General features: G+C 32.5%; 11 protein-coding genes and 1 pseudogene across 16 annotated transcripts in view; 4 read left to right on the forward strand and 8 right to left on the reverse strand.

The window, feature by feature from the left end:
* The first annotated feature begins 9,215 nt into the window (after positions 1–9,215).
* LOC144544653 (uncharacterized) lies at positions 9,216–10,547 on the forward strand. The gene is made up of 2 exons (XM_078293200.1): positions 9,216–9,585; positions 9,663–10,547. Exons 1-2 carry the CDS (start codon positions 9,254–9,256, stop codon positions 10,201–10,203), a joined length of 873 nt encoding a protein of 290 aa, XP_078149326.1. The 5' UTR covers positions 9,216–9,253; the 3' UTR covers positions 10,204–10,547.
* Positions 10,548–23,990: 13,443 nt separating this feature from the next.
* LOC144544078 (uncharacterized) lies at positions 23,991–25,830 on the forward strand. The gene is made up of 4 exons (XM_078292496.1): positions 23,991–24,064; positions 24,724–24,919; positions 25,079–25,204; positions 25,507–25,830. Exons 2-4 carry the CDS (start codon positions 24,731–24,733, stop codon positions 25,759–25,761), a joined length of 570 nt encoding a protein of 189 aa, XP_078148622.1. The 5' UTR covers positions 23,991–24,064; positions 24,724–24,730; the 3' UTR covers positions 25,762–25,830.
* Positions 25,831–26,295: 465 nt separating this feature from the next.
* LOC144544092 (uncharacterized) lies at positions 26,296–27,905 on the forward strand. The gene is made up of 5 exons (XM_078292510.1): positions 26,296–26,361; positions 26,501–26,752; positions 27,191–27,307; positions 27,505–27,600; positions 27,783–27,905. Exons 1-5 carry the CDS (start codon positions 26,296–26,298, stop codon positions 27,903–27,905), a joined length of 654 nt encoding a protein of 217 aa, XP_078148636.1.
* An 18,221-nt stretch (positions 27,906–46,126) lies between these two features.
* On the reverse strand, positions 46,127–47,172 carry LOC144544434 (molybdate transporter 2-like). Its single transcript, XM_078292944.1, has 2 exons — positions 47,150–47,172; positions 46,127–46,777 (listed from the first exon to the last, which is right to left on the reverse strand). The coding sequence occupies exons 1-2, from the start codon at positions 47,163–47,165 to the stop codon at positions 46,215–46,217; spliced, it is 579 nt and encodes a 192-aa protein (XP_078149070.1). The 5' UTR covers positions 47,166–47,172; the 3' UTR covers positions 46,127–46,214.
* A 2,076-nt stretch (positions 47,173–49,248) lies between these two features.
* Positions 49,249–51,611, forward strand: LOC144544094 (uncharacterized). The gene is made up of 7 exons (XM_078292511.1): positions 49,249–49,445; positions 49,593–49,716; positions 49,999–50,217; positions 50,340–50,759; positions 50,932–51,030; positions 51,276–51,359; positions 51,549–51,611. The coding sequence occupies exons 2-7, from the start codon at positions 49,705–49,707 to the stop codon at positions 51,609–51,611; spliced, it is 897 nt and encodes a 298-aa protein (XP_078148637.1). The 5' UTR covers positions 49,249–49,445; positions 49,593–49,704.
* A 9,802-nt stretch (positions 51,612–61,413) lies between these two features.
* On the reverse strand, positions 61,414–70,237 carry LOC144544474 (disease resistance protein RPP13-like). Of its 2 annotated transcripts, none has more exons than XM_078292986.1 (6): positions 70,067–70,237; positions 68,624–68,714; positions 67,891–68,534; positions 66,296–67,135; positions 65,709–66,050; positions 61,414–62,448 (listed from the first exon to the last, which is right to left on the reverse strand). In XM_078292986.1, exons 3-6 carry the CDS (start codon positions 68,520–68,522, stop codon positions 61,551–61,553), a joined length of 2,712 nt encoding a protein of 903 aa, XP_078149112.1. In that variant the 5' UTR covers positions 68,523–68,534; positions 68,624–68,714; positions 70,067–70,237; the 3' UTR covers positions 61,414–61,550. The 2 variants fall into 2 exon arrangements, with proteins under 2 accessions (XP_078149112.1, XP_078149111.1); XM_078292985.1 differs by having other exon boundaries at positions 67,891–68,541.
* Positions 70,238–73,489: 3,252 nt separating this feature from the next.
* Positions 73,490–80,766, reverse strand: LOC144544498 (disease resistance protein RPP13-like). Of its 3 annotated transcripts, none has more exons than XM_078293018.1 (6): positions 80,559–80,766; positions 80,346–80,436; positions 79,610–80,256; positions 78,325–79,164; positions 77,731–78,075; positions 73,490–74,445 (listed from the first exon to the last, which is right to left on the reverse strand). In XM_078293018.1, exons 3-6 carry the CDS (start codon positions 80,242–80,244, stop codon positions 73,557–73,559), a joined length of 2,709 nt encoding a protein of 902 aa, XP_078149144.1. In that variant the 5' UTR covers positions 80,245–80,256; positions 80,346–80,436; positions 80,559–80,766; the 3' UTR covers positions 73,490–73,556. The 3 variants fall into 3 exon arrangements, with proteins under 3 accessions (XP_078149144.1, XP_078149142.1, XP_078149143.1); XM_078293016.1 differs by having other exon boundaries at positions 79,610–80,263; XM_078293017.1 differs by lacking the exon at positions 80,559–80,766 and having other exon boundaries at positions 79,610–80,263; positions 80,346–80,530.
* Positions 80,767–86,714: 5,948 nt separating this feature from the next.
* LOC144544095 (uncharacterized) lies at positions 86,715–89,674 on the reverse strand (annotated as a pseudogene). Its single transcript, XR_013508148.1, has 3 exons — positions 89,213–89,674; positions 87,298–87,522; positions 86,715–87,076 (listed from the first exon to the last, which is right to left on the reverse strand). The product of XR_013508148.1 is annotated as an uncharacterized LOC144544095 (transcript).
* A 396-nt stretch (positions 89,675–90,070) lies between these two features.
* On the reverse strand, positions 90,071–95,294 carry LOC144544573 (uncharacterized). The gene is made up of 10 exons (XM_078293104.1): positions 94,987–95,294; positions 94,528–94,644; positions 93,872–94,087; positions 92,830–93,012; positions 92,270–92,491; positions 91,987–92,103; positions 91,663–91,806; positions 91,198–91,299; positions 91,018–91,086; positions 90,071–90,721 (listed from the first exon to the last, which is right to left on the reverse strand). Exons 1-10 carry the CDS (start codon positions 95,182–95,184, stop codon positions 90,491–90,493), a joined length of 1,599 nt encoding a protein of 532 aa, XP_078149230.1. The 5' UTR covers positions 95,185–95,294; the 3' UTR covers positions 90,071–90,490.
* An 8,184-nt stretch (positions 95,295–103,478) lies between these two features.
* LOC144544380 (putative glycerol-3-phosphate acyltransferase 3) lies at positions 103,479–105,419 on the reverse strand. The gene is made up of 2 exons (XM_078292884.1): positions 104,680–105,419; positions 103,479–104,535 (listed from the first exon to the last, which is right to left on the reverse strand). Exons 1-2 carry the CDS (start codon positions 105,373–105,375, stop codon positions 103,684–103,686), a joined length of 1,548 nt encoding a protein of 515 aa, XP_078149010.1. The 5' UTR covers positions 105,376–105,419; the 3' UTR covers positions 103,479–103,683.
* An 11,142-nt stretch (positions 105,420–116,561) lies between these two features.
* LOC144544602 (putative glycerol-3-phosphate acyltransferase 3) lies at positions 116,562–118,505 on the reverse strand. Its single transcript, XM_078293142.1, has 2 exons — positions 117,765–118,505; positions 116,562–117,620 (listed from the first exon to the last, which is right to left on the reverse strand). The coding sequence occupies exons 1-2, from the start codon at positions 118,458–118,460 to the stop codon at positions 116,769–116,771; spliced, it is 1,548 nt and encodes a 515-aa protein (XP_078149268.1). The 5' UTR covers positions 118,461–118,505; the 3' UTR covers positions 116,562–116,768.
* Positions 118,506–142,458: 23,953 nt separating this feature from the next.
* The window catches only part of LOC144544304 (Zinc knuckle (CCHC-type) family protein), a 4,580-nt gene continuing 2,859 nt past the window's right edge, over positions 142,459–144,179 (reverse strand). The window contains exons 4-6 of one of the 2 annotated variants that reach the window (XM_078292766.1): positions 143,821–144,107; positions 142,966–143,313; positions 142,459–142,752 (exon numbers count right to left, since the gene is read on the reverse strand). In XM_078292766.1, the coding sequence (XP_078148892.1) occupies positions 142,981–143,313; positions 143,821–144,107 (620 nt within the window). In that variant the 3' untranslated portion in view covers positions 142,459–142,752; positions 142,966–142,980. Of the gene's footprint in view, positions 142,753–142,965; positions 143,314–143,790; positions 144,108–144,179 lie in introns of both variants that reach the window. The other variant, XM_078292765.1, reaches the window with a different exon arrangement.

The raw sequence follows: 144,179 nt of genomic DNA on the forward strand, positions 1-144,179 counted from the left end.
CATTGCTTATCGATCAGATAGGAAAAGTATACACATATGCCATCAACTCAAAATAGATAACATCAATCAATATATCATCAGTAGCGCATGTTTAGCTCAAAACAGATAACATTTATCAATATACTATCTGACAATTTGGCAAAAGGAGGAAGGATAAATGGATGGGACTAATTTTATGATAACAACTTAATTTCACATTAAAATTACATCAGTAAGTAAGAAAATAAATGTAATATATATAATAAAAGATTTAATCAATTTCAAAATAAGTAAAATGAAAAAACATATATAAAAAAATATTGGATGTATATTCAAGTATAAATAAAACTGCAATATAGAATTTATAAAACTTATTGTTACACACAGTCACAAAAAAAAGCGATATAAAAATAAATATTCACTAAAATAAACGGGATTAAATGGAAATAAATGGAATAATCGGCCGATTGATCAGAAAAATCTGCAAACAGACCTCCGATTAGCGTATTCGTAATGATTTGATCACTGTTAATGATTAAACAGACATTTAATTAGCCATTAAGACTGTTTTTTACAATACTGCCTACAACCTATAGTGATTCAGCTATAGGCACGGCTGTGAGCCATCGTGAGTGCTTGATACAAGACATTCAAGCGCTTATAATGTAACTACAAAATCAATAGGACACAAACTAGCACAATTCATAGAGAATAAAATTTAAGAAGTACATAATACATTGAAATTCAAAAGTTCAAAACAGCATAACACAAAGTCATAGAAAACCGAACACCAGTACTCATAAAAAAAAATCCAAACTATATAATACATTTAAGGGGGAATTTCACGTATACCCCTCAAAAACTTCAAAATTACGTATTCCACCTCTAAAGATTGAAATTACATATTTCCCCTCTGAACTTCAAATATTCACAAATTTACCAATTTTATTGTCTTTTATATTAGAAGTTAATATCCATTTTACCCTTTATTAAAAACATATAAAACCCATCAAATTCAAATTTGAATATGAACAGTTCCTCTACCATCCAAATTGCTTTTAGATATGTGTGCGCAATAACAGCAGGAATCTTGATGTGAACACGCACGCATATTGAAGTGACATGCACCGATCTTATTGTGATGCGTATAGATCACGATTGCTTTAAGATTCATGCACACTAGATCAACACGAATATTGAAGCGTTACATAGATCTTAATGTGATGCACGCGGATCGAATGGTAGATGAACCCTTAATTTAGATTTAAATTTGAGTTCGATGGGCTTTATATGCATTTAATAAATGATAAAATTGGTATTTAAAATTTTTAGAATGAGTTCAAATATAAAATACAATAAAATGGATAAATTTGTGAGTTTTTAAAATTTAGAGGGGAAATGCGTGATTTCAAAGTGAAGAGAGAGAAATACGTAATTTTGAAGTTTTTGAGGGGTATACGTGAAATTCCCCCTACATTTAAATATTTCGTTGATACAAGACATTACTGGAGCTTTTTAAGCACCTCGAACACGGCTTCGTACCCCACAAGGGAGTAACCAAGTACTCCTACGGGGTCCTGTGGCAGGTCTTTGACTATTCCTGTCAGGTCCCTCTACATTTAATAACAATAAGATTATTGTTTTAGAATTAGCTGTATAAAATTCTCAGCAAAGAAAATGTTATGAAACAAGCTGAATAGTTATTTATTCTAATATTGTAAGTCCGTAATCTATTGTAATTTGCAAAAAAGGATAAGAAAAACAAAATGAGAAATATATACCTTGGAATGAGGCCTTTTGATATCAAGAGACTTGATCATTTTATCTAGTGATAATAAATTGATTTTATTTCTTTCAAACTTAATAGGGTCTCCTTCCTTCACAAAGAAATCAAATAATCCAAAATTACAATCAAATATATCAAAAATATTTTCTTCAGTATGTGGCTTCTTTTAATTACCATCATGAAATTTAAATTAAAACGGAATTCTGAATTCATAAAACTATTAAAATAAGATTATAATGCTGGCCTTACCAGCCTGAAGTATTAACCATTGGAAATATAGCGCTCTAGTTCCTTGTAAAAGTCAACCAGGATTTTATTGAAATTTACCACCTCCAAAATAAGCTTGTTGATGTGATTTTTCGAGTCAACCTAAAAAATGAGCACAAAGGTTGATCATACAAGAAAAACTAAGTGAACATCTACCATGAAATAATAATATAATAGTTTTTTTATGAGAGGTGCCAATGAAGGAGAATGAGTAAAAAATAATGTGATTTGATTAACTAAAGAAGGTTGAAGTGATTTTTGGATATTTACTAATAGGTAATAGCTTTGTATATTATTTTGTATATTATTAACCTTACAACAGAAAAATATATACTACAAGGTATAAATTGATATACTACCAGAATCTGTTTTAAAGATGAGGGTAAAAGAATGACTAATGTTGGGTAAGACCACAAAAATAATTATCCCTGAGACAATAATTAATTATATCCATGCACGTTATTAAAAATATTCTAGTACTAAAGCATTTTTATCAAGCTAGTTCATAAGTCTTCAGGGAATTTTTTTTCTACATATATCCTCAATTTACTTTGACTACAACTTTCTGTCAACCACAACTAGAAAATACTGCATACATAATAAAGAACACTGTTTTAAAATTGAAAATGTTTTATTAGAAAATAAAAGGACAAAGGAGGGTAAAAGAAACTGTCTTACATTGGAGTCGAATTCTAAACCCAAAGAAGCTGTAACGAATTCCTTTTCAATACGATGCCAATCTATCTCAGCATATCTATCGCCATTGTAATTGTCACCTCCATGGTTCCAGAACTCGGAATCGGAATCGGAATCGGAATCGGACTTTTGACCGCTGAGTCAGAATCGGATGAATCGGCCGGAATCGGAAGAATCGGATCGGTAACTCGGGTATTTTTGGCAGAAGTCTTGTTTTGTAGCCAAAAAATAGCAAAAAATTGATAAAAATAATTTAAAAAAAAACTATATTAATTAAGAAAATATTACACTCACATAATTCACTAATTATATAATGTATTACAAACATTACAAATAGAACACACTTTTATTGCCAGAAGCTATGCCGAGCTGGCTGGATCATCTCATCGTCCTCTGTATTAAAATAAGAATGGGGATATGGTTGTACAGGGCCAAAAAATGAAGACATTAATGTAGTGTCAAATGAAGAATTATTAGCATCCTCATATCCAACATATGGATTGTATGTGCTAGAAAATTCTGGATTACTACTTGAATTGTAGTCTGGTTGTACTCCATATGTAGATGAGCTTGAATTATATCCCCCACTAAACTCTGAGGTCCCATACATGCCATCATAAGAATTAATATTTCGATGCCTTGCTGTTAGTTCATTGACATCTCTATATCGTCTTCCTGTATGTTCACTCTCTGAGGTTGGGCCCTGTGGTTGTTCCCTTCGCTGGTGGATTGGTTCAGAATCTGTATTTTGAGTTTCCAGATTTGTAATAGGGACACCATCACTACCACCACTGTCACTCTTTGAATTGTTATTATTGCCCTCATCATCAGAGACATCATCTAGCCACTCGTTGTCTCTATCATCAAGAACAGCGTCTTCTTCTTCTCTAATATTAAAATAATGATTAGAATTAATTAACTTTTTGTTTCACAAGTTTTAATGTATAAAAAGAAATTCCATTACCTGATCCAAGTTTGAAGCGGATCATCTTCATGAAATATTTGATCAAGATCAATTATCTGATTCGAATCATGATCATATGTTCGTCTCAGTTGTCTTTCTCTTAGGCGCATGTTGTAGTGGCAAAAAACAAGATGCATAAGTCGGTTCATTTTCAAACGATTTCTTGTTTTTGTATGGATTAAAGCGAATGTGGACCAATTTCTCTCACAATGTGAGGAAGAGACTGTTTGACTTAAAATTCGAATGGCAATATGTGCTAAATTTGGACATTCTTCTCGTCCATAGATATTCCACCATTCAGCCGGAGGGCACTGTTTTGCTGCTGTTAACATCTTCTCGGTAGAAAATATTCCTAATCTTCTACGATACCGTTCAGCCTACAAATAAATTTATTCTCATAATATATAAATATCAAAGAATAATAATAGTGAATATTTCATATCAATAAAGTTTGCACAATAATAATTTACCTCTTTTTCTGCGCTAATTTGTTTAGCCAAATCAGGTTGTAATCTTGCAATGACATTTCTAAGGCCTCTCAATACTTCACTGTCATTTTGAACTGCTTGTGAGAATTGGAATCGTGGATTGAGAAAATATCCTGAAAAGTTAATGATATTACATAAGTATTAATAAATAAAATATAAAATAGCTTGCTATTTTAAATAAATATTTTACCTGCTGCATGTATATCTCGGTGAAGTGTTTTTTCCCATCTTTTATCAATTATTTTCCACCATTGTTTGCTGCGTCTTGCACCAAGACTCTTTTTTATTTGCTCTTTCGCACAATCCATTGCTTCATATAAAAAACCCATTTCGGCTTTGTCATCGCAATCTACCATTCGTAACACTTTAACTAGTGGCTCAAATAGTTGAATTGTCTCGGCAACAAAAATCCAATATCTTTCATTGAGCAAAAGATCTCTCACATTTTCAGCACTTTCTTTGTCCTTCTTTGTTTTCAACTTTCGAACTTGTTCAATCCAATTTGACTTTAGACCCATCTGTACAAGTGCATCCTTAAATGTGTATATGCTCTGTAAAGTAATGAAATTTGTTGCAAAGCGTGTGATACCGGGTCTGAGCAAATGACGACGGTACAGAATTCGGAACAGAATTCAATGAATTATGTAATTAAGTTGGATGCTTCGTTTATTGATTTGGTGCAACTCAATAAAAGTCGCAGTGATGTGCAACTCACGGATAATTAAAAGTCGCAGTGATGTTTGCGGGATGCAAAGAGCCTTGTCTCGGAAAAGAAAACCATCACAAAGGATGTAATCATCTCGCTTCTGTTGTTCGACTTCATTAATGATGGTCCCGAAATCTGAATCTTGTCGAAGAGTTTGGGGTAGCTCCTCGAAACCAAGAGTTAATGCTTTCATTGAGGCGAGTAGAGAGTGACGGCGACTCAAGGCATCGGCTACTTTGTTGTTTGTGCCTGACTTGTGTACAATGGAGAAAGTGTACTCCTGTAAAGTCGAGACCCACTTGGCATGCCGGTCACTGAGTTTGCTTTGTTCATGCAAGAATTTAAGAGCTTGATGGTCGGTGTATAGTACAAACTCACGGTGAAGTAGGTAATGTCTCCAATGCTCGAGTGCTTTGACTACTGCATATAGCTCAAGGTCATACACCGGGTATTTGACTCGCGAACCTCCAAGTTTTTCGCTGAAGTAGGCCACAGGCTTCTTCTCTTGGGAAAGGACAGCTCCGATGCCCACTCGGGATGCATCGCAATCAAGCTCAAACATCTTGTCAAAGTTGGGAAGAGCGAGCACGGGCGCTTGAGTAAGCAACACTTTTAACTTCTCAAAAGCTTGGTTGGCCTCTAGGTTCCATTCAAAAGAATTTTTCTTCAAGAGTTCAGTGATGGGAGCGGTGATGTTACTAAAATTCTTGATGAAACGTCGGTAAAAACCTGCGAGACCAAGGAAGGATCGGACTTCGGTCACGATTGTCGGTGTTGGCCATTCTTGGATTGCTTTTATTTTGTCGGTGTCGGGGCGGATACCGTCAGCAGCTATAACGAAACCCAAAAAAACTAGCTTGTCCGTCATCCAAATGCACTTCTTGGGGTTGACGTAGAGGCTATTCTGGCGAAGTGTTTGAAGGACCTGTCGCACGTGATCCACATGTTCCTCTTTATTGCGACTATAGATGAGTATGTCGTCGAAATAGACAACCACAAACTTGTTAAGAAACGGCCGCAATACTTGGTTCATGATGCGCATGAAAGTGCTTGGCGCATTAGATAGTCCGAACGGCATGACAAGCCATTCAAACAGTCCTTCTTTTGTTTTGAACGCCGTCTTCCATTCATCACCCGGCTTGACTCGGATTTGATGATAACCGCTCTTCAAATCAACTTTTGAGAAAACAGTGGCACCGCTCAAGCTGTCAAGCATGTCTTCTAAGCGAGGGATCGGGAACCGATATTTGACGGTAATTCGGTTGACGGCCCGACTATCAACACACATCCGGAAAGACCCATCTTTCTTCGGGACGAGAAGGGCAGGTACGGCGCAAGGGCTTATACTTTCTCGCACAAAGCCTTTGTTCAGGAGTTCCTCGACTTGTCGCCTCAATTCTTCGTGATGCTGCGGTGTCATGCGATAATGAGCCTTGTTGGGGAGGCTAGCACCTGGCACCAAGTCGATTTGATGCTGGATATCTCGGAGAGGTGGCAGTCCTTCGGGAAGATCATCAGATATTACGTCTTGGAACTCCGTGAGAACTGTTGTGATCGAACTGATTGGTTTTTCGGCTGTCTCAGTATGTGCAAAAGTCGTGGAGATCAAGGCATAGCACATGCCGAATTCCTTCATGTCAAACTCGAACTCATCTTGTGGCACACAAAGTTTCGTTGTGGCCTCTTTTGTCGCATTCTTTTGTATAGGTGTTAAAAGAACCTTCTTGTGGCCTTGTCGGATTGTGTAGGTGTGCTCTCTTCCGTCATATACGGCATGGTTGTCGAATTGCCAAGGTCGACCTAGAATGATATGTGATGCATCCATAGGCACGACGTCCGCTCGAATAGTTGTTGAGTAGTTAGGCCCGATAGAGAAAGCAAGTTGACACCTCTTGTCGACTCGGATTTCGACTTCTCGGCTGACCCATCCGAGTTTGTAGGGGTGCGGGTGGGGCGTCGTGGTCAAGTTGAGTTTTTCGATCGTTTCTTCGGACACCATATTTTCCCAGCTTCCCGAGTCTATTATGATGTTGCACTTTTTATTGCCAACAGTGCAATTCGTCCTGAAAATAGCGTGTCGCTTCCAGTTTTCTTGTGTTGGTGGAGAGTAGCACAGACGCCTTGTTACAAAACTCTCGCCTTCAACATCTTCAGGGTCGGCTTGACAAAATGTCTCGTCGAAAGCCACAACAAACTCATCATTTACTTCCTCATTCCCATCTTCTTCTTCTTTGCTAATCAAACTGGGTTTAGGTTTTGGACATTCACGAGCATAGTGACCCATGGCCCGACAATTATGGCATCGGATGTTTGCTTTGTTGAAATTGGAAATGGTGTTTGGTGGTGTCGGTAGAAGAGCAGGTTGTCGGGTAGGTTGCGAAGAAGAGGAGGAGGCGTGGTTGTTGGGTTTCGGGACTGTTTTTGGAATTTGCGAAGTAGTTTGGGATTGTAAGTTACCTCGGGGTGGTTGATAACTTCGAAAGCGTGATTGTTGTTGTTCCACAGCTTTGGCTTTGGCTTTGGCTTGTGCTTCTGACACATTATAGAATGTGTGAGCCACGAGAGCGTCTTGGATGGACAACTTGAGACCTGAAATATAGCGAGCAATTCTTTGATCCTCGGTCTCGTTGAGGTGGTTGCCTGCCTCGAGCTTGTAAAAATCGTAGGTGTATTCATCCACACTACGGTTTCCTTGATTAAGTGCTTGTAACTGCCGATACATAGTTTGCCTATAGTTTAGCGGCAGAAACTCACGCGTCATCTCGTGCTTCAAATCATCCCACCGATTGATAGGCGGAATGTAGTCGTAGCAGCGTCGCATTTTAAAATTTTGCCACCATGTGGCAGCTCTCTCCTTGAAACGAATAGTTACCAAAGGTACTTGTTTGTCGGGAGGAACTTCCTTCAACTCGAAAATTTCTTCAACGGTGTTGCACCAATCCAAAAATTCATCGGGATTAAGGCTACCCGAAAATTCTGGGATGTCGACTCGCAAGCCTCCTTCCCATCGGTTTTCGCGAACGGAATTTGGGTTGGGTGGTGGAGGTTGATTGTTATGAGGTGGAGTGAATGGAGGGGGTGGCGGCGGCGGCTGAGGGTTTGGAGTGAGACGGTTGATGAGTTGGGTGAGTAGCTCCATGGTTTGCGTATGTTGCTGCTGTTGTTGCTCGAACATTTCGCGAAGGGTCGGTTCATCAGCCATTTGATTCGGAGTAGGGAGCTTCCGCAGAACCTGGCTCTGATACCAATTGACGTCGGGATAGTTTAAGAAGATAATAAGAGGAAGAAGAGAAACACTAGGAAGGAGAAAAGAAACACTCAAACACAATTTTAATTTTCAAAGTCTGCGTTTCTTACAACAAGAGGGAAGTATAAATAGTAAAACCTGGTTACATTTTCTAGGCTGCTATTAAAGCAAAACTAATTAAAGCATTTAAAATAAAGAGAAAACCAAAGCATCACAGTCAAAGATGGTTGAATTCACACCCTTTGACCATCTGATTTCACAAGAAACGAAACACCCATTTTAATTACCAAATCAATAAACGAAGCATCCAACTTAATTACATAATTCATTGAATTCTGTTCCGAATTCTGTACCGTCGTCAGTTGCTCAGACCCGGTATCACACGCTTTGCAACAAATTTCATTACTTTACAGAGCATATACACATTTAAGGATGCACTTGTACAGATGGGTCTAAAGTCAAATTGGATTGAACAAGTTCGAAAGTTGAAAACAAAGAAGGACAAAGAAAGTGCTGAAAATGTGAGAGATCTTTTGCTCAATGAAAGATATTGGATTTTTGTTGCCGAGACAATTCAACTATTTGAGCCACTAGTTAAAGTGTTACGAATGGTAGATTGCGATGACAAAGCCGAAATGGGTTTTTTATATGAAGCAATGGATTGTGCGAAAGAGCAAATAAAAAAGAGTCTTGGTGCAAGACGCAGCAAACAATGGTGGAAAATAATTGATAAAAGATGGGAAAAAACACTTCACCGAGATATACATGCAGCAGGTAAAATATTTATTTAAAATAGCAAGCTATTTTATATTTTATTTATTAATACTTATGTAATATCATTAACTTTTCAGGATATTTTCTCAATCCACGATTCCAATTCTCACAAGCAGTTCAAAATGACAGTGAAGTATTGAGAGGCCTTAGAAATGTCATTGCAAGATTACAACCTGATTTGGCTAAACAAATTAGCGCAGAAAAAGAGGTAAATTATTATTGTGCAAACTTTATTGATATGAAATATTCACTATTATTATTCTTTGATATTTATATATTATGAGAATAAATTTATTTGTAGGCTGAACGGTATCGTAGAAGATTAGGAATATTTTCTACCGAGAAGATGTTAACAGCAGCAAAACAGTGCCCTCCGGCTGAATGGTGGAATATCTATGGACGAGAAGAATGTCCAAATTTAGCACATATTGCCATTCGAATTTTAAGTCAAACAGTCTCTTCCTCACATTGTGAGAGAAATTGGTCCACATTCGCTTTAATCCATACAAAAACAAGAAATCGTTTGAAAATGAACCGACTTATGCATCTTGTTCTTTGCCACTACAACATGCGCCTAAGAGAAAGACAACTGAGACGAACATATGATCATGATTCGAATCAGATAATTGATCTTGATCAAATATTTCATGAAGATGATCCGCTTCAAACTTGGATCAGGTAATGGAATTTCTTTTTATACATTAAAACTTGTGAAACAAAAAGTTAATTAATTCTAATCATTATTTTAATATTAGAGAAGAAGAAGACGCTGTTCTTGATGATAGAGACAACGAGTGGCTAGATGATGTCTCTGATGATGAGGGCAATAATAACAATTCAAAGAGTGACAGTGGTGGTAGTGATGGTGTCCCTATTACAAATCTGGAAACTCAAAATACAGATTCTGAACCAATCCACCAGCGAAGGGAACAACCACAGGGCCCAACCTCAGAGAGTGAACATACAGGAAGACGATATATTGATGTCAATGAACTAACAGCAAGGCATCGAAATATTAATTCTTATGATGGCATGTATGGGACCTCAGAGTTTAGTGGGAGATATAATTCAAGCTCATCTACATATGGAGTACAACCAGACTACAATTCAAGTAGTAATCCAGAATTTTCTAGCACATACAATCCATATGTTGGATATGAGGATGCTAATAATTCTTCATTTGACACTACATTAATGTCTTCATTTTTTAGCCCTGTACAACCATATCCCCATTCTTATTTTAATACAGAGGACGATGAGATGATCCAGCCAGCTCGGCATAGCTTATGGCAATAAAAGTGTGTTCTATTTGTAATGTTTGTAATACATTATATAATTAGTGAATTATGTGAGTGTAATATTGTCTTAATTAATATACTTTTTTTTTAAATTATTTTTATCAATTTTTTCCTATTTTTTGGCTACAAAACAAGACTTCTGCCAAAAATACCCGAGTTACGGATCCGATTCTTCCGATTCCGGCCGATTCATCCGATTCTGACTCAGCGATCAAAAGTCCGATTCCGATTCCGATTCCGAGTTCTGGAACCATGGTCTTGCATATGTCAGTCATGCGTGGAAACATTACACTATTTATCGTTTCTTTGAGCATCATGCCAAATGCTAAGTCAATCACCTCCGAGTTGGACGTATTTTGATAATTTTGAAGCACCTATCAGAAATTTTAAGTGAATACAAGAACATATAGAATTGAGATAATTTAATAATTTTGATACCCACATTTAGTGTACCAGTGAGTTCACGGCAGTTATAGTATTGGACGCTGAATCTAAGGTTACTTCTACTCTTTTGGGAGCTGGTTTATGGACTTGAGATTTGAGAACTAAGATCAAATCCAATTTGAATGGGTCATTTTTTTGGGCACTTCAGATCGGTTTAAATGTTATCTGAAATAACTTGTGGGACAAACAACTATATTTTGGGTTTAGATCGGATATGTTAGGTTCTAAGGCATAAAACAATATTGAACTAACCTGTGAGATCTCACCAGATTGACACTTGCTTTTCTCCTTGAGGAAATTTATGACCGCGCTTTCATTGACGTGATCTCTATTCTCCACTACTTCATGCATATTGCATTCAGTGAATTCATAAATTATGTTTTGGAGAAAAGAGCAGGCATCTTGACTGAACTTGGGGACCTCATTTAATTCTGGAATGTCAGACTGCTTCAATAACCATTTAACCTTCAATATACAATATCATATTGTTATAATTCTTTAATAACCTCTAAGAAATTTGGTATTCTTAAGCTGGAAATGTGAATACATGGTTTTTTTTTTTTATTCACTATTCTTAAGCTTCTTTTTTTTCGGTTGTTTTACATTAGTCCATTAACAGATTTGAAACTCAGTACATATTAATATATTATGCGTGACTGGTATATGATATGTAATCAATTTAAGATCTGGTAGTATAAAAATAGTTTGGTGCAGTAATACCATATTTTGTACTCATAGATTACTATGATAAACATTTAGAACTAATACCTGAATAATCATTCGGTAACGGAATAAGCTGTACTTGCTGAAGATAGGAAGTAGGTTTTTAAGCTTTTCCGGATACTCTTCATCCAAGGGGGACAAGGTCACCCATTTAAGGACCTTCTCCATGTACTAAGAACATGAAATAAGCTGATTTAAAAGTCTTAAATAAAATATTAACTAAGATTTAAGTATTTGTAGGAAAATAAAACAAAAAAATCTATCAAAATGTACCCCACACGTGCCCTATTTGGTCAAAAAGCCCAATACAAACTAGAAAGTGAAAAACATAGCGCATGTATTGAATTAAAGGACATGTAGCATAAGATAGCGTACATCATTCCTTGGTATCTCTGGGAACCCTGGATTGGATGTGAAACAACTTGCGGGAACTGTAGAAGATGATCTGAGAGCAACGTAATTATGGCGTTTCAACAATGAGTAGCTTGTGACAGAATGGTGAAGGCTTGAGGAGCGGTGGTGCACATAACCACCTCTTAGGGTAAGAAAATTGGTAGCTTGCATGACAATTCTATTTAGATGATTACTGAAATGGTCTCAGTACAAGATAGATAAAGAAAGTAATATTGTCAAGAAGTACAAAGCATGTAACAGAAGCAAAGCAAGAAACAAGCAAAACAATTGCAAAGAGATGCATGATAAAAAAACATTTCGAAAAAGGAAATAAGTGATATAAAGGCCCTGCACATGCAACGGTATTTGTTGGATCCAGTGCACCTGGAGCTATATTTGATGGATTCGAGTTTGTCCAATTACAAATCATTTTGGATTTTGTATCATTTAGATTTGGATTGGATCAATTCTGAGCAACTTCTATATATTGTAAATTTCATTTTTTTCCCCTTTCCTTGCATAATTATATATGAAATTTTTTTTCTTAAATAAAAAAAAATCAGCAACAATCAGATTTAATGTTCTATTTGTTGTGGCAATGTCTCAACCATGCATGGACCTCATATAATTGTCCCATTATGCGAAAAAACAGATAAATTCAGACCTGTATATTGTAAACTAATTCGAGTTGTTACTACGTAAACGCTACCTAAATTCTCAATCTAATTCAATATACATTACCTATACATTTTGCACACCCATATATATATGATCACTATTCACTATACGTAAGCATTAAGTGGATTGATTGATTAAAACAAAAGGTGAGAGAACAATATTTTACCGAACTACCAGAGTATGCTCGCAGACGCCTTGTTTTGTAGCAAGCACAAGTGTATCCTCTGTTGTTTTTCCCTTTTGATATGGCCGTTGTATTTAACAGAAAATAAATGCCATATTTATAAAGGATGCCTGAAGAGAAAACTGACAGCTTGTATTGGTTTAACATGGCGGTTGTACAAAAGTACGTAATCTACATTTATTTATTTTATTTTGGCAAATTGCTGCGAGTCAAGTCTTCTACATTTTATTTTTCCCATACTTGTGCTATTTTTTATTTATTTTTACCTAACTGATCCATCACCCATGCAAAGTCGTCCATCTTTTGTTTTTGGACTATTTTGCCCCAAGAGCCCCCATCAAATAGGGGTGTCATTGACACCAGTTTACCCGTTTACCCTACCCATATCGTATTCGATAAGATGGGTATGGGTAAGATTATTTTTTTGTTAGCTTATTGGGTATGGATATGAGTAAGGATTTGTTTTTCATTAGATAAACGGGTATGGGTACGGGTAAAGGTTATTTCATACCCGTTGGATAAAGGGTAATTATATAAAATAAATTATATCATGAGAAAATGTATGCATTTTATTGTAAGAAGAATAGTATGCTAAATATTTTATTTGAATATTTTGTTATTTAGTTAATGAATTGAATTTGTTAGAAGAGATATTTGTGATTTTGATTTTTATTGTTTAATAAAAAATACTTAGAATTAATTACATATTTATATATTATTTTTGTATTAGTAATTGTAATTGCATATGTATGACATGATAATTTTTGATGATTTATTTGTAAAAATTATAAAACTTTTATATTTGTATTATTCGTTGTTTGTTCACTACCGTTTCGTTGCGTGCTAACCTAAACGGGTATGAATAGAATAGGGTAAGACAAATTAATTCTTAATGAGTATGGATAGAATATGAGTAAGGTCAATTCTTAATAGGTACAGATATGAAAATGATTCCTCTACCCGTATCGTACCCGTTGACACCCCTACCATCAAATGCCTTCAGATCTTTAGTTTATAATTACTTTCTACATTCTCTTTGGATATATAGAGTTGCCAAAGAATAAAAGGCTCGATCTCAATGAAACTGGATAGCACCGTTGACATGTTCATCTCTCTTATATTTATTTTTTTCTCTTTTGGAGTTCTTTTACTATATCTTGCTGTTTTGACTAATTATTTTGAGACATCTTCATTAGAAATAGATTAGAACTTACTAAACTTAGAAGCAACATCTTCCATACAACTTCCAATGATTTATTCAGCATTGACTTCTGCAATTTTTTAAAGGGAAAAAAAAGGAAGGGTCTAGTTCTGTTGAGAGATCATGATCACTAGAAATAAACTAGAAATTAGTAAGATAAGCAACAACATCTAATCAATGAACATTACTCCTGGCAGCTTCTGTCACGGATCTTTTGTAGCAAAAAAAAGGAAGCGACAACTCCAACTGCCAATGACTTGTGCAGCTTCTTCTTTTTTTCTTAAGAAAAAAAAAGGGTCCAAGCCCTTTTCTTTTCAATATAAAAAAGTGAAAACTGCCCCAGCACAATTTTTTTATTTTTTGAAATAAAAAAAAATTGTCAGAAAACATATTGATAAATTTTTTTCTTCAAAAATATCAAGGACATAATAATTGATTAATTAATTTGTTTCATAGTTGGAGTGACCAAACACTACTATAATTTTTGCAAGGGGAGCAAATGTTATTTCCAAGAGGAGAAAGGGTTCATGGAAATGAAATCGTTTTTTTTGACACCATTAACAATTTCCAACGATAGCCTCATGAAACTAGTAGCACATGAAAATCCCCGTCATTTGCACATGAAAATGTTGTTTATCCACTCTTGGAAATAATTTTGCATGACCCATGACCCGGCAAATAGATCAAATATTATATTTTATTGAAAGTTCATGGAAATACCTCGCCCCATGCCCTTGGAAATAAGTGAGAAGTAGGGAGACGTAATATTTCCATGAGCTATCCTTGGAAATATTTTGTTTAATCTGTTTATATTATTTTATAATGAATGTTCATGAAAATACTGAACACTATGCACATGGAAATATTTTAGTAATTCAGTTTATATTATTTTATAGTTAGACTTATTATTTTGATGAGGCTACCGTTGAAAAAGTTTAATTCCTGAAGACAGTAACATTTCTATTTATTTGAGATCTTCTTTCGAATATTGAACAAAACTAAATCACAACATTTCTACTTATTTAATTGAAATAAATTAGAATGAAAACTAAAACTTTGGTCTCTAAAAATTAAGTACCAAACATTTATAAGTAAACTTCTTCCTGATTTTGTTATGTCACGCATAACAAAAGAAAATCTGAGTGATATGTGCAATTTGTTTATAAACAAAATTTATACCCCCCTTTATCCTCCACTTCATAACTTCATCCAAAATTTATAAGAATCAATGGTTCGTTCTAACCCTTTATCACACATGCACACCACTAACAACATATATCGTACAAAAATTGGCGGACTGAATCAATGGCAAACCGAACTATTAATTCGGTCTGCCATAACTTTTTAGTTTTAGTGTATACAAAATAATCATAAAATGTCTTTACAAAAAATCATAAAATGTAATTATATATTTTTCAGTTGTTAAGGTTTATTTGTATTCAATTATGTTTTTTATTGTTACTTTATTTTTGTATTGTATTACTTTTTTATTTTGTAGTTAATTATGTTGAAAGCTTGGTAGATTGAATCAATAGTTCGATCACATTTTTTTCAAAAAAATTGTGTTACCAGTGGTGCGCAGGTGTGACTAAGGAGGGCCAAACTATTAATTCGATCCACCATCCTCTTTATTATTTTTAGAGAAAAAAAACATTTAATATGTTTTCTAACAAATCGTTTTTTAATTTCTAAAATTAATTTGGCCCAGCAGGTATGGGACATTAATTGAAGTAAATACCCAAAAAGTTGAAAATAATTGAACGCTATAGAACTACATTTCTGGTAATATCTCTCGTCAAGAAGAATATGAATCGCTTACCAAAAAAAAAAAAGAAAAAAGAAAAAAAATAATCGGCTTAGTTGGATATGCCATTATCACATAATGTATGTCAAAATTTTGGATGAGTTTCTAATTTCATATTGAGCCTTAAAGCATAGTAATAAATTGGAAATTGTATTGCGCGGTCATGTTCCACGCGAAGAAGAGCGTTCCTCGTAATTTTGTTGTACAATAAGAGCATCTACATCCCGGCTAGCAACTCAAATGAGTTTCTAAATAACTGCTAACTGTTTTTTAGAAATTCAAGTATCTAAAGTTTATAATCTCACATCTCTGAAATTTATTTTAGAGTTTCTATTAAGTCATATCAGTAACAAATTAAAAAGAAAAAATAATTTCAGCCAATCATTTAGTCAACATAGTTTTTAAATAAAAAAAACTCACCTACATCCCTGAAACTGGATTAGAAACTGCCACATTAGATTAGAAACTTTAATATAATTATTATATTATATTAATGTTTAAAATACGTATTCAATGAGACAGACATTAACAAAAAACTACAATACTCATAATTGGATTTGGGTTTTAAGAAAAAAGATTCATTAGTGTCATAAATCCTGAAATCTGACTCGAACTTGTTTAGAACCTCAATATATTCATTTGCTAAAAAGAAAATCTTTCATTGCCATCATTACTCGATAAGAACAAAAACATATATTAATCAAGCTCTAGCATAAAACAATTACTTTTCCTCTATAAATTAATTCACTAAATTTTCTTTTCAAAAAATATGGGGAACATCAATCAGAGAGCCTTAGATCTAGCCTTTTTCATATATATATATATGTGAGGTTGGCTACTATGCTTATATAAGCATATCTCCACATATGCTTATAACTCATTTTTGGGTTTTCAATATCCAAACGACCGATCCGAACCGTTAGATGTTTAATCCATATTGAAATGTGCTTGGAGACCAAATTTTACATTTTTTGAAATTTTTTTACTATTTATTAAGCATTTTTGAAAATTGCTGTTTTGCTGTGAACAGTAAAAAACAGTAAAAATTTCTGGACCATCGGATCAGTGATTTTCAAAGTAGCTTAATAAATAGTAAAAAAATTCATAAAAATGTAACATTTGGTCTCCAAGCACATATTAATATGGAGAACAAGATGAACGGTTCGGATCGACTATTTGGACATTGGAAACGCAAAAATGAGTTATAAGCATATGTGGGGATATGCTTATATAAGCATAGTAGCCAAGCTATATATATATATATATATATATGCCAAATAAACCAAAAGAGGATGAGACTGCTCTTTTTAGTTTTAAGGATATTGTTTTTTTATTAATAAAATTTTCTATGATATATTGCAAAGAATAAAAAAGGAAAACTATAACTAAACATCAATAATAACACACAATAAGCTCTAAATTCATTTTAGAGAGTTATAGACGATCGATATATCTCTTTGATTATTCAACAAATACATGAATGAGTTCTCTCAAAAGTCAAAACAAATACATTAATGGTCATTTTGATAATATTTGAATCATAAATAATGTCATAATTTATTAAAAATAACAATACACACAAAATAAGCTCTAAATGCGTTTTAGAAAAAAATACAGGCATAATATAGCTTACGTCTTTTTTTTTTTTTTGAACAAATAAATTTACAGGCCTGCAGATGACATATAGTGGATGTTATTTGACCATTTGGGGATATTTTAATCATAAATGAGGCTATAATTCATTGCAAACGTTAATAAGGACACTGTTAATTTTTATAAGAGAAAATAGATATATGTAAGAGAACAACTTATTAATTATTGCAATCTTATTTTTAGCTTTATATATGTCTCTATTTATAAAGAAAGTAAAAATCTAACCATTGTACTATTCCCTATTCTATTTAATTAATTACAAACACTATTTCCTAGTCTATTAATTACAAGACACTATTTCTCAAATTAGCCCTTACAATTTATTTCTACTCAGATATGGTCACCTAAATATCAATGGGCCAAAATTGTTAAGAAGACGGTTTATCGACTGCTAGAAATAGATTATATATATATATATATATGAAAAGCAAGCCAAAATACCCTTTTCCAAAGGCCAAGCAAGAAGAGCAAAACAAGTTCTTGAGATAATGCATACTGATTTGTGTGGACCCCTAGAAACAACATCTTTGGGCAGTAGCGGTATTTTCTTCTCTTTATAGATGACTATAGGAGGATGAGTTGAGTTTATTTCTTGAAAAACAAAAGTGAAACTTTTGAGAACTTCAAAAAGTTAGTTCAAGGCATTTGCACAAAATAAAACCGGTAAAAGAATAAAGGCATTAAGATCAGATAGAGGGGGAGAATATCAATCAACGGAATTTAGATTTTGTTGCAAAAAAGAAGGAATACACCACTAATTTACCACACTTTATACACCTGAACAAAATGGAGTAGCTGAGAGGAAAAAAATTAACATATGCCTCTGGGGGGCACGGGAAATACAACTGAGCCAATAAATGTGCTGCTATCATACTCAACGGGACTTCAGAGGCTTATTTTATGATATACAACAAACCAAATAGATCATGTTATTATGTTATCTAATTAAAAATTAAAATCTGTTAAGGGTTCGGGTTGTTTTGTTTTTATGCTATTTTACAATGCAAGATTAGGTAAAATGTGTAGGTTAATATGATTTTATTTATCAGTTATTTAGGATACTTCCTGGTTCTGTATTAATAATTGGTTGATTTGGTAGCAAAAGATAGTCATGACTTATGAGTTGAGCAATTGTACTGTAGATTCTTTTTCTTGTTCTTTTAAATTCATGTCCTTATCGTTTTTATGAAAATGAAAAAACAAATGGTAATGCCATTATTTCCAATTTACAGAACAATAAATTTCAGACGTATGGTATTAACTATGAGTATAGTTCTAACACATCCTATGGTATTAATTATTAACTATTATTTACATAGCTTTCACTGGATAATAGAGAATGCACCTGTATGGTAATTTTAATCGGAAACCGCCTACTGAGCTAAAGATTGAAAGCACAAGAAAAGATAGCTTCGGACAACTAACCTCAAAGCCTTGGGCCTTGATCCTTGGGCCCATGGGCCATGGCTTGATCAAAAGATAGTAGCAAGAACAATGCAAACACCAGTACGACAATGAAGTTGATGGCGAGAGAACAGATAAAGTTGCTGATTTGTTTATGAAGTTCACATCTTACGAATTACGATGTATCGTAAGAAGTTCACATCTTTCTACCGGTTTCCCCGGTAACAAAGGATATCGTATCAAATTTGATTGGGCGTACAGTTCAGGGTTTCATATCCTAGCAGGTATCTGACTTGAGACAATTGAAACGGATGGCTCAGATTTACTCTCAGCGGGTGCCCATTTGGAATAGCGCAGAGGGTCAGTATTATTGTGCTTTTGAGATTTGTACAGCCAAGTTAAAAGAAGGATCATGGACCGTTCAATGTCCATTTCAATTGCACTTTACCCTCTGATCGGAAAGAGACCTCAAACCCTAAAATGCGAAATGAAAATAGAAATCGTGTCGCGTTCGTGATCGAAACCAGCAATAGCAAGGGAAACGATTTCATTCGACACGATTTCAAGAGGCACAAATCACATGAAGAAATCGTGCCAAAAGAGTAGAGATTTGGCGAGAAACGATTTCGCCTCGGTGAAAATACGCACCTACCCTCGTCTTTCTCTCCTTTCGCATCCCGCGCGCGCCGTCGATCTTCTCGACTTCTCCTTCTTTTTGGCCTCACTGCCAAGCTTCTCCATGCTTGAGCAAAGAAAGTGTGCTAAACTCTCTTCCTTTCCTTCGGTCTCTCCATCAAATCTCTGTACTGGAGCCTATCTCTCCTCCTGCCATGGTGAAATTAGCACTCTAGCTATCTTCTTGTTTTTCTCAATCGAGATGGATGGCATTATTTGTAAATTAAGTTTATTGGTTGGTTTTTTCTGAACTGGTCAATATTGAATTCTTTCATTATACTTATTGGTTCCGATCAATAAAATTCAATTCCAAATTAATCTGTTTCATTTGTTTTCTATTAAATTGAATTCTATTCTTGTTAGTTTTTATTCCAATCAGAGGGTTAGTCTCAGGTAATCTGAGGGGATGGGAATTATTCTATAGTTCAGACTATTGTACTAATTACGTCAAAATTTATACATTCATTTAAAATTACGGGACAAATTTTAAAATAAATCGTCCATACGAATTTCAAACGTTAATGGAACGGTTCTGACCAAATATCAAACTGAAATTAAATTATAGTATTGCCTATCTTTTGATAACTGGAAAATAAAATGTGCCAATCTCTTCATCTAACAAACCTATAAAACCCACAAAGGGGGAGGGGTTCCAAACGTTAATTTGATTCAGACAATTGGATTCGTAAGAATCCATATTTAGAATTAAATATGCACAATAAGATATCAATATAAATTCTATAATAATGAATGCAATGCTAATTATTGACAGTCAAAGGGTAATCAACATGAAATCAATGAAAAATCAAATAACTATAATTAGAATATTTGGGTTCTAAACTTATGCAAATACTAGGTCAGGTAACACAAACAGATACCATCCTTCTTGCTTGTATAGATGCCCACCATCAACTCACATCTGTCTTTACACATACCCATATTTGTAATGCTTGGCTTAAACTGTCCTATTTAGTCTGGTTTAGTCAGACACTTAAATTCAACAATTCAATTCAATGATACATAATTCAATAATTTAAGCAATATTGTCACCCCTCATAGATAGTGACTGACAATAGACATTTACCACAGTTTTACTATCCTTATAATCAAAATTTATAATATCCTCTACCCAACCGGCGGTACTGGGTTCAGTTGAGGCCATTCACCATATGCGCATGAGGGTCTTGGATCAAAGTCTTGTCATGACCTAGACGTTGCAGTAATCAATAATTTCAATAAAATTCAATAACTGTGGAATCACTCAATTATTTAAAACAAGGAACAATAAATCGATAAACCGTACCAAAATGACAAGTCATCAGCTTATCAGTTATTCATTTTTCATTTGTATTGTGTTATGCATATGATGCAATCAATCAATTATTCAACATGCAAAACTAATAACAATTTAATTCTTAGAAATGAATATCAAAACAAAACCAGTGAACCCCCGCACCTGATAACGTAGACAGGTAAAGCAATCTGTCACTGAACATCAGCTGCTCTCGAAAGTACAGTCAAGTTTAGCTTCGCAATATTTATGTCTATGCCATAACAAAATAATCGAACTAATATTAAGGTATGATATTCTTACTTGTTTATATCTGTATTCGGTAATCTTGTTTAGATTCATTTCACATTTTTCCAAAATTTACATAAAAGTCCGTACTTATAATGATAAGCAAGAAACTAAAATTGGCACCATACATCAAAACTGTCTGTATAATCGTCAAAGGTTTAGTAGCATGATTATGAATTAATTAAGGAACTAATAACAATTCAAAAAGAAGGATCAGAAAACAAGTAGCTTTTGTCCCTATTACATTTTTCATTATGTTTTATTTAATTAAACAAGATAACATCAATAGTTATGTATAAGAATTAGCTCTTAATGGTAATTGGCTTCAATTTCGTTTAAGGAAACATAGGAAAATAGGAATATTTAGGATTTTACTCATGGCTCTGTTTAATAAAAAGAAATCAAGTCATGTGCACTTGTAGACTATGAGGTAGATGTTTAATTAATGGCTCTTACAAACATGTATATATCACAACATGAAATTGGACTAGGCTTATATATAAGACTGGAAGGCTTTCAGTTAAAAAGAAACCTCGCTAATTTAATTCAACAGTCAAAAGGATGTGTTTAGACTTATTTAAAGCCTATTTTTTCTTTTTCTTTTTTTGAATAGAAGAACAAGACAGAGAGAGGTATACCAAGCAGAAACACTTTGTGCGCATTGAGCTAAAGGGAGAGAGAGCAATGACTCATACAATAGGAAATCTCAAAATTGAGTGGAGCAAATTCTTCTCAGGTGGAATAAAGCAGAAAGAGAAAAGAAGATTCAAGAAAATAGCTGAGCAGTAAGAAAGACATATTAGAAACATAACAAATAGCAAGCAGCTCTTTTAGTCAATGGGTGTCCACGCTGGAACAAGAGTGTTTTGCCACGCAAGGAGAGAGAGAGAGATGTGGATGAGGATGTATGATAAGGGTCCCACCTGTCATAGCTAATGCACTCTTCTAAAATTGAATCCTGATTGTTCTATTATAAATTTATAATGAATCTATCATGTACAAATATTCCGATTAATATGTTATTGCACATGAGTGTATTTACAATATATATACATTTCTTAAATTAATAAGGATTTTATAATTTTAGATGTTTTAAAATTTTCATACTGTTATGTTCAGTTTATCATGATTACCCATATATTGGTTTAACTATATCTTATCAATCTATGCAAAAATAATCTTTTCTTTTGACTATTCTCTATGTTTCATGAAATAAAATTATTCAAGACGTTCTACAATCACTTCTAATTATTAATTTCATATTCAGATTTTAAGAAATGTTACAGTTAATGGTGTCAGAAAAGGCGATTTCATTTCCATGAATCCTTCCTCCTCTTGAAAATAACATTTGTTCCCCTTGCAAAAAGCAAAAATTCTAGTAGTGTTTGGTCACTCCAACTATGAAATAAATTAATTAATCAACTATTCTGTCCTTGTTATTTTTGAAGAAAAAATTATCAATATGTTTTCTGAGAAATTACTTTTTTTTTTAATTTCAAAAAATAAAAAAATTTGTGCTGGGGCAGTTTTTACTTTTTATATTGAAAAGAAAAGGGTTTAGAGTACCCTTTTTTTTCCTTAAGATAAAAAGGCTGCGCAAGTCAATTTGGAACAAGTCATTGGCAGTTAAGTTGTTGCTTCCTTTTTTCTTTTAGAAAAAAGATCCATGGAAGAAGCTGCCACTTGCCAGGAGTAAAATATTCATTGATTAGATGTTGTTGCTTATCTGCCTTAGTAATTTCTAGTTTATTTCTAGTGATCATAATTTCTCAACAGAACTAGACCCTTCCTTTTTTTTCCCTTTTTAATTGCGCAAGTCAATGCTGAATAAACCATTGGAAGTTGTATGGAAGATGTTGCTTCTAAGTTTAGTAAATTCTAATTTATTTCTAATGAAGATGTCTCAAAAGAATTAGTCAAAACAGCAAGATATAGTAAAAGAACTCCAAAAAAGAAAAAAAAAAATATAAGAGAGATGAACATGTCGACGGTGCTATCCAGTTTCATTGAGAGCCTTTTATTCTTTGGCAACTCTATATATCCAAAGAGAATGTAGAAAGTAAACTAAAGATCTGAAGGCATTTGACGGTAGGGGTGTCAACGGGTAAGATACGGGTAGGGTGGAACCATTTTCATACCCGTACTCGTTAAGAATTGATCTTATCCATATCCTATACATACCTATTAAGAATTTGTCTTATCCTACCCTATCCTACCCATCCTACCCATTCCCGTTTAGGTTAGCAGGTAAAGAAACGGTAGTGGACGAACAACGAATAATACAAATATAAAAGTTTTATATTTTTTTCAAATAAATCATCAAAAATTATCATGTCATACATATGCAATTACAATTACTAATACAAAATTAATATATAAATATGTAATTAATTCTAAGTATTTTTTATTAAACAAAAAAATCAAAATCACAAATATCTCTTATAACAAATTCAATTCGTTAACTAAATAACAAAATATTCAAATAAAAAATAAAATATTTAGCATAATATTATTTTTACAATAAAATACATACATTTTCTCATGATATAATTTATTTTATATAATTACCCATTACCCAACGGGTTTGAAATAACTTTTCTCCGTACCCATACTTGTTTATCTAACGAAAAAAAATTCTTACCCATACCCAATAAGCTAATGAAAAAATAATCTTACCCATACCCATCTTGTCGAATACGATATGGGTAGGGTAAACGGGTAAACGGGTGTCATTGACACCCCTATTTGATGGGGGCTCTTGGGACAAAATAGTCCAAAAACAAAAGATGGACGACTTTGCATGGGTGATGGATCAGTTAGGTAATAAAAAATAAAAAAATGGCACAAGTACGGGAAAAATAAAATGTAGATCGAAGACTTGACTCGCAGCAATTTGCCAAAATAAAATAAATAAATGGACGTAGAATACGTACTGTTTGTACAACCGCCATGTTAAACCAATACAAGTTGTCAGTTTTCTCTTCAGGCATCCTTTAATTATATATATGGCCTTTCATTCCTGTTAAATACAACCGCCATATATATCAAAAGAGAAAAAAACCAGAGGATACACTGGTGCTTGCTACAAAACAAGGCGTCTGCGAGCATACTCTGTAATTCGGTACAATATTGCTCTCTCACCTTTTGTTTTAATCAATCGTCCACTTAATGCTTACATATAGTGAATAGTGATCATATATATGGGTGTGCAAAATGTATAGGTAATGTATATTGAATTATGACTGCGAATTTAGGTAGTGTTTACGTAGTAACAACTCGAATTAGTTTACAATATACAGGTCTGAATTTATCTGATTTGCATAATGGGACAATTATATGAGGTCCCTGGTTAAGACATTGCCACAACAAATAGAACATCAAATCTGATTGTAGCTGATTTTTTTTATTTAAGAAAATAAAATTTTCATATATAATTATGCAAGAAAAGGGGAAAAAAATGAAATTTACAATATATAGAAGTTGCTCAGAATGATCCAATCCAAATCTAAATGATACAAAATCCGAAATGATTTGTAATTGGACAAACTCAAATCCATCAAATATAGCTCCAGGTGCACTGGATCCAACAAATACCGTTGCATGTGCAGGGCCTTTATATCACTTATTTCCTTTTTTGAAATGTTTTTTTTATCATGCATCTCTTTGCAATTGTTTTGCTTGTTTCTTACTTCTGCTTCTGTTACATGCTTTGTACTTCTTGACAATATTACTTTCTTTATCTATCTTGTACTGAGACCATTTCAATAATCATCTAAATAGAATTGTCATGCAAGCTACCAATTTTCTTACCCTAAGAGGTGGTTATGTGCACCACCGCTCCTCAAGCCTTCATCCTTCTGTCACAAGCTACTCATTGTTGAGACGCCATAATTATGTTGCTCTCAGATCGTCTTCTACAGCTCCCACAAGTTGTTTCACATCCAATCCAGGGTCCCCAGGGATACCAAGGAATGATGTACGCTATCTTATGTTACATGTCCTTCAATACATGCGTTATGTTTTTCACTTTCTAGTTTGTATTGGGCTTTTTGACCAAAATTTTTTCCTACAAATACTTAAATCTTTGTTAAGCTTTTATTTAATACTTTTAAATCAGCTTATTTCATGTTCTTAGTACATGGAGAAGGTCCTTAAATGGGTGACCTTGTCCCCTTTGGATGAAGAGTATCCAGAAGAGCTTAAAAACCTACTTCCTATCTTCAGCCAGTACGGCTTATTCCGTTACCGAGTGATTATTCAGGTATTAGTTCTAAATTTTTATCATAGTAATCTATGAGTACAAAATGTGGTATTACTGCGCCAAACTATTTTTATACTACCAGGTCTTAAATTGATTACATACCATATACCAGTCACGCATAATATATTAATATGTACTGAGATTCAAATCTGTTAATGGACTAATGTAAAACAACCGAAAAAAAAAAGCTTAAGAATAGTGAATAAGAAAAAAACATGTATTCACATTTCCAGCTTAAGAATACCAAATTTCTTAGAGGTTATTAAAGAATTATAACAATATGATATTAATGTATATTGAAGGTTGAATGGTTATTGAAGCAGTCCAACATTCCAGAATTAAATGTGGTCCCTAGGTTCAGTCGAGATGCCTGCTCTTTTCTCGAAAACATAATTCATGAATTAACTGAAAGCGATATGCATGAAGTGGAGAAGGATCACGTCAATGAAAGCGCGGTCATAAATTTTCTCAAGGAGAGAAGCAAGAATAAATCTGTTGAGATCTCAAAGGCTAGTTCAATATCATTTGAAAAGAAGTTAACTTTAAATATGCCTTAGAACCTAACATATCCTATGGCGGCGCCAAACTTTCAAACTATGGGGATCAATCATATAAACTTTGCATGTTACGAATAGAGGTCAATCTTACAGTATTCATAACATTTTACTCTGAACTAAACAGAGAAAATCGTATATAAGTATAAACTTTTTTTAAATTAAATGGGGGCCAGTTGACCCCCATTAATATAGTGTAACTCTGCATAGGACCTATCTAAACCCAAAATATAGTTTCCCACAAGTTATTTCTGACAATGTCCAAACCGACCTGAAATACCAAAAAAATGACCCATTCAAATTGCATTTGATCTTAGTTCTCAAATCTCAAGTCCATAAACGAGCTCCCAAAATAGTAGAAGTAACCTCAGATAAGTAATCAAACAGCGTCCAAAATTAGTAAATTATGTTGATGTATTCACTTAAAATTTCTGATAGGTGCTTCAAAATTATAAATATACGTGCAATCCGGCAGTGATTGAATTAGCATTTGGCATGATGCTCAAAGAAGCGAAAAATAGTGTAATATATCCACGCATGACTGACATATGCGACTATATACGCAAGGCCTTGTTCTCCATGGCGGATGATAATCATGTATCGGTGAGTTTATATGGCCAAGTACTATTTGTCTTTTTGTTCCCCTGAATTGTTATGTTCAATTATACTTGCAAGTTAATTGACCTCCAAACTTCAAAATAAAAGATTAAAAGTTAATATTCACTTGTAATTACTATATCAGGCACAACCTCCTACACTTACATTGGGACGACAGTTGGCGGAAAAACTAAGCGAGCAGGCCAAGTGCGTGAGCGAAATTGATATTTTGGGACAGTTTAGGAGTGGAGGTGACAATTACAATGGCGATGGATATTCAATTTATCATCATGGTGGTTGGTTTGACGGCAAAAATCGATATTCATCTGCTGAAATAGATTGGCGTCGTATTGATAAGGAATTCGTTACTTCTTTGGGTTTAGAATTCGACTCCAATGTAAAACAGTTTCTTTTACTCTCCTTTGTCTTTTTATTTTCTAATAAAACATTTTCAATTTAACACAGTGTTAGAATATTCCCTGAAGACTTGTAAACTAGCTTGATAAAAATGCTTGAGCACTAGAATATTTTTAACAACGTGCATGGATATAATAATGCTCCTGTAGGAATAACTATTGTCTCAGGGATAATTATTTTTGTGGTCTTACCCAACATTAGTCATTCCTTCACCCTCATCTTTAAAACAGATTCTTGTAGTATATCAATTTATACCTTGTAGTATGTTTCTGCGGTAAGGTTATTGACTATGAGAGCATTGGGATTTTTAGCAGTACAATAATATACAAACTCTCATAAAAAACTATTATATTATTATTTCATGGTAGATGTTCGCTTAGTTTTTCTTGTATGATCAACTTTTGTGCTCATTTTTTAGGTTGACTCGGAAAATCATATCAACAAGCATATTTTGGAGATCGTAAATTTCAATAAAATCCTGGTAGACTTTAGCAATGAACTACAGAGCTATATTTCCAGTGATTACCTCAAGCTGGTAAGGCCAGCATTATAATCTTATTCTAATATATAGTTTTATGAATTCAGAATTCCGTTTTACTTAAATTTCATGATGGTAACTAAAAGAAACCACATACTGAAGAAAATATTTTCGTTAAGACCTTGAATATATACTTTTATTTTATTTTTGATATATTTAATTGTAATTTTGGATTATTTCATTTCTTTCTGAAGGAAGGAGACCCTATTAAGTTGGAAATAAATAAAATCAATTTATTATCACCACCTAATATGATCAAGACTCTTGATATCAATAGGCCTCTTTCCAAGGTATGTATTCTCATTTTTTTTTTCTTTATCCTTTTTCTAAATTACAGCCAATAGATTAGAGACTTACAATATTAGAATAAATAACTATTCAATTTATAAACCTTGTTTCATAAGATTTTTTTTGGTGAGAAATTTATACAGCTATAATTCTAAAACAATAATATGATTGTTATAAATTGTAGAGGGATCTGGCAGGAATACAGGAAGACATGCCACAGGACCTGGTAGGAGTACTTGGTTACTCCCTTGTGGGGTATGAAGCCATGCTCGGGGTGCTTAAAAAGCTCCCGTACTTTAATCGTTAACGGTGGTCAAATCGTTGCGAATACTTTAATCCGAGGTCTATTTGCTGATTTTTCCGATTAATCGGCCGATTATTCTCAATTATTCCGTTTATTCATGTTTAATCCCTTTTATTCTAGTGAATATTTATTTTAATATTGCTTTTTTTATTTGACTATGTGTGACAATAAGTTCCATAAATTATATATTGTAGTCTTATTTGTACTTGAATATACATCCAATATTATTTATATATGCTTTTTTTCATTTTACTTATTTTGAAATTGATTAAATCTTCTATTATTTATATAGAGGAGGGTTCAAATGCCTCCATTTTTTGTGCTTCCATCATGCCTTCATTTTTAAAAATTTTAATACTTCAAAATATAAAACATAAAAGTTAAAACAAAACCATTGGATGTGATCTATGTTATTTTTTCTATATGCTCATAAAAATTATCACATTTCAAATTTTTTTTTATGTGAATCAATAAGTTGAAAAATCAACGTCTCTAAATTACCTACTTTTGTACATTTTTTACAAGCTCTTAATGACAACCAAAATAAAGTTGGAATATTATAATTTTGTACACCTGCATAGATAAAATAATGTAGATCATATAAAACAATTTTATTTTGACTCTTACGTTTTAGATTTTGAGTTATTAAAGCTTTTAAAAATGACGACATTTTCTTACTTATTAATGTCATTTTTTCAATTAGTACACCATGTTCATATCTAAAATTAGGTTGTTATCATAAATTAAATTTAGCAATTTTATATTGGAATGTTTCATTTCTTTCAAATAATATTTTATTAGTATTTAAAAAACTTAATTTTCAAATTTATTTTTGCATGAAATAAATGTGTACTTACACATGTAAAGTGTATATGTGTTATTAAAAAGAAATAACGGTAGTGTCATGTTCTAATAATAGAATTAAGTTAAATTAAGTTTATTTGGTAAGTTTGATGAGTTCAATAAATTATTTTTAATAAATTATGAATATACACACATAATTTTAATGAAAATAATTAATTGTTTGCATAATTCTGATTAATCAGTTGCATATTGATTAATCGCTTGACAGTACTCCATCCTTTCAACGATCAAATACCGTTATTTACAACACTGGTTGTAGGCCATGCGTTAGTCCCCCCTGTCGAACTGTGTGGATTTCGTGTAGAAGAATGTAATTAGTTTCTTTCTTTCTTTTTCATGTAAACAATTAAGGAGCCTGATAATTGCACCCCAAATAATCCCCCAGTGAGTCCCCCCAGTATTTAATGTATAACTTTCATTTTCAATGTTCATATTCGATCTTTTAAAGTTTTGTTTCTAACATTTTAAAACGCTACTCGCAAGCATTTAAACCTCTATCTGAAAGCAACTAAATTCTAAATCTGTATAGTTATAACTTCTAACTACTTTTGTATTCAAGCCAAAAAAAAAATATTCTTTTCATTCACAGTTTTTTTTCTTTGATCATTCTCGTTCATTTTTTCGATAATCTATGATAAATTTTGTGAATCTAAAAATACAAATATTTTTTACTCGATTTTCTCTTTCAAATGAGATCCATGAAGAAATACTTTTGAGTTTTTTTCAAGTCGTTATTTTTTTTTGTAAAGTAAAGCCAATGAGCACTATTTAAATATTTAACACAACTACTTTTAACGATTGTATACAAAGGTTTAAATGCGTCATACTACATGATCAACATCATAGGTTTAAACAATTGAACATAGTTGTTTAAATGATGATATTAGAGGTTTAAATAGTTGTATACTAAGGTTTAAAAGTTGAAAAATTTTAAGTACTCGTGGAATTTACTTTAAAAAATAATTTCAAAATAACTCAAAAGTATTTCTTCATAGATCTCATTTGAAAAAGAAAATCGAGTAGAAAACACTCGTATTTTTAGATTCGTAAAGTTTATTATGGATTGTCAGAAAAATGTATGAGAATGATCAGATAAAAATTAAAAAAAGAGTGAGTAAAAATAATATTTCTTTTTTGGCTTGAAAACAAAAGTAGTTAGAAGTTAAAACTACATAGATTTGAAATTTTATTGCTTGCATACAGAGGTTTAAATGCTTGTGAATAATATTTTACAATGTTATAAATAAAACTTTAAAAGCTTGAATATAGACACTAGACATGGAAGTTAAACAAAATTGGAAGACTTTTTCTGTTAAACTAATTGAGGGACACGTGATCTTTGCGATGGCCCAACAGATCTCTGCGACGGACGGCTGGATCTGTTGGTCCATCTCAGTAATAAAAGCATTTACGACGGCCGTCAGTCGCAAAAAGTACCGTTGCAAAAAGAAAAAGCTGAACAATGAGAGTAGTCCGTCGCAAAAAGTCATTTTTTTATCCTCACGAAAAGTGTCTCATTCTTGTTGTGGTAGAAGCAAGTTGGTGAGCCGAGATGCATTTGAGAAATCCAAAGCCGACCGATCCGATTAATTCCAGTTCTATAGATTTCGCATATATATATAGAATTAGTCTATGGTTTCTGATTATGAAATCATTTGCCAACTGTTTGGAATTTTATTATGTTTCTTTCTTTTTTAATCGGCTTAGGCAACCCACTGTATTCATTTACCAGAATTAATAGAAATTCACCATTCATTCAATTAACCCACTGTATTCATTTACCAAATAATTCGCGTTAGAAGAGAAAAAGAAAATTTGAAGATCAAGGCTATATCCGTCAGTTCACTTATACTGTAAATTGTTTATTTAAAATTATACATTAATATTGTATTTGTGACAATTTTCTTAATAAACGTGATTTGGAGTGGCATTTAGCAAAATAAAAATTTTGGAGTGGCATTTTTCTAAATTTACCATTTTGGAGTGGCATGGAACCAATTTCCCCTATTTTCTTTCCATAATCTTTCTCTAATCGCTAGGAGTAAAATTAAATGAGACCAACATTGACTATGTTTTGTGAGCTCCTTCATATACATATATATTTTTACTTATTTTGCTTTAATCCGTGTGAATATGATTAGTTTTTGTATTCATCGTCTAGAAAATGTATAGACATAAATTTCTTTAATTTGGACTCTTAAATTAGAATTTAATACATTATTTTTGAGTGGAATTTTAGTTTTTATTTTACCAATACAAAATTTGCTTGTTTTATCAAAGAAAAACTACTACAAAAAATATTTTTGTCATTGCCCCTTTACCATCAGACGTGCTTCCGCACAGATGGTGTACATCACGAGTGGCAGCGCTATAATTACGTTGAACTCTTTTACCGTCTGTTTTGTATAACAAACCGATGGCGTTGATGGACCACCTCTTGACCCCCTCCTTTGCCATCGGTTGAATTTCACGAACCGTTAGAACTAGGCGACTCTTCTACATCAGTTTGGCTAAACGAACGATGACACTTAGGAGATTACTTTTACCATCTGGTTGTTTCATGATCTGTTGGCTTTTGGGTTGATCAACACTAACTGATATCATTGCTGGACCGATGGAGATACTTTTTAGTGGCAGTGGTGGTAAATAATTAGAACCTAGGTCATGTATGTACATCAGTTTAATTGATGGTGTTCAGGGCGAGTCCTTGGTAATTTTCTCTCCCAGCCGTCTAGCTCTAGCTCCCTGTGAGAGAATTTAAGGCGATATATATATATATATATATATATATATATATATATATATATATATTGACTAATATGTTTTTGGTAGCACTTCAGCCGAAGTCCTACCGGTCCAAATTTCAAATTTCAAAATTCAAAAAGTCGATCTGAACTGTTCATCTTGTTCTCCATATTAATATGTGCTTGGAGACCAAATTTTTTATTTTTCGGAATTTGTTTACTATATATTAAGTCACTTTGAAAATCGCTGATCCAACGGTGGCTTAACAAAACAGTGCTATCGTTGAATCAGCAATTTTCAAAGTGGCTTAATAAATAGTAAACAAATTTCGAAAAATGAAAAATTTGGTCTCCAAGCACATATTAATATGGAGAACAAGATGAACGGTTCAGATCGACTTTTTGAATTTTGAAATTTGAAATTTGGACTAGTAGCATTTCGGCCCATATACTACCGAAAGCATATTAGTCAATCTCTCTCTCTCTATATATAAAGAGAGAGAGTGACTAATGTGCATTCGTATGCATATGGCCCGATATGCATACGGTCAAAATTTGAAATTTTAAAATCCAAAATGTCGATTCGAACCGTTCATCTTGTTCTCCAAATAAAATTACAATATAGAATTTATGGAACTTATTATCACACACAATCACACAAAAAAAGCAATATGAAAATAAATATTCATTAGAATAAACAAGATTAAACAATAATAAATGGAATAATCGGGAATAATCGGCCGAATGATTGGAGAAATCTACAAATAGATCTTCGATTAGTGTATTTGTAACGATTTGGGCACCGTTAACAACAAATCGGACGCTTAATTGGCTGTTAAAACAGTTTCTAGGGCTGTTAATGAACCGAGTCGACTCATGAATTAATAAGTTGAACAGTTCAATAAATAATATTGAACCATACCCTAAAATGAATAAAGCCTGAACTCGGCTCGGCTCTGTATTTTATCACTCAAACAGGACCGAGCCCAAGCCGAGCCGAGCCGCCCGTCAAATCCCATTTCTTCTCAAGCTGTCTCGATGCTTTAACGGAGCTTCGCCTTATAGTTATAGGTCATTATTTTCCCGCCTTCGGAAAGTATGTATTTTGCTGAAATTTAATTGAATGAACCTGTCACGTATAATCACTCGCAATCCAAATTAATTCTTAGGCTGTGGGGCTCAGAGTCATTGTCGTTGTTGTAAAGTATTACTTTAAAACCAGGATCATTCAAAACTTGCTAAGTTTGTCGGCCTTATCGCATGAAATCAGACGACTGAGATTACGAATAGACAGTGATCGACGGTTCATAGAGGGACACGTCATCGGTACGTCAACTGGTGACCTCTGTAAAAAAACAAACGAAAAAAATAATAATAATAAACAAACTGTTCCCGCTTTTCTATTGACCTCCCTTGTTCTGCAAACAAACAAAAAGCATCGATCTAATATTCGCCGCTAAGAAATTAGTTTTTTCGAGCCGGGCCGAATCATGGGCTGAGCCGAGCCGAGCCGGACTTTTCCTTTCAAAACCGAACCGAGTCTGAATCTGAGCTGTTATGACTTTCTCAATGAGCTGAGCTGAGCTGGCTCAAACCCATTAGCAGGCCTAACCCTTTTTTACAACACTGCCTACAACCTACAGTGATTCAGCTATAGACACGGCTGTGAGCCATCGTGAGTGTTTGATACAAGATATTCAAGCGCTTATAATGTAATTACAAAATCAATAGGACACAAACTAGCACAATTCATAGAGAATAAAATTAAACAACATACATAACACATTGAAATTCAAAAGTTCAAAACCGCATAACACACACCGAACACCAGTCATAAAAAAATAAAAAAAAATCCAAACTATATAATACGTTTAAATATTTCGTTGATACAAGACATTACTTGAGCTTTTTAAGCACCTCAAGTATACCTTCGTACCCCACAAGGGAGTAACAAAGTACTCCTACCAAATCCTGTGGCATGTCTTCGATTATTCCTGCCAGATCCCTCTACATTAATTTAATAACAATCAGATTACTTATTTAGATTTAGCTGTGTAAATTTCTCACCCAAAAAAAATGTTATGAAACAAGCTGAATAGTTATTTATTATAATATTGGAACTCTGTAATCTATTGTAATTTACAAAAAAAGATGAGAAAAACAAAATGAGAAATATATACCTTGGAATGAGGCCTTTTGATATCAAGAGTCTTGATCATATTATCTAGTGATAATAAATTAATTTTATTTCTTTCAAACTTAATAGGGTCTCCTTCCTTCACAAAGAAATCAAGTTAGTACTCGAGCATTTTTATCAAGTTAGTTCACAAGTCTTCAGGGATTTTTTTTTTCTATATATATATCCTCAATTTACTTTGACTACAATTTTCTGTCACCCACAACTAGAAAATAAGAATATAAAACAAAAAAATTGAGTTATGACTTATAAAATAATAACTTTCTCAGTTATAACAATTAAGAGTTATGATTTATTGCAATATATTGTTATTCTTATTCTTTTATATCCTCAATTAATTATAGCAATAAGTCTTGAGGAAACTATTCTAGCATACCTCATCAAACACTTTCTCCTTTTTAACGAGAAAAAGAATAATAATATAAAAGCTTTTGTTTTATCAAAATAAATAAAGCAGCAGCAAATCAGACGGACGATGCCATAAATAATGTTGCATGGTAATTAAATGTGAATACTTTTCTCGCTTTGTAGAGTTTCAGATTACCTCTGTTTTTTTTTTTTTTAATTGTTGACACTTGAAAAGCACCAGTGGCTCCTGCAAAGATGACAGGCTCCAACTTAAGCACGAAGATTCAAATTTCAGATGCGTAAGCCACATTCCAGCCCAAAAGATCCTTGCGAAATATTTATAACCAACAAAACAGAAAGGCAAAGCTCAAAAAATATATTCTTATTCGTATTCTTTTATATTCTCAAACATAACAATTACGAGTTCTGATTTATTGCTGTCATCAGCGAACATAAGTCATCAGCGAAAATCAACATTTTACGATACTTTGAATTTCAAACTAGAATAGTTCGCGAACCTATTTCGAACAAATCATGTTCAGTTTGAATTTGATTTGAATTAATTTCGAAATATTTCGAATCAAATTTTTTACGAACATTTTCGAATCAAATCACAAACTACGATTTTTTTGTGCAGCCCTAGTTCTAACACATCCTATGGTATTAATTATTAACTATTATTTACATAGCTTTCACTGGACAATAGAGAACCCGCCTGTATGGTAATTTTAATCAGGAACCGCCTACTGAGCGAAAGATTGAAAGCACAAGAAAAGATAGTTTAATTCGGCCCATGGCTTGATCCTTGGGCCCATTAGCCATGGCTTGATCAAAAGATAGTGGCAACTAGCAAGAACAGTGCAAACACTAGTACGACAGGATCCGTATCCTCCCAGGTACCTGACTCAACACAATTGAAACGGACGGTTCAGATTCACTCTCAGCCGGTCGGGATTCGGGATGACAGAGGGGGCACTGGGGCAGGGTTATTTGTGCTTTGAGATGCGTGTCAATCCATTTTCGGACCGTTCGATTCAATTCTACTCAGTCATGTAAAGGGGATACAAATTCAGTACGACACATAGTGACAAGATACCCGAATTATACCCGTTTAATACTTTTTTGGCGTGATACCGAACCGAACGCCGAATTATTCGGTTGACCGAACTTTGACCGAATAAAACCCGAATAATTCCCGAATTTAACAAACTTTTCCCGAATTTTATGAATTATTCACGAATTTTTCTTGAATTTTTCCAACAATTATTTTTTTATTTTTTTGTTTTTTTGCTCCCTTGCAGGACTGAGATTTCTGATCCGGATAATTCCGAATCATTCCCGAATTATATCCGAATTATACCCCAATCACGAATTTTTGATCTCGCCGAACCGAACCTGAATAATTCATTTGTCACTATGGTACGACATGGAGATGGCCATTTGGAATAGCGCAGAGGGTCAGTATTATTGTGTTTTTGAGATTCGTGCCAAGTTAAAAGAAGGATCATGGACCGTTCAATGTCCATTTCAATTGCACCAAGTCAGGTAATACGAGGGAATGTGAATTCTATAGTTTAGACTGTTGTACTTGCGTCAAAATTTATACATTCATTTAAAATTACGGGACACATTTTAAAATAAATCGTCCATACGAATTCCAACGTTAATGGAACGGTTCTGATGACCAAATGTCAAACTGAAATTAAATTATAGTATTGCCTATCTTTTGATAGCTGGAAAATAAAATGTGCCAATCTTTTATATTGCCTATCAAATTAAATTATAGTATAAATCTCAAGCATGCATGAAAAATTATTATATTTATTTCTTGCAAACTCTTACCTGACGGAATTAGAAAAAAAAAGAAAAAGTATCATGTGATGCATCTTTCTTCTTTTTAGGACAATTTGGTTTTTTAATTTTTTTTTTATTATTATTTAAGTTAGGACAACTGTTTATTCCCTAGATACTTTTTATACTGTTTATTTTCCCTTCTATCTAATATAGATATAGATATGTTTTGTTTTATTGATTGATTAATGCTCCATAAAACTTAAAGTTGAGTACTAAAGCTCAAACTTTCAATTTTTAGACTTCAATAAACGTAATCATTCCACTATATATGTTTCATTTCGCATACAAGTATATAATATATTTGAAGATTTTAAGTGAGATTTACAGTTTAAGAAAGTAAGAAGGGGAAAAAGAAAACGTTAAAAATCTGTACAAACTAAATTTTAGAAAAATTGAAAATAATGAATTTCAAAATTTTATGAAAAAGCCATCCTAAGTTTGAAATCACATAGATGGAAAATTTTACAAACTATTTTTTTTTTCTTTTCAAAACCATCAAATAAAATACTCTTTCAAACTTTTTGACAAAATGCGTGCTCTTGTGGATTTCACTTTTTCCTCTCACTTTTATGTAAAAAGTCTATAATTATTTTTTATTTGTATAAAAAACACTCAAAGTATAATAATAAAATATCACTACTAGAGAAAAACACTTTACTATCGGTTGCAACCACGTTCCGTCATTGGGTTCCTAACCGTTACTTATTGATCAGATAGGAAAAGTATACACATATGCCATCACGATCGGCTCAAAACAAATAACGTTAATCAATATACCATCGGCAGCGCACGTTCAGTTCAAAACAGATGACGCTAATTAATATACCATCTGATAATTTGGCAAAAGGAGGAAGGGTAAATGAATGGGATTATGTCGGTCATACTTCCCCTATTTTAATTTCTAGATTTAATCACTACCTGTTCAGTTCTAAATTTGTTTCCTAGGTAGTTCTGAGTGGAATCTGTTGTAATACAAGGTGCAAAAAAAAAAAAAAAAAAAAAAAATTGACACAAGACGCAATAATAGATGTGATTAATTTTGGTAATCGATTTATATTCTTCTTGAAAGAGGGATGTAGTTTTATAGCGTTCTATTATTGTTAAATTTTTGTGTGTTTACTTCAAATTATATACCAGACCTGCTGGGGCAGTTTTTTTTTTTTTTTAAAGAAGATAAAATAGCTCAGACCTTTCTTTTTTATTTAAAAAAAAAGGCAGCGTGAGTCAATTTTGAAGGAATCAATTGGCATTTGGAGATGTTGCTTCTAATTCTTAGTAATTTATAGTTTATTTCAAGTGATTGATGATCTCTCAACAGAATTAGATCATTTCTTTTTCCACACAAATTTTTTTTGCGAAAGTCAATGCGCTGAATAAATCATCGGAATAGTTGGAAGATGTTGCTTCCAAGTTTATAGTTCTAATTTATTTCTAATGATAATCTCTCAAAAGAATTTGTCAATACAGTAAAATATGGTAAAAGAACTCCAAAAAAGGTAAAAAAAAAAAATAGAGTTGTTAGCATATATAGTCAGGTCAGAGTCACAAGGGAAATGGTAACAATTAATTTCTTAGCTTCGTTTTACTATATTAAATAAATGTCTTGTAAAAAAAAAAAAAAGGTTGCTAATTTCATTGAGAGCATTTTATTCTTGAGCAACTCTATATATCCAAAGAGAATGTAGAAAGTAAACTAATTAAAGATCTGAAGGTATTTGTTGGTGGATCTGTATCCTCCCAGGTACCTGACTCAAGCAAATTGAAATTGACGGGCCTGATTAATCCCAGCTGGATCAGACTCAATTCGGTTACTGTAGAGACTGTAGGGGTCCGTTTTGAGATTCGTGCCAGGTTAAAAGAACTGATTGTAATTGTGCTCAGTCAGGTAACCTGAGGGGATGTGAATTCTTTGTTGAATTCATATCCCCTCAGGTTACCTGACTGAGTAGGATTGAATCAGACAGTCCGAAAATGACTTGGCACGCATCTCGAAGCACAAATAATACTGCCATCCGATCACCCACGGCTGAAATTAAATCTGGGTCGTCCATTTCAATTGTGTTGAGTCAGGGAGGGATACGGATTCTTGGGACAAAATAGTCTAAAAACAAGAGATTGACTTTGTATGGATGATGGATCAGTTTGGTAAAAATAAATAAAAAATAGCACCAGTATGGGGATAATTAAATGAAATGTAGAAGACTTGACTCGCAGCAATTTGGCAAAAGAAAATAAATAAATGTAGAATACGTACTTTTGTACAACCGCCATGTTAAACCAATACAAGTTGTCAGTTTTCTCTTCAGGCATCCTTTATATATATGGCCTTTCTTTCCTGCTAAATACAACGGCCATATCAAAAGAGAAAAACAACAGAGGATACACTGGTGCTTGCTACAAAACAAGGCGTCTGCGAGCATACTCTGTATTTCCCAAGTTGTAGTTCGGTACAATATTGCTCTCTCACCTTTTGTTTTAATCAATCAATCCTTACGTATAGTGAATAGTGATCATATATATGGGTGTGCAAAATGTATAGGTAATGTATATTGAATTATGATTTCGAATTTAGGTAGCGTTTACGTAGTAACAACACAAATTAGTTTACAATACACAGGTCTTTTATAACTCCATCCAGCAAATACCGTGGCATGTCGAAGGCTTCTATAGCTCTTTTTTCTTTCTTTGAAATGTACTTTATGATCATGCATCTCTTCGCACTGCTTGTTTCTTGCTCATTGTTGTGTTACATGTTTTGTACTTTTTGACAATATTACTTTTTGTCTCTGTCTCTTGTACTGAGATTATTTCAGTTATCATCTGAATAGAATTGCAATGCAAGCTACCAATTTTCTTACCCTAAGAGGCGGTTATGTGCACCACCACTCCTCAAACCTTCGCCCTTCTGTCTTGAGCTACTCGCTGTTAAGACGTACACCATAATTATGTTGCTCTCAGATCGTCTTCTACAGTTCGTAAAAGTTGTTTCACTTCCAATCATGAATCCCACGGGAAACCAAGGAATGAGGTATGCTAGCTTACGTACCCTGTCCTTCATTACATGCGCTCGGTTTTCCACTTTCTAGTTTGTATTGGGCAGTTTCATCAAATTGGCCACGTGCAGTATACATTTTGGACATATTTTGTTTTATTTTGTTGCATATACTTAAAAGTTAAAAGCTTAGTTTATCGTTAGTTTATGACTTTTAAATCATCTTATTTCATTTTCTTAGTACATGGAGGACGTCCTTAAATGGGTGACCTTGTCCCCCTTGAATGAAGAGTATCCGGAAGAGCTTAAAAAGCTTCTTCCTATCTTCAGTGCGGACGGCTTATTTCGTTACCGAACGATTGTTCAGGTATTAGTTCTAAATTTTGATCATAGTAATCTATGAGTATATAATGGGATGTTACTGCACCAAACTATTTGTATAATGCCAGATCTTAAATTGATTGCATACCAAACCAGTCGCGCATAATATGTACTGAGTTTCAAATATGTTAATGGACTAATGTAAAACAAACGAAAAAAAAGCTTAACAATAGTGAATAAAAAAACATGTATTGACATTTCCAGCTTAAGAAAATAATTTTTATTCTCTCTATTTCACAAGTCATTAAAGGATGATAACAATATGATATTGTATATTGAAGGTTGAATGGTTATTGAAGCAGTCCGACAATCCAGAATTAATTGAGGTCCCTAAGTTCAGTCAAGGTGCCCGCTCTTTTCTCAAAGGCATAATTCATGACTTCCATGAAGGTAATATGCATGGAGTGGAGAAAGTAGATCTCGTCAATGAAAGCGGCGTCATAAATTATCTCAAGAAGAGAAGCAAGTATGATGAGATCTCAAAGGTTTGTTCAATATTATTTAATGCCTTAGAACCTAACATATCCGATCTAAACACAAAATATAGTTGTTTGTCCCACAAGTTATTTCAGACAACGTCCAAACCGATCTGAAATGCAAAAAAATGACCCATTCAAATTGGATTTGATTTTAGTTCTCAAATCTCAAGTCCATAAACCAGCTCCCAAAAGAGTACAAGGAACCTTAGAATTCTGTTGTGAACTCACTTAAAATTCTGTAAGTTCTTGTATTCACTTAAAATTTCTGATAGGTGCTTCAAAATTATCAATATACATGCAATTCAGAGGTGATTGAATTAGCATTTGGCATGATGCTAAGAAAAGCGATAAATAGTGTAATTGTTCCACGCATGACTGACATATGCAAGGCCTTGTTCTCCATGGCGGGTGATAATCATGGATCGGTGAGTAATTTATATGGCCAAGTACTATTTCTTTTTTTGTTCCCTGAATTTTTATGTTCTAATAAAAATTTGGCATCAGTTTCAATTTTTATTTTAGTTCAATTATACTTGCAAGTTAATTGACTTCAAAACTTCAAAATAAAAGTTAATATTCACTTGTTTACTATAGCCGGCACCTCCTTATACACTTACACTGGGACAAGAGTTGGCAATAGTTGCGGACGAACTAAGCGAGCAGGCTAAGCGCGTGAGCGAAATTGTTATTCTGGGACAGTTTAGGAGTGGAGGTGGCAATTACAATGGCGATAGATATGCTGAGATAGATTGGCGAAGTATTGATAAGGAATTCGTTACTTCTTTGGGTTTAGAATTCGACTCCAATGTAAGACAGTTTCTTTTACTCTCCTTTGTCTTTTCATTTTCTAATGAAACATTTTCAATTTAACACAAAGTTGTAGTCAAAAGTAAATTGAGGATATATATAGAAAAAAAATATAAATTCCCTGAAGACGTGTGAACTAGCTAGCTTGATAAAAATGCTTGCGTACTAAAATATTTTTAAACAACGTGCATGGATATAATACTCCTGTAGGAATAACTTTTGTCTCAGGGATAATTATTTTAGCAATATGCATTAGTCATTCTTTTACCCTCATCTTTAAAACAGATTCTTGTAGTATATCAATTTATACCTTGTAGTAGTATGTATCTACAGTAAGGTATTTGACTATGAGAGCATTGGGATTTTTAACAGTACAATAATATATAAAAACTATTAATTATTATGAAAAAATCATTTCAAATTTTTTATTTAATCAAATCACATTATTTTTTACTCATAATGATTTTACTTCCATAGCACCTCTCATAAAAAAACTATTATATTATTAATTATTTCATGGCAGATGTTTACTTAGTTTTTCTTGTGTGATCAACTTTTGTGCTTATTATTAATTAGGTTGACTCGGAAAATCACATCAACAAGCAGCTTATTTTGGAGGTGGTAAATTTCAATAAAATCCTGGTAGTGGTAGACTTTAACAATGAACTACAGAGCTATATTTCCAGTGGTTACTTCAAGCTGGTAAGGCCAGCATTATAATTTTATTCTAATATATAGTTTTACGAATTCAGAATTCCGTTTTATTTAAATTTCATGATGGTAATTAAAAGAAGCCACATACTGAAGAAAATATTTTTTTGTTAAGACCTTGAATATATACTTTTATTTTATTTTTGACTTCTTTAACTGTAATTTTGGATTATTTGATTTCTTTGTGAAGGAAGGAGACCCTATTAAGTTTGAAACAAATAAAATCAAGACACTTGATATCAAAAGGCCTCATTCCAAGGTATATATTCTCATTTTTTTTTCTTATCCTTTTTGCAAATTACAGCAAATAGATTACAGACTTACAATATTAGAATAAATAACTATTCAGCTTGTTTCATCACATTTTTTTGGTGAGAAATTTATATATGCAGTATTTTCATACCTATTCAGCTTGTTTCATATATAAAATTTAACAAGCACAGTGTTCTTAATTATGTATGCAGTATTTTCTAGTTGTGGTTGACAGAAAGTTGCAGTCAAAGTAAATTGAGGATATATATAGAAAAAATAAAAATTCCCTGAAGACTTGTGAACTAGCTTGATAAAAATGCTTAAGTACTAGAATATTTTTAACAACATTCATGGATATAATTCTCCTGTCGGAATAACTATTTTCTCAGGGATAATTATTTTTGTGGTCTTACCAAACATTAGTCATTCTTTTACCCTCATCTTTAAAACAAATTCTTGTAGTATATCAATTTATACCTTGTAGTATTTTTCCGTGGTAAGGTTAATAATATACAAAATAATATATAAAACTATTAGTTAATATCCAAAAATCATTTCAACTTTCTTTAGTAATCAAACCACATTATTTTTCACTCACATTCTGCTTCCTTGGCACCTCCCATAAAAAGCTATTATATTATTATTTCATGGTAGATGTTCACTTAGTTTTTCTTGTATGATAAACTTTTGTGCTTATTATTAATTAGGTTGAGTTGGAAAATCACATCAACAAAATCCTGGTAAACTTTGACAATGAACTAGAGAGCTATATTTATAGTGGTTACTACAAGCTGGTAAAGCCAGCATTATAATCTTATTCTAATATATAGTTTTATGAATTCAGAATTCCGTTTTATTTAAATTTCATGATGGTAATTAAAAGAAGCCACATACGGAAGAAAATATTTTCGTTAAGACCTTGAATATATACTCTTATTTTATTTTTGATATATATATTTAATTATAATTTTGGATTATTTCATTTCTTTGTGAAGGAAGGAGACCCTATTAAGTTGGAAATAAATAAAATCAATTTATTATCACTAGATAATATGATCAAGACTCTTCATATCAAAAGGCCTCTTTCCAAGGTATATATTCTCTTTTTTTTTTCTTTATCCTTTTTTCAAATTACAGCCAATAGATTACAGACTTACAATATTAGAATAAATAACTATTCAATTTATAAACCTTGTTTCATAACATTTTTTTTGGTGAGAAATTTATACAGCTATAATTCTAAGACAATAATCTGATTGTTATTAAATGTAGAGGGATCTAGCAGGAATACTGGCAGACATGCCACAGGACCTGACAGGAATAGTCGAAGACCTGCCACAGGACCTGGTAGGAGTACTTGGTTACTCCCTTGTGGGGTACGAAGCCATGCTCGAGGTGCTTAAAAAGCTCCAGTAATGTCTTATATCAACGAAATATTTAAATGTATTATATAGTTTGGATTTTTCTTTTTTATGACTGGTGTTCGGTTTTCTATGACTTGTGCTATGCGGTTTTGAACTTTTGAATTTCAATGTTATGTACGTTCTTTAATTTTATTCTCTATGAATTGTGCTAGTTTGTGTCCTATTGATTTTGTAATTACATTATGAGCGCTTGAATGTCTTGTATCAAGCACTCACGATGCCTCACAGCTGTGCCTATAGCTGAATCACTGTAAGTTGCAAGCAGTGTTGTAAAATATGATCTTAATGGTCAATTAACGTCCATTTAATCTAACGGTAGTCAAATCGTTACGAATACACTAAATTAGAGGCCTGTTTGAGGATTTTTTCGATTAATTGGACGATTATTCTCGATTATTCCGTTTATTCCCGTTTAATCGTCAGTTTATTCCCGATTAATACCGTTTATTCTAGTGAATATTTATTTTCATATTATTTTTTCTTGTTACTTTGTGACAATAAATCCGTTTATGTAGTTTTATTTGTGTTTGGATATACATCAAATATTTTTTATATATGTTTTTTCATTTTACTTATTTTGAAATTGATTAAATCTTCTATATTTATATAACATCTATTTTCTTACCTACCGATGTAATTTTATCAATTAGTACGTCATATATGTTCATATGTGAAATTAAGTTGTTATCTTAAATTAAATTTAGTAATTTTATATTGGGATGCTTTAAATAATAGTATTTAAAAAACTTAATTTTTAAATTTATTTTTGCATTAAATAAATTTATTTGAAAAACTTAATTTTTATATGTAAAGTGCATATGTGTTGTTAAAAAGAAATAAAATTAGTGTTATGTTATAATAATAAAATTAAGTTAAATTAAGTTTGTTTGGTAAGTTAGTTGAGTTAAATAAATTATTTTTAGTAAACTATGATTATATACACATAATTTTAATGAAAATAATTAATAGTACACATAATTTGGATTAATTAGCCACATATTGATTAATCACTTAGCAGTACTCCATCCGTCCGACGACCACATACCGTTATTTATAATAGTTGTACACCATATGCATTAGTCCCCGCCCCAGTGTGCGTGGATTTCGCGCGTGTAGAAGAATGAAATTAGTTTTTTCTTTCTTTTTCATGTAAACAATTAAACATCGGTTATCAATTTAGCGCTGTGTACTCCTTTTATTTTAACTAACAATTGGAATAAGTTACTTTTATTGTGTTTTTTCGAGTCAACCTAATTAGGTTATGCTTACGTGTAGGAAGAATCACATGTTAACTTTATCCACAGAATGAAATTAAATTAGTAGCAAATAAATGTTTCATTAATTATAAATAATTAATAGATATATATGTGCTAATTAATGTGAAGTTATGAATTATTTTCAGAATGCTTATATATATATGATAGATAATATACTAGTAATCGTGCCCGTGCACAGCAACGGGAGCAAATTATGTAGTAGAAATCATTAAGCTCCTTAATAAGGAGGAGAGATAATTTACCGAAGGTACGGATGGTGGGAGAGACAATGTACAAGTATACCACTGTCAAGGAACTAAAGATAAACCACTCATGAATAGTAAAGGAAATAAAGATAAACCACTCTCATGTTGATAAACTTAAGACAGATTAAAATTATCCGTGGTAGAAATTAAAAGTTCAAGTACCTCTATTATGGTTACTGGTAAAAAAAAGTAAGAAGTGAGAATGAGAATATGAAACCTACCTGACAAAATAAAGGTCAATTTGCAACAGGAGAGCCTGCCTGATTTCTCAAATCCAACTGGGTCAAATTGTATTTTCTAGTAAAGACAGATCCACCGATGCCATAGTCAACATTCTTGTCAACCACCACAAAATGATCGTTGCAACTATAATATGTTGTTGAATCCCTTGCTCTAACCTTCATTTCAAATTGAAACAAGCCATTAATAAATCCTATAACATGGTTCTGATACTGCCTACTGCTAAATTTTTAAAATAAAACAAGCCATAAATAAGAAAATGTACGACTTGATGTAGGATTTCTTGCTCTTTACCTTAACTATAAGATAAAACAATTTATAAATAATTAATCAATTTACATGGAAGCCCTTTTGGAAGGAATATTTACATGTAAGCCCTTTGCAGTTGTATCAGGGACCCTTTGTACCAGAAAACCTGATACACTCACTCCCAAATTTACAATTTACATAGAAGCCCTTAGGAAGGAATAATTAATCTGGACTGATTTCTGATTTTAACGTGGTGTATAAATCATAGAAAATTATAAAAATGGGAATTTTTGTTCTGAGATGCTCATGGGAGTGTTGTCTATATATCTGTGAAATGAATGGCTTGGCTTAATTCACTATAAACCAGTATTTCTATCTGCTTTGGTCTTGAAGGCTGTTGTAGGCATATGTTGTACCAGTATATGTTTCTTTTTGTTTTGTTTGTGTGGAACATTGGTATAGGTATTCTGATATGTTGGTATGGTGGCCTATGAGTTAATCTCCAATATCATGTGCATACCAGATTCTTACAGGACAGGTCCAATTCTTTCAGAACATTAGTTTAATTTTTAGTTTGGAACTAAGATTAATGTTAAATTGCTTTAGCAAGGCTTGATATCATTATACATGTTCCAACCAGCAAGGAATTACATGTATTAGGTAATAAGTGTTCCTTTGTCATATAACATACATACTGGTAGCACTCTTGGATCATAGTCATCACATAGATAGTGAAAGAAAACATACCTTTCTACCAGCAGCCACCGCATCCTGAGGTTCTGGTGCTATGGCAACAAGTGCACCTACAAGAGAAAGCCCTTATTCCAGTAACCAAAAACTAAACAGAAATGAATTCTAATTGGAAAATAAGCTAAATCAGGAACGGAGACCTGTACTCCATATTTTATAGTTCCCTTAGCTAACAACTAAACATTAAAATTAAGCATTAACCTCCATTGATCATTAACCTCCAAACCGATACTGCCCAGCAAGGCCACCTGCCCCATGACATACTGGCATTGCACCGAACCAGTCAATTAGGTTCATTAACCCAACACTAACCGATACTGACGTGGTGGAGAGTTCAGTGCTTTCCGGAAATAAATCTGATGAGAGTTTACAAACTGCTAAAACTGAATTCAGTACTGAAAGAGGGATTTGCAGTATAGCACCTTGTAAGAAACCGATCTTCCAATCGTCCCAGGAAATAGACGTTATTGTAACTTTTGACGGTCCAAATTTGAGATTTTATAGAATTGAAAGGTCCCGAATGAAACAAATCCCCATACCAAGTAAAAAAACTATCAATACAGAAGGGATCTGAGAAACGGGTTTACACGAACGGGTCCTGGTGCGATCCAAATCCCCATTTTCATTCCTCTCTTGATCATCACCCGACCCGGTACTGATTACGAGAAATAACAAAGCAACAAGCGCAAGAATTATGCCATCCAAACCGATCCACGATCGAGGAGATGAGGTTGAGGAAGAAGTAGAAGAAGTGAAATCTTGGTTGTACATTACGTATTTAATGGCCGATAAAGCAAAAGCGAGGCCTTGGGAGAGTTGATTGTCACGCACAACTGGTAAGGGGAGGAGGCGATAGAGAGTTGACATGAGACCGGTGATTTCGAGGATAAAGAGAACAGCAGCAGTGGAGAGACCAGCAGCCATGATTTGTGGAATAGTGAAGTGAGGGGAAGCAGAGAGAGCAACTGCTGCTATGGATTTCATGGGTTGTACTGGCATGGGGATGCCAAAGAGGATGCCGGTTATGGCATTGTAGACTGCAGTGAAGATCAGAGTTGTGCCTGTAAAATTGGTGCTAGTTTAATTGTTAGCAAAAAATCAACATAAAAATAATTCAGCTGGATTCATATAATTGGATTACAATACTCGACCCCAGAAAATTGTATATCAGGATTTCAATTGTTAGGATGTAGGAAATTGAAACCTCTTTTTCCAAAGTGTGCTAAAAATGTAATTCAGTACATTGAAAAAATTTAAATTACAAGTGGCCTAGATTCAATATAAATTACTTTTGTTGACTACTCAAATTCTACTTTCATCATTCTTTTTCTTTCTTTTCATGTAGCATGCAACAAATCTGTTATCAAATTCATCTATATGACTATGAGGTGGTCAAAATCATCAATTCAACTAAAACCTCAACTTGAACCAACTGAGAAATTCTATCATGTTCTTTTCTCACTTAATTTGTACAGTTCAACATAGCAAATAATATTGCGTTTTGAAGTAAATAATAGTTCGGATCAATACCTCAGGGACACGCATGGGCTGGTTGAGTTCGCCGGGGTGGATCTCCTCGGCCAGCGCGTCCTGATCCTTGACCTAGGGTTTGCTTGAGGAACAGAGGCGGGACGACCTCTAAGACTGGCCCATCGCTACCAGATTTGAACTCGCTCGACCGAGTGCGGCAGGGAGAGGAAGGTGCAGGATGTTGGCGCAGGGACTTATTCCGACCACGATTTAGGGTAGAGGCGAGACATGGGTTGATCGCAGGTTTTTTTTTTCTCATTGGGAAGAAGGGTCGGGGAAGGGATGGGCAGCAATTTCGCTGGGAGAAAAAAATTACGGATCAGCGAAATTTTTTGCAGATCTATGTGACAATACGTGTGGCGGGTCAAGTTTTAACTAAATTTGAACTTCTACACAGAAAAATGATGTATTTAATCAAAATAAGGCAGATTAATTATTTAGATGATTCAGATTCACTCCACACAAAAAAACAGTAAATCAGAACCCTTGCAGGATCTAGACATTAAGCTCCTTAATAAGGTAGGAAAGATATACAAACAAAATAACGTTCAAATATTAACATCAACATAGTGCTATAAAATTTTTCATTTCGAGCCTTAATTTAAATAAAAAGATACATTAATTTGCATCGAACAGACGAACACGGCAAACTATTATTTTATTTTTGACATTTATATTGTAATTTATATTCTTTGATTTTGTGTATTCATGATATATCAAATGACAAAAAAAAATTATATTGTATCCCATCTATTTTTAAAAAATATACATAATATATAAAATATTTCTAATATTTCAATATAAATAATAAATAAATCATAATATTTTCTAATTAGTACAAAACTATAAATAAAAGAAACGGTTTCTCACAAAAACCGAGCTAATAAAAAAAATTATGTTTCTCGACTGCCGAGAATTTCGGCTGCCAAATTAAGAATTCAGCCGTATTTAGCAACCGACTTTAAAATAAAAAAAGAGGAGAAAATGAAGTAAAAGATGATGAATATTTAGTCGCCTGATCAATATCATCTGTAAATGTAAGTAAATATCCATCGATTTATTTCTTTAAAACAGAACAATTGTTTGGTAAGTGACGAGGAATTCACTTGTGTACGTACTTTTATTGTGTTGAAGGTTTCTTTTTTGTTGATTTTGATTTTGCCTTTGTTTTGTAATTAAGTTTCGAAAATTTGGGTCAAATTGAAATTTACGCATTTTTGGAAGAATGTAAGACATATAAATGATTTTGATATAAACCTATGTAAAATATGTGAGGAACTCATACCAGTAAAAAGCTTAAATTAATGGGACGCTAGAAAGTGGCATCTTTATTTAAAAGGTATGAGTATATTTGTTTAAAAATCCAATGAATAAATGATGATAAAAAAAATATTAAATTTCTATGGAGATATTGGATTTTGATATGTTTCCATGAGAAAATTGACTATTTTAGAAGTTTTTATGAATACACTAGAAATTTGTTTAAAAAAAATAATTTGTAAAAAAGTTATGTTAAAATAACTAAATAAATTGCACTCAAACTAATTTACTAATATTATATAATATATTATGAACATTTTAAACTACAACAGTTTCAAAACTTAATTCATCTCTTCGGCAAGGTATGCTTGAGTTCCTCTGTATTTTTTTTTTTTTTCTTAAAAAGCAATGAGTTGAAGAAATCAAGAAACAAATATTCTAAACCGCCACACGCAAGTTATAGAAAGGTAATATATATACATGAACATTGAGCCATTGACTCTATAATATAATTAAGGCGGTCATTGTAACTTGGAAAAACCCATCAACTCTGATATTTTTTCTTCTTCTCTCTTCCTCCTGTTTCTCTCTTTAGCTGCGATTTGAACACAAGCTCTAATCGAGGTATCCATCTATTCGCACCACGGTACTACTTGTTTCTAGCTTATCGTTGTGTTGTTACATGCATGTTCTTGCTGATAATATATATATATATTTTTTCTATCTTTCTTCTTAGATCATTTCAGCTATTGCATGGAAACTATCTATTTTCTTACTCGAGGCGGTTACGTGCACAACAGCTTCTCAAGCCTTCGCCCTTCTGTCACGAGCTACTCACTGTTGAAGCGCCAAAGTTATGTTGCTCTTAGATCGTCTACTAGAGAGAGTACAGTTCGCACAAGTGTTTTCAAAGACGATCGGGAGATAAGATGGGAGCAGGTATCCTTGCTTATTTCCCTATCATTTTATAATACATTTTTACGTATTTTTTTGTTTTAGTTCGCTGCAAATATGTCAAACTTGGTTTATCTAGCTTTGGTTTGCAACAATTTTTTATGATTAAATCAAGTTATTTCATGTTTTTAGCATATGAGGTCTTGCCTTGAATTGATAACTGTCCCCCTTGGACGTCGAGTATCCAGAAGAGGTCAAAGAGCTTTTTCCGAACTTTAGCAAGTGCGGCTTCTTCCTTTACAGGATGATTATTCAGGTAAATTATAAATTTGATAATAGTAATCTTAGAGTACATACTAGGGTCATCCGACGACAATTCAGATTCGGATCAACCAAGTCTGACGGAAATCGGCCAATAATTAGTCTGATATGAGGATTTGTATAATGCCAGATCTTAAATTAATCATTTTCTAGAGTTCTAGTGGTTTATTGGAGGATTTGCGTACTATAATCAGACATGTTTATGTACTGAGATTTACAAAATCTGTTAATAAAAATTCTGAACTTTTTTTCGTCTCTATTTCTCTCTCTATTGAAGGTTAGATGGTTGTTGAAGCTGTCTGACATGCCAGAAGTGACAGAGGTCCCAAAGTTCAGTCTAGATGCCCGCACTTTTCTCGAAACAATAATTCTTGAATTCCGGGAAAACAACATGCATGCAGTAATGGAGAATATGGAGCATATAGCAAACCCTGATGTAAGGGGAGTCTTAAATTTCCTCAGGGAGAAGTGCAAGGATCAAAGTGAGATCTCCAAGGTTAGTTCATTATACCTTAACTTTTTACAGTATGTGTATGAAAATTAGTAAATTCATGTACTTGAAATTATATCTCAGTTCTCTGAAAGTTCATGTATATATTTTGTTCAATTTTCTGGTAGGTTCTTCAAAATTATCAAGGTACATGCACTCCAGAGACGTTTTTGACGGCATACAAGTTGATGATCAAAGATGCAGTACATGGTGTAATGTATCCACTCATGACCGACCTATGTAAAACCTTCTCTACCCTCACAGAAGAGGATAATGCAGATAATCAAGTTACATACACTCCACAGATGTTGTTAAGGGCATTTGAGATAATTGTCAAAGATGCAACACTGTCTCCACTCATGCCCGACCTATGCAATACCTTGTCTACCCTCTATAATACATACACTCCAGAGATGTTGTTGACGGCATACGAGATGATTGTCAAAGATGCAACAGATTCTCCAATCAGTTCCAAACTATGCAAAATCTTGCCTACCCTCGCTAAAGATAATAAAGAAGTATCGATGCTTTCAAAGACTCACGACCAGGTATATTATCTGTCATTTTGCTTCCCCTAAATTTTAGCTTTGAACTAACTGATGACAATGATAACATTATGACAAAAAAAAAAATTAGAACAAATGGTTCGAGTTAATTTACATCCAAACTTCAATGTAGAAATTCATCTTCTTTTTTATTGCTTATTTGCCGTTGTAGCAGGGACAGTTTTCTAAACCTTCAATTGGGAAAGAGCTAGCACTCTTTTTTGACAAACTGAGAAAGCAGGACCTGGCATCCCTTGCAGAACAACTAAGCAAGGTGGCTAATATATTTCATGATGGAAATTCCTGTTTTGGTGGAATTTACACCTCGAAAAGGAAACTACGTACATCGCCAATAAATATCCTGAGATAGATTGGTCTCATGTGGCTGAAGTAATTGATATTTTGTTGGGCTTGAATAAGTTCGACCCCGACCTACAGGCAAAGTTACTTTTACTCAATTTTTTACTGAGCACAAATTAGTTCACTTAGTATTGTTTAACTTTTGTGCTCATTGTGTAGATTTACAAGCAGTACGGCCAGTACCACACTGAACTTTTGATGTCCATGGTGGATTTGAAAAAAATCCTGGATGACTTCAACCAAGTAAGGCCAGCTTAAAAATTTTATTTTTGTAGTTTCTAGCATTCAATAAAACTTCTGTTTTATTTAAATTTTAAGATGGTAAAGAATCCAGATACTAATAAGAAATAATTGTGGAAAGATTATGAATATATATACTTTTATTTTATTTTGACATCTATAATGTATTTTTGGATTATTTGATTTGTGTAGATAGTAATAAAAGGAAGAACTATTGAGTCAGAATTATCACTACCAAGGATGTTAAAGGCATAAACAAAAGGATTAGTGTAAATTATGTGGATGTACTACTTCCACAACCAGATAATTATCGAGATATTTTGATGTTGCATAACTTTAAAAGTCCATTGACCCTTGTTATCGGTTACTCCCTTGTAAGGTGCAAAGTCCTACTTCAGGAGCTCAAGAAGCTCCTGTAATTCATTGTCATATCTATTTAGTTTTTTATTGCTTATTTCCTTCAGGAGCAAATTATGATTATGATTAGTGTAATGGATAGTCTTATTCTTATATTTTGCTATTATGTTGCTTTATTTTAAAAATAGTATTCTACTGTAATAGACAACCTTATTCCTATTTAGCAAATAGTAGTCTGATCAGTTTGTTTTTTGAATCTTGTCTCTTTGATTTGGTCCGTAAAACACATTTTACGTACAATGTTGAATGTCTTTAATTTGGATGTACAATTTTGAATCTCTTTTGCAAATGCATCCGCTGGTCATGGAGGGTTTGATTTGGATCTACAAATGGGTTTGAAATGCATTTGCTAGTATGGTAGAGTTTGTTCTGGATGACATGAATGCAAACTGGGATTAATCAGTATTGTAAAAAATGTATGTTTAGGCTGATTAGTCGTTGGTGGTGATCAAACTATTATGGATTTTTTTGACTAATCGGCCAATTATTTTCGATTATAGCCGATTATTCTCAATTATTCCCGATTAATCATTTGACAGTACCCTATCCGTCCAACGACCGCATACTGTTATTTACAACACTGAGATTAATATATTACATGAGAACAGCTTTACATGGCAATCGCTATGAACGACTATGGAATAGGCTATGCACGATAGGCAACAATAGGTCTTCTGTTTTCTGATATTATGTATACTTTGGTTTTAGATAAAACATGCTCTGATCAATGTAATTTCATTTTAGATAATACATGTTGAAACTTGTGTTTGAAAAGCTCAAAATTCTCATTTTAATATAATTGTTTAAAATTTCCGTTTGTAATATTTTAAACTTGAGGACTAAAATGAAAATCTTCTGAAGAAAATTAATTGGAGCGGCCTCATTTGTCAGCTTCTCTCTGTTTGTAATTACAGCAAAGAAAATGAAAACTTTTTTCTTAATTTGCTCCCCCTATTTTGATCCTAATCATAATCAAAATTAAAAATTGATTTCTTACTGACATTCTAGATTTTTTTTAACTAAAATATGAAGATGATTTCATTAAACCGAAATCTGATTTTATTAATTTTCTATTAAGCAATTAGATTCATAATTTATTTTTCTGAAAAGGAAGAATACAATTAGTGGTGCATATTTAGTAATTGAATTCTCTGTAGCAAAAATAACTTTAGAATTATCGAGAAATAAACTTTAAAGGTCTTCAGTAAAATATTGTATTATATTAATGCGCATGATTACTATGCAAGAAAAAAAATCGCATTAGCTCCCCATATTACTTTCTCAGTTATTACCGAGAAAATAAAATATAATATAAGAACCGAAATCCTATCATAATTGTTTAATTAATTTCTCGAGTATATTATTAAAGTAAGGGTAACAAAATATTATAATTTATTTCCAACAAATTTTGTTTATACAACGCTAATCTTAAGTTATATAATAATTGCCTCTTTAATTCAATTGTTAATCATCATGATTATATCTTTAACGTTCTTAATTATCCTTAATGAGCCCATAAAAATATTAAATAGAGAGAATAAACATTTAATCAAAAATATTATTGCTAGGAAAGATATTAAAAAATGAAAGATTAATAATATGGATATTATCACTTTAATCAGTTAATTATTTAGTAATTATATATCTATATAAATTTTATGATATTTTCATCATTGTAATTACTTTTAATTTGAACTGTGAGTAGAAATTTTACAAGTGAGCTAAAATATTCTAACACAAGAATGACTATAGTACTTCTCTTTGCTATTCTTTGCTTTTTTTATTTTTTATTATTTGTTACAATTTGAATACGTGTACATATAGATTTAAAAGAGATTTTACACAACATCATTCTGTATGCGGCCATTTTTATTAATAACCCAAAAAAAAAAATTTTTACAAAAATAACCTCAAAATCTAATTTTTTTCAAATCTAACCAAACCGCCAGGGTTGCTGGCGGTCCACTTCTATAGCAGACCGCCACTATTCATGGCGGTCCACTTTTTTTTTTTTTTTTTTTTCTTAATATTTTCATTTGTGAAGTTTTAGTTTTTTTTTGTTTAGGGTATTTGTCAAAAAATTAAGGACTTGGCATTTATTAAAATTTTAAATTTCAAGTTCTGACAGCTTGGGCGGTCCACTAGGGACCAGACCGCCAGTATCCCTGGCGGTCCGCTAGCTGTCTTATAAGCACGCTTTCTCTCTCTCTCCAGCACACAGTCTCATTTGTTAAACCACAGAGAAGAAAGAGAGAGCGATTTTGGCGATTTTGAAGCGATTTTTGGCGATTTAGAGGCGATTGCTACAGGTATTTTATTTTTTATTTAATTATTTTCTGTTTAATTTTTAATTAATAATTATTATACCCGCAGTATGTAAATACTATAAATTAGTCTTTAATTAATATTATAATTAACTTTTAAATTGCAAAAAATAATGAATCTATTATACTGTAATTCTTATGAATTTTTTTTTTAAATGTAGTTTGTTAAGGAAAAAATGCTGGTTGCACTGTACGTGGGTGGTAAGCTAACTAAGGGTGTAGAGGGCGTGTATTACTCGAAAGATGCCTCATTCGGCTTGCAGGTTAATGAAAGAACCACATTTATTGAACTTAAGCAACTAGTATACGAAAAGACTGGTGTAAACCCCAACCGGTATGACTTAGAATTGGCTACCCGAATTGACACACAACGGGCTGGGGCGGGTAAACCTTACTTTGTGAGTTTTCCTATAACAGATGAGGAGTTGTGGAAGGCTGTGTACCAACAATTTGAGTCTAGGGGGGTCGCGATGATAGACTTATATTCTAGGAGGGTTCCCCAGGCCGGGGCTAGACCTTTTAGTGCGGCTGGGGCTGGACCTTCTAGGGCTCCCCCTGTTGGACCTTCAGGTTATGACAATTCGGCTTATGACAGCCAGGGGTACCACCACTCCCCTCATGACAGCCAGGGGTACCACCACTCCCCTCATGACAACCAGGGGTACCACAGTCCCTGTTATGACAACCCGGGGTACCAAAAACTCCTGTGAGTTTACTGAAGTTGTACCACCACCACCACCACCCAGACAGGCACCCATAATCCCTACATTTCCAGCTATACCAGAGTCAGTACCGATACAGTTATCCGTTAATCGAAATGATACTAATATTGATGTTGATGCTATTGATGCCATACCGGAAAGAGAAATGGAAACTGGAGATGAATACCAAGGAATTTGGGAATCTGATGACTTATCAGATGGTGATGCAAATGTACCAGGTTTGTCCAGGGAAGAAAAATTCCCAATCAGGGGTCGGGGGAATAGGCATCATGTCGCCACATTCAACGATACCACAGCTTTTGAAGAGGCTGACATTAGTTTCTTTGGTCCTCGTGTTGTATACAATCGTGAACTTGCCCCAGGGCAAGTCTATACCAACATAGATGAACTTGTAAAGAAAATCCACGAGACTCACGTTCACGGCAACTGGGAATGTATATTAGAAAAAAGGGAATCAAAAAGATTGGTTGTGATATGCAAAAATGCCCCTTGTTGCGAGTTTCGCCTTTATGCAACCCCTGCGGGTTCGGGGGAAGCATGGATAATTAAAAAGTGTGAACCACCTCATACATGCAAGTCTGCGTCCACAAGGACAGACCATTCAAACCTGACAATATCACTAATTGCCGATGCAATTGAGGCAGACATTAAGTTGGATCCATCGATGAGCATCAAGGCGGTGGCTATGGCCGTCAGACACAAATACATACATGTAATCCCAAAATATAACAGGTTGTGGAGAGGTCGTGAACTTGCGATTTGCAGAATATTCGGTAGTTGGAAGGATTCATACAACTATCTGACACCATTGCTCCAGGCTATGGCAAGTACAAATCCCGGCACTGTATTTCAGCGGTGGCATGGCCCCATTTATGACAAGAAGGGAGTACTAATAGAGGGAGTTCAACAATTCAAAGGCATAGCATGGGCTTTTGGTCCTTGTATCCAAGCTGTGTCATTCATCAGACCCGTTATCAGCATTGATGCATGCTTCATGTCTGGCCGTTACGAGGGGCGGCTACTGATAGCATGTGCATATGATGCTGAGAACCAGCTGTTGCCTTTGGCGTTTGCAATTGTTCGGAAAGAGGATGGTGAGAACTGGGGATTCTTTATGCAATTTTTAAGAAGACGGGTGGTTGGGCCAACAAAGTTTTTCTCTGTAATATCAGACCAGCACAAAGGAATAAAATATGTTTTTGATCGTGAAGAATACGGTTGGTCAACACATACTGGCGAGTGTGTGCACAGGTTGTGTATGCAACACGTTGCGGAGAACCTTAGCAAGGCAACCGGAAACGATAGCTGGGTCCTAGAAACATTCAGACGTAATTGCAAAAAGAAGAAGCCGAGAAGGGTGGAAGAGATGAGTAGAGAATTTGCAAAGGTATGTGTTTGTAGATGATTGTTTACATGTCTTATTGTACCTTGTTAACATATTTTTATTTTAATTGTTTTCTTATATTATTTTATTTCCTTATTTATATGTAGTATATGCCGAAAGCAAATCTCTACTTAATGAAGGTGGGCAAAAATAACCCCAGAGATGTCCAAGAGACACCAGCATACGAGAAAATATTTCAAGCACGTGATGGAGGTTACCGTTGGGGAATTATGACCACCAACGGCTCTGAATCGCTGAATGCAGTCTTCAAGGAGAGCCGGACGTTGCCTGTGGCTGCAGTTGTAGAAGACACTTTCTACAAGTTAAATACCTGGTTTCAGGAACGGCGTGCTAAGGCCGCAGAATTAATAAGGATGAACCAGTCATTTTCAACAAGGGTGGAGGAGAAACTAAGAAAACACAGGAATAAAGGTGCAACTATGACCGTGATCCCGATGGGTAATGACGGTACAGAATTCGAAGTGCACAATCCAAATGAGTACGTTCCTTCCAGCCGTAGACCAGATGGCACTATGGAGTTTGTGAAGAGGGCTTTCAAGTACGTAGTGCAATTCCGAGAGGCAAGAGAGGTGACCTGTACATGCCAAGGACCCCAACTTTCTGGAATACCTTGTAGTCACGTGATGGCGGTATGCCGAGTGAGAAACTTCTGCGAGGATCACTATGTCGCTGACATGTATCGTACCGATTACCTTGCTTCTACTTGGGGTGGATCTTTCCATTCTTATCCCAACCAGCATGAGTGGCCTGCGTATGTCGGTGATAGAATACTCCCTTCAGAAGGATGGATAAGGAAGGGGAGGAGGAGACACAAACGTGCTGTAATGACCATGGACGAGATGGGCGGTAGGAGGCCATCGGGAAATCAAGCTCGCCGTTCCGTTTCTGACATGCGCAGGGCAGGTATGTTGCATTTTTCGGAATTAATTTATGATCTTATTATATTAATAACTGGATTCTGTTGTTATGTTCAGATGCCATAAACGAACACAATGAAAGAGAAAATGCGAGAGTTGTTGCTGAAGCAACTGGTAGAACACAACCACCTCTTGCGACCCAATCATCTAGTAGCCAAGGGTCTACAAGTACTGCTGCTCCTGCAGCTGACACCAGAAAATCTTCTCGTCTATTGGGTCTATTCCGACGTCGTGAAAGATGAACTTATTATTTTGCTTAGGTGAACTAAGTTATGAATATTTGTGAACTTCAGTTGTATCGTTGAACTTTAATTGTATTTGTCAACTTATTATTCCGACGTCGTGAAAGATACGTTGTAATTTCAGAAGACCATTTCGATGTAAAGCAGAGAAAACATAAAAACCAACATGAAATATAAAATAAAACTGCAATCATAATAAAGAGCTACAGTCCAAAATACATCATAAAAAAACTGTATATGTATATATGTATGTGTATGTGTATGTGTATATGTATGTATGTATATATGTATGTATGTATGTATCTATGTTTGTATATATGTATATATTATACATATATTATAAAAACCGAAAAAAAAAGACGCCCAAGCTGTCAGAACTTGAAATTTAAAATTTTAATAAATGCCAAGTCCTTAATGTTTTGACAAATACCCTAAACAAAAAAAAACTAAAACTTCACAAATGAAAATATTAAGAAAAAAAAAAAAGTGGACCGCCATGAATAGTGGCGGTCTGCTATAGAAGTGGACCGCCAGCAACCCTGGCGGTTTGGTTAGATTTGAAAAAAATTAGATTTTGAGGTTATTTTTGTAAAAAACTTTTTTTTTTGGGTTATTAATAAAAATGGCCGTTCTGTATGCATTGAGCATCTTCCATACATGCAACACTTTTTTCATAAAAAAAAAAAAAGTATAAAGACAACAAAAATAAACTAACAAGTAGAAAAAAAAAACCATTGTGCACGTGTCACACCTTAAATTTCAACTTTTCTCCAATTGACTCTCAAAAGTTTAATCTGCATGATTATGATAACTAATTTAATTTATTTGGCACGTGTCACAGTTTCATGTAAAAAGTACTATTTAAAATTCAATTAAAAAATTCTGATAAATATTTATAATTGAGAGGTTTTTAACTATGCTTGCATGACCTTCTGTTTTGAAGACACGTGGCATATATCACTCCGTTTCAGCAAGTGGTATCATATATAATATTAATACATCTGATTATAATCTTTCAATTAAATTTTCTTTCTTCCATCTAAGCAAAGCCTGACTCTGTCTCTAATCGATTGCATATATCAAAAGAATTGATTTTCAAATTTAATAGTTACAAATCAAACAAGTCGGATATATTCGTATCTCATATATCCGATCCGAGTCAATTCAAGTTGGATTCAGGTCTGATTGTTCCGCTTGGGTCGATCAGCTGAGTTTTTGACATCCTGAGACATGCAAATTTTGCTAATTTCACCACTCAAATTTGATATATCTATCTACAATTCATACCACGACAATATACCATGCAATTAAAGCATGAAACAAAAAGAATCTCAAGAGTATATTTTTATTAATGAAAAGAGGCAATAAATCCTCTTTGAAATTAGAATCTGAAAAGTATATTTTCATTATTGAAAAAAAATACTTGTCAATAAATTAATGAGAAAAAAGGTTAATAAATCCTCTAACCGCCTCAAAATAAGCAAAACAATAATATGCTTAAGAATCGATCCGGAATAATAATAATAAAAAAAAAAGATAACGCGCGACGAATAAATGCGCCTGTATTTAGCAAATTTTAGTTACTCTATGGCCGCTAGCATATATGAAATCAATTATGTACCATATAACACGCCTGTATACTTTTATCAAGAGAAGTAAAACACACCAGTATAAAAAAAATTTAGGTCAGAATCTGATCGTTTCTAGTCAAAATGAGTATGCTTGATCGATTCCACCGGACATGAGCAAATTTTTGTTAATCCCACCAGCAATGACCGAAATACTAGTGTTCCATAATTTGGATTGAGTTGTAACTGAAGAAAATTATGGAAAAATAAATAAATATGAAATTTGAATCAATATTGCTAGACACAATTTTTTTTAGTCAAGTTCTGACGAAATGAGCAGATTTTAATTAATTGCAACTGAAATGACCGAATATTAATTTTTAGTTTTATTTTAAGATCCAATTGAAAGTGGATAGAGTCTGCTTGATCATATGGACCACACAACGAAGAAACCTAGAGGTTTAATTGGTATCAAACCAATTTCAGTTTGATATTTGGTCAGAACTGTTTTATCAAAATTAGAATTTGTACGGATGATTTATTTTAAAATGTGTCCCGTAATTTTTAATGGATGTAAAAAAATTCCAAATTTAATCTGATATATGTTGTTACCGGTAGAAAGTCTGTAATATATAAGAACATTTTTATCCTTGCAATTGTTAGTGACAATAATATTATTTACGAGCTTCGAGCTTAATATTATCTCTTTATGAATTGATCATCAATATGATTGTATTCTTTAATTATTTTCCCGATTTTTTTATTAATATCCAAAAAATAAATAAAATTTAAAAAAAAATTCAAATCCTGAACAAATTTTAAAAACTACCCAAACCGGTTATCCAATAACCGGATTTGGGACAAATTTCCGGTTAATGGATTCCCGGACTCAACACAGTATATCTGGTTAACCATTAACAGGAAAGTTATATATATATATATATATATATATATATATATATATATATGAATTTGGCTGGGGTGCTATGGATAGCATAGAGGCCTCTATGCTACGGCTCAATATTCAACTTTTCAAAATCCAAACGGTCGATCCGAACCATTCATCTTATTCTCCATATTAATATCTGCTTGGAGACCAAATTTTATAATTTTCTGAATTTTTTTACTATTTATTAAGCCACTTTGAAAATCGCTAATCCAACGGTTTTACTGTTTTGTGCAGCCACCGTTGGATCAACAATTTTGTAAAATACTTAATAAATAGTAAACAAATTCAGAAAAATGTAAAATTTGGTCTCCAAGTAGATATTAATATGGAGAATAAGATGAATGGTTCGGATCGACCGTTTGAATTTTGAAAACTTGAATATTGTGCCGTAGCATAGAGGCCTCTATGCTATCCATAGCACCCCAGCCTTACTCTATATATATATATATATATATATATATATATATATATTTTAAAAATAACATATCTGGTTAATGGTTAACCGGACTTGTTTTTTTTTTTAAACAAAAAATTTTAAATTTTTTTTATTTTTTGTATTGAAATATTAGAAATGTTGAATATATTTTCTTAAAAATAGATGAAATACAATATAATTTGATTTATTAGAAAAACTGCAAAAAATAACCCGGATCAATATTTTTCAGGCCGGATTTTTCGCGGCTGTAAGAAAAATTTATATATTTCTTTGTGTTATTGGAAAAAAAATAAAAATGTTTAGATTATGGGTTATTGATCCCGGTTCAAAAGTCACTTCTATGTAATTCATGAAATATTGTGATCCTTCTAGGACATTTAATTTATAAAAAGTTCTATCTATTTTTGAAAAAAAATAAAAACTTGAAGTTATTTAATTATTGTTATTAAAAAAAAAATTTGCGGTTTTTGTTTTTGTTGTTGTTTTTTTTTTAAAAAAAAATGTTGTTTTGGAATTGTAAAACCACAATTTTTTTTTGCGGTTTTAGATTGAATTATCGCAAAACAAATTTGCGGTTTGGGTAGATTTCAAAATCATGAGCAACTTTAGTTAGTTTTTGAAATTTAGTTAGTTTTTGAAATTTAATTATGTTTTGGATATTTATAAAAAAATTCAGCTGTAAAGGTATCCAACATCAAAATCCAATATTTTTATATATGTGTAAATAAAAGCTTAATGTGAGTTAGAATTATCCTTTTAATTAATTTAATGATATAAATTTTATATTAAAACTTTTAAAAAAATATTGAAACAAATTTTGAGAATTAGAATAACCAAAATTTGAAATTCTGGTCCTGAAAAATGGACTTCCTTATAGCGGCCCTAATTAGTTTTTTTTTTACATTTTTTTTCTCCAACTGATAACATGTATATGCGGCAGAAATTAAAAATTTTGTACTTAACAAAATACAAATATTTCAGCAGTTAGAAGCAAATAAACACACGTACTACCACGATAGTCTTTTATCTTCAAAATACATATCTAGAGTGACCTGAGTAAAATATGTTCACCACATGTGCCAAAAATAATCATTGATGGAGGAATAAAACCAAACAACAAATACAAATAAATTAAAAGGAAAAAGAAAAAGAAAATGATGGAAACAGTAACACAAATAAATTAAAGGAAAACACTCTACAGATTCTTGCTGGTCCTATAATATTTCTATCTCGGGAACATGTTTGCAGATGTTGCGGATCTCATCTTTATGCTCATTTAATTCGGTGCAACTAATTATGTTAAGTTGTTTGAGGTTGGACAGGTACTGAAGCCCGAGAGGCACCCTTAATTTGTCACAATCGAATAGGTACACATTATTAAGTATGGGCATGGCACCCGCTTTTATCTCCCATTCTTCTAGATTGGTTAGGCTCCGAAAGCACAAATCATGTAGCTGTTGGAAGCCTCCATCAGAACAACTCATCTTTCGATTCACTTCTCCTTCCAACAAGAGCAACCTGAGGCTGCGTAGCTTCTCTAGCACTGGCAGCGGATCTTCCTTGAACTGGAGATCATAGAGTTGAAGCACTGTGACGTGGATGGGAAACATGCGAACCTCAAGTGACAACTTGTTGTTGAGGGATGAGGACTCCTCTCGTAACATCAGAGATTGTAAATGCTGATAAAATGGAAACCTTTGCATCTCCACAATTGTTTGCGGCACTTCACTGCCATGTAAATAAAGACGGGTTAGATGATTCAGTGTATCAAGCAACTTGGCCATTACATCCCATGAAAAGGAGTTCTCCACTTTGATATCTAAATCACGCAAATTTGGTAGTTTAGGCAACTGTGCATTCCATGACTCTCTGCACTTCACACCCCTGAGTGTTTGCAAATTTTTTAGGTCGGCAGATGATGAGGGTCCTGCAGTATAATCCATGTAATTTAGCATCACATGCCTAAGTGTTTTCACATTCCATATATCATCATGCAAGTCACCATGATCTTGTAGTTGATAGAAATTAAGGGTCTCCACAAATTTCAAGCCTCTTATGAACGACTCAAAAGATATTCTGTTACTACTCAATGTGCCAATAAGTTCGCAATACCTGTTGAGAAACAAGATAATTAGAGCACCAGTTAGGCCTCAGACTCGTTAGGGGCATTTTCATCATTGACCATTTATTAGATAAAACAGAGTTACTAGTTAACAACAATTATAGCATACCAACCTGAGATACACAAGACAACCAATTAAAGAAAATAAACCAAGTGCCTTAAAGGCCACCAAGAGCTACACAAGACAGCCACTCATACCAGAAAAATAACAAGAGTGTATGTTCTTATCAATTTAAGTACCAGAAATACTAGCAAAAACATCAAAACCAGAAAAGGGGCAGTGTCGTACCAGCAAAATACCAGAAAGCCAATACCAAATAACAGATACCAAAAAGACAGTACCAGTAAAATACTAGAAACCCAGAAAAATACTATCAAACCTAAATAACAGCAATTATGGCATACCAACCTGAGATACTCCACCAAGCAAGAAAATTGATAAAATCCATAACCTAGAGATTAGCGATGAGTTTTCTACAAATTGCAAAAAGGAGATCAACACCCGATCTGGTGTTGGTTCTTGTATCCTTATCTCTGACCAAAAAGAAGAACGACGGAGAGGGAAGGAGATCAGGACAAAGAGAAAAAAAAAAGGCAGCGACCTCAAAGAAAGGAAACATGGGGAGTGAATCAGCGAAAGAACTCTCAGGAAGAGAAAGAAGAAAAATGGTTTAATAAAAGTGACACATCCTCTCCATTTGGTCATAAAATAGAGGCCTCCATTTAACTGAGATTTTTGAGAGAAAAATGGTGAAACGGATCAGAGCAATCCAGTCCAAGAAAACCAAGATCAAGTGAGGCAACTAATCTAGCAACTAATTACGTGGTTGTCTTAATAAGATATCTCAAAATGTTATGGTATTGCTTTAAATTCAATAAATCTTTCTTCAGAAAATCAAAACAATTTAGATAATGGTGCAACTGATCACATGTTTTGCAACAAAGATTTATTGACCAATTTAGATCTATCCATAAATGACTAATATGTTGTTGTTGCAAATGGTACGAAAACCAAAATTGATGGCATGTGATTATGTAATATTTAAGAAAAGATATACAAAAATATAAAAGATATTTTGTATACAAGTAGTTTTTCTACAAATTTATTCAATTGAAAAACTAATACAAGAATTAAATTGCAATGCAATTTTTTCTTCAAATATGTAACATTTAAGAATTGGGAAATCGAAAAATAATTGGTGAAGGGTTTTTGACACTCTTTTAAATTATTCAATCTAAATGTCAAAAAACAAGATAATTTTCACACTCTTTGGCATAAAAGACTATGACATCCTTCCGATAAAATTCTTAAATATATTCGTGATTTTTCAAAATTAGATTGTAGTAATTGTGTAGTGTGTAAATTACGAAAAACATACTGGATTACCGTTTCATCTATCAAATAGTAAAAGTGAGAAATCTTTTGAATCATTTAATTGATACAAATATTTTGTAATTTTTATAGACGAATTTTCTAAAGTAAATTTTTACATTTACTAAAAAATAAAAGTGAAGTATTTTCTCACTTTCAAGAGTTTTATAATTTTATAGAAAATCAATGTGATATAAAAATTAAAATATTTAGATCCGATAATAGAACAGAATTTATAATATTTTTTTTTTAAATTTCTTCAAACAAAAAGGGATTTTATATCAAATAACATGTGTCTATATACCCGAATAAATTGGTGTTTCCGAACTGAAAAATAGACATTTGCTTGAAATGACTCGAGTTCTTTTATTTCAAAATAATGTACTAAAGATTTTTTGGTCGGATGCCATACTCACGGCCACATATTTAATAAATAGATTGCCTAGTGCCAATTTAAATTATATAAGTCCATTGTAGATCATTTTTCCGAATTGAAGAAAAAAAATCATGGATTAGCATGCAAATTGAAGAAAGTCATTTATGGATTGAAGCAATCTCCAATAGCATGGAATGGCAAACTAAGTTCTCATTTAATTTCTTGTAATTTTAAAATTAGTAATGTAGATTATTATTTATTTGTAAAATTTGAAGGAATTAATACTACCATTATATTAGTATATGTTGATAACATTATGACCAAGAAGAAATTAATTAATTAAAATTTCAATTGAAATAAAATTTGACGTTATGGATCATGGTTATTTATAATTTTTTAGGAATATAAATCGCACATTCTAAGAAAGGCCTATTTATTCTCAAAGAAAATATACTTCAGATTTATTAAAGGATACTGGTCTCAACACCAATAGATGGTAAGCATAAATTAAATAGCGAAGAAGGGTCATTAGAAGATATAAATTAATTTTAGAGACTTGTAGAAAAATTGATATACCTAACAGTAACCCTCCCAGATGTTTCGTTCTTGGTAAGTCAAATTAGCCAATTCATACAAAGCTCCAAGAACACCACACTTGGAATTAACAAATAAATTTTAAAGTATTAAAAAAGAACATCTGGTAAAAGGAATTTGCATGAAAAATAATAATTCTAACAATGTGTGTGGCTATTTCGATGCAGATTGAACCGAGAGGTTTGATAGAAAATCGACAGCTGATTTTTGTACATTTGTAGGCAGAAATCTTCTCACATGAAAAAGAAAAAAAAAATATCGTGGTACGATCAAGCGCCGAGGCAGAATATTGTGCCATGGTATCAACCGTGAGTGAATTGACATAGATCAAGCAATTCCTCGTAGATATGGGAATTAAAATTCCAGTGAAAATATTTTGGACAACCAAGTGACACGACACATAGCATCCAATCCAGTGTTTCACGAGAGAACAAAACACATTGACGTGGATTGTCACTTTATTAGAGAAAAAAATCAAGGAAAGGAAATTGAAACTCCTTTTGTAAAAAGTGAAGACCAATTGGCAGATATCTTTACGAAGGGATTAGATCCAAGACAATTTGAAAAAAAATATGAACACGTTAAGAGTTCATCGACATTTACAACCCCAACTTCAGGAGGAGTGTTGACAAACAAGATAATTAGAGCACCAGTTATAGGACTCAGACCCATTAGGGCTATTTTCATCATTGACCATTTATTAAAAAAAAGAGAGTTATTAATTAATAAAAAAGGGCAACTCCATCTTTTTATTTGACCGTTAGGTAACCGTTGGGGAATAGATAGAAATTGGCTATATAAAGCCTCACTATAAAAACTTTGATACTAAGATTGCAATAAAAAAAAAACAATTCATCATACTCTCTGTTTATCACTTTACTGTTTTATTCTGCAAATATAAACAATACCTTAATTGATTGAGTCCATGAAAACACTCGAAATCTACACTCGGTGCCTTGTGATGAAGCACCTTAAGCAGCCTTTGCCGAGAGCAATTTGGCATTGTGTCCTCAAAGCACACCAAAGAACGAAGATTTGGATTTGCATGTTCCATCAATTCACTGCAACCCGAGTAATGAACCGCCACACGACGTGCCTTGGCGCTGCTCTTCCAATTGTCAGGGTTGGAGCAAATTGTGATAAAGTTATCCTCCTTAGCCTTTAGGATTGCTAGTTCACGAAGGAGATCATGTATACGGCAATATGTGATGGAATCATCAGTGTCTCTATGTAATACTTGAACCAAGCTTCTGTTGAAATTAAATTAGAAAATTTAATTAAATGGGATCCTCTGGATTATATGAAAAATGTTGGCATGAATACGACTAACAAGTGTATTTTAACTAAATATAATATTAAACCTATAAGAATAATGTTAGTCATGAATATGAATTGAATTTAAAAATTTAAAAAGTAGGATATCTTTATCTAAAAAAAAAAATCAAATGATAAGTTTAATGAATATGTAATAGAATGTTAAACTATTGAAGCATACCTTTGCACTAGTTCTTCCAGGAAGCTCTCAGCAGTATCCTCGAATGTTCTAGATTCTTCAGCAGGTATGAACCCTTCAGCAACCCACAACATCAATAAATTTTTAGCATTGATTTCATGGTCTTCAGGAAAAGCCGCAAAGTACATGAAACAAGATTTGAGAACAAATGGCAAGTCATCGTAACTGGTGGCCATGATCTCAGTACAATCTTTCCCATCAGTACCCCAGTTCATAGTTTGCAACATTTTACTCCAAGCAACATAATTTGCAGGTTTTTTTGATAATAAACCTCCTAAAACTAGCAATGCGAGAGGTAATCCACCACATTTTTTAGCAAATTGTTTTCCAACCTCATACAGTTCATCGGGAAACCCTTTACTCAAATCTCGATTAGGCAGAGCCTTTTTCAGCAAAAGCTCTAAGCTCGGTTTCTCAGTTAAATATGGAAGTTTATATGGTTCGGCATCATCGATAATGTTTTGGATTCTAGTAGTTACCAATACTCTACTTCCAATCCCTACATCAAGTAGCACTTCACCAATTTTAATCCATAGATCACCTCTCCACATATCATCTAGGATTAGAAGGTACTTCTTTGGCTGTGGCTTTGTACTAGCTTGAGGGTCATGAGAGTTTGGACGTAAATGGTATTCTAAAGTGTACTTCTGACCATTAAGAGTTTTGTAAAGCTTTGTAAGCAAATACTCTTCTCCACCTTCTACGTCGTTTGGAGGGAGAGGCTCGACTTGCTCTATTATCTTTTTCAAAATATCCATCAGTTTGAACTCTTGAGATATTGTTACCCATATGCAAACGTCAAACTGTCTCTTGACATCATTGCTGTAACAAAAAAAAAATTAAAAAAACAGATTGTTTGAATCATATCGCATTCCTCTGCTCCTATAATTGGTACTTGTACATATATATTATCATTGAGCCTGGTTCTCACACTTTATATTTTTGAAAAGAGAATTTAGTTTTATCATCTAGTCGGTAAACGAGAATTTAATTAATTAGTTTGGCATATATACTTATTTCTTAATACCATTTTTTGTGAAACTCTACCAGAGTATCAACAAGTAAAACGATCACAATTAAAAGATAACATAACCCTCTCTACAACTTTGACAAGATTTACCATAATCCTAAAAAATTAAAATTGATTGTATGTCCGAAAAAAATTAGGTTGACATTAGGGTTCGAGAGTAATTTTCTTATTTAATTACAAACAGAAAATAGGTCCGTCTAAAATCTAATGATACTGATAGATGAACGGGTAAATTAAATGAATCTGAACTTTTGAGGTGCATGCATATATGATACATAATGTTTTTGATGTGAAAAATCTGTCAATTTCAAACTCTTCCAGGGAATTTTACCTTCAAAACCATCTTTTCAGGGAATGTTTCAATTGATTTTCTTTAAATTAAATTTAACTTGTCTTTTGTGTAACAACATTACATGCATTGCACAATTTTATCACCCTATTTCAGCAGGAAACTGTATTAATTTTTGGAAAATAATTGTGCAGAACGAATAAAAGAACTTAATATTCAGCTATTTTTGACACAGTTGATTCATATAATCATATTTACCTATTATAAACTTTTCGAGCAAGAGTTGTTTTTCCGAGCCCACCAGGTCCCACAATTGAGATGACAGCACGCCTTTTAATGCTTGTGTCAAGCAACAGATTTACGATGTTGTCCCTATCATGATCGAAGCCGACAACATTAGGATCATCAATCTTAGGTAGCACAGGGGGCCTGATCGGTAGCCTCGGCTGCACTCCACTGCCTTCTCCCAAAGAGTTGATTCCGTATCTCTCTCTACTGTCATTGATCTCCCTAATCCGTGCCAGGATTTCATTCATCTCATCAGCAAGGTTGTGCAAAGCTGGAAGCTTTTTGCTTTTCCTCCACATCCTTTTAGCAGCCCCAACAATTCGAGAATATCCTCTTGCAGGGTTCTCGGGAACCTTCAAGAAAATGGCATTGTCTATTACATCTTCTATGTCGTAAGCAATATCTCTGACCTCATTAACCCAATGCTTCTCTCTCTCATTTATAATGTGCTTCATGTCAGCATCTTTTAGGAAAGATTGAATCCAACTGAGCTCACGACTCAATCTCTCCACTTGCTTACCGACACCATGTAATAGTAAAACATCCTTAATAACAGCATCCGATAGCTTACCCAAAACCAGACTAACTATTCCCTCGGCCATCTTTCAAGTTACCTACAAACTGGGTGAACAATTGTACCAGTAAAAATTCGGGTAAAAACAGTGTATTAATAAACTAGGGAAAAACAGTAATTGCGGCGTACCTTTCAGGTTGAATCAATTCAGCTCAACGATTCTCCTATTTTCACAATCAACGCATTCATTCAATCACCGAATTTGCTCCTACGTTTGTCACTTTTTTACCAATAAGACCACAATTAAATATGCAATTAGGAATGGCAATTATATGATGACAAGCAGACTTAATCTTGGTTCTGAAATTCAGAATCGGAATCGGGTTCTTGACCGTGGAATCGGAATTGGATGAATCGGCCGAAATTGGAAGAATCGGATCGGTAACTCAGATTTTTTTGACAGAAGCTTATTTTGTCCCCAAAAAGAAGAAAAAAATTGATAAAAATAATTTGTAAAAAGAAAAAATGTTAAGGCAAAATATTACACTCAAAATAATTCATTAATACAATATTAATATATGCATAATATATTTTTACTATCAAAAACTATGATGATCTGGCTGGATAATTGGTGTACTGAGCCAAATAATAAAAACATTCATGTCATAAGAATCAAATTTGTATTGTAATTACTTAAAAAAATATCTAATTTTGAAATAAAATAGATAAAATAATAAAAACATAACTAATATTTACAAGAGAAAATTAAGTTTTTGTATTTTTATTTTATATTTTGATAACAATTAAATTTATAATATAGTGATTTAATGGATTAGTAGATGAGGTGCGGAGTTACATTTCAGCACTGGGATTGGTCAGAGAGGTGCAATTCTGTTAATACCAGTTGAGATGGATGGTACCGGTTTTTTATAAAACTGGAGTGTACACACACTGGAACTCATGTATTGGTATCTTTTATATTTTTCAAATTAATATAATCTTTGGCAGCTTCTGCCAAACTTCTCAAAAAAAAAGAACTCATCTATATAATAACTTGTATGGATTGGTCTACTGTGAACCAATTTATATTTTAAAAAAAACAATACAATTTACATAGACCAAGTCTACTTAGTATGTTATAATGTATAAAGCTTTCTCTCTATTCTCTTCTCTGAGTTGCGAACATCCGTTTCTCCAAATCACTTCGACAGCCATGGTAAAATAGGAAGTTGATTCGATTGAATTATCAAAACAGTTTAATTTTGCTCTCAATGCAAGAAATTTAGACGAAATTTGGCCGATTGTTTCAATTCACCGTTGATTTTGTAGTTTTTTGCACGTAACTCGCAAAACCGAGTTAACTCAGAAAAAATCGACTTGACGTGGCTCAACTCGGTCTAACTCGACTTGACTCGGCCGGAAAATAGAATGACTCGGCCAAGTCAAGCACTGTTTATCCGATTTTTGCTCAAAAAATCGCATAAGTGCGAGACTCGGGTGAAACTCAGACCGGTCCCATCCGATACCGAATTAACTCAGCTGAATTGACTCGGTATCGGCCGATTTTCAGAACCATTGACTTAATCAAATTAAATGACAGAGAAATTTTATGAATAATAATGGGACTCATACCTCTGTGTGGTTGTGTCTTCATATGCTTTGGAGTTTGAACATCTATGTATTATTATTTCTTGCTTAAAATTCTTTGATGATGTACAAGCTCCGCATTTGAATAAGATAGCTAGATACAAAACCTAGTTTCATCTCAAGGATAGATGAGATTATAAGTTTAGCTTATATGCTGAAAGCTAACATTGTCTAAAGTTGAGTTTATAGAGACATAATTAAAGTTGAGAATATCTCTTTTCTTTTAAAAATATAAAGCATAGAAAAAGGTACCAACAATAATGCAAGGGTGGGCCCAGCTAACTTTTCACAAGATCATATACCAGGCTCATAATACAAAACATCAAACTGAGCAATACAAAATTATCCCAACTTGATAAATATTGACAAATGATGAAAACAATAGAACAACAAAACATCATGATATGTACACAATATATAGCCACACGCCACACAGAACTATACAACAAAAAATAGAAAATATGATCAGTCCGTATTTGTGTTGGCTAAAAAAATTTACATATTTATTACAATAAATTAATTATTCATTTAATACACGTTTATAAATTTGCAAATCACCAAGCTAGCTAGATACCAAACATTATAAGAAAGTTTGGAATATATATATATATATAGATGAAAAGATAAGTTTGCATATATCTAACATTTCTAATTTCAAATAAAAAAACTCACGTTGTTGAAAATGTTATTTCTTTGTTAATTTAAAGACGGATTTTTAACATAAAAACATAATTGAAAAAAAAAGATTCTGTTCTTAAAAAAAATTTAAAATATTGCAAAAATTTCAATATAATGTGCCTTGAAGATCAAATTTTATATTTTTTTTGGAAATTATTTATTATTTTTTTAGAATTTTTAAAAATCAATGGTTTTCATTAAATAAAAAAATATTAAATTATTGTGGTTGAAACTTGGAGTGTTTAAGTAATTATATCCAATAATACAGAATAAAAAAATTGTTATCTCCACGTCCTCTTCTCTTTCATCTTTTTGTCTTTTTCTTTTTAATTTTCTAAAAAAAATTAAAAAGAAAAAGACAAAAAGACGAAAGGGAAAAGGACCTCCAATAATGCAGTGAAGAATATGAAACACCAAACATACATAGTAGTACAAATAATCCACAGAATCAGAAACAATAATGCACCAAACATAGTAGTACATTATTGTGGTGGGCCCAACAATAATGCACCACCTAATTTTTTGATTTTTTTTTTAAATAGAATTGCATTGAAATAATTTAATAGAACAAGCCCAGACTGTTGGAATTTTCGAAAACTAGCCTCCACCGATCCCTAGGATCAGTGCAGCCCATTTATCACTCCACCATTCCCTTGCCGCAGAATATCACAGAATGTCACAGAAAATCAGAAAATCAAAACAAAATAGACCTCCACCGATCCTGTGGATCGGTGTATTTTTTTTTTTTTTTTTTTTTTTTTTAAACAGAAATTTCTAATTTTTTTATTAAAATATTAGAAATGTTGAATATATTTCTTTGAAAATAGATGAAATACAATATAATTTGATTTATTAGAAAGACTGCAACAAATAACCCGGATCAATATTTTCCAGGCCGGATTTTTCGCGGCCGTAAGAAAAATTAATATATTTCTTTATGTGTTATTGGAAAAAAATAAAAATGCTTAGATTCTGAGTTATTGATCCCGGTTCAAAAGTCACTTCTAGGTAATCTAGAAAATATTGTGATCCATCTAGTACATTTAATTAATAAAAAATTGTTTCTATTTTGAGAATTCTTTTTGAAAAACAATCATTAAATAAATTAAAGTTTTTGTTTTTTTTCAAAAATAGATACAACTTTTTATAAATTAAATGTCCTAGAAAGATCACAATATTTTCTGGATTACATAGAAGTGACTTTTGAACCGGGATCAATAACTCAGAATCTAAGCATTTTTATTTTTTTTCCAATAACACATAAAGAAATATATTAATTTTTCTTACGGCCGCGAAAAATCCGGCCTGAAAAATATTGATCCGGGTTATTTGTTGCAGTCTTTCTAATAAATCAAATTATATTGTATTTCATCTATTTTCAAAGAAATATATTCAACATTTCTAATATTTTAATAAAAAAATTAGAAATTTCTGTTTAAAAAAAAAAAAAAAAAAATACACCGATCCACAGGATCGGTGGAGGTCTATTTTGTTTTGATTTTCTGATTTTCTGTGACATTCTGTGATATTCTGCGGCAAGGGAATGGTGGAGTGATAAATGGGCTGCACTGATCCTAGGGATCGGTGTAGGATGTGTTTTTTTTGCTCCACCGATCCTAGGGATCGGTGGAGGCTAATTTTCGAAAATTCCAACAGTCTGGGCTTGTTCTATTAAATTATTTCAATGCAATTCTATTTAAAAAAAAAAATCTAATTTTTTTCCAACAATAATGCACCACCTAACTTGTTTTCACATCAGATCAGGACCAAAGAATACGAAACACCAAACAGAGGAGTCTTATTCTCTGCAAAAATTATCTTATTTTGGGCCTTCTGGATTTTCTTTTGGAGTCCTCTGGGTTTCATTTCATTTCTTTGTGCTTGGTCTTCCTTTTTGTTTTCCATTTTTCTTGAGCTTTTTATCGATTTGTCTGAAAAGCTGAATGAGATTCAAAATGGTGTTTTTTTTTATAATTTCATGTTTGAGTTTGGGAAGTACTTTTGGTACCAGTCCTTTGGTACCATTCCTGACTCAAATACCGGTTATGCAACTGAATAAAGATGTGTCAATATTGCAATTAGTCCCTATAAACGTTTAATATTCATACAAATGTTTTTTTTTTTTTTTCAAGTAACATGCAGGTTTGATATTACTAATTGATTAAATGCAGAAAACAAGAAATATGCAAACTCACCCTTATTTCTATAATATTCCTATTACATTCTTTTATGGCTTTTTTTAAAAAATAAATGTGCATAGGAAAGGATGATAAGAAGATCTATTAAGGAAAAACAGAAAAATATGCAATTAAACACCTCTATTATTATTATTTTTATCTTTTTTCAAAACTTATTGCTACTGTTTCTTCTAAATGTAATGCAAGTACATACAAAGTAGGGTTATTTCTAGCCAAAAGAGTTTACTGACAACGTCAGATGTTAAAATTGCAAACTGGAAAATTACATTTGTTGATTTTTAAATGAAATTGTGGTAAACATGTTTTTAGAGATAATTTTTTTTAGAAAACTATAGAGAAGCATTTCAACAAAAAAAAAAAAAACTCCACTAAATAAGAAGCAAACTTTCGAGTACACGCCGGTATTTTACAATAGGATGGCAATGTTGCTCTATTAAGTATTAACTGAACTGGAGAAGTGACACCATTACATGATCAAGTGGAGTATAATCAAATTCAATCATATGTAGTTGGTTCTGATAAAAACAAGTCATGAAAAAATTCAATTATATTACTCTTATAAATACAAAATCTCCCAAATATTCAAAAATTCAGTTAAATTACACAAAAATAACATGTTCGCAGATGTTGCGGATCTCATCTTTATGCTCATTTAATTCGTTGCAACTAAGTATTTTAAGTTGTTTGAGGTTGGACAGGTACTGAAGCCCGAGAGGCACCCTTAGTTTGTGACAAAAGTGTAGGTTCACTTCATTAAGTATGGGCATGGCACCCGCTTTTATCTCCCATTCTTCTAGATTGGTTAGGCTCCGAAACCACAACTGATGTAGCTGTTGGAAGCCTCCATCAGAACAGCTCATCTTTCGATTCTCTTCTTTATCCAACACGAGCGACCTGAGGCTGCGTAGCTTCTCTAGCACTGGCAGCGGATCTTCCTTGAACTGGAGACCATAGAGTTGAAGCACTGTGACGTGGATGGGAAACATGCCAACCTCAAGTGACAACTTGTTGTTGGGGGAAGAGGACTCCTCTTGTAGACACAGAGATTGTAAATGCTGATAAAATGGAAACCTTTGCATCTCCACAATTGTTTGCGGCACTTCACTGCCACGTAAATAAAGATCGGTTAGATGATTCAATGTATCAAGCAACTTGGCCATTATATCCCATGAAAAGGAGTTCTCCACTTTGATAGCTAAATAACGCAAATTTGGTAGTTTAGGTAACTGTGCATTCCATGACTCTCTGCTCTTCACAAAACAGAGTGTTTGCAAATTTTTTAGGTCGGCAGATGATGAGGGTCCTGCAGTATACTCCTCGAAATTTAGCATCACATGCCTAAGTGTTTTCACATTCCATATATCATCATGCAAGTCGCCATGATCTTCTAGTCGATAGAAATCAAGGGTCTCCACAAATTTCAGGCCTCTTATGAACGACTCAAAAGATATTCTGTTACTACTCAATTTGCCAATAAATTCGCAATACCTGTTGAGAAACAAGATAATTAGAGCACCCGTTAGGCCTCAGACCCGTTAGGGGCATTTTCATCATTGACCATTTATTATATAAAACAGAGTTACTAGTTAAGAACAATTATAGCATACCAACTTGAGATACACAAGACAACCAATTAAAGAAAATAAACCAAGTGCCTTAAAGGCCACCAAGAGCTACACAAGACAGCCACCCATACCAGAAAAATAACAAGTGTGTATATTCTTATCAATTTAAGTACCAGAAATACTAGCAAAAACATCAAAACCAGAAAAAGGGCAGTGTCGTACAAACAAAATACCTGAAAGCCAATACCAAATAACAGATACGAGAAAGACAGTAGCAGTAAAATACCAGAAACCCAGAAAAATACTATCAAACCTAAATAACAGCAATTATGGTACACCAACCTGAGATACTCCACCAAGCAAGAAAATTGATAAAATCCATAACCTAGTGATTAGCGATGAGTTTTCTACAAATTGCAAAAAGGAGGTCAACACCCGATCTGGTGTTGGTTCTTGTATCCTTATCTCTGACCAAAAAGAAGAACGACGGAGATGGAAGGAGATACAAAGAGAAAAAAAAAGGCAGCGACCTCAAAGAAAGGAAACATGGGGAGTGAATCAGCGAAAGAACTCTCAGGAAGAGAAAGAAGAAAAATGGTTTAATAAAAGTGACACATCCTCTCCATTTGGTCATAAAATAGAGGCCTCCATTTAACTGAGATTTTTGAGAAAAAAAGGTGAAACGGATCAGAGCAATCCAATCCAAGAAAACCAAGATCAAGTGATCTAGCAACTAATTACGCGGTTGTCTTAACAAGATTTCCCAAAATGTTATGGTATTTCTTTAAATTCAATAAATCTTTCTTCAGAAAATCAAAAAAATTTAGATAATGGTGCAACTGACCACATGTTTTGCAACAAAGATTTATTGACCAATTTAGATCTATCCATAAATGACTAATATGTTATTGTTGCAAATGGTATGAAAATCAAAATTGATGGCATGTGATTATGTAATATTTAATAAAAGATATACAAAAATATAAAAGATATTTTGTATATAAGCAGTTTTTCTACAAATTTATTCAATTAAAAAACTAATACAAGAATTAAATTGCAATACAATTTTGAAGAATTGCAATACAATTTTTTCTTCAAATATGTAATATTTAAGAATCGGGAAATCGAAAAATAATTGGTGAAGGTTTTTTGACACTCTTTTAAATTATTCAATCTACATGTCAAAAAACAAGATAATTTTGACACTCTTTGGCATAAAAGACTATGGCATCCTTCCGATAAAATTCTTAAATATATTCGTGATTTTCCAAAATTGGATTGTAGTAATTGTGTAATGTGTAAATTACGAAAAACATACTGGATTACCATTTCATCTATCAAATAGTAAAAGTGAGAAACCTTTTGAGTGGGGACTCACTTCAATTGAATCATTTAATTGATACAAATATTTTGTAATTTTTATAGACGAATTTTCTAAAGTAACTTTTTACATTTACTAAAAAATAAAAGTGAAGTATTTTCTCACTTTCAAGAGTTTTATAATTTTATAGAAAATCAATGTGATATAAAAATTAAAATATTTAGATCCGATAATATAACGGAATTTATAAATAATTTTTTTTTTAAATTCTTCAAACAAAAAGGGATTTTATATCAAACAACATGTGTCTATATACACGAATAAAATGGTGTTTCCGAACTGAAAAATAGACATTTGCTTGAAATGACTCGAGTTCTTTTATTTCAAAATAATGTACCAAATATTTTTTGGTCGGATGCCATACTCACGGCCACATATTTAATAAATAGATTGCCTAGTGCCAATTTAAATTATATAAGTCCATTGTAGATCATTTTCTGAATTGAAGAAAAAAAATCATGGATTAGCATGCAAATTGAAGAAAGTCATTTATGGAATGAAGCAATCTCCAATAGCATGAGATGGCAAACTAAGTTCTCATTTAATTTCTTGTAATTTTAAAATTAGTAGTGCCGATTATTATTTATTTGTAAAATTTGAAGGAATTAATATTACCATTATATTAGTATATGTTGATGACATTATGACCAAGAAGAAATTAATTAATTAAAATTTCAATTGAAATAAAATTTGACGTTATGGATCTTGGTTATTTATATTTTTTTAGGAATATAAATCGCACATTCTAAGAAAGGCCTATTTATTCTCAAAGAAAATATACTTTAGATTTATTAAAGGATACTGGTCTCAACACAAATAGATGGTAAGCATAAATTAAATAGCGAAGAAGGGTCATTAGAAGATATAAATTAAATTTAGAGACTTGTAGGAAAATTGATATACCTAACAGTAACCCGCCCGGATGTTTCGTTCTTGGTAAGTTAAATTAGCCAATTCATACAAAGCTCCAAAAACACCACACTTGGAATTAACAAATAAATTTTAAAGTATTCAAAAAGAACATCTGGTAAAAGGAATTTGCATGAAAGATAATAATTCTAAAAATGTGTGTGGCTATTTCGATGCAGATTGAACTGGGAGATTTGATAGAAAATTGACAACTGATTTTTGCCCATTTGTAAGCAGAAATCTTCTCACATGAAAAAGCAAAAAAATAAAATATCGTGGTACGATCAAGCGCCAAGGCAGAATATTGTGCCATGGTATCAACTATGAGTGAATTGACATAGATCAAGCAATTCCTCGTAGATATGGGAATTAAAATTCCAATGAAAATATTTTGCGACAACCAAGCGACACGACACATAGCATCCAATTCGGTATTTCACGAGAGAACAAAACACATTGACGTGGATTGTCACTTTATTAGAGAAAAAAATCAAGGAAAGGAAAATTGAAACTCCTTTTGTAAGAAGTGAAGACCAATTGGCGGATATCTTTACGATGGGATTAGATCCAAGACAATTTGAAGAAAACGTAACACGTTAAGAGTTCATCGACATTTACATCCCTAACTTGAGGGAGGTGTTGAGAAATAAGATAATTAGAGCACCAGTTAGGACTTGGACCCATTAGGGGTATTTTCATCATGGACCATTTATTAGAAAAAAAAGAGTTATTAATTAATAAAAAGGGCAACTCTATCTTTTTATTTGACCGTAGGTAACCGTTAGGGACTAGATAGAAATTGGCTATATAAAGCCTCGCTATAAAAACTTTGATACCAAGATTGCAATAAAAAAAAAACAATTCATCATACTCTCTATTTATCACTTTATTGTTTTATTCCGCAAATATAAACAATACCTTAATTGATTGAGTCCATGAAAACACTCGAAATCTACACTCGGTGCCCTGTAATGAAGCACCTTAAGCAGCCTTTGCCGAGAGCAATTTGGCATTGTATCCTCAAAGCACACCAAAGAATGGAGATTTGGATTTGCATGTTCCATCAATTCACTACAACCCGAGTAATGAACCGCCACACGACGTGCCTTGGCGCTGCTCTTCCAATTGTCAGGGTTGGAGCAAATTGTGAGAAAGTTATCCTCCTTAGCCTTTAGGATTGCTAGTTCACGAAGGAGATCATGTATACGGCAATGTGTGATGGAATCATCAACGTCAGATCTCTGTAATACTTGAACCAAGCTTCTGTTGAAATTAAATTAGAAGATTAATTAAATGGGATCCTCTGGATTATATGAAAACTGTTGGCATGAATACGACTAACAAGTGTATTTAAACTAAATATAATACTAAACCTATAAGAAAAATGTTAGTCATGAATATGAATTGACTTTTAAACAGCCAATTTAAAAAGTAGGATATCTTATCTAAAAAATAAAATCAAATGATAAGTTTAATGAATATGTAATAGGATGTTAAACTATTAAAGCATACCTTTGCACTAATTCTTCTAGGAAGCTCTCAGCAGTATCCTCGAATGTTCTAGATTCTTCAGCAGGTATGAACCCCTCAGCAACCCACATCATCAATAAATTTGGAGCATATAATACATAGTCTTCAAGAAAAACCGCAAAGTACATGAAACAAGATTTGAGAACAAATGGCAAGTCATCGTAGCTGGTGGCCATGATCTCAGTACAATCTCTTCCATCAGTACCCCAGTTCATAGTTTCCAACATTTTACTCCAAGCAACATAATTTGCAGGTTTTTTTGATAATAAACCTCCTAAAACCAACAATGCGAGGGGTAATCCACCACATTTTTTAGCAAATTGTTTTCCAACCTCATACAGTTCATCAGGAAACCTTTTACTCAAATCTCGATTAGGCAGAGCCTTTTTCAGCAAAAGCTCTAAGCTCGGTTTCTCAGTTAGATATGGAAGTTTATATGATTCAGCATCATCGATAATGTTTTGGATTCTAGTAGTTACCATTACTCTACTTCCAATCCCGGCATCAGGCAGCACTTCACCAATTTTAATCCATAGATCATTTCTCCACATATCATCTAGGACTAGAAGGTACTTCTTTGGCTGTGGCTTTGTACTAGCTTGAGGGTCATGAGAGTTTGGACGTAAATGGTCTTCTAAAGTGTACTTCTCACCATTAAGGGTTCTGTAAAGCTTTGTAAGTAAATACTCTTCTCCACCTTCTACGTCGTTTGGAGGGAGAGGCTCGACTTGCTCTATTATCTTTCTCAAAATATCCATCAGTTTGAACTCTTGAGAGATTGTTACCCATATGCAAACGTCAAACTGTCTCTTGACATCATTGCTGTAACAAAAAAAAAACAGATTGTTTGAATCATATCGCATTCCTCTGCTCCTATCATTGAGCCTGGTTCTCACACTTTATATTTTTTAAAAGAGAATTTAGTTTTATCATCTAGTCGGCAAACGAGAATTTAATTAATTAGTTTGGCATATATGATACATAATGTTTTTGATGTGAAAATCTGTCAATTTCATACTCTTATAGGGTATCTAGGTAATTTTACCTTCAAATTAAAAACCATCTTTTCAGGGAATGTTTCAATTGAATTTCTTTAAATTAAAGTTAACTTGTCTTTTGTGTAACAACAATATATTCATTGCACAATTTTATCACCCTATTTCAGCAGGAAACTTTTTTAATTTTTGGACAAAATTTGTGCAGAACGAATAAAAGAACTTAATATTCAGCTATTTTTGACACAGTTGCTTGACATAATCATATTTACCTATTATAAACTTTTCGAGCAAGAGTTGTTTTTCCGAGCCCACCAGGTCCCACGATTGAGATGACAGCACGCCTTTTAATGCTTGTGTCAAGCAACAGATTTACAATGTTGTCCCTATCATGATCGAAGCCGACAACATTAGGATCATCAATCTTAGGTAGCACAGGGGGCCTGATCGGTAGCCTCGGCTGCGCTCCACTGCCTTCTCCCAAAGAGTTGATTCCATATCTCTCTCTACTGTCATTGATCTCCCTAATCCGTGCCAGGATCTCATTCATCTCATCAGCAAGGTTGTGCAAATCCGGGAGCTTTTTGCATTTCCTCCACATCCTTTTAGCAGCCCCAACAATTCGAGAACATCCTCTTGCAAGAGAGTTCTCAGGAACCTTCAAGAAAATGGCATTGTCTATTACATCTTCTATGTCGTAAGCAATATCTCTGACCTCCTTAACCCAATGCTTCTCTCCCTCATTTATAATCTTCTTCATGTCAGCATCTTTTAGGAAAGATTGAATCCAACTGAGCTCACGACTCAGTCTCTCCACTTGCTTGCCGACACCATGTAATAGTAAAACTTCCTTAATAACAGCATCCGACAGCTTACCCAAAACCAAACTAACTATTCCCTCGGCCATCTTTCAAGTTACCTAGAAACTGGGTGAACAATTGTACCAGTAAAAATTCGGGTAAAAACAGTGTATTAATAAACTAGGGAAAAACAGTAATTGCGGCGTACCTTTCAGGTTGAATCAATTCAGCTCAACGATTCTCCTATTTTCACAATCAACACATTGATGCATTCACCGAATTTGCTCCTAAGTTTGTCACTTTTTTACCAATAAGACCACAATTAAATATGCAATTAGGTATGGCAATTAAATATGATGACATGCAGACTTAATGAAATTAAATGACAGAGAAATTTTATGAATAATAATGGGACTCATACCTCTGCGTGTTTGTGTCTTCATATGCTTTGGAGTTTGAACATCTATGTCTTATTATTTCTTGCTTAAAATTATTTGATGCTGTACAAGCTCCGCATTTGAATAAGATAGCTAGATACCAAACCTAGTTTCATCAGCAAGTCAGGGATATATGAGATTATAAGTTTAGCATATATGCTAAAAGCTAACATTGTCTAAAGTAGAGTTTATGGAGGCATAATTAAAGTTGAGAATATATCTCTTTTCTTTTAAAAATATAAAGCATAAAAAAAGGTACCAAAAATAATGCAGGGGTGGGCCCAGCTAATTTTTCACGAGATCATATATCAGGTTCATAATACAAAACATCAAACAGAGCAATACAATATTATCCCAGCTTGGTAAATATTGACAAATGATGAAAACAATAGAACAACAAAACATCAGTTATGATACATACACAATAGCCACACGCCACACAGAACTATACAACAAAAAATAGAAAATATGATTAGTCCGTATTTGTGTTGGTTAAAAAAATTTACATATTTATTACAATAAATTAATTATTCATTTAATACACGTTTATAAATTTGCAAATCACCAAGCAAGCTAGATACCAAAACATTATAAGCAAGTTTGGAATATATAAATGAAAAGATAAGTTTGCATATATCTAACATTTCTAATTTCAAATAAAAAACTCATGTTGTTGAAAATGTTAATTCTTTGTTAATTTAAAGACAGATTTTTAACATAAATACATAATTGAAAAAAAAAAAAAAGATTCTCTTCTTAAAAAATTTCAATATTGCAAAAATTTCAATACCTCTGCGTGTTAATTTGTGTCTTCATATGCTTTGGAGTTTCAACATCTATGTATTATTATTTCTTGCTTAAAATTCTTTAATTGATACTGTACAAGCTCCGCATTTGAATAAGATAGCTAGATACCAAACTTGGTTTCATCAGCAAGTCAGGGATAGATGAGATTATAAGTTTAGCATATATGCTGAAAGATAATATTGTCTAAAGTTGAGTTTATGGAGGCATAATTAAAGTTGAGAATATATCTCTTTTCTTTTAAAAATATAAAGCATAAAAAAAGTACCAAAAATAATGCAGAGGTGGCCCAGCTAATTTTTCACAATATATCATATATGATCACAAGATCATATATGATCAGGTTCATAATACAAAACATCAAACTGAGCTCAATACAAAACATTATAAGCAAGTTTGGAATACCAAACATTATAAGCAAGTTTGGAATATATAGATGAAAAGATAAGTTTGCATATATCTAACATTTCTAATTTCAAATAAAAAATTCACGTTGTTGAAAATGTTATTTCTTTGTTAATTTAAAGACGGATTTTTAACATAAATACATAATTGAAAAAAAAGAAGATTGTCTTCTTAAAAAATTAAAAAATATTGCAAAAATTTCAATATAATGTGCCTTGAAGATCAAATTTTATATATTTTTTTTAAAATTGTTTATTATTTTTTCAGAATTTTTAAAAATCAGTGTTTTTCATTAAATAAACAAATATTACATTATTGTGGTTGAAACTTGAAGTGTTTAAGTAGTACTATCCAATAATGCAGAATAAAAAAAATGTTATCTCCACATTCTTCTCTTTCATCTTTTTGCCTTTTTCTTTTTAATTTTTAAAAAAAAAATGAAAAAGGAAAAGGTAAAAAGATGAAAGGGAATTATACAATGCACATATCAGAGACAAAACAATGCTACATAGAATATGTTTACATATAAACACAATACCCACTCGCCACACGGAATTATACAACTGAAAATTATGTAGGTGAAGAAGAAAAGTAGCAAATTAATGTTCTCATTTTTCTTCAATTTTTTTTCTGGAAAGCACAAGAAACAGTGATACTGCAAAAAGTTTTCTCACAATTTCTTTGAATTTTATTTCAGCACTCAGCAAAGGAGATCTTACCAAACTGACATAGAGACCACTAAAAATTATATCATCAAATTTAAGAAAATTTTCATTTCAGCTAGCATTCTTTTTCTTACATTTTTTCTCCAAAAACATTATACTACATTGCCTAATCATAGAAAAACAGATTAAAACGAACATATAAACAAAAATGCATTATTTTCTTATCTTTTTTATTCCGGGTCTTCCCTAGACTTAATGAAATCATAATGTGCTTTACAATTAGAACACAAACAATTTAGAAACCGTAAATTCAAAATAAAATAGCAAACAAATTTAAATCTTACAGTTCTGAAGTGACGACATCATTAGGTGATAGAGGTGAAATAAGTAGTGGGTGCAAATATGGTTTTGAATTTTGATTATCTGTATCCGAATAGTAATAATATACCATATAGTTTAATGTATATTATGAAAATATATATGTATATATATCTATGGATATCCGATATCCGATCCGTATCCGTACATATCTGTCTAGTATCCGAAAAATAAAAACAGACACGGATATGGTTTTATCACTATCCAATCCGTATCCGATCCGTTTGCACCCCCTATGAAAAAAATTCAATTACTCTTATAAATACAAAATCTCCCAACTATTCAAAAATTCAGTTAAATTACACAAAAAATATCTAAAATAAAAAAAAATTATCCTTGATAAAAGTACCCGTTCATATTTTTAACCTCCCGTCTATTGAGTAACATTCAACAAAAAAAAAAAAATTTAAATCGAACCACACATTTAAATATTACAAAACAATCCTCCTCGATATATGACTCGAACTCTTTCCTCTTAGCACCCACTTGATCCATATATGTCGTTATCGAAATTTGTAATTTCTATTAATTGTTTTGCTTAATTGAGAAGCATATCCAATTTGATCTAGAATAGTAATACTATAATTTTCTTACACAATCTAATTTGTTTTTGATGCAGAAATATATCGGGATAACACCATCTCTGCCGCAAGGCATCCATTCGATCGGGAAGTACTGGAAGCTTGATGTACACTACAATTTTTCTTTTAATTTAGTTATAAAAAAAGTATTAAGGAAGATTTAGACTAACTGAATTAAATTTGAAATTCTGATAATGAAAAATGGACCAAACTTCCATATAGCGGCACTTAATTTATCTTTTTGTTTAATTGTTGAACTGATAACATGATTATGCGGAAGCTATAATTTAAAATTTAGCCTTCTTTTTTCTTTAACAGAATTATAATTTAAATTTTTATACTTATTAAAATCAAAATAATTTCGGCAGTTAGAAGTTAAATACATATCACCATGAAACAGAGTCTTTTTGTCTTTTATCTTCCAAATACATATCTAGAGGGGAACTAAGTAAAATATGTGCACCACAGTACGAAAAGAAAATAATTTCAACAGTTGCAAGTAAAACGAGACTCCAAAATAAAAACGAGACACTAAAAGGAAAAGAATAGATAGTCTTCTGTCTTGCTTTTTGAAAGCATGTTAAAAAACGAGACTCCAGAATAAAACCAAACAACAAATAGAAATAAATTAAAAGCAAAATTAAGAAAATAATAACAGTACGGAAAGGATCGAAACACTAACACAAATAAATTAAAGTAAAGCACTCTAGAAAGGGAACGATATGTGTGGGGAACATGTTTGCATATGTCATTGCAGATCTCATCTTCATGCCTTTTTAATTCGCTGTCATAGATGTCATATACCTCAAGTTCTTTTAGGTTGGACAAGTACTGAAGTAGTACATCCACAAAATTATCATTATCAGTAACCCTGTAAGTCCTTTTGTTTGCAGCATTTAACATCTTTAATTGTGATAATTCTGACTCAATAGTTCTTCCTTTTATTACTATCTACACAAATCAAATAATCCAAAAATACATTATAGTTGTCAAAATAAATTAAAATTATATATATTCATGATCTTTCTACAATTATTTCTTATTAGTATCTGGATTCTTTACCATCTTAAAATTTAAATAAAATAGAACTTTTGAATGCTAGAAACTACAAAAATAAAAATAGAAAAGAGCAAGATAACTATGGCGCTTCAACCGTGATCATGATCAGTAGCTCATGACAGAAGGGCGAAGGCTTGAGAAGCGGTTGTGCACGTAACCGCCTCGAGTAAGAAAATAGATAGTTTCCATGCGATAGCTGAAATGATCTGAGAAGAAAGATATATAGAAAAGAAGAAGAAAAAAACAAATAATATCAGCAAGTACATGCAAGTAACACAACGGTAAGCAAGAAACAAGCAGTGCCGTGCGAATAGATGGATACCTCGATTGGAGCTTGCGTTCAAATCGCAGCTAAAGAGAGAAACAGAAAGAAGAGAAGAGAAGAAGAAATATGAGAGTTGATGGGTTTTTCCAAGTTACAACGACCGGCTTTATTATATTATAGAGTCAATGACTCAATGTTCATGGATATATATATATATTACCTTGGTGGTTTAGAATATTTGTTTCTATAACTAGCGTGTGGCGGGTTAGAATATTTGTTTCTTCAACTCATCGCTTTTAAAAAAAAATACAGAGGAACTCGAGCATACCTTGCGGAAGAGATGAATTAAGTTATGAAACTCTGTACTTTAAAATGTTCATAATATATTGTATAATATTAGTAAATTAGTTTGAGTGCAATTTATTTAGTTATTTTAACAAATTATTTTTTATAAACAAATTTATATTTTATTAATACAACACACGATCTTTATAATATTTAAATTTTTTTCATCCGACTCAGCCGATTCACAAAATTCGTCATATTTCGATTTCAACTAACTGATTTTGTTTCAGATTTTTAAAACCATGCTGGATGACAAAAAGGAAACATTTCAAAATAAAATAGATCCAAAATATATTATTAAAATGAGTGAGACTACGATATGATACTATGCACATCACACTTTAGTCTATACTACGGATGCATATTTTTATTTCAAAAGTCTAGACAATCGATTCAAACTATTCAACATGATTTTAATTTGAAAATATGTTTGGAGACCAAATTTTACATTTTTTTTAGAAATTTATTACTATTTTTTAAATAGATAGAAAATTACTATTTTTAGATGATTCAGAATCTTTAAATCAAGTGATTTCGTACCTATTTAAAAAATATATAAAAAATATAAAATTTGATAACCAAGACTATTTTCAGATCATGATAAAAGATTTATTTTCATATGAAAATCATGATAAAAGATTTAAAGTGACTATTTGGGCTTCGAGAATAAAAATATATATTTTATAGTACGGATCTAAAATTCTAAATGCGCTATGTATAGTACCTAGCCTAACTTTATTTAAACATCCATCTTGCCTTGTAAGATTGATTTGATAAGGGTGATCAAATATCATACAATAATTTTATGTGCCTAACTATGAATTTGTTTTTTTGTTAAAATTCATTTCTAGACATGCTGGCATGAGGTGTTGTTGATGTTATATGGTATGTCAATCTCTCTCTGAGGAGCAGAGATATTTTATTTTAGGCACAACCAATTATTTTCCTTTTCATTCATTTTTTTTTTTTTTTGCCAAATTGATCGTTATATATATGTTCAAATAATTAAACAGCAACATTTTAATTTCGGCTGAGGTAGTAATTTTTTTTCAACTAAATTGTCTTTTCTTCTAAATGGAAACAATAGAGCTGGATTCCAAATATTTTAAATTAAGAACAAATTTCTAGTGTATCCATGAACACTTTTAAAATAGTCAATTTTCTCGTCAAAAATCTCAAAATCCGATATCTTCATAGAAATTAATATTTTTTTTATCATCATTTATTCATTAGATTTTCAGACAAATATACTTATTCCTATTAAGTTTTAAATAATGATGCCACTTTCTTGCGTCCCATTAATTTAAGCTTTTTACTGGTATGAGTTCCCAAAATATTTTACACAGGTTTATATCAAAATCATTTACACTGATATGTTGTGTATTTTTCTTTATTATGTTTTGTTTTGTTTTGAAATTTTGGAATTCTGAATTTTTTTTTTTTAAAATGCTACATTTAGTTTGCTATAATTTTATTTTCATTAAAATTAGACAGAAAAACTAAAAATTAGTTAGTTTTAACTAAAAGTTAGAACAAATAAATTCACAACATAACTAATAAATTCTACTACATCACAATATAAATATAAGATCTACTACAACATCTCAACCTTCCAACTACACTTCCAGACTCACTTAACAATCCGCATAATGAAAAAAACAAAAGCAAATGATTCAGCTTTGAATCATGGTCCCCGACCCCTCATTTGTCAGTATCTCGAGCAAGAGAGAATACGGGACCCGACCGTCGATGATACTTGCTGTGCGCACACCTTGTGTCAGTGACTTAACACAACACTTAACCTTAGGTATCATCCCTCCGACCACCTTTCCATCCTCCAACATCTTTCTAATCCCATTAATATCAATCTCCTTGACTAGACTACTGGAATCGTTTCGATCCTCCATTATTCCTGCCACATCAGTCATTAGGATCAACTTCTCGGCACCCAGAGCAGCAGCTATCTCTCCGGCTACTGTGTCCGCATTGATATTGTACGCCTAATGGCATGATTCAATGATTAGAGAAGTACCCAGATGTAGTTAATGCATTAATGTGAGGAGTACCCTCTCTGCTTGCTCAATTCAACAAATTAAAGAAAGAATGAAAAATATAAAATAAAATAAAAGAAGACCAATTTGATTTATACTTGAGTTTCTGATAAGACAAGAAAATAAAAGTTTGGAAAAGAGTTATGCATTCATAAGTTTTGCAAATCTACCTGACCAGACTCATCAGCAGCAACAGGGGCAATCACTGGAATGTGGCCATCAGATAGGATTGTGTGCAAGATTGCTGGATTGACATTTGAAACTTCGCCGACAAAACCAAGAGCAGCCGCATTGGGAACGGGACAAGCTGTAAGAAGGTGAGCATCATTTCCAGATAGGCCAACAGCTGAAGCATTCTTTTCTAGGTTGATGAGAGATACAAGGGACGTGTTCACCTGTAAAGTTAGCAAAGATTTGGTTTTAGTTGCTCTGGTGCTTGTGCAATGACTAGTAGATGACTAGATAGTTGCTCTGGTGCCTGTTGAAACATTTTATTGAAAAACTCAGAATGTCATCGGCATTTATATTTTTACAAATTGGAGGACTAAATTGAAATGTTCAATTCATTAACCATTCCATTTTGTCATTTCTTTTTCTGGATGCGTATGAGTGTACGTATCTAGAAGCAATTTAGCATTTAATAATAATTAAAAATAGTAATTATAAAATCAATGAAATGGCGCTTGATTTGGAAACTAATTAATTTTGATAACCTTTTTTATTTACTAATTCTCTTTATCACTCTCTCTCCTCTGGCTTTGGTATAGGAAACAATGAAAAAGCTAACTAAAAATATATTTTTCTTCATTCTTTCCTTTTTTTTGTTATTTCATCTCAATTCAATTCAATTAATTAACCTAGTACTGGTGGATATTATTGAGTTATCGTTAGTCGCTTTTACAATTGTGTTAAGTTGTAACATCAATGGATTATCTTGGTGGCAATTCAAAATTTTGAATAATAGATACGGAATATGCATCAGATTATTGAGATAAATTTTCAAAAAAATTTGATAGTTAAATAAATTAATAAATAAAATAACTTTAGAATTATTGGCAAATAAATATTCAGATATCGTATATCCGTATCTAATTTTTGCATATAAATCAATTACGGATTGGATATTTTATTATTTTATTAAACAACAAGGGTCAAGATTTGGATATATGGTTTTAAATTTTAATTATGTGTTTTTCAATAGTAAATATATAATATATAGTTTAATATATATTATTCACCATTATAACTAGATAAAAATTATAAACTTTGGTATTTTTAATGATATTATATACTTTGTAATAATATTTGATCCAATCTATATCTATATCCATATTCGGAAAAAAAAAATACGGATATGGTTTAATTACCACCCCTCCACATCCGATCCATTTTAACCCCTACTTATTACTTTATATTTTATCATCGAATAATATAATTAATTATCATAGTCAACAAAACTGAAGGCCTAACTGAATGCTCTTTAATTGTCTTTGTAATTGTAAATCATTTATTAACGCCTTGATTATTCCCTTAATGATCCGAAAAAAAAATGAACAGAGAGATTATAAACATTTCATGTAGAATATGATTGCGGTTCTATTAGTTTGAAAACCTCAAAATTTCCGATTCGATAAGTTTGATTGTAATGTTTACTTGATTGATTTATTATGATGAATTTATTTAACTATCTAAATTTTCTGAAAATTTAACTCAACAAAAACTTCTTCTCTAACAAACATGGTTTGATAAAAAAAATGAAGAAAACTCATTCACTGGAATATGTAAGCTTTCTATTGAAAGTAATTGTACTCCACAGATGGAGGAAAAAAAATATACTAATTTTAACATATTCGTGGTATTTAAACAAGGCAAAAAGAGATTTATAAATTGTACAATATAAAGTTCAACATTAATTTGTAAATTTGTACTATAGTTGTAGGTTCGGAAAAGTTATGGCTAGAATACCGCATAGTTACAGCTCTTGCTTGCTTAGAAATTGTTGGGAGCCATTTAAGCAAATTATCCAAAAATTCACCAAAAATTAAAAAATAACAATCGAAGCCTAAAAAAAGAAAAAGAAATCACCTTTCCAACAAGCACCATCTCTACAACCTCCATTGTCACCTCATCTGTAACCCTCAATCCATTAATGAACTGAGGCTCCACTCCAAGTCTTGCCAACCATGAATCAATTTCAGGTCCCCCACCATGGACAAGCACCATTCTCAGGCCAAGACGAGATAGCGAAACCAGATCCTTCATCACAGACTTACAGAGCTCGGGAGATTTCATGGCCGCCCCGCCATACTTCACCACTACCGTCTTCCCATGAAACCTCTCTATGTAAGGGAGAGCCTCTAAAAGAACATCCACTCGGTTTAGTGCTGCTGCCTGTGCGGATGGCCGCGAGGCTGTGAGAGCTGAAGCGGTGGAGGTTGTTGGGAGGCGTAATGATACAGAGCAAGGTTTTTGGTTTGAAGAAGTAGGGTTTCTGTGGGGTTTACAACGGGTGATGGATGAGAGTCGTGGTACAGTCAGAAATTCCATTGATCTTGCTTTGACTGAATTGTCGTATGATTTTGGTATCCTTAAATAGAGGATACATAGAGATGAAGATGCAGATCCTTAAATGGAGAATTCCCCACAATAACAAACAAACAGTTCATTTTCATATATGGTATGGTGCAATTTAAGAAAAGAAAAGTTGCAATTGGCTAGAGACCTCCATTAATGCTTTTTATGTTTCCCTCCAATATCTTTCCCTTTTTTCTCTCCAAAGTTGTTTCCCGCCAATTTCATTCCAAAATAAAACAGAAATATATATATTTTTTTCTTCTTTTTTTTTTGTCTAACAGAGTTAAAAATTTATGGAAGTGTATTGTAAGTAAACAGAAATTGCATATATCACAAAAAACTCAATATAATACACAATTGCACACAAAGTTTAATTGAATTTCTCAAATTCAACATGGTCCATAAATGAATTCCTTAAATGTTCCATCCTTCATCTTTCAATTTTCCTTAGTTATTTTCGTTGTGCAATCTTTTATTATGTCTCTGGCAAAAGAAAAGGGAAACAAACTTGAAAAATCATTTTGCTAGAAAAACTAAGAAAAACTATAATAAAAAAAAACTAAGACTTAATAAAAAGATAATGCAAGGTTTCTTCTATCTTTGGCCAGAGACATTTTACGTGAATTCGTTTGGCCTTTTGACTCGGACAAGGTTTCACATTATTAGATATTACAATCTGTTGTCAAATTCAACATATATTAGCCCTGCTCACAACAAAATTGCAGGTAGCAGCAACAGTACGACAACCAAAGGTCTCATATAACAAAAGATTTCACCAAAGCATAGCATTTAGTCTATTTTAAATCCCAAGAGCCCACTCAAAACCTCAATTGACTTGGCCAGATTCTCTGCCTCTCCAACATATGAGTGCGGTGTTAGATTTAAAAGATTGGATTTTGGTTCTTCTGGCAAATCCAGACTTTGAACAAAGGATTTTATGCTTTCTTCATTAACAGCTCTTCCTCTTGTCAGCTCCTTGAGCTTCTCATAGGCTTCAGGTACAGCATATCTTCTCATGACCTAAGGATATTAAAAAAAAAAACTCAATTAGTTATCATGATATGTCAGCCAGATACATTTACTGCAATTAGTTTTCACAATAAAATGAGAAGCTCCCATAAATTAACCCTTATATCTAAACTAGAAACACAAAGGAGTTGGACCAGTTATGATGTCAATTACTAATCTAATAATGATTGTGTAAGCATGTGCATGTCTATGTGTGCACGTATTCATGCACGCTAAAGTGTCAGTGTGGGGTGTGTGTGTGTGTGTGTGTGTGTGTGCGCGTGCGCGAGCGAGAGAGAGAGAGATACAGTTTGGATTGGCTCTGCAAGAACCTCCCAAGTCTGTTCCAAGTCTTCAACTAGGCGCAACTCATTCACCTGACATTTAAAATGCATCGTGTTTAGCATTAATTGTTTTTCTTTGTAAATCAGAATTTTTCCAATTAGCATAAATGGTTCTCTCCAATTATTGGTTAAATTAACTTTTACCTGAAGCTTCTTAATTCCTTCGAGGGCATTTTTGTAAGCCAACAGAGAATGTCCAAGTCCAACCCCCAAATTTCTTAAAACTGTCGAATCTGTCAAATCCCTCTGCATTATGATCACTTAAATTAAATTAGCTTCTTTTGGGTGATTAATGGTAAGACTTTCTCATCCAACAACAAAAAAGGTGCTATATATATGTTCCCAGGGTATTTGATTTATGCCTAATAACTTGTCATATTTGCAAAAAGACTCCCAACAGATAAAACCAAGGTTAAGCTAGGCAAAATTTACTAAACTGCTTTGTTTTCTCAATTACTCATTCTTATTGATTCCTCGCTTGTCATACTAATATTATAACGCATGGTTTAATTGTGAAAGGAGTAAAAAATAAAAATATAATAGTTCTGATACATCAGAAATCAGTGGAAGTTAAATTTTATTGCAAGGATCAAGTAAAATGAGAAATACCTGCATACGAGAAATGGGAAGCTTGATGCTAAGAGCAGATAAAACAGCATTTGCTAAAAATAGATTACCCTCACTATTTTCAAAATCAATGGGATTTACTTTGTGAGGCATTGTGGAGGACCCAATTTCTCCTGCCTTCGTCGTCTATAAAGAATTTGGATAAACTCAAAAATAACAATAATATATTGCCAGAAAGAAAATAAAAGTCTATAATAGAAGATTTATATATTATTCCATACGTGTTTTTTTAACAGTTTGGAATTTAGATACAAAACGATTTCTTAAGACAAGAAAATAAAAAATAAAATTACAATGCTTGAGTACCTGCTTGAAATAACCAAGAGAAATATAACTCCAGACATCCTTGTCAAAATCAGCCAGGATATTATTGAACTCTACCATGTTATAGAAAAGTTTGGCCATGTAATCATGCGGCTCAATCTACAAAATACACCCAAATAATTCACAATACAAGAAAACATGTATCATCATTGATCATCAACACAAGATAATAAAAAAGATGAAGAAAATACTAAGTGTAAAAGAAAGGGATAATGTTATTAGCATACATAAGACAAGATAAAGATGAGTAAAAAGGTAAGTTTTCCTGAGTGACATAGGGGTTGAATTGGAGGCCCAAAGAAGTAACAAATTCTTGAGCAATGTGAGGCCAATCTATCTCAGGATATGCAATTTTATGAGCATTGTAATTTCCTACAGCACCCGCAAACTTTCCAAATATATGAACTTCACTCAAACACTGAGCCTGGTAACTCAGTCTAAATGCAAAGTTTGCCATCTCTTTTCCCAGTGTAGTAGGCGATGCTGGCTATATAGTTGAAGAATAAAAGTTAAAAAAAAAACAGACAAAGAAGTAAACATCAAAGATAACGTTGACGTTCATAAGGTAAATGGGATATTTAAATTATAATTAACTACCTTTTGTCTTTTTCTTTGTGTTTATCAGTCTTAATTACAGTATAGTCACACAATTAAAAAGTTAATAGCAATTGAGATTTACAATGTAAATTCAGGATTTACTTGGGTCTTAATGGACAATAATATATCAAGTACAGTCAATTTCAACAAAGCTACCACTTGGGGACCCAGTACTGGTACATTGATATTTTATTAGAGGTGCCAGAATTCAGAGAAAACAGATGGTACCTGGCCATGAGTGCGTGAGAGCATCGGTACATGTGCATTATCTTTTGCCATGGTGCACAAGGCTTTGCATAGGTCGGTCATGAATGGAAACATTACACTATTCATGGCTTCTTTAAGCATTAGGCCATAAGCTAAGTTATTTATATCCTCTGAAGTACACGCAAAATGGAAAAATTCAAGGACCTATCAAAAAATTGAAATACATACATTAACTTATAGAGAATTTGAATATGATTAGAAGTACAATAATTTACTATTTTCCAAAAACACACTTTAATGTACAGCAAGATCTCAACAATATGGTATTGCATGCAGTTTGAGTACTGGTTCAAGTAATGAGGTACTTATATTTTATTCAGAACTGGCTTAGTGATTTGCTCTACATTTACCGCTAAAATCAAAGCTTATTTGGATTAAACAATTACAAACTACCCTTAAAGTGTGTAATTGTTTAATCCAAATAAGCCTTGTGCATTTGGTTAAGAGTAGTTTGTAAGAGTAAGAATCAAGGCTTGTTTGGATTTTACCAAGTAAGAACCAAATGCACCAAGGCAGTTTGGATTAAACAAATGCCTTACAAATGCACCGGGTACAACTGCCTTGTTTAAAACAAAATGCCTTGATTTTAAACAAGGTAGTTGCAAGAGTATTTTGATTTTACCAAGGCATTTGTCAGGCTAAATTGAGGGTGGCTTAAAACAGACGAGTCGAGTTGGATTCTTGTTAGCTAAAACCAGTTTTGGTCATTTTTTTTTAATTCAGATCAATTTTTTGGGTTGGCTATTTTGGCTTCGAATTACTTCAGATTTTGTAGATAGGTCAAATTAACAGTGAACTTGATAATTAAGATCAAAACCAGTTTGGAGTAGGTTCAGATCTCTGGAGTTTAAGGGAAAGGTCGGGTAGTGTACCACCTACCAGGTCAGTTCAAGTCATCGTACGAAAATAATTTCATTGGGAACAACAGTTATTTGGAGTTAGATTAGAGTATGTTAGGTTTAGGATGGGTCTGTTTCAGGTTTCTCAAATAGAAAGAACTAACCTTTGAAATCTCAGAGTGGCTCATGCATTTCTGCTTGAGAAAATATTCAACAGCCTTTACATCATGGTTTGTGACTTTCTCTATCTTCTTGACTTCCAGCGCATCACTTGCACTAAATTCCCGGATTATGTTTTCAAGGTAAGCGCGGGTCTCCTGACTGAAGCTTGGGACCTCTTTTACTTCTGGGATTTCTGACAGCTTCAATAACCATTTAACCTGCAATATGATACAATACAATATTGCTGTCATCCTTTTTGTTCATATACTAACATGAAATAGACATTAAAAAAATGTAATGTGCTCAGTTGCATAAATTTTTTTTTCTCAGTTTTCTTTCAGTGCTGCAACAAAAAATATGTTTGTGAAAATTCCATAGGAATACCGATAAAACTAGTAGATGTGTAATTGCTATTTTCATTTCCTTAAACTTATGTTATAACTGTCAATTAAGTGGATCTGAAAATATATGATGTCTAGTTACCAACCAAAACGTACAATGCCTGATTGGTATGTATGCTTACTTGGACAAAAGCTATCTAATAAAGCTCCAGAAAAGCTATCAACTTAGTACCTAGCAGCACTCAATTGGTACAGTCTGGTAAAACCACTATAACAGTGCGTACCAATAGATCATTAGTATCAAAATCTAATTATACCTCAACAAGAACACGGTAGAAGATTAAACCATACTCGCTGAACAAAGGCTGTAGTTCTTTGACCTTTTGCGCGTACCTTCCATCCAATGGTGACAATGCCATCAAGTTAAAAAATGCCTTCATGTAAACATTAAAAAATAAAAAAATAAACTAGCAAGATTATTCATAGTTTACTAATTAACAGAGCCCGGCATGTGCTCCTGAAACCTTACTTTGGATATGTGAAGAAAAAACAAATGAAGGAACTAAGTTGTGCAGCTTTGAAATTTTGAATTGGTGGTCTCCATTTAAGGTTGATACATACATGGCCTTAGGTGTAATAAACTATAAAAAAACGAAAAAAACAAAACAACCCTCCATATATTGCATAGCACACTACCTGTTTGTAAAAATGCCCAACAGAAAGTGGAAAAAGAGAACGAACAAAAGCTAAAGATTCGGTAAAGTAAGCCAGGATACCTCATCAATTGGTTTCATTTGAGGACCAGAATTGCTTGTAAAACTACTTCCAGAAACTGTAGGTGCAGCTGTAGAAGCCGAGCTCAGAGCAGCACAATAATGGCGTCTCGAGTATGAGTAGCTCGCGATAGAAGGGTGCAGACCTGAGAAGCGGTGCGCGTAAGTACCTCTAAGGGGAACAAAAGTGGTAGCCTCCATTGCTGGAAAATTATTGTAGAGGATTCTAAGTGTGTTTGATAAATTTGAAGGACAAAATATCTAGAGTGCGCATAAGTGAGTGGAAGGAGGGATGCGGCGAGTCCGTATCCTCTGAGATATCTCAACTTTTGAATGACCGACGTGTCCGGTGCCTATTCGGGGGTGATGTAGGGGTCAGTATTATGTGTGCTTTGAGATTCGTGCAGAGCGTATTTAAATAGTTGGAATTTTCAAGGTCACGCAAAGTTAGAGATATCTCAGAGGATGCGAATTTGGGATGCGGCGGGGGGCGGGATCGAGGAATTCAGATCCTCCCCGGTAACGTAATAGGGAATCTTTTAGAATTATTAGATCTGGACCGTTCTTTTTAAATTAGCACGAATCACAAAGCCCAATAATACTGTCCTGTGCTAGCCAGTATTGGAGAGGATACTTGTCCGGAATCGAGAAGGGAGAGAAGAGGAGCGGCAGCTCCTTTCTTAGGATCGGACGGTTAAGAATGCTCAGCGAAAGAGCAACTTCTGTTGGGCCGTCGATTTAGAGGAGCAAGTTTTTTTTTTTTTCTATGATCTCTTTATTCTGTTTTCTTATTATTTACAAATTCTAGAAAGTTTATAAAAAAAAATAATTAATAAATATCTGGTCTTGCAAAATCTAATAACGAAAATTTATATAAATTTATTATAAGTTGTGAAAAACCATGTAGTAATCATTGCGATTTAATAACGAAAATTCAAATAATAGATAACAATAAAAGAAATAACAACAAATGAAAAAAAAAGATCAAATATAACATGAAAAAGATTCTTGAAGTATCATTGCGATTTAATATCTAATTTTCTCCACAAGTAAACGATTTAGAGAAGAAATGATATGTAAAGAAACAAAATTGGAAAAGATATGATTAAATAATTGAAATAAGGATTTTCACTACATATATATTATTGATGGAAATTTCTCTACACGAAAGTTCTAAACAAGATTTGTTATTCATTTATTTACAAAGATGTAGTAGCCCTAAATAAAATCCGGAAATGATTTGATTGTTTCCATTTTCATTGTCGAAACTTTAGAGAAAGAGGAGAAATAAAATGGAGAAAATGAAGAAATAAGGAAATAATTTAATTGCAGAAATCATAGATAGCTATAAAGAGAAATAAGGAAACATATCGCTAAGAATTTATTCAATTTTATTGTAACAAATCATATAGTAATCTGTGTAGCAAGTATGTTTTCAACTAAATTTAGATTTCTACATATAAAATAGATGTATTTAATCAAAAGAAACAAATTATGTAATTGGAGGGCTGATATTTAATTTGAAAATTTATCTTTCAATATCAAACGTTGGTGGATCAGGACAACTACATGTATAATATAAGAATGGAGATATGTATTTTGTACATAATGACAAATCTTAATTAGAACAATATTATATTAAACTGTAAAAACTTGTGCTTCTAATTACTATATTTACGATCTAGCTTTTATTAAAATATATTACGAAGTTTAATTAGATCTTTTATCGAGAGTTTAGGCAGTATTTTATTTATATTTGTCATTGAAAATCATAATTAATTCAAGTAGGTTCTTTTTATTATGCTTCCGTATTAAACTATTAATTGCTTTATATGTGAAATCTTGTGTCTTGGTATAATTTCAACAAGCCTATTATTTTGTAACTAAATCTCCATCGTGAATAAATTTAAGAGATGCTATATTGCTATGTTCTAAAATTTCAATACAATCTGTATTTGTATTAGTATTTGTATAAAGGCTTAGTCCTCAATAGTGATTATTAACTATTAAACAGTAAGCATAGTTTTATATATATTATGACAATAGAAATATTAAAATTATTGAGTCTTCAACTTTTGGCCTCTTGAGTTCTAATTTTGAGTTGTCTTTATATAGTAGGGATAGATTGGAATGCCACTATTACATGTAATCAACTTGATGAAATTTTTAATTTTAAGTAAATTAATTATTTATAATCATAATTTGCAAAATTTTGAACTCTTTGTTATTTCAAAATTTATTTCTTTTTTACATGGATATGGACGAAGGCATGTTATTATTTATTACACAATTTAATATATATGTACTTGAAATTTTAATATGAAAAAATATTATGCATTCTTTCAATCAAAATAAGTATCCACAGAAGTTATGCATGTGTAAAGAGAGAGAATGAGAAGAGTTTAGCATGATCTATCATGCAATTGTTACTCAAATACTTATTTAAAGTATCATATGGATTTCAAATTAGCTATATATAGGCATATTATTTTAAAAAAAATTATCAAATAAGTCTACTATCAAATTAGTTATTTTTAGTTTCTAATTAAAATGTTAGATTAAAAAAACATATATTTACTAACTATATTAGTAATTTTAATATTTTTTAATTTTGCAATAAGTGTATAATGAGAAATCAGAAAAAATCAATAAATATGTTAATTAGTTTTTCAATTATAAGATTTCTAACTATAAGTGACAAAAAAAATGGGAGAGGTGAAAGAGTACTCAACCCGAGTTATCCAAATTTAATATGTCTACTGAGTTTTATCCAAATGGAGAGAAGTATTTGTGAACATGATGTAAAACAGTGTATGTATTGAGTTTTAATTGTTGTGTTTATTGAAACTTTATAGGTTCTTGAAAATAATCAATTTATGTGTCATTTGGAGACCATTTTGATTGTATATGCAAAAATAATGTATAAAATAGTGTGATGTATCCAATACTAGCTAAACTGTGTGCGACTCATTTCAAAATACAGATATTTTGAGAATGATATGGCAAAGGTATTATTTGTCATTTTGTAATTTTACTCGTGTCTTCAATATATAAGTTAATATTCTATTTTAATGCTTATTTACCATAGCAATCATTCCGGATATGTTAAACTTCACTAAAAGAAGAGACATCCTTTGGTGATTTTTTTAAATTACTCATAATGGGTTACCATACTAGGAAAATCCTCTTTTGTTGATTTTTTTTTTCAAAATAGCGCTAGTATATCTTCAAAATACCAGTTTTATATTTTTTAAATACTTTCTTCAAAATAGCGGATTGAGTAATTCTCTTACAAGCAGTGTAGTATAAAAAGAACATTTTAATATATTTGATAGCTCACTGAGATTTGGGGGTGTAATTCAAAACAATGTAAATATTTTATTTCTTTTTTTATTTTTTGATTTTTTTTTTAACTTCTGAGCTTTTGTAAATATTTTTTTTATATCAATGAATTGTCAGGAACACTGATTCTTGATCTTCAAAAAAAATATATATATATTTGATAGCTAGGTGGTCTTGATTACATGTTTGGAAATATAAATTTTATTGTCATTTGAACATATATTTGATATGATTGCTTTATTTTTGGATAATATGTATTTTACCACTAAGATTTCTTATCTTCCTTTATTTACTTTACGGTTATGATTACTTGTGAAAAGAATCACATGTTAACTTTATCCACAGAATGAAATAAATTAGTAGCAAATAAATTTTCACTCATGTTATCTAAATTTGTACGTAATGACAAAACTTAATTAGAACAATATTGTATTAAACTGTAAAAAAATGTGCTTCTAATTACTATATTTACGATCTAGCTTTCATTAAATCTATATTATGAAGTTTAATTAGATCTTTTATCTAGTGTTTAGGCAGTATTTTATTTATATTTATCATTAAAATTCATAATTAATTCAAGTAGATTTTTTTTTTCATGCTTGCATGATAAACTATTGCTTTATATTAATGAAATCTCGTGTCTTGGTATAATTTCAACAAGCCTATTCTCTTGTAACTAAATCTCCATCGTGAATAAATTCAAGAGATGCTATGTTCTAAAATTTCAATACAATCTGTATTAGTATTTGTACGGAGATTTTTAAAAATACCATATTACCAAAAATGATAAACCAAAGATCATAATAGTGTGAAATATCGAAAAATAACATGGCCGCATCCCCAAAATGCGGCCACCTTTTTTTTAACAGGTTAAACTGCTGCACGAGAAGGCCAAAAACCAAAAAAAAAAGGTGGCCGCATCCCCTAGATGCGGCCACTATAAAAGTGGCTGCATTTTGGGGATGCGGCCATGCTATTTTTCGATATTTCACAGCATTATGGTCTTTTGGTTTATCATTTTTAAAAATATGGTATTTTTAAAAATTTCGGGTATTTGTACAAAGGCTTAATTAGTCCTCAATAGTGATTATGTACTATTAAACAGTAAGCATAGTTTTATATATTATGGCAATAGAAATATTAAAAAAATTGACTCTTCAACTGTTGGCCTCTTCAGTTCTAATTTTGAGTTGTCTTTATATAGTGGGGATAGATTGGAATGTCACTATTACATGTAATCAAATTGATAAAAATTTTAATTTTAAGTTAATTAATTATTTATAATCATAATTTGCAAAATTTTGATTCTTAACTCTTCAAAGTTATTTCTTTTTTACATGGATGAAAGCATGTTATTATTTATTACACAATTTAGTATATATGTACTTGAAATTTTAATATGAAAAAAACATTATGCATGCTTTCAATCAAAATAAGTATCCACAGAAGTTATGCATGTGTAAAGAGAGAGAATGAGAAGAGTTTAGCATGATCTATCATGCAGTTGTTACTCAAATACTTATTTAAAGTATCATATGGATTTCAAATTAGCTATATATAGGCAAATAATTAAAAAATATATATCAAACAAGTCTACTATCAAATTAGTTATTTTTAGTTTCTAATTAAAATTTTAGATAAAAAAACATATATATACTAATTATATTAATAATTTTAATAGTCAGATGTGGACCTGATCCACGTTTTCTTTAAAAAAAAAAATTTAGTAATTTTAATATTTTTGAATTTTGCAATAATTGCATAATAAGAAATTAGAAAAAGTCAATAAATATGTTAACTGGTTTTTCAATTATAAAATTACATATAATAAGATTTCTAACTATAAGTGACAAGAAAAATGAATATTAATTTTACTTTACTTTTGTTAGGAGTTGAAAGGATATAATTAAGATTTTAATGACATACTTATTTTGATTTGCCGGTCATATGAAGGTTATTTTAAAACATACGATACTTCTTAAATCTCTTTACACATGCTTTTAACCAATCTTTCATGATTTGTCGCTCGTATAAAGGTCTTAATATGTGTATGTATTGTGATAATGCATTAGAATTCAACTATTATAATTTTTTATTTTTTTAAGATTTATTTTGCTGTTAATATGAAATTGTAGAAATATTATAAAAAAAGCGGTTAGTAAATTATTTGTATAATTTTTTTTTCAATTTTTGTTTTCATATATAAAATACTTGAAATAATGGGTTTTTAGACAATTTTGAAACGAACAGACGGCATGATTTAAAAATAGGTAACTCACAACATTATTTTTCTTAAAACAAAATTTCAAAATACTCAAATTTGTAATATAGATAGTTGGAAGTTTTTTTCATCACAAAAAAAAAATGAAAAATCCATATGGCATTAATTATTCAATTTTAAAATAAAATGTAAAACTAAACCTCTTTAATAAAAAAGAAAGCATTCCAATGATGTTTACTTTAATAATTTTAATACCATGTTCTACATATATTGAGCTTTAAAAACATGTAATCCTTTTTATTTTTAATAATTTATAAATTTATTTTGTAGTACTTATTTACGAAATTTTTATTAATATCCAAAATATTTAATTAATTTCAAATTCTACTCATTGTTTGTTAGGATTTTCAGAAATGACCAAACCGGTCAAAATATTGCTAGTAATAAATCATCTTTCCAGTTAAAAACTCACCGGTTCAATCAATCCTATAACCGATTAAAACCTCACTGGTTTTTGTGTTTTTTTTTTATAAAACAAAAAATTTTATAATATATTTATTTTTTGTATTGAAATATTATAAATGTTTAATATATTTCTATAAAAACAAATGGAATACAATATAATTTGATTTATTAGAAGGACTGCTACAAATAACCCGGTTCAATATAATTTAATATATTTCACTGCTGTAAGAAAAATTAATATATTTATTTATGTGTTATTAGAAAAAAAATATGCTTTGAATTTGAGTTATTGATCGCAGTTTAAAAGTCATTTCTAGGTAATACATAAAATATTGTGATCCTTCTAACTACATTTAATTTCTGAAAAGTTGTATATATTTTGAGATTTTTTTTGAATAACAATCGTTAAATAATTTAAAGTTTTTGTTTTTTTTTCAAAAATAGATACAACTTTTTAGAAATTAAATGTACAATTTTCTTTGTATTTAGTTAGAAGTGACTTTTGAACCGGGAACAATAACTCAAAATTCAATTGTTTTTATTTTTTTTCCAAAAACACATAAAAAAATATATTAATTTTCTTACAGTAGCAAAAAATTCAGCCTGAAAAATGTTGATCCGGGTTATTTGTCGCAGTCTTTCTAATAAATCAAATTATATTATATTCCATCTATTTTTAAAGAATTATATTAAACATTTATAATATTTCAATAAAAAATAAATAAATTATAAAATCTTCTATTAGAAAACACAAACCGGTGAGATTTTAACTGGTTTGGGCAATTTTTGAAGAGTAGGGTTAAAATGCATCATTGGTTTTGTGCCATAACCATACCCCACGTCTCTATCTCCGTTTACAAAGTTCAAACAGTCGATCCGAACTACTCAGCATGATGTACATATTAAAATGTGCTTAGAGACCAAATTTTATATTTTTTGAAATTTTTTACTATTTTTTTAGATAGGTACAAAATCATTGTTTTTGGATGGTCGAGATGCAATGATTTTGTACCTATCTAAAAAAATAGTAAAAAATTTCAAAAAATATAAAATTTGGTCTCTAAGCACATTTTAATATGGAGATCATGTTGAGCCGCTCGGATCAACTGTTTGAACTTTGAGAATAGAGATAAAGAGGTGGAGTATGGTTAGAGCACAAAATCAATGGTGCATTTTAACCCTACTCATTTTTGAAATCCTGATCAAAAGTGGGTAGAATTTAATTTTTTTTTAATATTAATAAAAATTTCAGTACTTATTTAATATTTATGTGAAAATTTTTGCCAGTTTAAACATATGATTAATTTTATAATTGTACTCATATCTCATAAATATATGTATTTACAAAATTAGTAGTCAGAATGGTCAACCCACCGGTTTGATGAGTGAACTGCTAATTCAATACTTCATTGGGTCAGCGTCTGGTCCGATTTTGATAACATTAGTGACAATTCACTTAATAAAAAGGAACCGGTTTTGGATGGTTCATTGGTTTTCTGCGTAAACCGGCTGGTTTTTCATATTTTTTCGGTCTAGCCATCCGATCCGGTCCGATTTTAATAACAGTAATATCTAGTGTTGTATACTAATGATTCTCCATCACTTTATATTATTTAGATTTTGCTAGTGAATCTGTAATTTGTTCTAATTTACTAATGCCAAAGTGATTCTGTAAGAAATTCAATTGTTCTAATTTGTTCTATGTTGAATTTTTGGGCAGGAAAATGAACTCAGAAGTGGTTTCCAATCTCAACAAATGGAAACCTGAAGACTTGAATGTGATACCAATTCAATGGTTGGGCCCCATAGTGCACTCTCCTTAGAAGACAGAGTTGAAGAAAGGGTACCACTGGTACCCCTGCTGGACATGGAAGAAATGCAATTTTGTGCATTTTCTAAGTAGGCATGAGTTAAGTCTTTGAATGATAGAGTGGATTCTGGTACAGTGTGGTACCAGAGTTTGTTATTTTTTCTGATGAGGAGATTTATGAAAACTACTGAAACAGGGCTCAAGCCTTTATTTTATTCAAAAATCAGTGTGATATTTTTACTGGGCTAATAAATTTATGTTTTGGGCTTGAATTATTAGGTATCTTCAGCCCATAATTAAATGGGCCATAGTCCGTGCCAACCAGAAAATAAAAACAAGCACTTCAGATCATGCTGTTGATTTCAGTCAGAAACTTTTAGTATCTGTTCTACACTGTTCTATTATAATCATAAAAAGTACATGAACGGAACTATGGCACATCTGGACTGGTACCGTAGTTTTTTTTTCTTCTTTTGAACATCTGGTACCGTAGTTTTTATGATAGAGGAATGAGAGTCGATTATTGAAGGCTGAAATAAGAGCCCTCAGCCACTACCATTTTTTATCAAAAAAAAATTGCAGCTTAAATACATCAGTAAAGAACAAAAGAAACAGTATTATATGCAAGCCCGTCTCAACTTTGTACATGTGACACTAAGTATAACGAATCCATTTAAAAAAAAATAAAAAATAAAAAAACAACACAAGGACAAAGTATGTGTAATTATTTATTCCCCTTGAATGTAACTAAGTTTTGCTATTTAACTATATTAGCAAATTAAGGCTAAGGTGACAAATCAAGGGGTATGTTCAATATTTGTCAGATCCTTGTCAAATACTCCTGTGAAGAACACCTTAGGATTTAACCCTTAACAATTCCTTCATTTCCAGCCAGCATCATATACTTATCCTTCCTGGTTAAAGTAGTCAACTCAAACCCTAAGGCCTTGCCGATCTCTCGCTGGACCCTGTTTGCCACATCAACGCTCTTCCCGACGGTCGGTATTTTCTCCAAGAACTCAACCCGGTACTCCGGCGTAGGATTCATCAAGTAATAGAATGGATCCATGAACTTGAATATAGCCGTCGATGTACCATAAAACATGCTAACATGTGTGCTCAATGCAACCGGCACAACACCTTCAGTCAACTCAGCAAACAATGGACTAAACCTCAAAAGAAACGGCTCCCGACAGGTGGTACCCTCAGGACAGACCACCAAATCACCGCGAGCCAGTAAAGTACTCATCCTTCTCCTGTCCTCTTCCTTATCCCTTGTTAGCCTAGCCGTCTGTATCGGAGAAATTATCTCTGACAAACGGCTCAGGCTGTATGTCACTGCTGTCACATGGCGGTTTAGCCCTATAGATATGGCGATCGGATCAAGGAGGGTCCGGTGGTTGCAAATGAACAACTGGCCACCGGCTGGATTTGTACCGGTGTCATACTGTCTAAGTGGGGCCACAAGGTGGTATCTCAAGCCGGTCAAGGAGCCGAGTGGTATGGAAAGGCTGTATGGTAGGAGAACGAACATGATGAGGCGAAGAACAGAGAGAAAGAGGCCGAGAGGGAGGTAGAGAAACATGGCAAGTGTAGCCATTGGTGTCGGCGTGAAAGCAAGTCGGCCGTCATGGAAGATAAGCGGTTTCGGGTACATGTCTGGCGGCAGAGGTTTCCAGCATTTTTTTTCTGTTTCGGTTGCTGTGTAACATTCCTGAAATGAAGTAGAAATTGAAAATTCCAAGTTTAGTTAATCTTTGTTATTAATCAATAGATCATATATGGTATAACTATTAACATATGTATGTGCAAAATGATTGATCAAATGTGATATGCATGTTTCAAATAAATTTCTAACCAAGAAAGGATGATCTTGTTGTTGGCTGTCCATGCCAAAACTTGATCCAAATGCCATTACATCACCACCAATAGCCTCTAATTTGTTTACCAACTTTTGCTCATCCCAATCCATGGAAACCCCGGTAAAAAATCCATATCTGATACCTAGCTCTATTCCCACCACTTCTTTCACCTCCATGTAGTCTCTCAGGAAGCCATCCACCATGACACGTGGCATTCTCCTGCTAACACATACCACCCCTTTAGCCTCCTTTAAACCCTTTCTTAATACCTCAAATCCTTCAAGAGCAACATTCTCTAGAAAATACTTAGGCAAAATAGCTCTGCCTAACCTAAAGCCATCCACCTTCATACCACGGAAACAAACCATCACCATAACTCTTACCATTAACTCTTCATTCAAAAAATGAAGAAATGGATATATACATAGTAAGACCAGCCCCCTAAAAAAACCACCTCCTTCTAAAGCCACAAGCATGAAGTAATGGAAGGTTGTGTTGGATTTCAGGAGCCATTCTTCGATGTCTATAACTAAAGTTTTTTCGGAGATGTCGTCAAGAGAAGGCAGTGACGGCGGTTGTGGTCGGCATTTTCGTAATTTTGTGCATAGCACTCGTTTATAGTTTGCTAACATCCGGTGTAGGAAGCGATGGAAGAAAAGGAAGGACTTAGAGAAGAAACCTTTTGATGCCATGAATTGATGTAGTAGGAATCTAATTTGAATTCAAGTTAGTTTTTTGAAGAATGAAAGAGGAGAAGGCAATTTATAGAAGTGCATAAGAGGAGTTGGAAGGTAGACTAAGGCAACCGGTTTGACTTGTCAAAATTTTCTTTCTTTTCAAATGGTCAAAGGTGAAGTGCCAAAGCATATAATTTCCTTTTGTGCTAAGTTTGGCATTATAGTCTCAAAGGTCGCTGAGCTACCTAAGAATTCTGGCATTATGTTGTTTTCTTATTAGGACTAGAGGTGCTATCGGGTCGGGTCGGGTCTGGGTACTATTATATTTGGACCCGGGCCCTAAAAGTGTTCGGGTCCAAATTTTGATCCATATACTTATTTGTTTCAAATCGGGTCGGGTCCGGATCCGGATACCTATCTACCCGTAGATATTTCGGGTCCAGTCTTTCGGTTCCGGGTAGATAGATACCCGTAACTTGTTTGTGGATTATCGGGTCCGGTTCGGATACGGGGCGGTTCCGGATCCAGAGCGGGTATAGGTCACAACTCCAAAGTATTCGAGAAATTATTTACATTTAAATATAATTATAATTTCTTAAACATCTCATATAATAAATCATTACAATATAAATTAAAAACTACTGCAAAATAAAAATTATACTATTAATTATGTTTATAAATAATAAAATATATCATGCTACATAGCAAAATAAAAATAATAACTCTAAATTATTAGTTGGTTGTTGGTTGTTGGTTGTTTGGAGTACTCATGGTGTAACAAAAAATATTGAATTCAGTTTTTTGTTAATAGCTTTTGAATTTAGGAGGATGGAAGAGATATAATTTTTAGAAAGTAAAATATTAGAGATGATGATTTCCTTTTTTATAATTCAAAAAAATCTATGAATTGAATGTAATAGAAGAAAAAAGGTATAAAATAAGCTAGTTATAGAAGAATAAATTTGACAATCATGTGTCATGTGTCATGTGTCACATGTGTATAATATAGAACAAAAATTAAATGGCGTAATTAAAGGGCTAGTTAAGGATGTAATTAAAGGGTAGTGTAAAACAGTAGCATAAATTTGGTTAAGTTTTATCAAATTATAGCTCAGCTGAAATATATTATCTAACACAAAAACTTGATGCAGAGTTATTAATATATATTTTATCGGGTATTTATACGGGTATCGGGTCGGGTCCGGTTATGGGTCGGATAATTAAATGATACTCATATCCTACCCATTACAGTATCGGTTCCGGTTCGGATCCGGGTCGGATATTAAATTATTAATTTTGTACCCATACCCATAATTTAATCGGTTATATTTTTTAAACCATACCATATCCAAATTAATCGGATCCGGGTCAGTTCTGGATCGGATCCGGTTCGGTTCCGGATCGGATCCGGGTAATCGGGTAAAAGTAGCACCTCTAATTAGGACTTGTACTGTGCAGACGATCCACCTAACAAAACCTATGTTTTCAAGATGACTTGTTTAGTTGTTTATATATTAAAACGAATAGATAATTAATTAATTTCATTGATCATTCTGGGAATAAAGAAATAAAATATTCAAGTGTATATATATTGAGTAGTTCAAACTTTGGGCACGCGCATTGTTAAAATTAGACATCGTATATATATATATGGTCTCTTTATATCGACATCAATTTAGTTATCTTTATTATCATTGCTGTTAGTTGTAGTATATATATCCAGATTTACTTCCCTCAACAGAAAGTGTACGTGATTGTGAATTTGCATATGGGTTGCAAACAGCACCTGGGGCCCTTGATGACTAGATGTGTGATATAGAAACATTACTGGAATAATCGTTTGTTGCACGCATAACATCAGTTATTACTAGAATAATCGTTTGTTGCATGCATATAACACCAGTTATTACTAGAATAATCGTTTGTTGCTCCCCTTGCAAATAGTAAGATGGGGCCTACTCTGTCTCCCTTACAAATACTCCAAACTGGGTTAACTTTGGAAATAGCTAGTTGCATGTCTAGTTGTTGCATGTCAAGTTTCGTGTAACAAAGTTGTTGTATTGTTGCCCTTGTAAATACTGACTATTTGTTTGTATGAAAGGCAATTATATAGTTACAGTTGCATGCCTATCTCCATTCAATAAGCTATTTTTCTAGTCATGCAATAAACAATTATTCTAATAATGAAAAAAAGGAACTTGCACAGACAAACAAACAGAAAAATCATGTACCGAATATGTGATTCGGTATACTTCCTGTACCGAATAAGGGTTCAGTTGGATAATTTGGTTTGTAAGATTCGGTATTTTCTGAAGTGTACCGAACCAAGAATTCGGTACCAGCGTTTTTAAAAAAAAAAAAAAAAAAACCTCCATCAAACTGATTTGTTATTTTTCTTTTTAATTACGATTTATTCAAAAAATATTCAAAAAATATGTTAGATGTGATAACGGGAACATATAAATGTGTATATAATTTTTGTCTATGATAAGTTTTGTCTTATGCCCATAAAGTTGACAAGATCCACTACAACAATGTAGATACTTTTTGCGAGAGAAAAAACAAATTTATGACGGTACTCCCTCGCGAAAAGTACCGTTGCAAAAAGAAAAAACTGAAAAATGAGAGTAGTTCGTCGCAAAAAGTCACTTTTTTATCCTCGCGAAAGGTGTCTCATTCTTGTTGTGAGAGACGCTAAAAAAAATTGAAGAAGATAATTGGAGGATAAAAGTTTCGGAAACCAAAAAATTTTAGTTACACGTTAACAATTCAAAATTAATTAGTTACCACCCTCAACTTCAAATCAAAATTTTGAAATTTAAGGTGGTAATTAATTAATTTTGATTTTTTAACGTTTAACTAAAAATTTTTGGTTTCCGAACTGATGCAAGGTGAAACATACAAAAAAAAAAAAAAAAAAAATTTGATTTAAAGTTTAGGGTCAGCTATTAAAATATTAAAATAATTTTTGGTTTCCTAAGAGCTCGTTCGTTATTAGACTGAGCTGTTAACGAGCCAGTTCGTCATTAGCTCGGTCCAGAATTAACGAGTTCAAGCTAGGGCTTAGCTTGCTCGCCAGCTCACGAGCTAGCTCGGTTAGGTATCAATTTCTGTTCATTTTATACTGTTTAGCTCAATTCAGCTCGATCTAAAAAGTTTGTATAATTAATTCATTTCTTCTTAAAATAAGATCCAATTAACCCTAGTTAGTTAGCTCAGGCTGGCTTGTCACGAGTTCAAGCTGAAATTCCAGCTCGATCCAGAATTAACAAGCTGAGCTAGGACCTATAAATTACCACTACTCTTATGTACTTCTATAAATTACCTTCTCTTCTCTCATTCTTCAAAAAACTAACTTGAATTCAAATTAAATTCCTACTACATCAATTCATGGCGTCAAAAGGTTTCTTCTCTAAGTCCTTCCTTTTCTTCCATCGCTTCCTACACCGGATGTTAGCAAACTATAAACGAGTGCTATGCGCAAAATTACTAAAATGCCAACCACAACAGCCGTCACTGCCTTCTCTTGACGACATGCATCTTCGAGAAAACTTTAGTTATAGACATAGAAGAGTGGCTCCTGAAATCCAACACAACCTTCCATTACTTCATGCTTGTGGCTTTAGAAGGAGGTAGTTTTTTTAGGGGGCTGGTCTTACTATGTATATATCCATTTCTTCATTTTTTGAACGAAGACTTAATGATAAGAGTTATGGTCATGGTTTGTTTCTGTGGCATGAAGGTGGATGGCTTCAGGTTAGGCAGAGCTATTTTGTCTAAGTATTTTCTAGAGAATGTTGCTCTTGAAGGATTTGAGGTTTTGAGAAAGGGTTTAAAGGAGGCTAAAGGAGAGTTGTGCCCGTTGCATTGAGCACACATGTTAGCATGTTTTATGGTACATCAACGTCTATATTCAAGTTCATGGATCCATTCTATTACTTGATGAATCCTACGCCGGAGTACCGGGTTAAGTTCTTGGAGAAAATACCAACCGACGGGAAGAGCATTGACGTGGCAAACAGGGTCCAACGAGAGATCGGCAAGGCCTTAGGGTTTGAGTTGACTCACTAGTGGAAAAACTGGAATCAGGATCGGCCTATCTGGATCGGTTATATGAAACAACCGATACTAATACCTATCTGGATCGGTTTTCTGAACAAAACCGATCCTAAAAATTAACTAGTTAGATCGGGTTTTTTAGTCAACCGATCCAAATTTGTGAACTATCAGGATCGGTTGTTCTAAAAAACCGATCCTAATAGTTAAACTATTAGGATCGGTTGTTTCGAACAACTGATCCTGCTACTATCAGGATCGGTTTTATAAAAAACCGATCCTAATAGTTAAACTATTAGGATCGGTTTTTAGCAATAAAACCGATCCTGATACAATTTTTTTGAAAAAAAAAATTGTATCAGGATCGGTTTTTAGCAATAAAACCGATCCTGATAGTTTTTTTCTTTTATTCGGAACATCTTTTCATATGGTTATATTTAAATAAATATAAAAAATTACATATTAGAAATATAAGTTAATTATTTAATAGAAATTTTATTTAATTTTCAAATTCTACTTAAATAATATTAAACAGCAGATAGGTACTATGCTACAGTCTTTGTTTTACTATTGTTCATCAGTTTTTTCTGAGAATAACCCTATGATCTTCGGAACTTGATTTTTGGAGATTGATTTATATTTTATTTTGAGGTTTATACAAGGTGTTGATTTTTTTTATTATATTTTCGAATGTCAAACTTCAAAATTAAATTCTGGACAAACTATAAACCAAAATTTTTGTTTTTTTTTATAAAAATGTAGAAGAAAGCTCAGTCTAAATGTCTAACATGAGTCAGAATTTTTGGAGACAGAGAACTATAAGTTTTGTTTTTATCTCTACAGGGGCATTACAGTAAACATTAGATTTTATTTAATAGTTTTTATATCCTTCAAAGATGAGATTCAAATGCACATATAAAATAGCAAAAAAAATCCTTAAAATGGAAAATCAAGCATATAAGTGTTTGTTTTAAATTCCTAATACTATTAGGATCGGTTTTTTATTAAAAACCGACCCTGATTTTTTTTTTTTTTTTTTTTTGAAAAAAAAAATTGTATCAGGATCGGTTTTATTGCTAAAAACCGATCCTGATATTATCTGGATCGGTTTTTAGCAATAAAACCGATCCAGATAGTTTTTTTCTTTTATTTGGAACATCTTTTCATATGGTTATGTTTAAATAAATATAAAAAATTACATATTAGAAATATAAGTTAATTATTTAATAGAAATTTTATTTAATTTTCAAATTCTACTTAAATAATATTAATGTAATTTATATTATTAAAATTTATGTGATCATGGTAGAGTTGATTTTTGCCTAACCAACTTTAAAAAAAAAATAGTATCAAGATCGGTTTTTTATAAAAAACCGATCCTAATACTTTATATGAGAAACATCACTAAACCCCACTCATATTGATGGTCTATCAACCATCAAACGGCTACCATTTATTTTCTTTTCTGTTTGGTAATGCATCTACACGGATAAATATTAAGAAAAATGTGAAAAATATAAAAATTATTTATTTGTTTTTGTATGGCCAAATCAACTCTACCATGAGCAATTTTGTACAATTTTATTATTATTAATGGCATCAAATTGTTAAATGGAATGCAGACCGTTCATTTCTGCATGATCATCCAACGGTGGATCTGTAATTAAATGAATTGTAATAATTTTTAAAATGATCAAGATATAACATGGAACATTAATAACGTAAAAGTGCCGAAGGCCCGACAACTGTAAGTCTTGATCCAACGTAAACTATTTACGGCCGTGTGATGTTGCTATATTGTTTTGCTTTGATGAACTAGTAAATGAATCCCGAATTGTATCAAATTTTATAATGGTGAAATTAATATGACATTCTTTCATTTTAACGGTTCCGATCGACCAAATGCTAATGTTCGTATTCGTTCCTTCACAACCCCACACAACAAGGGTTCAAGTCATATGTATATTATTATATGGCACAAGTCATTGATGCATCATGCATGATTGTATAAAAAAATTCAATAGTCAAAATGACTTCAAAATGAAATATCAATGTCAAATAATTAATTATATTATCACATAAATTTTAATAATATAAATTACATTAATTTTCATCAAAATTACATTAATGAAATATCAATGTCAAATAGTACCTATCTGCTGTTTAATATTATTTAAGTAGAATTTGAAAATTAAATAAAATTTTTATTAAATAATTAACTTATATTTCTGAAATGTAATTTTTTATATTTATTTAAACATAACCATATGAAAAGATTTTCCAAATAAAAGAAAAAAACTATCTGGATCGGTTTTATTGCTAAAAACCGATCCAGATACTATCAGGATCGGTTTTTAGCAATAAAACCGATCCTGATACAATTTTTTTTTTCAAAAAATTTTCTGCAAAAAAAAAAAAAAAAAAATCAGGGTCGGTTTTTTATTAAAAACCGACCCTGATTTATTTTTATTTTTTTTATTTTTTTGCAGAAAATTTTTTGAAAAAAAAAATTGTATCAGGATCGGTTTTTTATAATAAAAAACCGATCCTGATACTATTTTTTTTCAAAAAAATTAGTATCAGGATCGATTTTTTTATAAAAACCGATCCTGATACTATTAGGATCGGTTCTTCATAAACAACCGATCCTAATGATAACTTCCTATATAACCAGCTAAGCTAGGGTTCTTCTTATTTTCATTTCGCGCCTCTCATTTTTAATTTAGCGTCTCTGTCTCCGTATCTCCCTCTCAAATCCTCAGTACTCTCTCTCTCTGTCTCCGTCTCTCCCTCTCCTCCGTGTCTCTCTCTCTCTTTCTCTCCGTCTCTTCCTCTCAAATCCGAGCCTCTCGCACCTCCGGCTCAATTGTGCCAGTTTTTATTTTTTTTTATTGTTTCAAAAATGAATTAATGATGTTTGTATATTGTTTTACAGTTTTGAGGACATCTCTCTCAAGTTACTTAATCATCCGGCCGATCAACTATCATGGTATTAGCTTTATCTAATTTTCTCATTATTATACTTTTAAAACACATTTTTTTGTATTTTTTATTGGAAAATGTTTTTCCATCTAATTGTTACCTTTGTTTTTGTTTTTAAGATTTTTTTTAATCTCAAGTGATGTGATTGCAAAAGAGGTAATTATTGATTTTTTTATTGTTGTGCTTTACATTAATTGCATAAATGTGTATATTGCATAAATGTGTGTTAATTGAAGAAATAGCCCAATTAGTCACTTGTATGTTTGTTAATTAATTTTTTTTAGGATTTAAATTTCTTGTTATAATATGTAATGCTTCACAAAACTTTGTATGAAGTACATGAATTTTTTGTAATAGTTTAAGATGTGTATGATAATTAATTTAGAATGTGTATATGATATTTAATTGATTATTGCTTCTTACTGTGCAAAAAAAAAATTTAGGATGCTGGCCAGCAAAATATATATGGAAGCTGGTCAAATAAATAAAAATATTTTTTTTAGCCTCAATAAAACATCAGGATCGGTTTTTGAATAAAAACCGATCTTGATAGTACGTATCAAGATCAGTTTTTATTCAAAAACCGATCTAGATATGTAATTTTAAAAAAAAAAATCGAAAATACTATCAAGATCGGTTTTTATATAAAAACCGATCTTGATAGTACGTATCTGGATCGGTTTTTATATAAAAACCGATCTTGATATGTAATTTTTAATTAAAAAAAAAATTCGAAAAAAATATCAAGATCGGTTTTTATATAAAAACCGATCTTGATATGTAATTTTTAATTAAAAAATTTCGAAAAAAAATATCAAGATCGGTTTTTATATAAAAACCGATCTTAATAGTATGTATCTGGATCGGTTCTTAGTCAAAAACCGATCTAGATAACAACTATTAAGATCGGTTTTGTTAAAAAACCGATCCTAATAGTTTCTATTTGGATCGGTTCTTTAAAAAATATAAAACCGATCATGATAGTATCAGTATCGCCTTCATCAGTATCGGTTGGATTCCGATACTGATATGTGTATATAACCGATCCTGATTCCATATTTTCCACTAGTGACTACATTAAGTATATGATACTACTGGCTACAAATGATGGAATTGTTAAGGGTTAATTGGTTAAATCCTAAGGTGTTCTTCACAAGAGTATTTGACAAGGATCTGACAAATATTGGACATACCCTTTGATTTGTCACCTTAGCCTTTGCTCATATGGTTAAATAGCAAAACTTAATTACATTAATCAAGGGGAATAAATAATTTACACAGAATTTTTTTTCTATTGTTTTTTATTTTTATTTTTTATTTTAAATGGATTCGTTATACTTATACTTGGTGTCACATGTACAAATTAAGTTGAGATGTGCTTGTATAGAATACTGTTTCTTTTGTTCTTTACTGATGTAGTTTAAGCTGCAAATTTTGTTTTGATGAAAAATGGTGGCTCATGCATACAGTCGATTATTACCTCTTTTTTTTTTCCAAAAAATATACATTTTTATTAATGTTTGTTCACTTAGGGAATAAAAATATATTACAAAGGATAAAGTTCCTAAATGCTTCCATCAGTGTACCAGATTAAAAGCAAAATTAAGAAATGTTTTCGAGAGGCATTAATTTATTTAACAAAATGGTGTGTTGTTCGTAGAGTTATCCCGTTTTATATGAAGGACACATTTAAAATCTATGAACGAGAAGCATGAGTGGTATGAAACGATCACACTAGCTATTTAGTCATTTACATTTTATTCTTTTTTACCGGTGAAGAATTTAGGCTAACTTATTCCATATCAAATTATCCTAACACCTAACTGATGTTAGCTCACAAATAATAAGTTGCTCCAAAAATTCAGACTTTGGTATGTTCTGTTAATCATTTTTCAATACTATGATGATGTATTTAGTTGAGAGTAAGTTTTTTGTAATTGATTACTAATTTTTCATAATATATATTTTCATTGTAAGAATAATTAAAGACTTTTACTATAATCATGTACGTACCTATTTGACGAAAAATAAAAATAAAAATGTAAAATTCTTCGTATCATCATTAAATACAAATAGTTTTGTTTATTTGAATACAAAATACATATTTGAGTTAATTATGCACCACATATATAAAGGGTTGGGTTTTTCTTTTTTAACTTACTGTGATATTTTACAAATTATTTATTTACTCAATAAGCTTAATTAACATGAACCAGCACTTGGACCAGTATCTTAAATCTTTCCGTTGCAACATCCAAAAACATAAAGGTGAAATTTCATGTATACCCCTTACAAACTTTAAAATTACATAATTTTCCCTCTAAAATTTGAAATTGCATATTATCTCCTCTAAACGTTCATAACTCATAATTTTATCCATTTATTGTCTTTTATATTAAAAATCATTTTAAATTTATAAAAAATTCTCATTTTATTCTTTATTATAAGCATAAAAAAATGTGTATATTATTTAAGAAGTATGCTGGTCTTATATTTGATTGATTTTTTAGGAAAAAAATAAGCATTTTATTAAGGGTGAAGAGTATAATGGGTACTTATAATAGCGAAATCTTTCTTAAGATTTGCTTCAAAGTTTTTATGCTTTTAATAAAGGGTAAAATTGGTATGATAAATATAAAATGAGTTTCAATATAAAAGAAATAAAATGTGTAATTTGTGAGTTTTGAAAGTTAAGAGGAGAAAATACGTAATTTTAACGTTTTTGAGGGGTATACATGAAATCCCCCAAACATAAATCAGGCACCGCAATCTTCAAAGTTCAAAGTACGAAATTGCAAACAAAAAAAACACCCTCAGTGTCTTTAAATTAGAATCCTCATACGCTTCAGAGGATCACTCTCACTTTACAGTTTGAGATTAAATTTTAATCGGTTTGATATTCGGGCTGCAATTTTTGGCAGTATTTTTGGACTTTGAGATTCGTGCCAAGTTAAAAAGAACAGTTCAGATCTAGTAATTATAAAAGTTTTTTTTTTAGTGGATTTGTAAAAGATTCCCTTATCCAATAAAGGTATTGGAGAGGATGTGAATTATTTAAATTGCGTCCTCATACGCAATAACACATTGCTTAGCCTAGTTTTCAGAGACGGGCTTCTTTTAAATTGGGCCAATAAACTTATGTTTTGTTTGAATTATCTGGGATTGGTCCGCAGCCCATAACTAAATGTGCCATATAGTCTGTGCCACACCTTCCAATAAAAACCAGTGTTCTAAATAGCTAGTTATAGCACAGCTATAGCGGTTTTGGACCTACAAAGCTAAGCTACGGGATAAAACTGCGCTAATCGAGCTACAGTCGCTATAGCGCATAGCGTGTAGCGACAATAGCAATTCGCTATGCGATATGGGCTTATGATTTTAATGGGTCTTAATGTCCAGATAGATTTTTTTTACTTTATCAAGCTATATCAATACAATAGAACATATGCAGACTCTACCGCTATATCAATTAAATTTTGTATCATGCATTAATATATGGTAGTGGTATATTTTGAATATAAAATATATCAGTAGTTTTTGAATTAGAGATATTTTGAATGATGATTTGAACTTTGTTTTGATTCAATATAAATATTAGAACTTCTTAATCAATTTGGTGTTTTTTTTTAGACATGTTTACTATTAGTAGAAATATAAAATATAATTTTTGAAATAAAAAAAAATGTTATTTGTGATAGCTTTTGCTATAGCTGCGTTATTCGATAAAGTTTTTTTTTTTGTCTCCTCGCTCTGCTGCTATAAACGCTATTTAGAACCTTGATAAAACATATCATTCTGTAGTTTATTATTTATTATAATCATACACAAGTACGTGAATGAACTATAGCATATTTTGTACCATTATATTCACAAGCCTGTACATTAATGAACTATAATATCTGATACCCTGATAGAAACATTTAGGAACTTCTCCTTCGTAATATATTTGTATTCCCTAAGTGAACAAACATTAATAAAAATGTATATTTATTTGAAGAAAAAAAAAAGATAACAATCGACTGTAAGCAATTATGCGTGCGCCACCATTTTCATCAAACAAATAATAATAATAAATTGCAGCTTAAACTACATCAGTAAAAGAACAAAAGAAACAGTATTCTATACAAGCCCTTCTCAACTTTGTACATGTATACTATATAAATGTATAACGAATCCATTTTAAAAAAATTAAAATAAATAAATAAAACAACAGAAGGAAAACTATGTGCATGTAAATTATTTATTCCCCTTGAATGCAACCAAATTTTGCTATCTAACCGTATGAACAAAGGCTAAGGTGACAAATCAAGGGGTATGTTCAATATTTGTCAGATCCTTGTCAAATACTCCTGTGAAGAACACCTTAGGATTTAACCCTTAACAATTCCTTCATTTCCAGCCAGCATCATATACTTATCCTTCCTGGTTAATGTAGTTAACTCAAACCCTAAGGCCTTGCCGATCTCTCGTTGGACCCTGTTTGCCACGTCAATGCTCTTCCCATCGGTCGGTATTTTCTCCAAGAACTCGACCCGGTACTCCGGTGTAGGATTCATCAAGTAATAGAATGGATCCATGAACTTGAATATAGATGTCGATGTACCATAAAACATGCTAACATGTGTGCTCAATGCAACCGGCACAACCCCATCAGTTAACTCAGCAAACAATGGACTGAACCTCAAAAGAAACGGCTCCCGACAGGTGGTCCCCTCAGGACAGACCACCAAATCGCCTCGAGCCAATAAAGTACTCATCCTTCTCCTGTCTTCTTCCTTATCCCTTGTTAGCCTAGCCGTCTGTATCGGAGAAATTATCTCTGATAAACGGCTCAGGCTGTATGTCACTGCTGTCACATGGCGGTGTAACCCTATAGATATGGCGATCGGATCAAGTAGGGTCCGGTGGTTGCAAACGAACAACTGGCCACTGGCTGGGTTTGTACTGGTGTCATACCGTCTAAGTGGGGCTGCAAGGCGGGATCTCGAGCCGGTCAAGGAGCCAAGTGGTATGGAAAGGTTGTATGGTAGGAGACCGAACATGATGGAGCGGAGAACAGAGAGAAAGAAGCCGAGAGGGAGGTAGAGAAACATGGCAAGTGTAGCCATTGGTGTTGGTGTGAAAGCAAGTCGGCCGTCATGAAAGATAAGCGGTTTCGGGTACATGTCTGTCGGCAGCGGTTTCCAGCATTTTTTTTCTGTTTCGGTTGCTGTGTAACAATCCTGGAACAAAGTAGAAATTGAAAATTCCAAGTTTAGTTAATCTTTGTTAATAATCAATAGATCATATATGGTATAACTATTAACATCTGTATGTGCAAAAAGATTGATCAAATATGACATGCATGTTTTAAATAAATTACTAACCAAGAATGGATGATTTTGTTGTTGGCTTTCCATGCCAAAGCTTGATCCAAATGCCATTACATCACCACCAATAGTCTCTAATTTGTTTACCAACTTTTGCTCATCCCAATCCATGGAAACCCCAGTAAAGAATCCACATCTGATACCTAGCTCTATTCCCACCACTTCTTTCACCCCCATGTAGTCTCTCAGGAAGCCATCCACCATGACACGTGGCATTCTCCTGCTAACACATACTACCCCTTTAGCCTCCTTTAAACCCTTTCTCAAAACCTCAAATCCTTCAAGAGCAACATTCTCTAGAAAATACTTAGGCAAAATAGCTCTGCCTAACCTAAAGCCATCCACCTTCATACCACAGAAACAAACCATCACCATAACTCTTATCATTAACTCTTTATTCAAAAAATGAAGAAATGGATATATACATAGTAAGACCAGGCCCCTAAAAAAACCACCTCCTTCTAAAGCCACAAGCATGAAGTAATGGAAGGTTGTGTTGGATTTCAGGAGCCACTCTTCTATGTCTATAACTAAAGTTTTTTCGGAGATGCCATCAAGAGAAGGCAGCGACGGCGGTTGTGGTCGACATTTACATAATTTTGCGCAAAGAACTCGTTTATAGTTTGCTAACATCCGGTGTAGGAAGCGATGGAAGACAAGGAAGGACTTAGAGAAGAAACCTTTTGACGCCATGAATTGATGTAGTAGGAATTTAATTTGAATTCAAGATAGTTTTTTGAAGAATGAGAGAGGAGAAGGCAATTTATAGAAGTACATATATAAGAGGAGTTGGAAGGTAGACTAAGGCAACCGGTTTGACTTGTCAAAATTTTCTTTCTTTTCAAACGGTCAAAGGTGAAGTGCCAAAGCATTTAATTTCCTTATGTGCTAAGTTTGGCATTATAGAGAGTCTCAGTCAGGTCGCTGAGCTACCTAGGAATTTTGGCCACTGGATCTAGATTTGAATTCCCATTTTGCATCTGGGAATAAGATATTGATGATCACATATGTTGTTTTCTTATTAGGACTTTGTGTACTGTGCAGACGACCTAACAAAACCCATGTTTTCATGATGAGTTGTTTATTGAAACGAATAGATAATTAATTACTTTCATTTGGTTTCTAGATTGGTTTAATGGTTTTCCTTATTTTTCTGCGAAGTATCCGTTCAAAACCATGCATGCATGTTAATTTAATGCCTGATAAATACTTACAGTCAGAATTTGTTTTACTTTCTGAAAGAACTTTGTAGAAGCAAGTCTTTTTATAAAGATAACGTCAAAATGCATGTTCAAGTATATATTGAATAGTTCAAATTTATGGGCATCCACATTGTTACAATAAGTAGGCATCATTATCATGATATATGGTCTAGTCTTGTATGGATGTCAAATTTACATTTATTATTCTGCTGTTAGGGTTAGAATTTCCCAACTAGCTACAAGAATATGGGTTGTATGGGTTGCAAATAGCACCCGGGACCCTTGATGTGTGCACTGCTAGTAATGCCTAACAACTATTTCCCAGTTTTCTATCCCCAACATGTACACAGTAGATATTTTGTACCCGTCAAGATAAATTACATAGGAATATGATTTATATAATGGAACTATTCTCAATTTTTATAATGATGGAATATGATTTGTTTTTAGAAAAAAAAAATTACATAAGAATGGTACACTTACTCAGGGGCGGAACTAGAAAATCTCGATAGGCTAGGGAGGCTAAAAATAAAAATGCACAAATTATGGCTAGTGGAAATTGAACTCAGACTCTCCACAATAATAACATAAGTTCTTACCACTAGATTACAAGTAGACATGTTAATTTATGAGGGAGTTTGAACTATATAAAATGTTTCAAAAAAATAAAATTCAATTAAATTTTAGTATATATAACTAAAATTTTAAAATTATAGGGGTGACTTAGCCACATTTTGAATGGCTTGAGATCCGCCCTTGCACTTACGTGTGTGTATATATATAATTAGAAAGAACAGGGAAAGATATTGACCCCATTCGTTGTTACTAGGAACAGTCACACATCAATGTAAATCAATTTACATAGACTTTAAGATTTCCCTTACATTCAAAGAACATGGGGTTCCATAAATAATAAAAAAAAAAGTAATAGTATATTCAAATCAGTATCAATCATATATGCAAACTGCTAATTGAAGAACTAAATAAGTAATAGAATAATTAGCTTGTTATTGGATATTTTTCTTTGTTGAAAAATTAATATTTCTCCTTTGTTACTACTATATTATGATTAACAATTAATTAAATATATTTTAACATTCCTTTGACAGAAGTATACAAATAAATTATCAAAATTCGTATATATAAGATAAATATATAATTGCAGAAAAAGTTTGCAATTTTGTTTTCAGTTGGTGGAGTCCATTAATGAAATTGTCATTTTGAGAAACAAACAATATATCTTTCTTTTTTAATTTATAGCCGACATAAAGAATAGTTATCTAACTTTGTATGAAAGTTGTATACAATATGTATAGAAATAACTTGTAAGATATGTGAACATAAAACTATATAAAATATGTATGTAAATATTGTCGTTTATAAGGTTTCATCTTATGCCCATAGAATCGACAAGTAACGACAAAAAAAAAATACAGGAGATAATTAGAGGATAAGGATTCTGGAGATGGATATAAAATTATGCATCTGCAAATCCCTGTTCTGGTAGATATCAATTCCAGCTCCATTTTTTTATTCGTTCTGTTTTTGTTTTCACCTTCCATCAGATATGGTTCGGAAAGCGCGTGCAATTTCTAACCGATTTTCATTCCATTTCTTTTTATTGGAGGCTCATTTCTTTTTTTCTTTCGGGTAAATAATTTAACAGAGTAGTTTTGGCTTAATGCAGCGCACGGACTATAGAGTCCAAATAGCTCTGCTTATAGTTTGTGTGCTGCATGAAGTCAAAACTGCTCTGTTAAAATATTTAGCCTTTTTTCTTTTTTGCTATGTTTCTTTTTCCATCCATTTTTTCATCTCTTTCTTTTTAGAAGTATATCCTTGAAGCGAAGATTTCAAAATGAAAATGAGCTTAAGAAATTTGAAAATTACAAGATTGACCCTCCAATGTCAATGATTCCAACTTAAATGTTGGTACCTTATTTTTCAGTTCGAAATATGGTACAAAATTTTTCCATTAATGTTTCAATATGTTACTTGTTGGCGAGAAATGGAAAAATAAATATTAAATAAAGCGCGTTAAGGATGAAGGAGTGGGGGCAAGAGTTGGCTTGTCCCGCATGTGAGGGCATGTTCGTAAATAATAAGATTTGTTGAAGTACCGTGTGGATTAATTGTACAATTAAGTAACGGCATAGAGATCTTATGGTGTGGGGCCTTGGCCACAAGACAAGAACTATTATTTTATTTTTTTATTTTTTTTAAAATAGCCTTATGACTTTCATTTATAGCTTAAATAATTTAGGGTGTGCTCTAGTTGGAGGTATGCGAAGGAAAGGGAAGAGAAGAACACTGTGCGGAGGGTAGGTTCACCTCAGTTCGAATTTGACTGGTGATTTCACCTGCTCTAGAAGAGAAGATACGGAGAGAGAACAAAGGTGAATAACTACTGTACGAAGGGGAGCGAAGGTTATTGCTGTGTTGATTTTTGACGAAAATGTTCACCTCTGAATTAGAGTGTAAATTCACTGTTTCGAGGGGAGACTCACCCACGAAGCCCTTCCTTTCCTTTCCATTAATGAGCTTTTACTCTGGTTTTGTGGAGCAGCCTTAGAGAAGTGATATGTTCCTTGGTTGTTTTAATGCACTTCCGGTCTAGGGGAGTACAAAATCGTTCAAATTCGTAACTCGCTCATAACTCGCTCGCTAGATGCGGACTCTATTATAGGGTCTCATCTGCTAGGTGCAGACCCTATTCTGGAGCCTCATCCGCTAGGTGCGGACCCTATCCTGAGGCCTCATCCGCTAAATGCGGCCTCCAATAAATGAGTCTGCATTTGCTAGCATAGCAGGAATTTATTTTTTTAGAAAAGAGAGTTTTTATTTTATTTTTTTTAACAAATAGTACATTTAAAAATTTCGGCCTCTAGTAAATGAGTCTGCATCTGCTAAGTGTGGTTATGGCAGAAATCAAATTTTTTTTTAAAAAGAGAATTTTGATTTTTTTTTTTTTAAATAATACATTTAAAAATTTCGGTTCGGACAAGACATTTGGATGAAGTTAGAGGCGGTTCGACGAACAATTCGATCTGGTGTGTGAATTTTAAAATTATCTGATCAAATCTTTGATACAAATCGAACAAAGTTCTGATCTCCCCGAGTAATTCCTATTTAGATATATCATTTATATCATTTAAGAAATGGGATAGGTGAAAGTGTCTACAAATTAATTGGACACGGTGCGATAGACTCAGACATCTAACGGCCGGTCAAATGAGTCGAGCTCTTAATTAGTCTAGGAATTAGTCTAGGCTTGTCTTCAGTGTTCACAAAAACAAGTCAACTCAACTAGCTAATAAATACAATGTAGAGGTCTATAATGGATTCTATATATAGTCTCACACTGAAAGAATCTCACAACAACCAAGTAGTTATTTTTCGCAAGAGAAAAAGTGTATTTATGACGGCATTCCGTCGCGAAAAGTACCGTGGCGAATAGAAAAAGAATCTTTATGACGGTACTCCGTCGTAAAAAGTCATTTTTTACCCTCGCGAAAAGTATTAGTTTTTTGTAATGGATCTGCTGAGACAGAGAAAATAAATTATTACTTTCATACATAAAAGGACAATTTTGTTACTACTACATTCCAAGATATTATCGAGACGGATAAACTACGAGTACACACAAGACGAGAGTTAGATTTTCAAACTAGAATCCGAATTTCTCATATTACTTGAGGGTGCAATTAGGAAATTCATATTGTTCTTTAATTCTGGCACGAATCTCGAAACGTGCTCTTTATATTTACCAGTGTTGTAAATAACGATATGCGGTTGTCGGACGGACATGATACCGCCAAGCAATCACTACTACAAAAATAGTCATTGTACACTACACATTGTACACGGATTTGACAATTTTATATAAAAACTGTGTAGAAATTGTAATTTTTTTGGTGCCTTGAAATATCTGTGGTATCTCTACACGGATATTTATTAAAGAATCAGTGTAGAAAACCATGAGAGAGCTACACGAACGTTTATTAGAAAATGTACACGGCTTATTGTTTAAATAACAGTGTAAAAAGCCATGAGAGAGCTACACGGATATTTAATTAATTAATTAATCGGCCATAATCGGAAATAATCAGTCGATTAGTCGAAAAAATCCATGACAGTTTGGTCACTGTCAACGACTAATCAGCCGATTAATCGGCCTAAACAAACGTTTTTTACAATACTGATATTTACAATAGGCATGAACTTTTTTTGGTCCAGTTGGAATTAAATCCATACCGTTCTTTTCTAATTGTACTCTTAGATTCTTTAAGGTGATACGGATCCTTCAAGCTATGGGGGTGGTCAAACATGAATAATAATCAATTATAGAAAATTTTCATGTTGAAAATAAATCAATTTTAAACTACACATAATATTTTACTCTAAATTATATTGAAAATTATACATAAGAACAAAAATATTAATAAAAAAGACCAATTAACTCCCATTCGCGATACATGAATCTGCCTCTTGCGCACACATGTTAGAATTGTTTAAGAGTTGTTAATTCAAAATCTTAAACACCCTATGAAAATAACATATAATAAGAAAACAAAAAAAAATATATAAGATATATTCCACCTCTATCCTCTCTTTTTATTTGAAAATCTTGACGGCGGCTGCCAAAGTGCTACCTCTATCCTCTCTCTCTCATTTTTATATTTCTTATAATTTTCGATGCAATTTGTAACCTAAAAAAGATTCTCCAAAAATATACAACGGTCATTAACATATTTGGTTCACTATCTCTTAAAGTGAAATTAACTTACATATTTGGTTCACTATCTCTTAAAGTGAAATTAACTTTGTAATCTCCTGTTATTTTAAAGATCATAATTTTACTTGATATCACCGTGTTTTGCAGAAAGCAAAAAAAGTTTAAATATTTACGAGGTGATATTCTTATAACTCGATTTACTCGTTGTTTATTTCATAGAAATTAATAAATTGTTAATCGTTTCTGCTACATATAAAATATCTATTTTGAAATATCACATCAAAATCCAATCAATATTGTATTGTCAATTAATACAATAATAAATGAAGGAATGGAAGAAAAAGATTTTATACAAGCTTTCTTTCTCCCATTTTTCCAAATATATATATACAAACTTTCGTACATTGTATTTATACATGTTTTTATAGCTTCCATACCCAATATACAGTCCCTATTTGTATCTAGGAATATCTCCTAGTTGGCATGGCCAATATTAAATAACGAGAGATCTTTTGTGGCAATATCCCCAGTAGTCAACCCTATACAGCTGCGGCCTACGGTGGATCCATAGTCACAAGATTAGCGAATTAAACCCGAATAATTTGTTTTTCTAGTGATGCCGAATCAAAAGCTAAATTATTCGGTTGACCGAACTTTGACCGAATTAAATCCGAATAATTCGTGAATTTTTTCCCAAATTTTACGAATTATTCGCGAATTTTTCTTAGAACATTTTTTTTTCTTTGCTCTCTTGTAGGACTGAGACCTCTGGTCCAGATAATTCCGAATAATTCCCGAATTATACTTGAATTATTTCTTAATCACGAATTTTTGACCCCACCGAACCGAACCCGAATAATTCATTTGTCACTATACTATAAATATAATTTAATTAGTCATGATGACTTATGATAAAACAAAAATCATGTAATTTATGAGATAAAATATTATAGAGTTCAATGGATTAAAACAGATGAGCATCATTAAATTATCTAATCTGTTTGCTATAATCAATTGGTGTGAATTTTCTGTTACAGAAAATATAAATATAAACTTTGAAAAGGAATAAAATACAAAGGAGAATTTGACATCTTAGAACGCCTGATTTTGTCACCGTAAATAAACAAAACAAAAAAAAAAATCCTTCTCTCACCTTCCTATTCATATTTCATTTCTTCTTCAACTCATTTTTCAATTACTTGATCCATAGGTTATTAACCGAATTTTTTATAAATATCCAAAATGAATAATAAATTACGGATTCTAACCGGTTTTGTATTTTATTTTCAAAATTATCCAACCCGGTTAGTGGCTAACCGGAAACGAGCTATTCTTTCCGGTAAACGGACACCCGGATCCATTCAAAATACCCGGTTAGCAAATAACCGGAAAGCAAATACCGGTTAATAGTTAACCGGACAGTAAACCCGGACCCGGTTATTTATTAACCGGAAAGGAAGACCGGTTAATGGTTAACCGAACAATAAACCCAGACCCGGTTAATGGATAACCGGAAAGAGAGTGGGGGTCGGGCTGGGGCGTCGACACGTGGCGGCTTGGGGGCTCCGCGTGGCTTGGTGTGGCTTTACTGTAGACGTGTGAATCCGGTTTTATATATGGATTTTGATTGTTTTTGGGTGGGTTTGGCTGCGAGGAAGAGAAGAGAAGAGGATCAGGCAAGGCAGAGAAGAAAAGGGCCAGGCAAGGCAGAGAGAAATACCGGTTGAGCATCAGGTTTTTTTTTTTTATTTATTTATTTCGTATTAAAATAGTTTATAGTATTGATTAGATTGTGATGAAATTTTTGAAATATTATTTAGATTGTTTGGAAATTTATTTGGAAATATTTGAAATATTTGAAATATTTATTTGGAAAATTATTAGAATAGTTATTTGGAATATTATTTGGAAATAACGAAAATAATATTTTAGAACCGTGAATAAGACAAATATACATGTCTGATATGGTAATGCATGCCTTTGTACCGCAAAGTAATATTTGAAATATTGTTCATATTATTAAGAATTTATAATATTATTTAGATTGAGATTATTAGTTCAATAATAATAATTTATATTGTTTTTCGAATAATTTAGAAAATTTCAAAACGGTATAGATTATTATCAAAATAATTTTGATAATTTGGAATTGGTACAAATTAGTTTAGAAAGTTCCAAAAAGGTTTAGAAAATTGTAAAATAGTATATAATAATTTAGAGTAATTTGTAAAATTGAAAAATGGTTCAGATTCCGATGCATGTCTATGTACCATGAAGTGAAATTGAAAAAATATTTAGAGTAATTTGTAAAATTCCAAAATGGTTTAGAGTAATTTGTAAAATTCTAAAATTGTGAAAAATGATTTAGAAAGTTTCAAAATAGTGTAGAATATTTTAGAAATAATTAAAATGATGCCAGAATAATTTAGAAAGTTTCAAAATGGTTTAGAGTAATTTGTAAAATTCTAAAATGTTAAAAAATAATTTAGGAAGTTCTAAAATAGTGTAGAATAATTTAGAAAATTTTAAGATGGTGCCTGAATAATTTAGAAAGTTCTAAAATAGTGTATGAATTGCAGGTGAATCAGGATCAAGGTGGACACAATCTGTCTTGGGAGGATTATCAGAGGCAGGGAATAGGCACAGGCACCATAGAAGATTTGCTGGATGTGCAGGAGCAGGAGGAACTCGAGATTGCACGACGAGTATCTATGGAGACTATGCGGCGTGAGCATCCGAGGACTAGTTGGTTATTTGAAGGGCTACCTATAGATACTGGTGACGCAGGGGCATCCACATCCCATTCACGTCCACCTATAGATACTGATGACGCAGGGGCATCCACATCCCATCCACGTCCATCTGATGGTAGTGCAGGCGAGGGAAGTCCAGAAGAACAACTGGGATGGGGTCGTAGGCGCCGCCGTGCGACCTGGCGCTTCACGTATGCAGATTATCCCGGCCACATGCCCGGCCTTTGATCTATTTTCTTATCTTTTATCTATGTCTGTATAATTCATCTATTTTAGTTATACTGCCCGTTAGATTTGGAACTAGTTGTTCAGTTTTAATTATTTTCATTTTCTTCTGTCTTTTAATTGGTATTCGAAACCGTTATCTGTAACTTAACAATTTCATCGAAACCGTCTCCTCTAAACTAAAATAATTCTCAACACGTACAAATAAAATAGTTCTTAGCACATACAAATAAGATAGTTCAACTTGTACAACATAATTTCCAAAAACAAACTAAACTTAATTTGACAACCTACTTACTAACAATGCTAGCCAGTCTTTTTTATCACTCCCAGACGACGTGCTAGCCACACATTTTTATCTACAAAATCATCATCAGATATTTCAAAATAGTTGTTTTTCTTTTCCTCGGTCTTTTCTTTTCCTCGGTCTTGACAGTTGTTTCTCTTTTCCTCGGTCTTTTCTCATTGTTATTGTCCATCTTTATCGTCTACAATTTAAAAATCAGCAAATTAAAATAGTTCTCAACACATACAGAATAAAATAGTTCTCAACACATACAAATAAAATAACACACAAGTTAATTTCTACGACGCAAACTGAAATGTTGTCCGAGGGTGCGCCAAACAGTTGTACTTGTTCTTGCTGGTTGCTCTGCCACTGCTTGCGCCTGTCTTGTTGCCTCCTCTACATGTAGTGTAGAGCATGTATTAAATTGTGAATTTAGTTAAAAAATGTACTTACAGGCATTGATCGGTTATACCTGCAGCATTCCGATCAATTGTCTCACGATGAGGCTGGTGTCCGAGTCTCCGACCACGCATTATGTCCATTTCCATCGGTATGCGGTCGTGCCGTCTCCGTCCTTTCTTGATCAGATTCGAATCAGGTATAATTTTTGGGTCATTATATGCAGGCCATTCACATTGGTTGCCTTTCGGTTCCCAGTGTCCACTCCATGTTTGTACAACTATAGACATACGGTACAAGGGGTTGACGTATAAATTTACATCATATCTCATTTCGCGGACAACCGCCATGAAATGAGAACATGGTATGCCGATCAATTGAGGCTTCTGACATTCACATTCAACCTTGTTGTTGTCCTTAACAACAACCCTATACCCGAAATCCCTACGAATATACTCAAGTCTCGGCTGATTACGCCTTGCTGGAATTTTTTCACCCTTAACTAGGACCTCAAAAAGTCTATGACCGGTACGATAAGGAATCACAGTCATGTCCCTTCCCTTCTCGATACGCTTTTGCAATAACTTAGTTACACGGTCGGACCACACCTGACCATGCTGACATGACATTTGAGATTTGTTCCATCATTCAAAAAACCATTTATTCAATTTATAGAACATATCCTCCACGACCGCTGCAACCGGTAATCGCAGACTAATTTTGAACACGGCGTTCAGTGACTCTGACCCATTTGTTGTCATTATCCCCCATCGGTGACCTCCGTCCTCTGCTTGATACAACTTCTCTGGACATGGAAGCTCATCTTCATCATTAGAGTTTCTCTTACCCACCTTGTTAAGGTAATCGATAGCTTCTGGACAACCAATTTCAAAGTCTTGTAACATCTCCTGCAACCTTCTAGGTTTGCATTTGTTCACTCCAGCTATGAACCTATCGCTAACCTGAAGAGGTTTTCAGCAACATGTTGAGAACAATACCAATGCACCCACGTGCTTGAAGAGGTTTTCAGCAACATGTTGAGAACAATACCAATGCACACATTGGTCGATCGACTCATCCCATCCGAGATGTGGATCCTGGAACACGGCTTTGATCCCCAAATGTCTATCCGATATGACACAAAAGAATCGATTATCTCCAATCACTTCCAATCTTAACCATCTCATAAAAAAACCCCAGTTGTCAGCACTTTCTTTCTCCACAATTGCAAAAGCCAACGGAAGCAATTGGTTTTCGGCATCGTACATACATGCCATTAGCAGCCTACCTTGGTACCGTCCCGACATGAAACATGCATCGATACTAATCACTGGTCTGAGGAACGGTATCGCTGCAATACACGCTCCAAATGCCCATGCCGCTCTGTGGAAGTGCCTATCAGTTTCTTTGTCAATCGGGGTCGACATCACACAATACTTAGTTCCTGGATTCGTTCTTTTGATGGCTTCCAATAGTGGAATAAGCAAGTTGTACGAGTTCTCCCAACTCCCAAATAGATTTGCAATAGCAAGCTCACGGCCTCTCCATAATTTGTTGTACTTGGGGGTTACCTTATTATATTTCTGTATGACGATATCTCGGATATGATTTATAGAAGAGCACACATCCCTTCTAATGGTCTTATCAATCGCAAGGGCAACCATCTCTGCTGTAAGCTGACGATGATCAGTACGTGTTGCCGATACTGTGCACGTGTGAGGATATGCTTGTTTCGTAATAATCCAAGATTCTGAAAGACCATTCTGCTTCGCGCATACCTTAAATTTACAAAATTTACAAAATTTATCTCTACACACCACCTCGTAACGTCTAGGTTCACTTCTAAGGACCTCGCACTCACAATTCTTATCGAGATAGAACTCATTGATTGCTATCCTTAGAGCCGTTTTCGACTCATAAACTACACCCTTAGCCAATGGATTATCGAATGTTTTTTTTGAGCTGCCGAAAAAATTGACATCCGCAGGCCGAAAACCGAATATGTCATCGAAACTGTCAACCGGATGTGTCATATTTTCCCGACCAGTTATCGGATACTGTGATTGACGGGATTGTATTTGACGGGACTGTGGTTGTGACTGGTTGGGCTGTCCGATATCATCATCATAACCCGACGACTCACCGGAGAGCATCTCATCTCCACTCGCCAAACTATCAGAATCAATTGCATCCACAGGGACATTCGAATAATCACGTACCTTCCTACAGACCCGACTGGTACTGGGTCGGGATGTGCTTGGTAGATCCACAGAGTTTCGACTGGTACTGTGTCGGGGTCTAACTGGTAGATCCACAGAGTTGCTACCGATACTGGGTCGGGATCTCATTGGTATATCCACAGAGTGTCGATCGGTACTAGGTCGGAATCTAACTGGTATTGGGTCGGGATCCACAGGATTCCGACTGGTACTGGGTCGGGATCGAGGTTCAGGAATCTGATTGGTGTAGTTTGGTTCCAATTCTACATATAACTCCAGAATCGGTAACATTTGTGAAAACGACGACACAATTCCTAAAATCATTTCGAACGATTGTTGGTTTATTACAGGTATTAACTGATGGTCACATCCCCCATCGATAGACATATTAAACCTGGCTTGGATTTCCAGATTTGCTTGACTAACATTATACCCAACCAATTTATAAATCTCATTCCGAAGATAATCAAAGTTGTGGTTCACGGTTAGCGGTAATGAGTATTTAGCTCGGGTACTGTAAAATACCCCATCATCATTGTATTGGATTTCTCCTCCAATATAAATCTTCACACAAATAGTTCTATCCATTTTTAGTTTCAATTGGTCTAGCAATTCAAAAAATAACAACATATAAGTAATTAAAAATTGTCCGGACCTATGAAAATTATTCTATATTATTTTACAATTTTCTAAATTATTCTAGCCCATTTTGAATATTCCTAACTTATTCTGCCCAATTTTGCAATATCCTTAACTATTTTCGAATTTTATAAAATATTCTAAACCATTTTAGAATGTTCGAAAAAATTCTAAATTATTTGGACAATATCTTTAACCATTTGAAATAAACTAATTAATTATATTATAAATTATAATTAAAATTAAAAAAAAAACTATTTTTAGTCTGAACAATATATGTACCGAAATTTTTATAAATATCCAAATTAATTAATAAATTACGGATTATAACTTTTTTAGTACAAATAACAACAAAAATAATTACAAATTAATTCTAAAAATAAATTCTAAAAATAAATTCTAAACATTCCAAAAAAATAAATTCTAAACAATATTCCAAAATAATATTCCGAATAATTCTAAATAATCTAAACAATATTTCAAATAATTCTAAACAATCTAAATAATATTTCTAAAATTTCTAAACAATCTAATAAAAAATTTAAACTATTCTAATAAATATTCTAAACTAATTTAATATTTTCTTTCAAAAAAAAAAAACCTGATCCGAGTCTTTCTTTTCTTCTCTTCTCTGCTCCCGAGTCTTTCTTTTCTTCTCTGTTTCTCGGTTTTCAGCTTCACTCTGAGCGTCAAACCAGCTTAAATAAACTTAGCCCCCCTCTTTCCGGTTATCTATTAACCGTGATATGCCAAACCAGCTTAAATAACTTAGCCCCCCTCTTTCCGGTTATCTGTTAACCGTGATATTTCTTTTCCGGTTAACGGTTAACCATACCAAAATCCGGTTAACCAATAACCGGTTCCATTACACTTTTTCGGTTATTGGTTAACCGGTTTAATTTCATCAATCCGGTCAGCCGAAACCCGGAAAGAAAATTTAATACCGGTTATCCAACAACCGGTTTGGATATTTTATGAGATTTTTCAAAAAACGGGGTAAATTCGTTAATTTATTATTTAATTTGGATATTTATAAAAAAATCGGGTTATTAAATATCAAGCATCCTTATTAATTAAAAGTACGCAGCCGATGAACTAATTAAAAAGTTTTTTTTTTAATGAATAATTAAAAAAATTATCAAACAAAATTTAAATTTTCTCATGGTTGAGTTTCAACAAGTTTTGATGAATAATTAAGTTAAACTTAATACACTATTTGAAATGGAGAATACATATATAATTTTTTAATTTTATTTTAAATAATATAATTTTAGATCTAAAATGAATGCATTAATAAAAGTAAAATTACGTGTACCCTACAACGCAACATCGTATTGTCTGGTGACAGATCCACGTGTACGCAGAGGAGGGCATCTTCTCCAAATAAAATAAATATGTGCTTAAATTTTGAAGTAATTGAGGAGTTATGCTTGTTTGAACAAAATATTTTGTAGAGTAACAGGGTGATTTAAAGTTTATCAATTCTTTTTTTGAATTTAACTTTATAATTTATCAAATTGGTTTCAAACTATGAATCCAAACGGTTAAGACTCATCTACTTTCTGAGTGATGCGTCTACATACAAAAAAATTATATTTTAGAATTAATTTTGTATAGAGTCAAGTGATCAAAAGGTATCAAAAAATAAATGCATTAAAATTAGTTTATAAATATTTCAATTTTGACTGTTTGATTTTATATCAAATTAATTCGAAAGTTTAAAATTTTCACATATAAATATATCACTTGTAAGTTAGATAGATTTCAATAATTCAGTAAATCTGATAAGTTGAGTTCATAAAGAAACTTAGTGAACATAAGAACACGTGTAGAAAAACATTAAGTCATATCCCCCGTATAATCACTCCTAAACTCTCAGAAAATTTTCATACTCTTTGAAGGAGTCAACTCCACTGCTCTCCAAATAGGAGAGCAGGACAGACTCTATTATTCTAAATCCGACCGTACATATGTATTGAGATTCGTGCACAAAAAAAATCAACAGTTAGATTTTGAATAACAGAGTCCTGTTCTCCTATTTGAAGAGCAGCAGAGTGGCATTACTCTTTGAAAAGCACATCTTACCTATGATATTAAATGCATGGTTTCTTGTTTGAGTTAAGACATCATAATTTTTTAAACACGTTTTTCAAATCCCTTAAAATACACATTGACTGGATTATTTCTCAAAGCACACTTAAATATTATATTAAAGTATATTTGTAATTGAGTCGGAGTACACTGACTTATTCAGTTTTTTTTAACTAGATTAAAGGGTACATTTCGCCGTAGGTCACTAAACTTTGCTATTTGTTGCGAATTTGTCACTCAAATCTAATTTGTCCATTTTTTAGTCACTCAACCTTGTTATTTGTCACAATTAAGTCCCTCTATACTTTTTCATCCAAAATACTAACGGAATATACTCATTCCGTTAGTATTTTGGATGGAATATACTCATTATGTTAATATTTTGGATGGAATGGGTATATTCCGTTAATATTTTCGACGGAATGGAAATATTCCGTTAAGATTTTGGATGGAAAAGTATAGAGTGACTTGATTGGGACAAATAACAAAGTTGAATGACTAAAAAGAGACAAATCAAACTTGAGTAACCAATTCGTGACAAATAACAAAGTTTAGTGACCTCTAGCGAAATTTACCCAAGATTAAAAATAAACAGAGGCTCTTATTATTTTGTGCCCTGTTTCATGTTCCGCCTTGGCTTCTGGAGTATCACTTTTATGTGAATTTATATCACCTAAAATAATTAAATTTTGAGTTTAAATCCATACCGTTAGATCTATTTTGGCACGGATATTAAAGGGAACTTTTTGCATTCTATCTCAAACAGAATTGATCCAGATTACAATCGAACGGTCCGGATCTCAGTTTAAAATTTGAGTTACCTCAGATGATAGGACTCCCTTCATGTAGCAGTCATTGTATTCAGTTGGCTAAAAAAATGGTAGATACAGAAAACAGAGCATTGGTTGAAGTCTGCTTCTTAAATTTAAAATGTTAATTTCAAAATTTAACCTTTAAATTTAAATATAGCCTCTCCATGACAGCGATTTTCAATAAATCCAAGGCGTTGCATGGAGGGGCTCTATGCTATACATAGCATGCTAGCATATTCCTATATATATATATATATATATATATATATATATAATTTTATAAATGTTTTTAAATTTAAATTTAAAAAATCTAACATACTTTGTCCTCCAAGGCATGATTTTTTTTTAAATAGAATCAAATTTAAAGATTTCAACGAAACAAGCACACTGGATTTCGTTTTTATGAAAAACAAGCACCTGTGAATCCGTGGAGACAGTTTACAATGCAGACAGTAAATATAGTGTAGCAGGTGAAGCTGTTTTTTATAAAAATCAAATTTAACGTGCTTGTTTCGTTGAAATATTTAAATTTAATGCTATTAAAAAAAATCCGATGGCATCATCATCATCCCCTCCCAACATATATTTTAATTTGAAAGTAATTTGAGAGTTATGCTTCATTGCACAAAATATTTTGCAAAATATACCTTTAAAACTATACTTATATACATGCAAAATTATAACAATTATGAAAATAAGTCATATCCTAAATTTTTGCCCCCAAGCTTCATAGCCAGAGCTCTCGTAGAATCACCCCTTAAAAACTCTCAACATTTTAATGCACTAGTGTCAATGCATATATATCTCAGACATATTTTAATGAGTGAGTCTATGTTACTATGCATATTACGGGTTGTTACTGTGCTACGTCTCTATATTCGAGTTTTCAAATCCTAACGGTTGATCCGAACCGTTCATCTTGTTCTCCATATTAATATGTGTTTGGAGACCAAATTTTACATTTTTTTGAATTTTTTTTACTATTTTTTTAGATATTTAGAAAATCACTTGATCTGAAAATTTTGGACCATCCAAAAACAGTGATTTTCAATAAATCTAAAAAAATAGTAAAAAATTTTCAAAAAATGTAAAATTTGGTCTCCAGACACATATTAATATGGAGAACAAGATAAACGGTTTGGATCGACCGTTAGAATTTGAAAACTCGAATATAGAACCGTAGCACAGTGCCAAATCGTAATATGCATAGTACCATAGACTCACTCTATTTTAATTTTTCAAACTTCTTAAAATACACACTTGGTTTTAATTTTTTTTTAATAAAAGTTAAAGGTCAAATTAAGTAACTTTTCACTAGACCAAAGATTATTCACAAATGCACAATTGATTACTACTCAATGTACGCTAGAATATTATATCAATACCCTAAGCGTTGAGGCACATATTCAGTTTTTCATTCAAAACTTGATTAAAAATAATTTGGAGCTGTTTAAAAGATGATAATTGAAGATCATTTTAATATATTTTTCTCCCCGTTTCCCGCTCCGTTCTGTGAATTCGAATCCTTCCCGGTACCGTAATAGAGAATCTTTTAGAATTATTGGATCTGGACCGTTCTTTTTAATTTGGCACGAATCACAAAGCTCAATAATACTGCCCCTGCGCTAGCTCGAATCTCAAAGCAGCTGAGAGTTAATCTCAAACCGTAAAGTGAAGGGAATACTTGTCCTCCAGTATAGTTGTATTCAATCGACAAAAAAAGAAAGAATCGGTAGGTACAGAAAACAGAGCATTGGTTTGGAGTAGGGGTGTCAATGACACCCGTTTACCCGTTTACCCTACCCGTATCGTATTCGATAAGACGGGTATGGGTAAAGTTTTTTTTTCGTTAGTTTATTGGGTATGGGTATGGGTAAAGATTTTTTTTCGTTAGATAAACGGGTATGGGTACGGGTAAAGGTTATTTCGTACCCGTTGGGTAATGGATAATTATATGAAATATATTATATATAAATATATCAATATGATATCCAATTTATTTATTTTTCTTCTTTTCATATTGTTGTATGCCTGTATCAATGCTAGAGACATATATATCAACGAATTCATTTCCTTGTTTTCTTCCTTATTCATCGTTATTGCATTTTTCTCAATTCTACAAATGTAAATATTCCATGTTTCAAAGAAAATATATCCTCACCTTATTTTCTGGCAATAATGTATTGTTTGGTCTAAATAAGTAATCCATTAATGTCAGCTCAGGTGTTAGCATCTAAATTTTGCATTACATGTCAGCTTTTTCAAGGTTATACTATGAATATATATATTTAATAATTGAATGAGATGGAATGAAATGTTAGAATAAAGAATGTAACAAATGACAAAATTGACCATATGCTGTCCGAACCATTATATTGGTATTTTCGTTATTCGCCCACTACCGTTTCGTTACCCGTTAATCATAACGGGTATGGGTAGGGTAGGGTAAGACAAATTCTTAACGGGTATGGGTAGGGTATGGGTAAGGTCAATTCTTAGTGGGTATGGGTATGAAAATGGTTCCACCCTCCCCGTATCGTACCCATTGACACCCCTAGTTTGGAGTCTGTCTATAACGAAAGCATTACAAAGAGAAGCAATTGCTGATGCAATTCATTGGAGAATACTGACAAATGAAAACGAAGCTCGATCTATACCGTCAGATTTCAAATGGACAGTTCAGATTCAGCCGAGAAATTTCTACAACTAGTGGTGCACGCGCAAATAATGCCAAATTGATACTTGTTCTTTGCAACTAAAAGCGTTCCTTTTGTGGTTAGTATATATATATGGTGAAAAAGAAAATATTGCGTAATCAAAAATGCTTTATTTTTATGTTTAATTATTATCCGTCTTTATTTTAATGGCACGAAAAAATATTTTTCTTGTAGAGGTTACAAGATTTAAATCCGGCTAAAATTTTATTCATGAATATATAGAATTGAAAGCTTTGTTCCACCTCTTTATAGAGTTATTATGTACGAGATTTTGAAAACCATAAATAAAAAACAATATTTTATCAAACCAACTTGATTGCTTTGGTTTTTACAGAAACTATAAGAACCGAAATGCCATGCATTTTTCGGTCCAAACTTCTTCTTTTTTGAATCAAAATGATATTTCGGTTCGAGCCATTTTCACAGATTTTGATAAAAAAAAATGATAGTTAAACTTGTGAAATTAAACACCTCTTACTTTTACAGCGAGCTTGAGATTCAATTAAGTATAATTTTAAAAAGTAAAAAAATAAATAAGATTTTATATACTGAAGAAATATTAGAATGTCTCGACCAGCATGTCCCGATACAAATATTCAGACTAGTAGTACATGTTTTATACTCAGAATATAAATTGTTTATAGTAAGAGTTGAATATTTCTATGGTAATATTTTAAAGTATTTATATTAATAACTGTTTAAAAAATACCCCCCCCCCCCCCCCCCCCCTCTTCATTTTTTTTTTAAATGAAATACGAGTCTATGAATTTATGTGTTGAATTGTTAATTGACTTAATTCTCTTAAAGATATTTATATTTTATCTTCATTAAGTTTAAAAAATGTATCCCACTATTGACAACTATTGTTAAATTCATACGGTGTAGTTCTTGAGTTGTATATTTATTGGTTCTTTTTATTTATTTTTTAGAAGACATTGAGGATCAAGTAGGGGACATAGGAAAAAGGGTGCTAAACACCACATATAACTTGAAATTTTACATTTTTTTATCCTCTAAATTTTTCATTTTTGTAAAAAAAAAAAAAAAAAAAAAAAAATTACTAGTACCCCTCTTATAAAATGAATCACATAATACTTATTCATTCAGCTTTCTCAATCTCAAATTTCTGATTCCGTTCCTAAATCGAGCTATATATTCAACTATCTAATATTTACAGGATATTTTTCATTCAAATTTCGAACATGTAATGTCTCACACAGCAGACAAAGCTTTTTGCCACTCCAACCCATGCTTACACTGTCTCTTTTAATTCTTTCTCTCACCTCTCTCATGCTAAATAAGTAATTAGTGTAATTGCTGTTCATACATGTGCAACTGAATGTTTGGTTCTATCATAAAAGGTATAAATTACATGTGCAAGTGCAATGCATGGTTTTAATGTACATCTTGTTTCAAGCAAAACGGTATGTATGCTGAATGGGCAAGCATGGATGTATGGGTCAACCAACCAAATATCATGCAACTAAACAAACAATTGGTTTCAGATATCTTTACATTACTTTCTCAATATATAAAGCTGGACTATATATATATATATATATATATATATATATATATATATATTTAGATATATGGTTCTTGCCTACACTAACAAGAAATTCAATATTTACTATTCAGTCAACAAAGATAACATGCATCTAGCGTCATCAAAGTTTTACAAGTAGAACTAAAAGTTATTGAGAATAGAAAACTCATTCTAAATTTATAAAATATCTATTTTATTCTTCTACACCCCACTGAATTCAAATTTGAATCTAAAGGGTTCCTCTATGTACTGTCTGATTCGCATGCATCGCAATAAAATTATTGTGTGTTCGTTTCAAGATTCGTGCTAATCTAGCGCACACGGATCTCAAAGCAATTTTGATCTGCATGCATCGCATTAAGATCTGTGCATGTTACTTCAATATTCGTGTGTGTTTGCTTCAACATCCATGCTGATCTAGCATGCACGGATCTTAAAGCAATTCGGATTGTAGAGGAACCTTCAAAGGAGTTATATGAGTGTTTTATGCTTTTTAATGAAAGGGCAAAATAGATATTTTATAAATTTAGAATGTGTTTTAATATAAAAGACAATAAAATGAATAAATATGTGAGTTTTTGATGTTTAGAGGGTGAAATATGTAAATTTTGAAATTTTGAGGGGGAAATACATAATTTTGAAGTTTTTGAGGGGCATACGTGAAGAAAAGTATGGGAAAAATATTTTATATGCTTCGTTGAACATGCATTTTTGTGTACATGGATCCAGATACTTAAATAACAAATTTCAATTTTTTTCACCTAAAAGAACAATTAGAACTTCAAATTTTAAACAACTACAGAATTTAATAATATGCTTTTTATTTTTTTCTCAAATAAAAAAATAGATCAAAATTTCCAACTTTAAATGTCAATAAAGGATTCTTTTCGGACAAGCAAAATATTTAGTACTAAATAATCGGACATTTTTTACAATACATGATTTGAATTTTGAAATATGCATGGGTTGTAATCTTTTACCCAAATATGCAAATAAATTATAGGTCTTTCGTGCAAGCTGAAGCAGCCTGAGATAATTTTTAATAAAAATTATTTGTTAGTTTTTCAATTAAATTACATGCTTTTGAAAGGGATAAAATAAGAACAAGATAGAATAATTTGTGGGTTAAGCTCCTTTTATGGATTGGTTGGTGAACAAAAATGTGCCTTCTTTCCTTAGAAACCGGTATTAGAGTTTCTCTCCATATTCTGTTCAAAAAGACTCTCCATTTTTTGGAAAAAAATATGTTGCCCGTTAATACTTATTGAAGTTTGAGTTATGTACTTGAAATGATTAATTCAAGTTATATATTAACCATTATTTTATTTTTATTTTTTTTAAAAGAGTGACAAAAGGCCATTGAGTTCTATTCAATAATTCAAACCATTGTAGTGTCTGGTGATAATTAATATAAACAAATTAACAATTATTATAACTTGTTTTGTAGAATATAAGATAATTTAACACTGCTAAAGATTATATTAGCATTAATTCTCCTTTAAAACATATAGGTTTTTTAAAGAAATAAAAGATTCTTGATTCTTCAAAAATGTTGCAGAATTCTACTTAATACAAGACTTTCCAACTTAAATCTATGTGATGAATTCTTAAGTAGAACTCTGTTAAAGAATTTATTTGATATACTAATGGTTTCTACAAGATATGAATACATTTTGCTCATTTATATGTATAATTAAGTTTACATCAAAGTAGCTATATTGGTTCATTGATAGAAAGTTAGAAACCAATAAGAAATAAACTAAAAGAAGAAATGGAGATCTTCTCCAGTTCTTTTAAATGGACAGGAACGTAACTAATCCGTCGTTACAAGGTAACAAAGGTTAGTCTTATTATATATACAACGTGGATAGCTTGTCAGCCTGAAAATCCTTTGGTCTAAGTTAAGTATATAATATCATTTTTAATCTCTCAGAAGCTTTGCTTGAGCAAGGAATTCAGCTAGGGATATATTTTCAAGCTTATAGGAGTTATTCAACTAATTGTGTATTAGAAGAGTAGAACTAAGGTGTTCTTAAGTTCACCAAGTTCTTTGATGAACTCAAGTCTAAAACCCGTCAAATCGGATTTAAATGACAAATCCAAACCGTTGAAACCCGCCTATCTTACGAGTGATGCGTCTACATGTTAAAATTTTAAACATTCGAATTAATTTAGTATAAAGTCAACTAATCAAAATGAGAAGGTTAATAAATTAGTTTTATTGCATTCACTTTTTAAACTTTTTTGACTGCTTGACCTTATACTAAATTAATTCGAATGTTTAAAATTCTCAAATGTCGATGCATCACTCGTAAGATAGATGGATTTCAACGGTTCGGATTCGTCATTTGAAGTTGATTTGACGGGTTTTACACTTGAGTTCACCAAAGAACTTGGTGAACTTAAGAACACCCTAGTTCTACTCGTATTAGAATACCATATTATATTAATATGGATCCAAAAATTAAAACATGATGTTAGATTGTTAGTAAGAGAAACCCATAACAAGAAAAAGAAAAAAAAATATTGCTTCATTAGTGGTGTCTCCAAAGATACTTTTTTTTCTTTTTGTACTAAACGAAAGGCATTGCTTCATTAGTGGTGTCTCCAAAGATACTTTTTTTTCTTTTTGTACTAAACGAAAGGCAAATTTGCTTCTACTGTGTTTGTCATAAAAATATAATAGAAAGATAAACTAGTAAGAAAATGCTTATTAGGTATAAGCAACTTAATAATCCTTAATGAGTTCAAGTGCCTTTAAAAATCACTAGTGATGGTCAATTTTAATAAAATATTTTGCATATCTAACCAACATGTAATGTCAATCAAAATCTCCTTTATTCAAATTGACCTTTCCTTTTAATTTCCCTATGCACCACTAGGTCAAGAAAATAACAAAATTAGCTGAGCTATCTTACCATGTATGAAGTAAAATTGGATTTTTGAGTGTAAATTGGCGCACCAACCAGAGAAGTTTTTGAATTATTTATTCATTGTACCATGCATGTTCATCTACTAACGACAATAAATTACCACATCTAGAAGTTCAAAACATAAAATTACAAATATTTGTTATTTTAGCATGTATCTGAGTTGATCTAATTTGTTTGTTTAGAAGAAAGAGGTGCAAGTTGGAGTTATATAATGTTTCTTTTGAAAGAGAGATAGCTGGTTTTTCAAATTAAATTTCAAACTGTATCTGGCTGTATTATTATTATTATTATTATTATTATTATTATATATATATATATATATATAGGAATATGCTAGTATGCTATGCATAGCATAGAGCCCCTCCATGCAACGCCTTGGATTTCGACTTTTCAAAATCCTAATGGTCGATCCGAATCGTTTATCTTGTTCTACATATTAATATGTGTTTGGGGACCAAATTTTACATTTTTTGGAATTTTTTTACTATTTCTTTAGATTTATTGAAAATCGCTGTTTTCAGCAAATCTGGACCATAAAAAAACATCGATTTTCAATAAATCTAAAGAAATAGTAAAAAAAAATTTCAAAAAATGTAAAATTTGGTCCCCAAACACATATTAATATGGAGAACAAGATGAACGGTTCGGATCAACCGTTAGGATTTTGAAAAGTCGAAATCCAAGGCGTTGCATGGAGGGGCTCTATGCTATGCATAGCATGCTAGCATATTCCTATATATATATATATATATATATAGAGAGAGAGAGAGAGAGAGAGAGATAGGCTAATATGCTTTCGGTAGCATATGAGCCGAAATACACACGGTCCAAATTTAAAATTTCAAAATTCAGAAAGTCGATCTGAACCGTTCATCTTGTTTTCCATATTAAGATGTGCTTGGAGACCAAATTTTACATTTTTCTGAATTTTTTTACTATTTATTAAGCCACTTTGAAAATTACTAATCCAACAGTTTTACTGTTTTGTTAAGCCACCGTTGGATCAGTAATTTTCCAAGTGGCTTAATAAATAGTAAAAAAATTCATAAAAATGTAAAATTTGGTCTCCAAGCACATATTAATATGGAGAACAAGATGAACGGTTCAGATCAACTTTTTGAGTTTTGAAATTTCAAATTTGGACCGTGTGTATTTCAATCCATATGCTACCGAAAGCACATTAGCTTATCTCTATATGAGATATATATATATATGTATGTATGTATGTATGTATGTATGTATGTATGTATGTATGTATGTATATGTATATGTACATATATTTTGTAAAGCTTGCTTGTATTGTTTGGTCGTAACTGTGAACAAATGTCACTTGGAAAAGATGAGCTTGGTCGCCGTTCAGCTTACCTAACTGATAACTGTCATATACGCTTTGCTTTGTTTCTGTATTACTTTCTGTTTTTGTCAATCGTTAATTTATTGATGGCACGTGTTTGTCTTTGCCTAGAACATAAGATTTGAATATCACAACTGGGATATCAAAAATAAAATTCGGACAAGTGTGTATTTTTGTAACAACTTTGGAATATTATATTTGCACCTCAAAATGAGAATATTCCATTATACCATTGCTATTCCGAAGTTGTTTATTTCGTCACAACTTTGGAATAGCATTCCTAAATAACCATCTGCTCCAATTTTCTCAAAATTTCATAAAGAGGAGATACATTGATTACTGAAATTACTATTTTGATAACTGGCTTCAAATTTATCAAAAAATCTTAATTCTTCAAACACTTCATAGATGACTAATTTTTTTGTTTAAAATTAAATCAAATTTGATACATGACCTATCTAAATGAAAACACTTTCAAATAAATCTCAACCAATCCGTTCCCATAAATGCTATTATTGATGAGGAAATAACTTTACTTTGACTTCCAAAGTAAAAATTAGAAATGATTTATATTTGTACGAGTTCGGCCGGGACATGTTTACTAGCAAACCAATGTTATATAGCAGGAGTTATCTGATCATATATTTGAATAAAGTAATGCACAAGTCTGCAACCTTCCCTTGCTTTTCAAATCTTTAACCCAAAAGAATTCATCAATTCAAGACAATCAAGGGGACTAGTTGCATGCAGAAACAAATTAGCAATAACACTACGATATTTTCAATCTCTAAATTCTGAATAGCATAGTCTACATGAAATGCATATATCATATGTCCATGCAGCAGCAAAAAAAAATTGAAACAAAAGAGACCAAGCTTCCACATCTACCTTTAAAACTACACGAACTGCAAGCCGTCCCAGAGTCGATTCACAATGTCACCACACTGAGGTATGGATAGAAAGTAAAGAAGGAAACTAACCTACTACCAGTTCAAAGCTTTCAAGAACTACTTACCTCGAAAACTAAAATTACTGTAGAACCAAAGCTTTCTTTCCCTACTAAGTTCAACCCTGAAAATTCGGTGCAACTATTTCAGCTACAAAAAATAATTATTTACATGTAAATTCTATCAAGCTATATACAATCTCAACAAAACAATGAGACCTTACCTGAACTTACCTCTCGCTAAACCACCTCCTTGCAAGTCCTACGTTACAATAATATCTAACAATACCTAAGTTTTCCCTATGTTAAGAGCTAAATTAGGGTTGATAGGAACTCACCACCACTTCATATCTCTAGTACCGGCCATATGCATTTCCATACCCATCATGGGGTCTTGGTGCAGCAGAGTAGGTGTTGGTACCATCCACACCATAAGGGTACATGCTCTGCGGGCCACCACCTCCCATTGGTGGTACACTGGAAGGTCCCATATACTGAGAGTTGTTTCTCGGATCTGTCAAATCTGTGTATGCATTTGAGGGTGGATAAGAGCCCTGTGGTGGTTGTGAGTGAGATGGTGGTTGTCTAGCAATGCTTTGTTGTAGAAAATTGTCCCATTGCCTTGAGTGTGTATTCCGTAATGAAGAAAGATTACTTGTGTAATTCTCTCTCATTTCTCTAATTTTCTGGATATAAAAAATAAATCATAATAGTTCAATGAGATGGCGATTTGTGACATTTGATATGCTGCATATGATTAGAATTATGTTTTGACCAAAGAAGAGATGTTAGAGGTGCAATTGACACCCAACCCAGCTATTAGACCCGAATAAATACTCTAAAAGTAAATCTATACTACACAAGAAAATAATTCTGAGTACAAGTTTGTAACACATAGTTTTGCGCATGCACCTAAGTATCTTAAGTGAGTCAGGACCAACAGTACTTACCAGTGACAGCTACTGGCACGAAGTTTGTACTACAAAAGCCTTAACTAACAAAGTACACAACAAAATTAACAGCAGTTGAAAAAAAAAACAAAAAAAAGAAAGAAAGAAACACAAATCACTGGCCGGTGCAGGCATGGTAGCCATTATAGGCAAAACCAGAGAGTACTTTTGAATATTGAATCATATTCTAAAGACCCTCAACGAAAGAAGTACCTCACGGTGCTTGTAAATTTCTTCATCTACCTCTTGGTCACGAGCTCTTGTCATTTCCATTGACTCTCTGTTGAACTCCTTCTCCAGTTCCTCCAGGGTTCTCGGGTACCCAGCCCTCGGATCCCACTCTGGACCCATATCCACCCTCTGTTGACCCCCAACATCCCATCCACTAACCTTATGGGTTGGGTGTGGGGCCTCATAATTACGGTTTTGCCCACCATATTGTCTGTTATATGCATCAGAAGGATACGGGGGACGCCTTGTTGGAGATCTTGATCGGCCTGGAGCTGAAGATCCGCCATACTTGGGGATATCTTCGTGAAATGAAGGGGGAGAACAATGTGAGGAGGCCTTAATAAATTTATAAACAAATCTTTTTCTAATGT

Source organism: Carex rostrata, chromosome 26, assembly GCF_964058835.1.
Source record: "Carex rostrata chromosome 26, lpCarRost1.2, whole genome shotgun sequence".
NCBI classification, from domain to species: Eukaryota; Viridiplantae; Streptophyta; class Magnoliopsida; order Poales; family Cyperaceae; genus Carex; species Carex rostrata.

Coding starts and splice junctions, on each gene's coding strand:
- LOC144544092 (XM_078292510.1), top strand. CDS start 26,296: ATGACTGACATATGCGACTATATACGCAAGGCCTTGTTCTCCATGGCG. Junction 27,308..27,504: donor CCAGTGATTACCTCAAGCTG/GTAAGGCCAGCA, acceptor TTCTTTCTGAAG/GAAGGAGACCCTATTAAGTT. Junction 27,601..27,782: donor TCAATAGGCCTCTTTCCAAG/GTATGTATTCTC, acceptor TATAAATTGTAG/AGGGATCTGGCAGGAATACA.
- LOC144544078 (XM_078292496.1), top strand. CDS start 24,731: ATGCAAGCTACCAATTTTCTTACCCTAAGAGGTGGTTATGTGCACCAC. Junction 24,920..25,078: donor CAGGGATACCAAGGAATGAT/GTACGCTATCTT, acceptor TCATGTTCTTAG/TACATGGAGAAGGTCCTTAA. Junction 25,205..25,506: donor GTTACCGAGTGATTATTCAG/GTATTAGTTCTA, acceptor TGTATATTGAAG/GTTGAATGGTTATTGAAGCA.
- LOC144544474 (XM_078292986.1), bottom strand. CDS start 68,522: ATGGCCGAGGGAATAGTTAGTCTGGTTTTGGGTAAGCTATCGGATGCT. Junction 67,136..67,890: donor GCTCGAAAAGTTTATAATAG/GTAAATATGATT, acceptor TTTTTGTTACAG/CAATGATGTCAAGAGACAGT. Junction 62,449..65,708: donor CATGGACTCAATCAATTAAG/GTATTGTTTATA, acceptor GTTTCTCAACAG/GTATTGCGAACTTATTGGCA.
- LOC144544094 (XM_078292511.1), top strand. Junction 50,218..50,339: donor ATCAAAGTGAGATCTCCAAG/GTTAGTTCATTA, acceptor ATTTTCTGGTAG/GTTCTTCAAAATTATCAAGG. Junction 50,760..50,931: donor TTTCAAAGACTCACGACCAG/GTATATTATCTG, acceptor CCGTTGTAGCAG/GGACAGTTTTCTAAACCTTC.
- LOC144544653 (XM_078293200.1), top strand. CDS start 9,254: ATGTTAACAGCAGCAAAACAGTGCCCTCCGGCTGAATGGTGGAATATC. Junction 9,586..9,662: donor CCGCTTCAAACTTGGATCAG/GTAATGGAATTT, acceptor TTTTAATATTAG/AGAAGAAGAAGACGCTGTTC.
- LOC144544498 (XM_078293018.1), bottom strand. CDS start 80,244: ATGGCCGAGGGAATAGTTAGTTTGGTTTTGGGTAAGCTGTCGGATGCT. Junction 78,076..78,324: donor CTAGAAGAATTAGTGCAAAG/GTATGCTTTAAT, acceptor TAATTTCAACAG/AAGCTTGGTTCAAGTATTAC. Junction 74,446..77,730: donor CATGGACTCAATCAATTAAG/GTATTGTTTATA, acceptor GTTTCTCAACAG/GTATTGCGAATTTATTGGCA.
- LOC144544602 (XM_078293142.1), bottom strand. CDS start 118,460: ATGGCGTCAAAAGGTTTCTTCTCTAAGTCCTTCCTTGTCTTCCATCGC. Junction 117,621..117,764: donor AACAAAATCATCCATTCTTG/GTTAGTAATTTA, acceptor ACTTTGTTCCAG/GATTGTTACACAGCAACCGA.
- LOC144544573 (XM_078293104.1), bottom strand. CDS start 95,184: ATGGAGGCTACCACTTTTGTTCCCCTTAGAGGTACTTACGCGCACCGC. Junction 94,088..94,527: donor TCTACCGTGTTCTTGTTGAG/GTATAATTAGAT, acceptor ATCATATTGCAG/GTTAAATGGTTATTGAAGCT. Junction 91,087..91,197: donor AAGGAATTAAGAAGCTTCAG/GTAAAAGTTAAT, acceptor TTTAAATGTCAG/GTGAATGAGTTGCGCCTAGT.
- LOC144544380 (XM_078292884.1), bottom strand. CDS start 105,375: ATGGCATCAAAAGGTTTCTTCTCTAAGTCCTTCCTTTTCTTCCATCGC. Junction 104,536..104,679: donor AACAAGATCATCCTTTCTTG/GTTAGAAATTTA, acceptor ACTTCATTTCAG/GAATGTTACACAGCAACCGA.